This window comes from Perca flavescens, chromosome 22 (assembly GCF_004354835.1).
Source record: "Perca flavescens isolate YP-PL-M2 chromosome 22, PFLA_1.0, whole genome shotgun sequence".
Lineage (NCBI taxonomy): Eukaryota > Metazoa > Chordata > Actinopteri > Perciformes > Percidae > Perca > Perca flavescens.
Genome location: NC_041352.1, coordinates 18,095,740 through 18,209,006, shown reverse-complemented (window position 1 = coordinate 18,209,006; position 113,267 = coordinate 18,095,740). Strand labels below are relative to the sequence as shown.

At 39.5% G+C, this 113,267-nt stretch overlaps 4 protein-coding genes across 12 annotated transcripts; 2 read left to right on the top strand and 2 right to left on the bottom strand.

Annotated features, from left to right (window-relative positions):
• Positions 1-2,837: 2,837 nt before the first annotated feature.
• Positions 2,838-19,156, top strand: LOC114548996 (phosphatidate phosphatase LPIN2). Of its 5 annotated transcripts, none has more exons than XM_028569069.1 (21): positions 2,851-2,938; positions 7,657-7,714; positions 8,911-9,111; positions 10,617-10,712; positions 10,943-11,238; positions 11,324-11,440; positions 11,604-11,727; positions 11,904-12,372; positions 12,925-13,024; positions 13,289-13,461; positions 13,985-14,102; positions 14,222-14,291; positions 14,393-14,476; positions 14,710-14,789; positions 15,393-15,540; positions 15,768-15,916; positions 16,074-16,160; positions 16,256-16,408; positions 17,310-17,424; positions 17,564-17,667; positions 17,770-19,156. In XM_028569069.1, exons 2-21 carry the CDS (start codon positions 7,682-7,684, stop codon positions 17,912-17,914), a joined length of 2,862 nt encoding a protein of 953 aa, XP_028424870.1. In that variant the 5' UTR covers positions 2,851-2,938; positions 7,657-7,681; the 3' UTR covers positions 17,915-19,156. The 5 variants fall into 5 exon arrangements, with proteins under 5 accessions (XP_028424872.1, XP_028424870.1, XP_028424873.1 ...); XM_028569070.1 differs by having other exon boundaries at positions 2,852-2,938; positions 11,601-11,727; positions 14,009-14,102; XM_028569068.1 differs by having other exon boundaries at positions 2,852-2,938; positions 11,601-11,727.
• Positions 19,157-19,174: 18 nt separating this feature from the next.
• emilin2b (elastin microfibril interfacer 2b) lies at positions 19,175-30,344 on the bottom strand. Its single transcript, XM_028569073.1, has 10 exons — positions 30,282-30,344; positions 30,053-30,124; positions 29,735-29,860; positions 28,011-28,192; positions 26,230-27,876; positions 21,190-21,384; positions 20,886-20,939; positions 20,756-20,806; positions 20,562-20,678; positions 19,175-20,037 (listed from the first exon to the last, which is right to left on the bottom strand). The coding sequence occupies exons 2-10, from the start codon at positions 30,100-30,102 to the stop codon at positions 19,706-19,708; spliced, it is 2,754 nt and encodes a 917-aa protein (XP_028424874.1). The 5' UTR covers positions 30,103-30,124; positions 30,282-30,344; the 3' UTR covers positions 19,175-19,705.
• Positions 30,345-30,793: 449 nt separating this feature from the next.
• smchd1 (structural maintenance of chromosomes flexible hinge domain containing 1) lies at positions 30,794-61,516 on the bottom strand. Of its 4 annotated transcripts, none has more exons than XM_028568871.1 (48): positions 61,139-61,516; positions 58,961-59,036; positions 58,058-58,216; positions 57,876-57,958; positions 57,571-57,704; positions 57,367-57,481; positions 54,772-54,891; positions 54,482-54,648; positions 53,466-53,559; positions 53,138-53,354; positions 52,925-53,045; positions 52,333-52,513; positions 52,146-52,190; positions 51,539-51,736; positions 51,332-51,445; positions 50,743-50,849; positions 49,638-49,720; positions 49,420-49,533; positions 46,182-46,259; positions 45,950-46,069; positions 45,715-45,859; positions 45,346-45,448; positions 45,102-45,174; positions 44,629-44,768; positions 43,584-43,712; positions 43,209-43,433; positions 42,817-42,959; positions 42,154-42,239; positions 41,951-42,069; positions 41,106-41,267; positions 40,286-40,414; positions 40,072-40,151; positions 39,770-39,927; positions 39,553-39,668; positions 39,384-39,445; positions 39,069-39,156; positions 38,331-38,462; positions 38,036-38,191; positions 37,802-37,928; positions 37,346-37,465; positions 36,899-36,978; positions 36,567-36,689; positions 35,282-35,463; positions 32,240-32,349; positions 31,683-31,753; positions 31,434-31,599; positions 31,186-31,344; positions 30,794-31,075 (listed from the first exon to the last, which is right to left on the bottom strand). In XM_028568871.1, the coding sequence occupies exons 1-48, from the start codon at positions 61,268-61,270 to the stop codon at positions 30,981-30,983; spliced, it is 5,937 nt and encodes a 1,978-aa protein (XP_028424672.1). In that variant the 5' UTR covers positions 61,271-61,516; the 3' UTR covers positions 30,794-30,980. The 4 variants fall into 4 exon arrangements, with proteins under 4 accessions (XP_028424672.1, XP_028424673.1, XP_028424674.1 ...); XM_028568872.1 differs by having other exon boundaries at positions 52,146-52,181; XM_028568873.1 differs by lacking the exon at positions 52,146-52,190.
• Positions 61,493-71,457, top strand: mettl4 (methyltransferase 4, N6-adenosine). Of its 2 annotated transcripts, XM_028568875.1 has the most exons (8): positions 61,493-61,961; positions 62,945-63,010; positions 64,202-64,562; positions 64,800-64,869; positions 66,306-66,480; positions 66,578-66,684; positions 66,767-66,858; positions 71,117-71,457. In XM_028568875.1, exons 1-8 carry the CDS (start codon positions 61,734-61,736, stop codon positions 71,380-71,382), a joined length of 1,365 nt encoding a protein of 454 aa, XP_028424676.1. In that variant the 5' UTR covers positions 61,493-61,733; the 3' UTR covers positions 71,383-71,457. The 2 variants fall into 2 exon arrangements, with proteins under 2 accessions (XP_028424676.1, XP_028424677.1); XM_028568876.1 differs by lacking the exons at positions 61,493-61,961; positions 62,945-63,010 and having other exon boundaries at positions 64,196-64,562.
• The last annotated feature ends 41,810 nt before the right edge of the window (positions 71,458-113,267 follow it).

The window sequence follows — 113,267 nt, the reverse complement described above, 5'->3', positions numbered from 1 at the left end:
TGGCGACCCATAACGGGAGCAGCCAAAAGAAGAAGTATTTTATGGAACATAAGACTACTTTTTGTTTTATATGATGTACTTATAATCACACTTTACAGACCACAGTTTTATAGTTTGCCTGCATTTGATTTGGATATTTTGTCTATACTTGTGTTTATCTTTTTTGTCATATTTGATTGAATAAAGGCTGTTGACATATCTATTGGTTTAAGTGGTCACACTTGTTAGTATGTAGTGACAGAATACTGTACAGAGGGACACAGACATAGAGGCTTACAGAGGTGAGGCACTCACTAGTTGGAGGGAAGAACAAAGCAAACATGAGAAATGCTTGGGATGAAACAGGGCAGAACTAATTCAAATAAACATGTGTAACAGTTGTATAGGTCCAGGAGTACTGGCCACTTCTGCTTATTTTAATGTTCATTCAAATTATTGAAATTTATCTAAATACTTTGTTACACTGTTTTTGATGTATTACTAAGCTCAGATACAAGCAGATTACAGCATCAGTAAAGCTTGTAATGTACTGCTAACTGACACATTTCAGGGACATAGCAAACAAAAGCAACACAAAACCTAACTTTATAGGTGCTTCCACTAAATGCAAAAGCTGTGTTTTTATGCAAAACTAAGCTACAAGAGCCGCAATCTAGGAAATCCCTGCGTAAACATCATAGACTGTAATATTAACAGTCTATGGTAAACATCCAGCCAAAGTCTGACTCAGAAGGCGTTTTATGGGGAACTGAAACGTTCTAATTCCCCTGCAGAGCTAGTGGATGGTACACCTAATTTGCTCCTCCTTACTTTCAATTTGTAAAACAGCTTGAGACATTCAAAGCAAGCAAATTCCTAAATATCTCATACCACCTGCACGCTGCACTTCATTTCAGTGTAGAAACAATGGGTTAACTGTACAGCATCCACATTTGATCAAATCGTATCACTTAAAAACAGGTTAAAGATAGCCTATACGTTATTTATTCTCACATGCACAACAATTACAGATAAGCAGTGGTTGGCAGAAACCTTATCTCTCAACTTCCCTCCAACAATGCTCATTGTTAAATATGTACAAAAGAAAATCACACAAGTACAAAAATAGAATCTATGACATAAAATAGTATAGAAGTTAAAACATAGGGATATAATCTGTAAATATAAAACAAGTAATATTTGTGGTAGATAGTAAGCTACACTATAAATAACACGATAAACTAATGTAAAAATGTATATGAATAATGAGAAGTAACAAATATATTCTTGGGGAATCACGTATAATAAAATGAAATGTTTTACATTGAGGATGTGCTTTATGGGGACTACTTTGTCTGCAGGAATCTGGCTTTATGTTTGTTCTGGTGAACCGAGTCATTCCATTGATGTATCATTTGCATGCAGTGCCTGACGAAATATATGAAACGTCACATACCACAATATCACCCAGTACAGATGATCTGACTAGATTAAGGAGCTTCTTGATACATAAACAGTCTTATTGATAATACTTTTTTTCTTAAAAGTTATTTAATTACCTATATCTCTGACCAAACGTCGATCATATTTTTACCACCCTATGCTTTGTGGAGTCAAATATGCCAAAGAGACTTTTTCTTATTAAAATATCCATTAGTAGATTTGTCAGTGTCTTATTTTAGAGAGTGGATTTTGCAGCTAGTGTTGAAGTTAAAAAGTTAAAACCCGGCTTATGTTTTGAAAACAATGTTTAATGGGGCCTGCAGCTAAATTTAATCAAGTAACTACACTAATCAGCATTTGACTACCTCACCCAAAACCTAGCTTCTAAAGAATTGATCAGGTCATGTCTGACATTTAGCACATGAAGAAGACTCAATGTCCCCACAGGAAAGGTAACTATTGTTTCTGGTTTTGGGGAGCCACTCCCTGCAGGGCCAGACGTGATTAGAAAAAAGGAAATGCAAACTCTGTAAACTTGAACAGAATCGGCACTACCATGTGAAACGACCTTTGTCTGTGACCTGGGGTAAACCTAAAATCAGAGGTGTGTCTTTAATCAGAGACCCACAATTCCACAGGAATATAATTCGGAAACTGAGGTGATTTCGGCACTTCAATCTGTGACCCCGACCTCTATGACCCCGACAGGGGAAGCACGTTGAAGTCCGCTGTTTACAGCGTATTGTTTGTCATGTCACATGACTGTTCTTCTGTAACTCCGCAAGGAGAAGCATGAGATCAGTCCGCTGTCAGCTGCAGTGTTTTATGTTTTATGTTTGATTGTGTTTTGTCTTGTCGTTTTTATGCAGTTTCATTAAACCTTTTGCTTAACTTTCAATTCGACCCCAGCCTCTCCTTCCTCCTCCAGAAATCAGAACGAACACGTCTTTTAGTTCATTCTTAACACTAGCCTACAGAGTGCAGCGTGCTATAAACACACTTTCAATATAGGTTGAAGACAGCGGTTGGCCATTGAGGTTTTTACTGGAAGTAACAGTGGCACTTTGAAAAAACAAAAGTTAGATCAAAGGTAGCCTAATGTAAGAATGGAACAGAAACAAGAAAACAAGAGAAGTATCCTACACGGTTTTACATATATGCAGCGAGCAGCAACTACAGTTGCCTACTGTTGATATGATACCTAATGCAGTTTTTAGAGATACTTTTTAGATAGTCTATATTTTTCATCTATTTTTTTCAGGGGGTGGACTTCCACATGTTAGAGGTTTAACAGTGCGTGAAAACATCCTCAACATTCCTCACAGATCTAATAATTAACGTAATAAAGTACCTCAGCACGTCCTCTTGCGTTGTAATCACGTGCAGCCTGAGCGCTGCAGGGTCACGTGCAGTGTCGGCTTCATCACAGCAGCAGAGACTCAAAAAAAAAAAATAAAACCGGTGGAGGAACAGACTGAAGGTGTGACTGCCTGCGGGTGAGCCTCTACTCCGGCAGGTAGGATGATTTAATGAGTTATAGTCCTCTGTTTATATGCTCATTTAACAGTTCTAGAAAATAAAACAACACAGCAAGTGTATTAATGCTTGTTAACGTCGCAGCGCAGTCACTGAAACCGTCTTTAGGAGGCATTTTGCGGCTTGTGTGCAACTCGTGAGAATTGTTTGATACTAAACCTCGCGTGTGAGGTGTTGTGATAGCGGATATTATCGATAAACCCGGACAAGCAGACCCTTTGTATCCCCTAATGTAGATAAACCGAACATTTACTGTACGATACGTTGTTGCTGTTTATAAAATGTTAGTCTTTCTCATAAATGTCTGTTCTGTCAAATTAAACCCTGCAGCTGTGTCTCTAAACGCATTGTAGCTTTAAAATAATTTCCAAATCTGAAGACTTATTGTCTACAGGCACCTATGTAGAGATTGGACTACATTTTGGCAATATCATTAAGATTATGGGCTAGATATATGTTTTTATGATGTTCTCAACTCAGTGACTGATGGTGGGCTATGCAGGATTTATCATTTGATTATGTTAAACAGCATGATCTCTAATAGAGATAAGGATCCTGATTTGTGAGATATATATCGGTGTTGTGTATCATATTGCAATTGTGACACCAAAGTCAGTCTGAACTGAGATTTAGGCTACATTACTGCTGTCTTTTGCGTCTTAAAGTCTGCAAATACAACTGTGTGAGCAGTGAATTATATAATAGGCTATATAATGGTTCTGGTTCCAGCGCTTCAAATGTGAGGATTTGCTGCCTTTCTCTGTTGTATATTCAATGATGTGAGGGTTTTAGACATTTTATATACAAAATGGTTAATTGATAAATCTAAAATAATAAAATATGGATTAATCAAATACAAATAATTGTAAGATGCAGCCCTAGTTTCATTATCAACATTGTGGTATTTGATTTGTCAGGAAGTGGTGCTTGAAATAAAAACCTGCAGTTACACAATGCTTGGTCAAAAATAGCACTGGTAGACGCAGGATCACATTGGACACTTGGACGTAGTGAGAAGGAAAAACGTGCCGAGACAGGAGAAAGCTACATATGTCCTAATCTTGTAAACAGGATTAACATCTCTTAAGTTTCCCTCAGGGTGTCGTGGATGAGATCTGGTTGTGCTGGATGCGTTTCAAAGTAGGCCTACTGGGCATTTAGTAATGCAGCACAAAACAAAGCTTTAGGGCTTTGGTCAGCGGCACTCTTATAATTGTACTGTATCCATGGAGACAGCTAGATCATTGTCTTAATATGAAACTGTGGAACTTTAAAAGTATTGAGTCATTGTAATTTGTTTACTGTTAATGACGAAGAAGCACAGCCACAAAATGCAAGAACAACACCTTTAGCTTCCAAAGGTCTTTCTCTTTCTGTCTTGACCTTGAAACACAAGTTGACAAAACAATCTCAACTCAACCACTTCCTCACTGTTTCTGGAGCATGCGAGCAGTCTTCATCAGCAGAAAGACTTTGTTTTTTTGTCTTTGGAATTAGAGCAGAAACATTAGTCAGTTGACATGCATTTTTGAATAAGAAGTATTTAAATGATTACCATACATAATCAATTACCAATTTAGTAGTAGTTTTCTTCTGTGATAGTAAACTGAATAACGTTGTGTTTTGGACTTTTTGTTGAACAAACAAGCAAATTGTGATGGGCTTTGTTTTGTTATTTTGATTTATTAATAAGAAAATAATTGAGATCAACCGATCATATACATAATTGTTAGTTGCAGCCTAACTGGGAACTGTAGAAGTTAAACTTTCCATTATTCTCTTCTCTTTATTTGGGACTTCTCATCCATGTTGGTTAAAAGTAGGGCTAGGCAATATATCAATATTATATCAACATCAATTATGAGGCTGGATATTGTCTTACATTTTGGATATCGTATTATCGTGATATGACACAAGTGTTGTCTTTTCCTGGTTTTAAAGGCTGCCTTACAGTAAAGTGATGTCATTTTCTGAACTTACCAGACTTACTAGCTGTTTTATTGTTTGCCTTTACCCACTTAAGTCATTGTATCCACATTATTGGTGATTATGTATCAAAACTCTCATTGTGTTAATATTTTGTGAAAACACCAATAGTCAACCCTACAATATCGACATCGATATAAATAAAGTGATATTTGATTTTCTCCATATCGCCCAGCTCTAGTTAAAAGTTGAACTTGACAGTTAATCTGATGATGAATAGCGTGTAATATGGTCAAAAGCTCCAGAATAATAAGTTGCCTTTCAGTTGAGATTGTTTTGTCCAAACAGCGAGTTTGTATTGGTCCCTAATGTGAACACTAGTATTGATCAGATAACAAACTCTAATTTAATTTAAATCTGATTTCGGTACATTTGAAGCCCACACACACACAGAATGCCTGATTTTGCAGAACATCATCATAGACTACGAACGATTTTTATTCAGCCTGCAGCAGAGGGGTCTATATTAAGTGCTGTGGGAGTTGAGGCTTTTACTAAATGTGTGGTGTAGATCATGCAGACAGTGTGTAGTCAGCTCACTAGAGAGATCTGGTTGTGCAGCGTTGCTATCACGGCTGATGACTCTCATCTAGACTCTTCTGCTTTGTCCATTAAATGAGCTCTTTCACTCTGTGCTGCAGTTTGCTGAGGGGAAAGCCACAGACAAACACAGTGTGACACTATTATCAACTGGTAGCGTAATACACTGGATGCTTGCAGTAACCTTTTGTTAGTTACATTAGTTATCATTCAGTTACCGCTGTGACTTAATTAATACATTTTTGCCATTTTAAGATGCCAATTATGGTCAGTCGGCCTACTTATTGGGTCAAGACTGAAATATCTCAACAACTGTTGGATGAATTCCTGTTTTATTCAGACATTAAAGGTACACTGTGTAGCAATTTCTCCCATCTAGCTGTGAAATTGTATTTTGCATTCAAACGAATAGTGCTCTCTAGCGCCTCGCCTTTTCAAATGCGTGTTGCAACGGCGGTAGCGGTTGTGTACCAAGAAGCTTTTCATCGAGTTTTCTTTCGGATGATGAGGTTCGTTATTTCAAACAAATTGCAAACTGCATTGAATCATTAGTGTGAGCATGTATAAGTAATTACCCTTGTAATTTAGACCGTAACATTGACTTACCTGTCGAGAAGAAAACCGGCAACTTCAGTGTCCCTTTGAAAGTCTCTCCCCTTCATTAGCTTTTTCCACCTGGGAAAGGCTACCCTGATGTTTACCCTTGTGTTATAATTGGCCGGTCACGTTGCCTTTTTAATTACCTTTTTTGGCGTTGAGGAATCCTTCTCCTGTGGCTCGGCGTAAGTATGATCCTCCATTATGAACTAAAGTGCAGTGCAGGCTTTGAAATTTGCCAGGTCAGCGACAAACTCCTGTTTTTAGCTGGCTCTGAACGAAAATGCGTTGCTAGTGCTTTATGTCCCTCTCAGCGATTATAGTTTTTCAAAATGGCCGAACAACATGGAAGCCTCCTTGGACTTGCCCGTCCAATGTAAATACAGATAAGAAATTCTTCACTTATGAGGATAAGTCGGATAATTGGCAGAGGTAATTTTACACCAATGAGGACATATTTATGAATGAAGACATTGATTTTAGTTAATAAAAATACTTAAAACACTACACAGTGTACCTTTTTAAAAGATCCCCAGGCCAGAAGCTGAAGCCTACTGACTTTGGTGACTTTTCATGTTGATCCACCAACTGTTAAAATGTAGTTTTAGTTCATGATCCCTAACACAGCTGATCAAATTACTGTCCGCTTCAGCTGCACCTCAGGTGAGATTAATGCTAACATACAATAGCGTGCTTAAATGTGCTGTATATGGTTGGTCCAACACTAACATGCGAAACAATGGGCTTTTGTCATTGTTTCTCACATTATAGAGTAAATGATTCCCCTATTAGACAAACAAATCTATTAAAATGTTCCCTCAAGCTATTGTGAAGTCTCTGTAGAGACTTTTCGAGCACACGATGGCGGTCACAGTTGGCCGTTGCAAAGAGACTTATGTAAGCGTTTTAGGACTCTGGCTGGGAGAAATTTTCCCTCTGAGTTTGTGCTCAGTCAGAGGGGTTAGAAAGGTCGTAGGAGCTGTGGTGCGTGACACAGAGGAGCGGGTTGGGTGACGACAACGGGGGAGGGGAGCAGGCCTTAGCTCAGCTCCTGTTGGCGTGACATGGAGCTCTCAGGGAGGTCACCTGTAGAGCTGCAATTCTGGTAGCATGTTCATTTGGACAACAACTACTAGCTGTCAAAAGTCTGCTGTGAACCTTCTACTCTGGTAAACCTAACTCTGACTTCATCCTAACCCCAGCTCCAACTGTAATCTTGACCTAATTTTTAATCCTGAGTCTATTTCTAACCCATACTAAACACCTGTAGACTACCGTTTTATTTGGGATGACAATAATGGATAAAATATATTGAATTATCACATGGATAAATCAAATTATACATAATATTACATGACCTTAATCTGCTCTGTCGCGGTCGCTCATCCACTGCCAATTATGTTTTACATGAGCACAGCGCACTAGCTCGGCTAATAGCAAATTGGACGAGCTAAAACAAAACCTGTCTGTATGAAGTCTAACTGTTTCTTAGTTTGCTACGTATCCTAAAATTTGGCAAATTCCTGTAAACTCAGTTGCTGGCTGAGATGAACCAGCACGTCTTCCCTCTTTCAGCGGTAAATCCACATGGCTTATTGTTATGCACGTCAATGACAGCGGAAGGAGGACAGAGGTAAGGATGAATGACTGATACTGCCTGATGTCTGTGACAAATGCATCTTTTGAATATTCAGTCTTTCTAAACTTCACTCAGTATGAGTTTATGAAGTGACTTTGCTGTTGTAAACATTACTGTTGCTGCTCTAATAGTCTCACTTTGCCAAACCTTCCTCCACAACAACTGGCTAGTCCACACAGCATTCCGGGATGGAAGAGAAACGTGCTCTGGTCTATTATTTCTTTAAACTAGTGCTGTCAGTTAAACGCGTTATTAACGGCGTTAACGCAAACCCATTTTAACGTACATTCAAAAGTGCACATTCAAAAGATTGGACAGATAGTCTAGCTAGCTGTCTCGATTCACCCTGCAGAGATCTGAGGAGCAGTTAACCATAATCTATTGTAAACGATATATAGAAGACATAATAATTATGACAGAAATGATCTTATTCTGATAAATGATCAAATATGCATCCCTGCGTGCCAACTCCTTTTTATTTTCCTGCCCCTCTACCTGCTGTTCTCGAGGAGTTTCAATTCCCCCGATTTTTACATGATGAAATATTAAAACTGAGTGTCACTACACAGACACACACATTACACAACAACAACATCCACCTGTGTATTGAGGAAGTGAATCCACGATAGCGGATGTAAAAGCTGGTGTTGCGCCAATACTGCTTGGTCAATGACCAATAGGAAAACACCAACATTGACGTCATCACACTCACATTATGGTGGAACTTTATCACTCAGTGACAGAGCGACAAAGGGACAGAGTTTCGAGGTTGTAGGGCTGACCCAGGCCCTGCCGGACCATGGTCCAGCCAAAAAGAGCTAGAGTGGCTAGATATATTGACCCAAATTGATATTTTTTGTAATTTTAGTGTGTGTTCCTTGTGCAGACAGAAACCCACACTGTCCGCTCTGCAGCAGCCTTGTTGCTGCAATCAAGAGCCTGATTAAGTCTCCATCAGCTCAGAACTCTTTTGAGGAAAATGGGGCAGAGCCGCTGTGTTTAGGGACCTGCTTGCATTTCCTTTGCAGACTATTCTGACGGGACACTGACCTAGTAAGACACAAAAAAAAGTTGAGAGCGGTTTCATTCTGCTGGTATTTTAGGTGTGTTAAACCTGTTTAAGTAGTTAATAAATGCAGAATACGGTCTTTACATATATGCTAATAAATGATGATTTTTTTTGCTGACAGGTGGACACCATGAACTACGTGGGGCAGCTGGCAGGCCAGGTGCTGGTGACAGTAAAGGAGCTGTATAAGGGGATCAATCAGGCAACTCTGTCGGGCTGCATTGACGTGATCGTGGTCCAACAGCCTGACGGGACATTCCAGTGCTCCCCTTTCCATGTCCGCTTTGGAAAACTGGGGGTGCTGCGCTCTAGGGAGAAAGTAGTGAGTGCCCATATATTGATATCACAGAATTTTTGAGTCTTGTAGAAACAAATTAACTAACTAACTTTGCATTTGTTCTGAGGAAAACATTTACATACAAATGCGGCATTCTGTTGATAAAGGAAGATCAACTGCTATAAAAAAATAGTACATGATTAATTGTGCAACTAAATGGATTTCTATCTGAAAAACAACTCCCTCACTTTACAGTAGCAATGTTATATTTTACTCATGGAATCAAAACGCTGGTCAACACTTAAAGTGCTCGTATTATGCTCATTTTCGGGTTCATAATTGTATTTAGAGGTTATATCAGAATAGGTTTACATGGTTACATTTTCAAAAAAAAACTTTTTGTTGTACTGCACATTGCTGCAGCTCCTCTTTTCACCCTGTGTGTTGAACTCTCCGTTTTATCTACCGAGTGAGGCATCGCACTTCTGTACCATCTTTGTTGGGAGTCGCACATGCGCAGTAGCTAGGTAAGGACTACAAGCTAGTCCGAAGCAGAGTATGAGGGCGTTATTAGCATTATAACGTGTGTTACAAAGTGACGCACGTTCATCACAGAAGTAAAGGCTGGACTAACATAGAGCTGTTTGGAGCAGTTTGTGAACGTTGTTTTCTGTTGGAGATGGTAAGTCCCATATATAGCACAATAAAGGAAAGGGAAAAAGCCAAAAAGAATATGAGCACTTTAAAAACATGCATTAAAATGAGGGATAGCAGCAAAATACGTTTTATATCTCTCTTGTAGTCCTCTGCTGCTCTCCTTCCCTTCTGAAGCTCTCTGCTTCTCACAAGAGCCAATTGCCCTTTCTCTCTATTTATAGACTGTGTGTAGTTGTCAGCTGAGGACTAAGGTAGAATAGACAGATTAAAGCTCAATTTGGCCTCTTATTCCCAACTTTACCTCCCATTCAAGAAGTGTCTTACAGAAGAGACTTTTCTTTCATAAGCTCACAGGAGAGTCAGGTAGTGCATGAAGTCTGAGGTTTGTCATTGTTAAGCAGCCAAGCAGAAAAAAAGGAACAAAACCTAATCTTGACCTCGTATCAAATGTCAGCATCTTGTCACAAATGTCACACTGTGTATTTTGGTCAATTTCTCAAAATGTTAAGACCGACGAAAGCCTCACTGTGCACACAACTTGCACAACAATACTATATGCTTACTTATGTTAACCTTTTTTAACAACCTAATACCACACAGGCAGCAGGTATGAGTAAACCCCGGTCTGTTTAATACATGGATAGAAACTTGTGGCATTTGCTGAAAATAGCAAGCCTTCGTACAAGCTGTTCCCTGTTTTCTTTCTCTGGCTTAACTCTAATTCATCAGGTAAATCTGTGGCACAGTTTCTGTTTTGTCCATAAGCTGTGTTGTGCATGCCTATGGTGCTTTTCTGCTGTTAACAAACCTAATTAATGTCTGCTTGAGGCCAAACTGAGGCTAAAGCTTTGTACAGAGTATTTCTAACGGAGGTGTGCTGTATGACTCTGCAGATTGATATAGAAATCAATGGGGAACCTGTAGAGCTGCACATGAAGCTGGGAGACAACGGTGAGGCCTTTTTTGTCCAAGAGACAGAGCAGCACAATGTGAGTTTTGATGAAAATGAAAAATATTACTTGTAGAAATAAATTAATGTGATAACAACATACAACACTTCTTGCTTCGTGCCAACACGCTAAACTAAGATGATGAACGTAGTAAACATTTTAACTGCATAACATCAACATGCTAGCATTTAGCTCAAAGCATCGCTGTGGCTAAGAACAGCCTCGCAGCAGCATGTAGTTTATTTTTTTTTTTTTTTACCTCGACACAGGAGATTGTCCCTGCCCACCTGGTGACCTCGCCCATCCCCACAGAAGAGGCTCTGTTCAGGAGCAGAGAGCCCAGATGTGGTGGATCAGCGGCGGAGAACGGTCAGCCTCTGAATCCAGAAGACTCTGCCTCTGGAAACCCCCAACCCTGCTCCAACACCGCCGGCAAAAAGAAGAGGAGACGCAGGAGGAAGCACAAGGCCGAGCCACGCAGGGAGGAGCAAACCACACCTGTAGGCGGGGAGCTGGAGCTGTTTGACCTCAGTTCAGATGAGGAGCACAATGCGCAAAATGGACGGTAAGTAGACACCTTTTTAAAAGCTGGATTTTTGTGTGTTATTCGTCATAAACCATATGTTAATTTAATTGCTTCCTGTCTTCAGGGCATCATCGATCTCCATGTTGAAGGAAAATATGGACTACAAGCAACATTCCCCTCTCACTGCCCTCGAATGGGACAGCTACCCGTTCTCTGATGGAGAGTGGCCCCCTTGCACTACGTACGCCCCCCGACTCTGTCCTGTCAATTTCTTACATTGTTCATACAAGCATAGAGAATCAGTGAGACTATCCACTTGATCAAAACAGGCAAGGCTGAGTAAAACAAATCACTCCCACAGGCTTGTTATAACTCAGTGGAAATGTGCCGTTTGCTTACAGCAGGGAGATGTTGGAGACCATGTCACCCAAGAGTGACTCTGAGCTGATGGTAAAGCCAGCAGAAAGCATGCTCAGGGCTGAGTCCCACATGCAGTGGACCTGGGGAGAGTTTCCAGAATCCACCAGGGTAAGCCACAGATCTAGACTGGTGGAATCTGGTCTAAACTTTTTGAAACAAGGGACATTTGTGGGGTTGAATTGCAAGTTTAGCTTATATCCTCATTCATACATATTTAGAGGCTTAGTTAGGACTTGTGTATGTATATTATAGATTTATCTTGTGCTGTTCTTTCTTGCATCCAGGTCAACAAAAAGGACAAATCAGAGCCAAAGACGTTGACCATCACTCCCTCTGAGAACACACATTTCAGGGTTATCTTGAGCACAGAAGCCATGGAGGAAAGGGAAGGAGAGAGAACCACGGATCCCATTTGCAGTATTGTAAAGCCAGAGCCTCGGACCATCAGAATTGATCAGTGCAGCTTCAAACCACAGCCCCTCGAAGCTTCGCCACGCAATACAAACGTTACCAAGCACAAACCAGACCTTTCAGATTTAATGTCCAACAGTTTTACCTCTGAGCCGTGTCCCACTAATTCTAACCTCATCCCAAAAACCACATGCAAGCCCAAATGGAAGTCTACCCCACCCAGCTGCAGGGACAGCAGCACCGCTGCCAGTGTAGCCGGTAATATAGCTGGAGACTCGGCAGCTGTTTGTCCTGATGCAAGAGCCTCATCCAAACCCACCGACTCCCCCGCCAAGAGGAGAGGTAACACAAACTCCTTTTATAACTAGGTTTCTTTACATTGTCTTCCTAATTGAAGGGAATTAATTCCGTAGTGTTGATATAAAAATGCAAAAAAAATAATGCGTTTCAGCTTAGTAAGTATTCTAAGAATGATTTCAGCTATTTCTTATGTAGGTACAGTAGTATTTGTTGGTTTGGTTTCTCTGCAAAAAAAAAAAAAAGAAATTATCGGGGGGGGGCTAAGACCTTTAATTCTATCTGCTACTGCTTATTGAATGTTTTAAAAGATTGTGTAGAAAATTATTTTGATTGTCATTTAATTATTCAATCATTCTTCAACGTGGGAAAGTCTTGAGTCAAACTCCAGATTGTGTGAAGGTACTATACTTGAAATGTAAGTGAATGTTTACAGGAAGGATGTGGTTTCTATTTGGGGAGAGGCTGAGTGTATGTTCTGTGTCTGCTCTGCATTCACATGCAGACGTTTTGAACAAAAAAGAAGAAGTAAAAAGTAACACAAAATTGAAGTCAGCGATTTCTGAGTAGGCGTCTCTTGTCTTGCTTTTGTAAAAGGTGTGAGGAAGAGGAGCCAACATCAGGGACCTGAAGATATTTACCTGGATGACCTGAATGCACTTGAACCTGATGTTGTTGCCCGGTACTTCCCTAAAAGGTACAAACCTGGGAATCCTTTCAGTCATGTTACCTCATTTAGGATTATTGTCAGTGTATGTACCATAGGTGAGAAAGCATTCATTGCCAACTTTAGGAAATAACAGTTTTCAGTACTTCAGCCGTCTAGCCAAATATTGAGGTTTGACACCCAGCCCTACCTGTAAACGAAGCAGTGAAAATAACTGCCATCACTAATGCATAAAATTGGCTGCAGCTATTTATACAACTCTGTGATGAAATTGGACTGTGTGTGTGTTTTCAGTGAGTCTGAGCAGGTTGAGGTGGAGAGGCGTTCTGGATCCCAGTCTCCCCAGTCTGTTGGCAGCGCAGCAGCAGACAGCGGCACTGAGTGTCTGTCTGATTCTGCTGGCGACCTCCCTGATGTCACCCTGTCGCTGTGTGGAGGCGTTGGTGAGAACTCAGAGATCCCTAAAGGTACCCACTAATATTAACAGTGATTTATTTATTGCAGCAACACTGATAAAACCTGTTTCCTCCTACATCTGTCTTAAAATTCCAGTAGTTGTATATTCTAAAAAGAAATACAGGACGGACGGTAGATTTTGAAAGCAGCAGCTGATTGAACTTTATTGCTCATACAGGATGTTAAGTCATTTTCCATGCATTTGCACTATGCCCATTAAACCTTTGCACTGCCCTGCACATTGCATGCTTGCTACATATTTACATAACTTGTTAACTATATTTATACATTTCTATCTTGAATTTGTGTCCTATAGTTTCTCTAATCCTTATTTTTCATATTAGTTTTTTTAGCACATTAGGAGTGCACCACATTTCACTAATCGTATTACTTGTGTATGTGGAAAATAAAGCTTTGAATACTTGTTGACAAGTAAATAAGCAGGATACATTACCTGTTGTGCCGTTTCTCAGCTCCTGCATGCTGATGGATTTGTTATTAATATTATGGGCAAATACCATCATTTAAAATCAGGCTTTTATGTTTCATTTATTCCAGAAAAATTCATGGAGCACATCATCACCTATAATGAATTTGCAGAGAATCCAGCAATAATTGACAATCCTAATTTGGTAGTTAGAATTGCAAACAGGTGAGTTTTCCATCTCCCAATTCAGTTCCTAAAACACTCACCAAAGTTGAATTAATATGATTCATTAATATGTAATTACATGATGTGCACATTAGAGCTAAAACTTTTTTTTTCTCCAGGTATTACAACTGGACACTGGCAGCCCCGTTGATACTTAGTATGCAGGCTTTTCAGAAGAACTTGCCAAAGGTATACTCTTTGTCAAATGTGTTTTATAGAGTACTTTTTGATCTTGTACTGTATCTGCAAAGTATATCTATTTATACATGAATCACATATCTGAATGGCAGGCTACAGAGGAGGCCTGGGTGAAGGAGAAAATGCCAAAAAAGTCTGGACGCTGGTGGTTCTGGAGAAAGAGCAGCGTAAAGCAGGTACTGAATGCGTGACTCAGCCAAAAGTCTCTTAGGTAAAGTCACAGCTCCATCTGTGTTTACAGTATAGCAGAGGTCAGTGGGAAACACACACGGTTTGAGTGACTTTGCATTGTAAATTATTCTAGGCAAATAAAGAACAGGTTGCCCAAATGCATCAGTAACCATAGCATCCTGGTTTTGCATTATGTAAAAAAAAAAAAGAAGCTGATAATGTCTTCTCTTTTCTTTAGTTATCATCAGAGACCAAGTTAGAGAGACAGGAGTCTCTGACCACAGAGAGCCCTTCCCTTCACCAGGCCCCAGACCCACAGTGAGTCAGCTTCTTCACAACATTACAGTCAGACACGAACACAGGCAGTGTTGGGTAAACATGTCCCACACAGGTTGGATTAGCATTTTAGTAATTTTATGACTCATAAACTCATCGTTGAGAATTCAGGAGGAAGACAATTTGGACCAGGCAGCTGGGAGATTCTGGTTTTAACTTTGTTTCAAGGATTATTAAGGATGCATGCAGGTTTTGTGTAAAATAAGAAGTGGATTTTTTTTTGTAGGGCAAGTGGAAGAGAAATTTACTTGCCCCACTGGACAAGTTAAAACTCTAACAGTGGTGGAGAGTGATGTTTCTTCAGGCTCCGCTGGCCGGCCAAAGGACAAGTGCCTCAAAGAGTTAATGTTGAGCCCTGTTTAGTGTTAAACAAAGCAGAATTACAGGCAGGGAGGTCTACTGCCCTCTGGTGGCTGTAAATGATTCTACTGGGTTTGCTGGTTGACCCTGACTCACACACAAGTATAAATATGGCTTTATGTCAGTGTATTGCCTTGTCATTGTGCTTATTCTGGCATACATTTGTCTAAAACTCAGTCACCATCATATTTGCTGGTCTCACTTCAGACTTCTTCTCTCCTGCAGGCAGAAAGCAGCAGAGTGGTCCAGCGACGATGAGACTAAAGAGCTAAACGCTGCTGGGCCATCTACTGAGCACGTGCAGACACAGGGCCCGGCACTGGCGCCTTGTCACTCTTACAAGAAGTCCCTCCGCCTGTCATCTGACCAGATAGTAAGACAAGTGATCCCTGATACTGGTAGTGTGGCTAAAATTAGGCAAACACAGAAGCTGTCTCATCAGTCTGCTGTTTTTCTGATGATGTATGAGGAATATCTCTGATCCTGCTGCATCAAATTTGATAAATTTTTTTTTTTAAACTCTCCATCATGAGTCTGACATTTTTATAGGAAAGCAATGCTAAATTAATAGGCCACTGATTTATTTTCTGTCTGTTACAGGCCAGCCTGAAGCTAAGAGAGGGCCCTAATGATGTCACCTTCAGCATAACCACTCAGTACCAGGGGACATGTCGCTGCGAGGGAACCATCTACCTGTGGAACTGGGACGACAAGGTCATAATCTCGGACATCGATGGCACCATCACCAAGTACGAGAAATATCCACCTCTTCATAATTCTACGGTGTTCTTTCTCAGGCAGCAATAAATAACACTGTCCTGTTCTCAGGCTACTCAGAATTAAAACTAATCCAATCCCATTCACAATATTTGAAAGAGTTTTTTACGACCCTAAATCATTTTCTAGGTCCGATGTCTTTGGTCAAATTCTGCCTCAGCTCGGAAAAGACTGGACTCATCAAGGCATCGCTAAGCTCTACCACTCAGTGCACGAGTAAGATACCAATTTATTTCTATTCTGTCAGCATAAGAGACGTCAATCAGCGATGGGGCTGAAGTTAAGTATCAATAAATATCTTACTGCTACAGGAATGGTTACAAGTTCCTGTACTGTTCGGCCCGAGCAATCGGCATGGCTGACATGACCCGAGGATATCTGCACTGGGTGAACGATAGAGGGACTCTCCTGCCTCAAGGGCCGCTCATGCTCTCCCCCAGCAGCCTCTTCTCTGCCTTCCACAGGTAAGAAATCCTTTACCTAAGCAAGTATTCTAAGCTTCAGTCAACGGCATCATTTGGATTTAAGTTATAGATGTTTATCAACCGAGGATTTGAAGCAGCATTGGCAGATGTCTGGTATTAATCATACCTGCAAACTCAGAAGGGCTGACACCCCAAAAAAAAGGAGCACAAAACGACAGTCGGCGTGTTTATTGCTAGGGCCACAGTGTCAAAATTAAATGATTTATTAAAAATGTAATAACAATAACTTATTTCACCAGTAAATTCCTGTTAAACAACCACTGGATGGGAAAAGGGTATTTTACAATAACTTTGAACGCACCACGAGGCTGGCGAGGCGGTGTTTTTCAGACGACGACGGCAGCAGCAGACTAGTGTTGGAATCCTACACAGTGAAATACAGACAAACTTTTACACCGTTTAGCTGTCAGCATTTTAACCGTGTTTACTCCAGCTGCTAGCTAACGGTAGGCTAACGTTACCTGCTGCTAAGCGTAGTGTTAACTAGCGTCCTGTGCGGCGATGTTTCAGTTGTTCAGGAGCATCAGAGAATAGCGCAGGCATTTAAGTAGCACCTAAATAAGGCACCAAAATCCATGTTGCTATTCGGTCCGGTAGCTAACGGTCGTTAAGGCACCGGTGCAGTATTAGCACTGGGTCCCCCCCAAATAAAAACTCTTCGGATCTACACGATTCACGTGGATGACATTTTCCCTTTCAAAATGGTAACTTAATTGAAAACTTAAAAACTTAATTGGTAACCTTAATGACAAGTTTTTATGGTCATTTTGGATACTCATTGACTCTATAAATGGTTATAAATAATACAGTAGGCAACTCCAGCAGCAGTGAAAGGTCAGAGGTTAAGTCTGTAATCCTTTCTTTGTAATTCTCTTGTTAGAGAGATCATAGAAAAAAAGCCTGAGAAGTTCAAGATCGAATGCCTCACAGACATCAAGAACCTGTTTTTCCCAAACACACATCCCTTCTATGCAGCCTTTGGAAACCGAGCAAGCGTAAGTGTTTTAAGTTTGGGGGTTTATCTTCAATAAATCCTAGATTATATTTTTATATGAAAAAGTGGTACAATGTTATGGCCAGTTAGACACCATTACTCTGAAAAGGATCTTTGTTGTCTTTTCCTCTGTGTTTTAGGACGTGTTTGCCTACAAGCAAGTGGGCGTGCCCGTGTGTCGGATATTCACAGTGAATCCCAAAGGGGAGTTAATCCTCGAGCAAGCCAAAGGCAATAAAACATCGTAAGTCTCTTACTAAGCATTACTGGAGTCGTCGTTTGTGTCTGTCAGCTGTTTCTCTCAGACAAATGTTTATTGTTCTCATTGCTGCTTTTTATTTTACAGATACAGCCGGCTGAGTGAGCTGGTGGAGCATGTTTTTCCTTTACGAAGTTCCCAACACAGCGCCACCTTCAGCTGTCCAGAGTTCAGCTCCTTCTGTTACTGGAGACAGCCGATCACCGAGGTGTGTTTTGAGGAGCTGCTCTAACTCAAAACGATATTAACATTTTCAGCTAACGTTATCGACGTAACTCGGAGCAGTAATGCCTGTATGCACTGGTTTATAATATTGCAAAGTTTTTGTAATTGTCAATTTTGTAGGCTACTGGAATAGTTTATTATCTTAGACACATTCCACTGAAGTGAAGAAGTTTGGGATATGAATGTATTCCATATTTTTTAATGCACAACATCTCATTTTATTTATTCCCTTTGCCTGCTTGTATTCTTTGTGCATGAGCTACACAGTTAAGAGGTGTATTTGAAGGCGCTGTAAGCTTTTGCCACATACAAAAGCCAAAAGTATGACATACTGTATTAGTTATTATTCTTACCATTTAAATAGTTTCTTTTACAGCGCTGATGAAAAGATATTCCCTAAGCACGTATTTAGGAGTGGAGGTGTTTAAACTGGCTCAGTATGAAACAAAAATACTTGCTGTATTGCGCTCTCTCCCTGACTTGAGTGCTATCCTAAAAATACAAGGTAATATTCATAGCAGCTATGTTTTTATCCCTTTAAGGCCTTATCCACTCTTTAGCGGTCGCAATGGTTACATCTTTGCTCCAAAGCTTAATGATTTTGCACTATGAGAAAAAATGTGAAATGAATAGTTAATTGCATTACTGCAATTTGAAAAAAAGCACTTTCTGTACTGTAGATACTGCTGCTATTTGGTATAAGGTACTTTGTTCTTCTCCAAAATCAAGATTTAGTTAGATTGACAGTAGAAAAGTATTTTTGATTAATCTTTGCTGAAGTTTTTGCCAGACTTGTTCGATTTTGTCATTGTGAAAAATACAGTGTACCAATGCTAGGCCTCTTTGTTTATATCCTTTTCATGCTCAGTTGTGCAGCTGTAAGTCAAGTTGAACACATTCTTTCTATGAAAGTGATGAACTTTGTGTGAACAGAACACAGTATTTTCTCGGTTTAGTGGTCTTATTTCACTTTTCAGTGAAGAACTTTTGCTGCTGCTTAAAGTGTTTTCTGTAGATTATTGTAAATTACCTCATAGCAATCCAATTTACATTGTGATGTAACAATGTAAGCCCAAGTATGTTTTGGATGACTGTTTTGATAAATACATTTAATCTGCTTTATATTTGCTAGATTGTCTGAGAGTTGAGCTCAGAAAACATGAATTATTTAAGTATAAGTTAATAGGTATAGTATGAACTCTGTATACATATTATAAACTGTGTTGTAATAATAAACTGTTAAATCAAATGATGAATTATGCATTAATAAAACCACAAACTGTATTTGAAACAATCAAAGCTTATTTTGCATGTTGAAAATTTTAGCACCAATACGAAATATATGCAATAATGAAAACTGGTATGAACTGTAGAATGCTTCTGAGAAAATAAACACTAACTGATTTCCTAAGTAAGCAATGAACAAATTGGATCAACTGGAATTAAAATATTAGCACAACTCAATAACATCAGCAATTACTAGGTTGTGCACTTACAATACACAGTTTTTAAATACTAAGGAAAAACTGATTACTGCAGTGGACCACAAATAAATGTGTATGTGTAAGATCTAGGTCACAGACAAAACTTCACAATGAAAATATAAAACAATGCAATGTATACACACTATATATAAGTACTTATGACCGAAATAATCTCATTTAACATTGTTTTGTATAAAGACATTTCTTTCCCTCCTCTGATAATGTGATATCACCATTAGCCTTAATGTGTCCCCAGTAATGTACACCATACTCCACTGGCTTATACGTATAAGGTGTCTTTAAAAAGGGCGGGGCTACCGTTTTGATGGGCTGGGGTAGAGAAGCACAGCGCTGAAAGACGACAGGATCTCAGAGGAGGCTGAGCTGGCGAGTTTTCCAGCAGTCATGACCAGTCCTGCTCGATCTCCTCTCCTCAGCGACAGAACCAGACTCAGTGAGGCTGAACCGCTGCAGTTACACCGATCATGTGAGGGCAGTGCCGCCGCTTCTGACTTGAAGCCCGCCGAGTCCAACCTCTGAATGCTGTGATTGGACACAGACAGGACCGCCTGGACCCTCTCACCACGCTGGGCTGTGAGCACAGCGGTCACCAGGTAGCGGCCGTCGGTGGGAGCTGTGAAGATACCTGAGAACAACACCATATGCTTTTAATACACACACTTGGGCACACAGATTAAACTATTTTAGGATTCCCATGGAATTTCCTTCAGACATTCATGTTCTCCAGAGAATTAATCCTACCAATAATAGTGATACTCTGACAACGAAATGCAGTTTACCATTTAACAAGATATGCAAAAAAACAGTTAAGTCATTTATAGAATTTAGAGAAAAAAATATAAAATTAATAGAAAGTGTAATAAACACTAAGGAGTATGAATTTCATTATAAATAAATTGAGTACTGTTGTTTAGGCCTGTTAGTCAAACAAAAGCATCGTCACTTTGGATTTCTTGTTAATTGTGATGGGCATTAAACATTTTTTCATACCGTTTATAGCCTAAAAATTTAATTTAATTACAAAATAATCGCCAGCGTTCAAATTAAATTCACAACAAACAGTTCAAACTGAAACTTACAATCAACTGTGGAGTAAAATGTAGGTTTATGCTTAATAGTTTGGGCCAGTGCGACTGTAGTAACAGTTACCTGTATGAGCGTCATAGTGTCCTCCATCATTGACCAGCACGTTGTTGAATCGAATGATTCCGATCTCTCCCTGGAACGGAGGAAGAGTCAGACCAGCTGAGAAGGACACCTTCTCACCTGAACACAGGAAAGGAAACATTAACTAACAAACACATTAACAGAGGTAGAAACCTGTAGACTGAATACATTCTAACCTGAAGCAGAGGCAGGTTGCTGTGGTGATAGTCTGTGGGCCATGTTCACATCTGTTGATCAAAACAAAAACATTGGCATTCACTCTTGAAAGGCTAATGTGATGCAGCACAAAGAAAAAGGAGTGTTTACCTGAGATGAGTGGCATGCTGGGCTTTAGCGAGTCAGTAGATTTGACTGCGGAGGCTGATGAAATAAAACTATAAAATGAGACGCATGAAATGATCCTGGGAAACATGCAGCGTTTGGCGTTTTCAGCCCCCAACGTCATCTTCCAGGCAGCGCTGCCCGGAAGGCACTAAGATTAGGCAATGGTTAGGGTTAGGAGCCTTGAAGTCGACGCCGCAGCGCTGCCTCGAAGTCGATGTTGGGGGCTTAAAACACCATCGAGCGAAACATGCAGAGCTGAGTGCATGTGCATGTGGACGTGACTCACCTGGAGCTCCAGCAAAGCCTTGAACAGGTATCATGCTGCCATCGGTCCCCTTGGGCAACTTGGACGAAGACATCTTGCCGGGGGGTCCCGCCTCTCCGGTCTCTATCACAGGTGGCTGTGGGAGGGAGGCGGGCGGAGGACCAAGCGGCCCTGCAGGGCTCTTACCTAAACCGTCCTCCACAGCAACCTGAACACCTAAAAAAAAAAAAAAAAAAAAAAGATATGAGTGAGCGATGGAGAGGTTGCAGGTAAGAGAGAGATAGATGCATGGACGCAGATGTTTGGAGACCATTTCCAGTCAAAAACATTTCAATTATGAGCAGAAGAGGAAAATAGGCATTGATTTATGTCATGGTATAGGTCATTTTACAGAATATTTTCTAGGAATTTAATTGAGAAAGTTGTAATGGGTAAAATGGAAATTCTGGGAATATATGATTGCCATAAAGCAGTGCTACACACGTTTTTATCTAGTGTAATGGGTTCTCAAACTGGCGGCAGGGCCACTGCAGGAGGTCACACATGACTAAGTAAAAATGCATGGCATACAATGTTTGAGATCAAATACCCCAATGCAAACAGAGATACTGTATTTAATGTTAAAGCAAAGTCTCTTGACAGCGGACACATTATGTCATTTAACATTGTCACATACCTCCAATACATACTAACATTCATAATACACTTGAAATCAAATGAATACCTGATGATGATGATATTCTATGTTGTATTTCTACTTTTTCACTCGCATTTGAACTTTTCAAGAAACATACGTTTATGTGTATGGCAGAGCTACTGTTGACTCATTAACAGCCAAACAGTGAGTGACTATCCAAGCCTGTTCCAATGGCCATAAACAGAGAAAATGACCAATTCCCCATCTCCCATCATATGGGGGGGGGGGGGAATCAGCTCTGAATGTACCGCTGCATTCCTGAGAACCAGCGCTGGGACAAACACTGGAGTTTATCAACAAATCAACCCTCCTGGCCGGGGGGGACAAACTCTGCTCTACAACAAGACAACAGCCCCCAACTCTTCTGTTCTACCAGGGAAATCAGCACATAAAAGGCATACCAGCAGCATACCAAGGCACAGCCACATGTTCAACCACCAGGCAGCTTGTCCCCTCACCCCGGGGAAAAGGGTCATTTAGTATAGAAGCCAGAAAAGTCTGGCCGTTAAACACAACATGTGGCGAGGGACCGGCGTGTAACCATAAAACAGCTAAGGGGGTAAGTCTGCACATACGCACATGTGCATGTGTTTCACTGGTCTGCGTTTGTTAGTCGTGTCGCTGCTCATATAAAGCGAGGTATGTGAGTAGCCTTTGATGGGAGGGATTCAAAACTGATTTCAGGCCTAGTGCTACAAGGATAAAAGAGGCAAACACAGGATGGATGGACGTACTCGAGAGTGTATGTCATGATGAAAGAGGTGAGCTGTAAACAAATGCAGCTGGGTCTGCTGTTGGCTACAAATTTGCAATCTATCCAGCAAAGCAGCATGGGAAACCCTGGCTCTGTTGTTAAGTCACTTAACCCCCCACATTTCCAAAATACAACAGCCCCTAGTGTCACAAGAATGCCCACTTTCCGCATTACATACCACATAATAATGACCGCACAGCAATTTGGTTAAGTGCTGACTTTATGAGTCACTGTTAGCCAAAAAACACACTGCGCTCATAAGACTTCATTTAGGAATCAATAAATCTAGCCTCAGAACTCAGGAGATAAAAGGGAGTTTGCTAAATGCCTCGATGCCACACCCTCCCTGTCGAAATAAGAGGGTATAAAATGAGCAGCCACCAAATGCTGCAGGCAATATTGTTCTTGAGGACTTTCTGTTAGGTCCCATCTTGTTTTTGGTTCATAGGGTTATCATGTTTGACCACTGACCAGAGAGCGTCCCCCCCTACCAATGACCTCATCTCTCGTAGGTCACTGACCCACCAGCTTAAACACTGAGCGTTGTCAGAAGCAGGAAAGCGTGCTTCACTATCTCCCGTCCCCATAATAGAGCTCTATGGTGCTTTAAGTGAGTGGAGGCCGCCTTGTCAAACACAATGAGAGAGATGTGCTTTAACACAAGTAAAAGGATTAACTGAGGAAAAGGCACTTTGTAGTGTATGGCTCCCAAGTATGCAAAAAACATTGTTTGTGATCAATTGTTTATACAAAATATAATAATAACAACAACATATAAGGGGACATAAGGGGTGTTTGCACCGCTACCATGGATTATAACATGTGCGATGTGGTTGAAGGCTCAGCGAAAAAGCCATTTAGTGGACCTTGTGTTAAGATTTGTTGGTACAACTTTCTTATAAGTCATACTTTATAAAAGGGTTTATATGTTAAACCTAATGGCATAGTTGATAAATAATTTACTAACATTGCTTTATACATTAGTTATAAGCCATTAATGAGAATGATTTTAGGTTGCCAGATTGGAGAAAATCCCTTTATCCCTTTGGTGTTTATCCTCCTCCAGCTGCAGGACACTTGATTTATGTGTTAGATAGCTATTCCTTCCATCAGGTAGTTACTCTCATGGACCTCTTACCTTTTAGGAAAACCTGCCCGAGTATCAGGACAAAAATCTAATTATTAACAATGTATTAACAGTTATAACTCTAGACTTGATTGGCTTAATAGAAAGTGTGAATTCCAAAAGCCTTTTTTTTAATAGATCACCTACATTCATAACTGCAGTCTTACCAAACAAAAAAGAAACACTAGCAACCCAAACGTCGCTCTTATTAATGGATTATAACTGATCTGTTAAGGGTTATTAAACGGTTGATTCATCATTAATAAACTATTAGCAACAACTTTTAAACCTTTTAGAAATGGTGCCTTGTTTTAAAAGTGCGCCAATTTCTGTTTCAAACTATGTCAAGGTCAAAAATCAAGTGAAATGCTCATTTCAGTTCAGGTATTAATTAATAATTCAGTTTTTTTAAACTTTGAGCAACTGTACATGCAGTTGTAACGCATATTCACTGGAGGCCCACTGTTGACTGACAAAAATTGGAGTTTTCAAGCAAAACCTCAGTGGCTTATGTATTTCTGCCCTGTGTCAACAAGCCAAAATAAAATAAAGCCATGACGTCATGATTAGCACTGAAAGCAACAAAATCATTTCATGAATGACACATTGCATCTGTGTTTGTCCCTTTCCTGACCCTGTCATTTAAGGTTAACAACCGGTCTGACATCATGGTAAACACATTGACAAATGACCCTTGGGACCTGGTGCAGCTTTAAGTGTTCACACTGTTTATTTCAACAGAAAAGGAACTCAGCCATGCAAGTTAAAAAAAAAAACCGGCACGGGACTTGAAGAGTAAAATAAAGCACTGTAGAGTGATATAAATGTTGATTCCAGTAGTACCTAATCTAAACAAACTGAAGCTCTTGGCTCTGACATAAAGACGGCCATTAGTGCTCGCTGTGATAAGCTGTGTGGAGATCTCTCTGTAATGGACTTCTCCAAGGAAGGTTTTTCCACTCTCTTCAGATAAGCCGGGATTGGGAGACAATAGGATGAGACAGCTGGCAGGGCAAAGACAACAAGGAGCCACTGGTCAAAATGGCCAACGTAACATTGCTGGGCATGAGTGGGAAATCATGACTAATCGTGCTCCCACTTGTAAAACTTCCCAATGACAGAATGATGAAATTACATTATGACCACAGCCATTGGGTGGAGTGGCAACATGTCCCAGTCATTACAGATTGGCAAAAATGAGAAAACTGAAGAATCAGCCAGAAAACACATGATGCAAAGCCTCTGGTCCGACTTGAACTAGAACCAGAACCGGAACCAGGACTATTTCATTCCAGCTCACCTCCCATAAGATTCTGGACTGGATCACATCTGGCATCACCTGCACCATTAAACCAACGACTGAAAACTAGCCGGTCCCAGAGGAAGAGACTTGGCTCGTAAACATTATGGGCGTGCTTCTGGTTCCCATTTACAACTGCGAGAGTCAGAAAAGTCCAGCTCGGTCTCATAGGCACCATTATAAGCAGGCTCATATGAGAAATATGCAACATATGCACTGATATGAAAATCTGTACTCTGAAATATGCTTACCGCAACTAGTCTTGCAATAATATCCAGCATTACGGATAAACAAATAGATCCATATGATATTAAACAAGGTGACGTTGTTCTCACATTTTACTCCCAAGAAAACTATTCATACATGTAGAGTTTATAGGCACACGTGAACACACACTTGGATGCAAAAAAAAAAAAAAAAAAAAAACTAACGGATTGTTTTTCTATGATTATTTGTAAGATAGAGAATATATTTGTTTCATGTTATAACTGGAAATGTACAAATAAAGTGTTTAAAAAAAATTAAAAATAGCCAAGGAAGCAACATTTCTTCATGCCAAGGCATTGCTCAACACAAGTTGGGTATATTACATCAAGCATGTGTCTTTAATAAACCCTGCCTCCTTTAACTGAGAACATGGTTAAATAAAAATTCAACTTCCTCTCACACACTCTAACACACTCCAATGTTGCAGCATCTCCCGTTACTGGACTCAACAAACGGACTATAGTCCAAGCAATGATCTAAAATGTTGGGAAATATTACACATATTTCATTGATCTTAAGCTTCTACTTAAACTTCTGTGGATGAGAAATCATATTTAGCCTGTGTTTAAAGAAAGACGATGTAACTTTGGCTGAAAAGCGCCCACTGTGGCCACAAGTGAAGTTTACAGATAATAGTAAAATACAGTAGAACAAGCAGATAATAGTCCGTTAACTCAGTCAGTATAAAGTCTGTTAGACTGTAATAACATTAGCTAACATTAGCTATCATAAGTCAGTGGTGGTCATACCAGACCAGGTACCAGACTTGAGCAAGAGTGCGTTTTGTTTCAGGTATTCAACTTTTCATTTGTGAGAAGAAGAATATATTCAAGAATTGCTTTAAATCGTTACTTCACGGGTAATCATTCACACCAAGGAAATAAAATGGGTGAGTTTATGTGTGCATAGCAACTTACCCGTCTTCCCGGCTTTGCTGTTCGTTAGCACCTGGAGGTCTCTGCCTGCATTAGAGATGTGGCTCTGGAGTTTCTCACAAGTTCCCCTCAGTCCTCCGATATCTTGCGCGTGAGCTCTAACTGTACTATTCAGCTGGTTGACACAAGTCCACAACCCAGTAATGTGTTTATTCAGACCCTCTTTGATTCTCTGGAGGCTACCGGAGATGGGATCCAGCTTGCCGCATAAACTCTCCACACTAACAATGCGGCTGTCCATGTGTGCGATCGCCTTCCCGACATCTTCTGTTTGGTTCTTGCAGTGGTCGGCCTTGGCTTTCACCTCCCTGCCCAGTTCATCCAGACGCTTTCTCAGCTCTTGATGCTGGGTCCTGTGAAGCTCCAGAAGCTCCTTGGCCTCCTGCTCAGCCCCCGTTTTAACTTGACCCCAGGTGGAGTTGAGGATCAGAGACACCTGAGACTGCCGGTGGACTACATCTGATAGCGAGTCCTCCAACCTGCCCACACGGCCTTTCAGATGGCTCAACCCGCTGTGTACGTTCTCAATGCTGGCGCTGTAGTTGAGGAGTTGCCCCTCCATTGCTCCAAGGCCATTTATCTGGCCTTTAAGACTACTCTCCATAGCATCTACAGCAGTTCTGCAGCTCTGAGAGTCTTGTTGAAGGTTTTTTACAACAGTCAAAAGACCACCAGATGGGGAGTCGGTGCTGGTATCTACCAACAGGGTGGTGAGTCTGTCCTCCATGGAGGCCAGCTTTTTCTCCAGAGTCTCCTTCAGGTCTTTGATAACCTCGGCCCGTTCTTTTTTCAGCTTCTCCTCCACAGAGAGGCACTGGGCCGCTACGGTCTTCTCAGATGAGTTCAGACAGATCTCAAGGTTCTCCACAGGACGGGTGTCTTCCTTTCTTGGACCAACCAGCTTGGTCTTAAGGTCCTGGATCTCGTTGCGCAGGTCAGTTTCCTTGGAGTCCATGAGCTCGGCCAGGCTGAGGTAGATGGATTCTTGTCCCTCACACTGCTCCTGAACGGACCTGATTTTATAATCGCACGAGTTCTTCATGTCTGCCATTTTGATGTCCATGCCCTCCATTAACTCCTCTCTCAGAGCGCGGATCTTCTCGTCCAGGTAGGCACGCAAGTCTGTCGGACTGGCTGGGGGAGGGGGTGTGGACAGCTGGTTGTGCCCCGCCTCCATCAACAGATGAATTTGTTCATCATGACGGTTGACACGGCCAAACAGGTCATCCAGGGTATTGCTCTTGGACTCTAGATCGTCTGTGACCTGGCTGATTTTGTTCATGACGTCGTCCATCTGCGTTGTCTCGTGTCCAAAAGAGAAGTCCTGAACCTGAACGGTGTGGGTCTCTGCGCCTCTGGCACTGGCAGGCTGCCTGTAGTTATTCAGCAGCGTAACCAACATTTTACTGGCGTCCTCTTGGAGATCCAGTCTCAGATTGGAGGACATGTCTGTAATTCTTGCTTGCATGTCAAGGACCATGGTGGATAGTCGCTGCACCTCCTCCTCCAGGTGTTGTGCACTTTGAGATCCTCCATGACCCTCCAGTGGCCTGTGACCTGGCTGACCTGCAAACTGCTCCGCTACTCCCCATGGATGGTTCCTCTGGTTCTCCGTTCGCTTTTCTGGAGCTATAAAGAGAAACACAGAGAGCGATGGGAAACAGGAATAGGACTGCTTTTATTCTGGCATTTTTCCAGCAGTTACTTGTTTTGTTTCACATATTTTCATGCTAGATTCCCTTAGTTATAATGATGTCTTTCACCTTGTGGGACTGGAATATGTCCCGAGGCAGACGGAGCATGGGGCAAACGCTCCACTTGGAGCAGCTTTATGTCTTTCACCTCCCGGCAGTCGTGGCCCTGGTACCCCGGGCAGCACCTCCACTCCAGCTCTGTTACGGTCTTGTATGCAATCTTATACATGGGCCTAAAGTGTGTCTGATATCTGGAGGCATTCAACACATGAAGATATGATTACATTCTAAAAATTCAGATGCTTATACAATGGTATGTGTTACGGTATAATAGAGATACTAATTCTTCTCATTAGATTCTCAATGTAAGACTTGCAACTCTCCCTCTCAGGAATACCATGTAAACTCAGAGTCACAGCACAATAAAGTCTGTTTGTTGACAACTATGACTTAATAAACAATAGTCACATTTGCATTGAATTAATCACGCAGTTGGCAGGAAACAGCTAAGACTTTCCACCACTTCCACGTTATGAGGACACTGTTGGCCCACAGACCCCTGCCACTGGATGATTAATTACATCTCATAAGTGTGTTTGTTGCTTAATGAACACTGAAACATAACAAAGTCAGAGTTATGTCTGACCATATTGCCCTTCATGAAGATTCAACACAGATGCTTGAATAATGTTTTTAAGATTCTTCTAAGAATGAATGTCCTTTAATTGTCTCTATTGCGAGCCATTTTTTTTCTTAAGTACACTTTTGAAGTATTCATACTTTAAGTATTTCCATTTTATGCTACATTAAACATTTACTCCACTACATTTTGGAGGCAATTATTGTCCTTTTTACTCCACTATATTTATTTATACATTTACAAAATGTTTATACAAAATGTAGATCAACTAATATAGTATTTATATAGATATATATATATATATATATATATATATATATATATATATATATATATATATATATATATATATATATGTGTGTGCAATAAGCTGCACAGAAGTATATGAATATATATTTCTGAAATTAGCCATTTACATTGTAAGTCCTTACAAGTATATTTTGATGCCAATACTTTTGTACTTAACTGCAGGACTTTTGAAACTGAGTATATATATAGGAAATTCTTTATTGGGAATAACCCCTTGATATGTAGCATCTCATTTTCAAGGGGGTCCTTAAAGGCAAACATACATTCACAATTAGACAAAACAGTTAACAAAACAACTTGAGGAGACCTCAAGAAAAACATACATCATCAGACATACATACATACATACATACATACATACATACATACATACTAACAAACAAAAGCAAAGCTCTCCTTCACACCAAAACCATCCATATCCTCCCCCTATTACACTTTGGTATTACTACTTTTACGTATGAGATCTGAATACTTCCTACACTACTGCTTATGAAATAATAAATCACTAATGCAGATACAGCAATGCCTTACATATTTTCATTTAACGCTTTGTTAGTTTTGGCCCTAAAGAAAAAAAAATGTATAATACAAATATAAGAATATAATGACAACACAGAAGAACATAGAACACTGGGGAATGTTAGAGGAGTAGCTTCATCCTACCGCCCTACCTACGCATCTGACCAAGCTCAAGATTTGCATTTTAACACCACAGTAAGTTTTTTTTAACAGTGCATAAATCCACGCTGTACAATGTAAGCAACCGTATTGCCTGACATTGTTAAAAATAAAAAGCAAAGAACATCTGGCCTCCATCCAGCGTCCTGGACTTCTGGGAACTTACATCACTTGTTGCGCACAATTTGGCAGCTCCGGTGGACACGGCAAAACCTCTGGCTGCAGGAAACTCTCCGTGCCTCCCACGACGGCACAGCTCACGTTCTTGTGCACAACGTAGGCGCACCAGTTTCTGCAGAAATATATCACCGTTAATCACTCTTGGCATAGAAAGCTGCGGTGGGTATTCGTTGCATGGGTTACTTTTCCTCAAGTGACAGAGTTAATTTACACACAGTAGAGGATACAGGAGGCGCTTTAATCAGTCGAAATGACTGGTTCATCAACATGCAAAGATGATATAAACAGTACATCCATTACTCACTTATTTCTCTGTCTTGTTTCGGTGCCAGAATATGCGTTACCTCGGAACATGCTATGTTGGAAAGGTGATCCGCTGATGAGAGAGAAAGTTATTAAAAAGTGAAAAAGTCCGCGCTTCATGGTTAAAATGTGAATGAAATGCTCCAGTATGCTTTCAGAATGTCATCAGTATGTAAGGTCTGTGATCAAGTGAAGCGGGTGTTCCCTCTCTGTGGTGCGCAGACACAAACCAGCTCCTTGCAGCGTCCTTGGATGTGACGTGTCTGGACCCCCTCCCATACTGACAGATGCCTTTTTACACACACACACACACACACACACACACACACACACACACACACACACACACACACACACACACACACACACACACACACACACACACACACACACACACACACACACACACACACACACACACACACACACACACACACACACACACACACACACACACACACACACACACACACACACACACACACACCTTTCGGCATCCAAAAACACAATGTCATAGGCCTACATAATTTCCGGAGGCTAACTTCGGATAATGATTGTCTTTGCTTCGAATAGGCACCGTAATTACCACGTGCGTAAAATGTGCGCACAAATCCTTAAAATAAGATTTTATTTGTAAGGTTTCTATTTCACTGAAGTTATTATTTTGTAGAAATAACGACACAGTCAAAGAGAGATTTTAGTACAAGTTTTTTTATAGAAAAAAAATGAAAACGTTCTTTGAGATATATTTTGCCATGCACACAACTTTTTCAGCAATTTTGAATAGAACAAAAGTGTTAAAACATACAAAAGTCAAATCTGTATAAACACAAATCAATTACAACAACTTAATAATTAGCTCAAACATAAAAAAGAGGTAAAAAAAGAGTTTTGTGCTCAACCTATCAGGTTGAACTAAAGACCACTTCTCATATGGATCTCTGCTTTGTTCTCTTTGCAATGAAGCTGGATGGCTCGCCACTATTCTCAAGACTCCGTTTCACTGGTCGTACTGGGGTTGACACTAGAAGTAGAACACAGACCAATTAGAAATCAATAATACTAAAATAATACAAGGCAAAAAGATTGTATACATGTTTTCCTCTGCCCTTACTGCCACGTCAACAAACGTACCAAGTTGTCTCTCAATCTCCTCCAGCTGTTTCTTTTTCAACTCCATTTCTTGATGCTTTTGTAGCATTTCAGGCGACTTCATGCTTTTTAAATGCTCGTCACGCGCCTTCGCTGTCTGATCCCTCTTCTCCAGAGTTAACCTGTGCTGGCTGATCAGGTCTGTCAAACAAAATAAGAGAAGTTAAAGCAAAATCTAAATGAACAGCACAAAAAAAAATACTTTAAAATAAGACTATGAGAGACGTTACCTATGTGTTCCTTAAGAGTGTAGTAATGTTGTGGGAGTGGGGCTCCAAACAATGGTGTGATATTCATTGGGGCTTTGTTCTGTGCGCCTCCAAACTTGCCCCTGGCACTGATCCTGTCCCCCTGCCTGGTCAGGATGGTGGGACACTGCATCCTATTCTGTACCACCTGTAGGCAACAGCACATTTAGAGGAAAAATAACCACTGGACAGTTAATGTATGGCATGGCTCCACCAGCAAGCACCACTCACCGCCTTCCTGTAGTTGGTTCCAGAGTTCAGGTCATCAATCAGAATAGTGTCTGCTAGGATGCTTTTAAAAGCTGCAAAGGAAACCGAAGCAGGAAACGGTCAGAGCTGGTAAGACAAATCTTAACATTCATAACTTTTTTACAACTGAAAAACTTTCACAATCATAAAGAAGAGGTTAAGGGAGAATGAAGACCTTATTTGAAATGGCTTATTTGAAATCGATACATTTATGTTTATCTACATCTATAATAGAAGGAAGGAAGAAAATCCCTATATCAAAAGTAATTTGAATGTGGCAAAAGAGGCCCAATTTCTGCTCCAGTGACAGGGCCCCCTCCACCACTGTGAGGATAGATCCCAGGTGGAACCATTTTACCCAAGACTCAAAAGGAGTAGAGGCGGCATGAAGGAAATACCCCAACAACAGCAAACACAAAGACCTGGGAAGCCTCTAGAAAAGCACAGAAACCCTGGTCTCGCAATATAAATCTGCTATGAAAAAATAACAACTATGCAATGTCACACTGAGCAGGGGAAATATTTTTGAGGTAGCTCACCAATGTTACAGCTCTCCTGGTCACGGGGGAAGATCAGGAGATCTCTGGCGAGGACTGGGTTCCCAGAGGGATTGAAGAGCATGCGGCCATTTCTTATGTGTGGCATCGGCCTGTAAGCAATTCAAATTTTAGCAAAGAATCTACAGAGGTGATCCAAACATTGTTTTTAAAAAGGACCATAATAGTGTTTTTTGAAAGACTTAGCTCCTGAGCAAAAAATTATATCATACAAAAAATGCTCATCTCAGTTTCCCAGAGCCCAATGTCCTCAAATGTCTTGTTTTGACCGTCAAAGAGTCTAAAACTCAATATTCAGTTTACTACGATATAAAACAAAGAGAAGCAGGAAACAAGCAAGAACAAGCACATTTTCATTTTAATTGTAAAATCACTGAAATGATTAATCCATTATTCGAATACTTGCCGATTCATTTCCTATTGATTAGGTAATAGGTTCATCTCGAAGTTAAATTATTGTTTTGAAGTTTAATTTGAGCTGAAACAGTTCATCTAAAATAATTGGCAACTATTTCCGACTGTTTAAATAATTTTTCAAGCAAAAATTATAAAACTTATCATAACCAAAATAAAAATCTATTGTAATCCATGCAGCATGGTTTGCTAAATGAATAACTATGATAAAAACATGCAACACCACTAGTATGGCCATTTAAATAACTGCCATCAACACACAAACATCAACCACCACAAAGAACAGCCAGAACGAAGTAGCTCTCCTTCTTACATGATAATAGTCACCAATATTTGTACACAAATAACATGTATGAAGTCTTAAATTATAAAAGCACAACTTACATTTAATGAGTTGTGGCCCTCATGGAGTAAGATTCACATGGTATTGCCCTATTGTTTTTAAAGCATGCATTCATTTGCACAATCATTTTAATTGTATGTAATCTGATGAATGAAAGCAGGACTGACTTAGCTTTTTTTTTTTTTTTTTTTTTTTTACAATCTATCTATAATTTGGTCAACCAGATTGTCTATACTGTAACTTTTACTTGTTGGTTTATTCTGTACACACAACCATTGTGTCTGTCCTGGGAAAGGGATACCTCCTCTGTTGCTCTTCCTAAAGTTTCTTCCATTTTTTTAGGGGAGTTTTTTCTTATCCGATTGTAAAGCCCCTTGAGGCAAATTTCAGATTGGTGATATTGGGCTTTATAAATAAAATTGACTTGACTTCACAAAATTTGCCCTTGCTGCATGGTTGTTTAACAGTCTGTGCAAGAAGAAGCTGCCATACGGTCTTTAAATTACTGTTGTTGGAAGGCTTTGGGTAGGAGTAGGCTTAAACATTAAAGACTATAATAAAAGACACAGGAGGCAACTCAGGCGCCAACAGCATGCAGAAATGAATGATGGTCCATGGAGGTACAGTATGAACCATGTGTTAGGCTTGATAAACACACTTAAATACAGCTTTAAAGTGCGGGAAGCCAATTGAACATTTTAGTGTCACAAAATACTTTAAAGTGCTCATATTATGCTCATTTTCAGGTTCATAATTGTATTTATAGGTTTATGTGGTTTAATTTTCAGAAACCCCCATATATTTGTTGTACTGCAGATCCTCTTTTCACCCTGTATGTTGAGCTAGGGCTGGGCGATATGGTTGAAAACTGTATCACGATATAAGTTTTTCATATCGGTCGATATCGATAATTATTGATATTTTTTATGACCTATTTAAAATAAGGACCAGGAGAAAAATATTACATTTAAACATTTTTATTTTAAACTTAACCCTGCTCTGATTATAATCCCCTCAGTTATAAAAGCAGAAATGTCAACACAACCATGGAAAACACTCAAATAATTAAAATGTAAACAGGTCTAAAATCACAATGAACACTTAACAATTATCTCTTAACATTAAGGTGCAAAATTAAAGAATAAGTAAGAAATGCTTAATAAAAAGGGTCATAAAATAGTGCAAAGTGTTAGCTAAATATAAGAAACCTGAGAAGAAACTATTTTCTGCAGGTTTAGTGCTAGGTTGGTAACCTGGCTTCTGGACAGTGCTCAGCATGTCTGCCTCCGTTATTTCTTTGTAGCGTTTAGTAAGGCGCTGATGCAGAGTACCTCTCCATGGTGGTCTGCTGCTTGTGCCGTGTTGCAGCTGCAGATGTTGTTGGACGTTGATGGCGAATACGGCTGTGCTCCAAAGTGTGAGCGCGGCTAAGGTGGTAAAACAAGTTTATGGTATTACCAGTGTTGGTGGGGACGACAGTCTGACGACATTGGCCTGACTACGGTCAGACTTATAAAATCCCCAAAACTGCCATACTGACTTTTCCTGTTTTATCAACAATTTCCTCGCTCGCTGCGGCACTCACTTTCCACTCCACGCCGGTTCTGTTATAGAAGAACACGAGACAGCAATGTGGCGCAACCAAACATGATACTGTTACATGATTGGCTGTTAGAGTGTCACTCCCTACATTGCTAGGTTGCCAGAGAGTGAGGGCCTTTGTTCATGCAACCAAACTTGCTTCACAACCTCTGGTTTCTTCTGATGAAGAAAAACAAGTTATCAAACGTTGTATCGACCGCATTTTCTATTGATATTGATTATGTGTCTATCGCGATACATATCGTTATCGTTTTATCGCCCAGCCCTATGTTGAGCTCTCTGTTTTAGCTACAGAGTGAGGCATCTCACTTCTGTAACATCTTTGTTGGGAGTCGCACATGCACAGTAAGTACTGCTAGCTTGTCAGTTGTATGAGGGAGTACCACGCTAGCAACTAGGCGAGCATTATAACGTGTGTTACAAAGTGACGCACGTTGAAGTGACGCAAGTGACTACAATAGAGCTGTTTGGAGCAGTTGGTGAACAGTGTTTTCAGTTGGAGATGGTAAGTCCCTTTGGGTGGTCTTTGGGCTTTTTCACTTTGTAAACCTATAACATGCACAAAAAAGATATAGAACACAATAAAGGAAAGAGAAAAAAGCCAAAAGGCATAATATGAGCACTTTAAGCATTATTTAAAAGAATCAGTGACGCAGATGGTGTACCTGTTGCCTGGTGTTACATAAACACTGTCAAGGGCCATGACCTGCTGGCTGCCGTGTGTGTCGTCAAAGATCTTCATTGCTGCCGCGGTCGTGTTGGTGATGACACAATCCATGTCACCCCTGATATGCCATGAGATAACCCTCGCAGCATCATCGTCCTGCACAAATGCCAGGTGGCCAACCTGCATTCAAAAAGGTAAAAGGTGAAACACACACAGCTCCTGGAAAATAATTTGTTGGACAAGTACAAAATCTGAGAATACTTTCTTCAGTCTGGCAACGCTGCTTTCACACCCACATATTAGGACAAACACTGATTGGACACATCTGCATTGAGGTCACCGTTTCCTGAAACTACACACTGAGTTTTAAGTAGGGATGCACAGAATCCAGGATTCGGGTTTGGATTCGGCCGAATATTGGGCTTTTTGAGGACCTTAGAATTGTTTTCCACCGAACCAAACCCTACGCTTGCGCTACGCTGGTCGACGTAATGACGCCGCCGTTGATTATGGGAAGGTGTTTATGTAGGTTCAATGCAGTAGGCTGTGAGAAAGTGAAAATGGAAAAAGTGTTGTTTGGCAGTACTTTGAGTCAAAAGAAGGCGATTCAAGTCCAGCTACATGTTCAATTTGCAATGCCGATTTGTCTCGTGGTGGCAAGGACTCTAAACAATACACAACATCGCCGCTGTTAAAACATTTGCGTATGAAACAGCCGAAAGAATACGAGTTGTGCATGAAGGAATCTGCAGACAGCAGCCAAAATGCAGCAACTTCAGGTACGGCAAAGGAAGGACAGTCACAGCTAAAAAAAATAGTGTTAACCAGACAGTGTCTCTCCCGGGCTGTCAGCTGTTCTCTCGTTAAATAGTCTCCCTACAGCGGGAGCGGCCGGCTGCTGCTCGTTAGCTAACGTTAGCTTTCTAATTTCACCCACCCAACATGCCTTCCATCCTACACTGGTTAGCGAAAATTTGCCAAACAAAATTGTCACTCATCTGGCGATAGCGATGTGCTTTCCTACGAAGTGAAAAGAGCAAGTGAATTCAACATTAAGTTGCAGTTACATATATACTATATTAGAGGCTGTGGACGTTGTTTACTTCATTAATGTGTTTACTGTGTTAATGGACTGAGGATGGGAGTAGGATTCGGTATTCGGTTTCAGGTATGGCGGAATCGTAACCAGTGGATTCGGTATTCAGCCGAACCCCAAAAATCTGGATTCGGTGCATCCCTAGTTTTAAGGCGCAAAGCCAAGTTTTTCGTTCCCATGATATTACCATTCCCAAAACATCCTGCTGCCCGCCGAAGTTATCACGGAGGGAACAAACTCTTCTGGGTGCACGTAGCACATGGCTGGCTTCCATCTTCTTCTGGTTTAGGATTCTGTCAACATCTGGGATCTACCAAGAAAAAGAAATGTGCAAATGTCATCATATATATATATATTTGTAGACATTATCTCATATATATATATATATATATATATATATATATATATATATATATATATATATATATATATATATATATATATATATATATATATATGAGATAATGTCTACAAACCATATACTTAAGTAAAGTTTGGATACAAATATTTTTCACATACACTTTGTGCTATTTCCACGTTCCTCCTGTTCAGCTCATTTCTAAGGTCAGCCTCTTTGTTACTTGCAACCAGGTGATGAGCTATGATGGAAGAAGTGCTTGCAGTTAGAGACCATTTCAAACATATTGGCAGAAACAAAAATAAAGCACAGACACAAGTGGGGGCTGGCTTTATACTAGTACAATACTTTCTTGGTACCGGGCAAAATGCGTCAAACATGAAAAGCTGGTATTAAATATCTAGTCTTGTTAACTTATTCTTCGATCTGATACTTCCTCTTTTCTCTGATGTAAGGTGTATCAAAATATATTGTGTTGGTATCAGTTTTGGAATTCACTTATTGATTGACCCTAATGTGAAAATATTTCAAAAAGGACAAACTTTTGTCTGGTAGCCCACTGCATATTGGCTTATTTGGACAAACAAGAAGAAGAAATCAAATCTTACAGGTTAGCAAACTAAGAAGTTCACTATATGTAGAAAAAATGTCTGAATATTTGGCAAGAGCAGTAGTGAGCTCATCTTTCTTCCTGGACAGCTCAGACATTTTCCGTTGGTTCTCTGAATCTAAAAACAGAAAAAAGATAAATAGACAAACTTTAAGTTTAAGTTTAGTTAAAGCAAATTAGAAATATAACATTTCCACATAGTTTTGGCTTTATTTATTTGTTTATTTTTAGATATCTGTCTCGGAAGAGGAACAGATTTTTTTGTATTGTCTTGGAGTAGTGACATTTAATAGACATATATCTCAAAGCAAAAACTCTGTGTGGTTGAATACCACTAAATGTGAGTGAGAAAATATCCTTTTTGTAATTAAAAATGAAAAAAACTTCTTTCTTCTAAACGTCTCATGTTCATGCACCATAATCTGCCCAAGTTTTTTTATTTTTTATATCATACCATTGAAAAAACGGAAGGGGAGCTCAAAGGGAGCCAGAGACGTGGGAACCATTGACACTTGAGGGATGAAGAGGAGGACGTATGTAGTGCCATTCTCACCGGGGCTGTTCTCCATGATAGCAAGCCTCTGTACAGAATAAATTATACAGTTATCATACAGTATGTGTTATGTGCATCACGCCGCCATTCCAAAATACAGGTTTTGGTGTGTTCAATGAGAAATACGTTACTCACAGCCATGTGGGCCTTTCCTTCTACCAAGTTTATTTTCAAGCTGTTGGCTTTGCCTTCAAACAGAGGGAGGCTTTTGTTGCCTTCTCCACTAGAGTTCTTTATAGAAATGACAACCTCCCCGTCCAGGTCCTGTCCTGCTGGATTTCCGTATGAATCCTGAAATTAGTCAAAGCAACTAAGTCAAGCTGTATATCAGCTGATAAACACCCAAACTACAGCTTTAAAATGCAGATATTTAACTGGAAAACGTAGGCGGTTTCTGCTCATTTGTAATGAGTAAACAGTAAAGCCTCACCGTTATCCTCAGGGTCATATTCTTCACCAAGGTTCGGTTGGCAATGACATCACTGTAGGAAACAACTGGGGTTGGTGGCTGAGAGACGGGTGCCAGTTTGACAGGTTGATTGGCCACCACATGTATAGCAATCTAGGAGACAGGAAACAGTGCTGAGGTTAGTCATTCCTCGCAGTGAGTCAGTATAATGACCAACACCCCTGCAACAACTCAATGAACAACCACTTTCCTCTTAAACAGATATGAGAGACAACACTGTGGAGGCCATCTCCAAATGCCTAGTATGTTTTAAGGCAACTGGGTGTAAGTCGGTAAGTACAGTTTATTTATATAGTAGGCCATGATCTGAGGACCTCAAACATCTGCTGACAACATACACTAAGGGTGCAGCAGATTACTGGTAAGCTGGTGCCTGACCACAGATGGCTCCGTATGTAATTACAAGAATCTTGAACTGGATCCAGAATCTAACAGGTAGCCAGTGCAGGATGGAGGTTATATGACATGACCAGAATTACAATAATCCAAAAGCGAATAAACAAAAGGCATGTATTATCATTTCTAACTCAGCATAGGATACAACACGCCTGAGTTTTGCGATGTTTCTGAGCTGGACAAAACAAGTGCATGTTAAGGACTTGACATGCTTGTCAAAGTTTATAGCCTTATCTGGAAATGGGTGTGTGGAAATAACTCATTAAGTTGCTGTAATGTTTCCAGATGTTAGGTTCAACCAACCTGATTACTGTACAGGACGTTTGTTTTGTTTATTCGTAGAAAAAACTGGATGGTGTACTTTCCAACTTGTTCTGGGATCTCTTTATCTCTGCAGTGAAAGAAAACAAAACCAATATTTACATTTCTTAAAGGAATACTAAATAAGCTGGACAGAGCCAGGCAAGCCGTTTTTTTGTTTCCAGTATTCATGCCAACTTCATATTTACCGTACAAATAGAAGAGTGGTATCAAGTTTATCATCCAACTCTCTATTCATTCAAACATCCTGCAACAACCCAGACAGAACAGAACAGACAGGATGTAAAAGCATTTTACCTGAAGTGGAAACGGTCATTCTTTTCATTCTGCATTGGTTTACTACACTTCAGCTCAATGGCCTAGACAAGGGAAGAGAAAAATATAACTCAAAATATATGATAATAGTTTCAATGAAAAGCAATAACAAATGAGTGACAATCCCTCTGTCTGTAAGTGAGTCACTCACCGTTTGTGGAGGGGTTTTTCCTGATGGCCCTCCCTTCCACAGAAACATGGACACAGCAGCGGGCTTAAAAGTCGTAATCGGGCCTCCTTCATCAGACACCACGGTCACCGAGAAGACTGAACAGACACAGCTGCCCTTAGTTTGCTACGAGACACTAAACTAGTTGCATATAGTGAAACAAGAGCTCAGAAGAAAAATAGAGAATAGAGATGCAAACCTGGGAGGATGCCTCCGGCAGGAAGCTTGTCATTGGTTTCATACTCCACTGATAGGCTGACAGGTTTGGTGGGATCAGGGATGACAGTGAGATTCACTGATGGACCAGGGATGGGTTTTTGGTTGAGGGAACCTTTAAACACCAGCTGATAGTACCCCCTAGAGGAACAAGAGGGTAACAACACACCCAATAGTAAATGGTGGGACATATCTCATGTATACAGTATTGGAAATGTGGACAACTGTTGATACAATCACACTGCTATAATTATATATTATATTGGATTATGAATAGAAACTCACTTTGGTCCGCTCAAACAGTTAACAGTGAAAGAGGCTTTCCCTTCTGCGTTCACGGGTTGTGATGTAACAGCTGTTGTCACCTAAAACAAGAAAGTCTCATTACATTTTTCCACATGGATCATTTCGTACAACTGAGAAGTTCCTTGCCATTACAGACTTTTAAAAAACACACAAATGGAACAGGGTAAATGTTTATATTGCTTATCAAGCTAACCTTTAATGTCGGGGGTGAAGATTTCAATTCTACCACCACCCTCTGGTCTGTAGTGGGATTTTCCCACTCATCACACAGTTGGACGAGGAACGGTGTGGCAATGCCTTGGTCATTCAACACCTGCAAAGGCTTTGGATACAAAAGAATATATAGATCACAATTGTGAACTTAAAGTGCTCATATTATGCTTTTTGGCTTTTTCCCTTGCCTTGATTTGTGCATGTAATAGGTTTACAAAGTGAAAAAGCCCAAAGTCCACCCCAAAGGGACTTACCATCTCCAACAGAAAACACTGTTCACAAACAGCTCTATTGTAGTCCTTTACTTCCGTGATGAATGTGCATCACTTTGTAACACACGTTATAAAAGCTTGCCTATCTGCTAGCGTGGCACGCCCTCATACTCTGCTTTTGACTGGCTTGTAGTACTGACCTAGCTACTGCGCATGTGCGACTCCCAACAAAGATGGAATAAAAGTGAGATGCCTCACTCGGTAGCTAAAACGGAGAGCTCAACACACAGGGTGATTAGAAGAGCTGCAGCAATGTGTAGTACAACAAAAATAGTGTTTTTTTGAAAATTAAACCATGTAAACCTATTCTGATATAACCTCGAAATACAATTATAAACCTGAAAATTAGCATAATACGAGCACTTTAAAAGGATCAAAAACCTAATTAGTATTATCATTTATGCTTTTATTTTGAGAATGTACAGCAGAGAGGAGACAGGAAATGAAGATTAAGGGAGAGAGAGAGAGGGGATGACATGAAACATTCTCCAGCCGGACTCAAAACGAATACTAAAAATCCTTTCATACCTTCTCTGGCCCACTGACTAGTTTAAGCTGCGCAGGGACCCCAGCGACAACTTTAACTATGATGCGCTCCACATAACTCTTGTAGGTGAAGCACATCTCTCTGTGGCCAGGAGTCCCGGACTGGAACCGCACCCCCGTAACCAGAACAGAACTGCTGCTCCCCTGGTTTCAACACACAAAGTGAGGATCAATTTATCAGTAAATCTACACAGTTATGGAAGAAGTATTCAGATCCTTTAAGTAAAAGGATTGATAACACAATCTAAAAAATACTTTGTTACAAGTAACAGTCCTGCGTTTAATTTATTGTTACTTAAGTAAAAGTACAGAAGTATGAGCAGCAAGATGCACTTAAAGTAAAAGTACTCATTGTCTCTATAATATATATATATATATATATATATATATATATATATATATATATATATATATATATATATATATATATATATATATATATAGAAAACAAATTGTTAAAATCCAAATGATGCCCAACCCTAGTCAGGAATGCTTCCGATACTGCCTTCCTTAACTCTCTCATGCATATATCAAGTGTTTGGCTTTTTAATGGTATGGAGGTTGGAGAGGGAGAAATTTAGGGTAACCTCCTTGCCCAAGGTGCCACAGTATGCAGCAGTAAAGGGGGAACTAAGCCTCATGCCACAGATTGTTAAACCCACCACTTGCTACAAAAAAACATTTGGAATTCTCTTCATGAGCTATTTAGTAAAAACTTAAAAACTAAATAAATATGTCCTCTTAGATAGAGCTCGGCAGAACAATTCCTTTAATATCTGAATTCTAAGTCCAAGTTTTACTTTAAGTTTGTGTGTCTATTTTCCCACCTGCCATCTAAAGACGACAGCCGATTTGTCCAGACCCTCAGCTTCCACAGCCATATGGTTCTTACAGGTGGAGGTAAGCGTCTTGGTTGCATTATCATACTGGTCCACAAGCTCCAAGTCTGTATAAGGAAAAAGAGGTGTGTCATCTCATATGCAATTATATCCTCAAAAAAAGATTGTTGGGTGATTAGGTTTATACTCACTGATGTGTCCAGGTAGGATTTCACCCAGCTTCAGTGTGCTTTGGAGTACAGTTGCTTTCAGTCGTTTTGGTTCATCTGGACGAGGCCTACAAACAAAACAAGCAGGGATGAAGACCAGTCTGGATGTGGATATTTAAAGAAATGTTTGATTTGACATTTTGGGTAATTCACTTATTTGCTGAAAGTAAGATGAGAACATCAATGCCACTCTTATTTTGTTTGTTTAGCCTAATATAGGCTGGAAAAAGGGGAAACTTCTAGCTAGTCATTTTTATACTTTCGTTTTTGTACATATTCAAGAAATACTTCACCCACAAAATTACCATTTGTATATCAATTATTCACCTAGTGTTGCCTTAACTTTGTGGAGATTTTTTTTAAGCCGCGGTGGAATAAAAAAATCCCAAAACGGAAAAAAAGTGTGCTTTAGAGGTGCTGATAGGCAGTTTTCTTTTACCTTGTGACAGAACCCGGCTAGCCGTTTCCCTCCATTTCCAGCCTTTATGCTAAGCTTATAGATTACTTGCATATTTATCATACAGAAATGGGTATCCCTTCTTCTCATCTTGGCAAGAAAGTGAATATGCATATATTTAAAAATTGAACCATTTCTTTAAGTTTACCAACACCGAATCACAGCTTTGAGTTGGGTATGCGTCTTACACTATGTTGAAGGAGACAGACACACTCTGGTCTTGGTAGGACACCTGGTAGAAGCGCGCTTCCTGCACCTGCGTGGGCACCTGTAAGTCAGGCAGCTTGCCCTTGAGCAAATCCTCCAGATTTACATCTCCTGTCCAGTTAACCTTAAACACAGTCAGCGGGAACAATGAAAAGTCAGAGCAATGAGCTGGGAATGAATACAATGACTCCTAAATAGCTGATTTAGTGCAGAACTGGTTTGTTTTATTTATTATCACACAGGCAGACTACAGGATTTTTTGTAAAATATTGCTCTGAAAAATATGCTAACTAAAAACCAACATCTGTATAATAGGATAGTACAGTAAACATGACAGGAAAACAATGCATTATACAGTATATGCCAGACACACCTTGATCTTGGAGGCTATTGTAGCAGTGGGAGGTACCTCTCTGCCAGCCTCATCATACAACTTATAGAACAGGTTCTCCAGCAAGCCTCCAGCCAGCCACTCTATCTTTTCGTTGTTCCTTAGCATCAAATTCTCATCATCCTCACTGCAGAGCTCCATGCGGGAGACTCTTGTGCTGGGCACCACCTTCAGCTCCCTGACAACCTTAGCCATCTTCTTCTGACTCTTGAGGGAAAAAAAAGAAGGGATGGAGACATCATGTCCAATGTTTTTTGTTAAAAGGGAATGTACTATGAAAAAAGAAGCTTTTTTTTTTTTTTTTTTTTTTTTTTAACTTACAGGCAGCTTTGTTTTTGTTAAGTTTGTCTTACTTACAGGCATCTCAAAATGAACTTTGAGGTTTTGGGGTTCTCCCTTGATCATTTTCAGGTTTATGGGCTTTGTCACAAGCTGTCCAGCTCCAGTGGTGCTGCAGTCAGTTGCCACCAGTGGTAACCCCTGGACCTTATTTACAAATATAAGGATGAGGATAAGTTAATTATATATTCATTCAGTTTATGTTATCAAATAAAAACAAGAGTGAGAGTTATTTAATAATGACCATTCAGTTTATGTTATTACATTAAAAGAAAGAGGGGGGGGGAGTTGTAGGAGTAGGCCCAGAAGGATGAGAACACTACCTTAAATATTTTATTACATAGAGGGGAAAAAGTGGAAAAAAGGGAACGCCATCATACAGTGACTTATTAATCAAACGCAGAGGAGTCCCCAGCATTGATCATTATAAGTTTATAAAATTAAACTAGTAATTGTAACGGTAAAATAAATTTAGTTGAGTAAAAAGTACAATATTGCCCTCTGAAATGCTCTGGAGTAATAAAGCAGCATGAAATCGAAATACTTTACAATAAATTTCCTCAAAATGTAATTGTATAATATTAAAATATGTGTGAAAATCAGCTTAAGTTCACCACACGAAAAGTTGCATCTCAGTTACAGACGCTAAACAAAAAATACAATAAAATGAGCATGAGCATAATCATCATATTTGCTGCTGTATATCCTACAGGGGAAAACACTGCCTTCTAACGACTGCTGGCTTCTTGCACCTCCTGTAATAATTTGCGCCACAAAGACACTTCACTTTAGTCAGGAATTCTTCTGATACTGCCTTCCTTAACTCTCTCATGCATAGTTCACGTGTTTGGCTTTTTAAATGGTGTGGAGGTTGGAGAGGGAGAGATTTAGGATGACCTCCTCGCCCAAGGTGTCACAGTATGCAGGAGTAAGGGGGGAACTAAGCCTCATGCCACACATTGTTAGAAAAAAGGTAAATGCATCATACAGTGACTTATTAATCAAACGCAGAACAGAGTCCCCAGCATTTCCATCATCCATCACCACATCTGCACACCCATACCTGACAGCGAACAATCTGTTTGGAGTGAGCGGTGATGTTTCCGGCCTCATCGTGAATTTCAACTTTAAATGTGACAGGGTTTCCATTCTGGACTGTGATTGGGTTGTCAGCTGGTGTCACATGGAGAGCATGTGGATTACCTGAAAAACATTGAGTTTTTTTCTCAACGGTCAGGATGATGAAGTCAAACGGATTGTTCCGATTGGCCGACCAGTCCGTTAAATATTAAATCAACAGTTATATAAAACAGGGAAAGACAGTAAATCCTTACATTTAAGAAGCTAAAAAATGTTTGGCAATTAACTTAAAGTTTCTTTTACCCTTAAATGATTTGATCATTTAAGTTATTGTGTAAGTTCTAAAAAACAAAGATGTGCCTGTTGTCTATGAACTATCACTGTCAAGAATTCAACCAATCAATGTCCCTTATTGTTCAAAATGAATAAATAAATGCAGTCTAAGTGAGGTCTTACCAGGAAGAAGACTGATCGTGATAGTCTGTGTGTCTTTCTTCAGGCCAGGCATGGTCACTCTCAACTCATATGTCTGCAAAATACAAGTTTGAAATAAACTGTTGACTCTTGGCTATCAAGCAGTGGTTTGTTTTTTGTCAAATGTTGTACTCTTGTCTACATGGCTGCCATTTCTTTTTCACTTTTTGCATCAACTTTTCCAGTAAATATGCAAAATAATGTCTTCTGAGATTGTTTTTCTAACCTTTGATTGTTGGTAATTGAGGACTTTTCCTCTTGCTTTGACATCGAAGATGGTGAACGTGATCCCACTGCTGTCCACTCTGTCGTAACTCAGGTCCAGGCCCCTAAATAATAACAATGATAAAGTAAACAATAATGGGACCAGAACTCCCAAATAAAAACATGATGAGATTTATGATAAATTGAAGATACATGTATACCTAAGCTTACAAATCATTTACAGTTAGTTGCGGTTACATGAAAAAACAGCCTTGCAAGCAATAAGAAAAGAAAGTCCACTAATAACATAGGAAACAACAAAACTAAGGTTAAAAGTTTTTTGTTTTTTTAACGACGATAGATGTTTTACAGATAAAGTGGAGTGACCCACCTGCATTTGAGTACAGGTTTAACATCAGGAGGAGACGTCACTGAGTGGTCATAACCATCTTTCAGCAGCAGAGGAATGTTGAATGGCACTCCCACATAAAGAGAGGGGCTCACTGCACCGATAACGAAAGTCTCAGCTCTACCCTCTGAGAAGAACAAAAACAGTGGATGTGTGTGATTTGGGCATGCAGAAAGGATAATAAATATAACAGCCAATATTTTGCGGGTTTTCTTACCGATGATGGTGAATTTGAGTTTGTAGCTTGGAAGCTTTTTCCCTCCAAAGACGGTAGCATTATTTTCAAATAACATAGTGTTCAGGTACAGAGTATACTTCCCTAGGTCAGTCAGTTTCTCTGCCAAAGATGAGATGTTGATACATGATTTTTCAGCAGAAAAAAAAAATAAAATCAGGGCATCCAAAAAGTTACCAATAATGACAAAGTTGACAAATAAAAAGAAATGTACCAATTTTTTTGAACCAGAAACCCCACGTCGTTGAATGCTGGGCAACAAAAGAGACAACCTCTTGATCGGCTTTAGGACCTACATATGAACATTCAGAGAGAAAGAAAAACACAGTTAGAAACCGTATACCTACGGAGCCCCTAAGGCACATGTGTCAAACTCAAGGCCCGCGGGCCGAATCCGGCCCATTGCAGATTCAGATCTGCCCCGTATATCAATTTGGGTTCACAATAAATTTTGGCCCTCCTAGTTGTTTGCCAAAACAAAAACACAGAAAAGTGTTTTTTAAACTGCAATTACCTGACATTCAAAGCTGAATATGGCAGATTTGCCAACTCTGAGACTCAGAAATTCCCCCAGAAGCAGCAGAGCGTTTTCATATTCAGGCTGAGAACAAATTGTTGTTAAAAAAGAATTTCTTTGTTTTTGCTTGATTTGCTAAATTCTACGATGGCTAAGGAACTCTTTTGATGACTTTTGTAGGGCTTCATGTCAACAAAAATGTGACAAAAAGGTGACAAATGTCTGAGAAAGCCACAAAAAGTCGGAACAACAAATCAACAAAAATGAAGGAAAAAGCTACCAAAATGTTTAAAAAAAAAAGTGACATGCAGTAACAAAAGCACGTTAATAAACTCTACATGTCTGGCCTCTGGTGGGATTCTCTTTTTCCAGTATGGCCCTCTGGGACACCCCTGCCCTAAGGGGACATGAGCAAAAAAAAAAAAAAAAAGTTTATTTCCATGTGCTCACGTGAAACTTTCATGTGCTCACGCAAAACTTTCACGTGCGCACGCAAAACCTTTTCATGTGCGCACTTGAAAGTTTCGCGTGAGCACATGAAACTAAACCTTAGGTTTGTTTTCATGTGCGCCGCTTTGAAACCCATTTTGCGCGGTTATGAACAGTGCCGTGCCACAGTCAGCAGCACTGCAGCAAAGAACTACAGTTAGAAAGGATGCATGCGGCTAAAGATGAGTTTATATAGATGCCAAAAAGGTTTCAATTTGTCAAAAGAGTCTAAGTGCCAAAGATAATTAGGCCTTAAAGTAGTTTCGGCGACGGAGCCATCTCCTCATTCTGAGTTCAACAGGGACAAAGACGATAAAAGTTTAACTTGGTTTAATTCTACCTAAACAACGATCAATGATTACCAAATTTCTCTCTCATATTGCTCCTATCGTAACCACTGAAAACTGTAAAAATAATCTAACCAGAAATTTGGTGATCACTGATTGTTGTTTATACCGGTACATTCAACCACATTAAGCTTTTTCCTATAGCCTCAATGCTCAATGTTAGATAACGTCCATAATAATTGGACTTTGGGTTAGATTTTTGAACAGCTTGAAGTGGTTTTGAGGAGCAATAGGAGATTGATCATTGATCGTTGTTTAGGTACATTAAACCATGTTAAGCTTTTTCACGTTATAGGACTTATACAGCCCATGAGAACCGTTGGGAGTCAACCCACAGCCGCTCCAGGGCTCCTGCTGAAAATGTGAAGCAGAAATGCTTAACGTCAGATAACGTCCACATCAATAGGACTTTGGGTTAGATTTTTTGACAGTTTTCGGTGGTTATGAGGAGCAATATAAGAGAGGGGGTCGTTGATCGTTGTTTAGGTACATTAAACCACGTTAAGCTTTTTCCTACTATATAGCCTCAATGAAGCAGAAACGCTTAATGTCAGATAACGTCCACAATAATATGACTTTGGGTCAGCTTTAAGTGGTTATGAGGAGCAATAGGAGAAAGAAATTTGGCGATTATTGATCGTTGTTTAGGTACATTAAACCATGTTAAGCTTGTTCACGTTATAGGACTTATACAGCCCATGAGAACCGTTGGGAGTCAACACACAGCCGCTCTGTAATCCGCTCCATAATAATAGGACTTTGGGTTAGATTTTTTGACAGTTTTCAGTGGTTATGAGGAACAATATAAGAGAGAAATTTGGGGATCATTGATTGTTGTTTAGGTACATTAAACCTTTTTCACGTTAAGCATTTTAGAATTATCCCGTTCAGTTCTCGTGTTAATCGAACATTCTCTTTCCTTTGTTTAATCCATTCTCCTTGCATTTTGTGTAGGAGTTGGCCAGATGTTAACTGTTCATAAATGAAAGTAACTGCCTGATCCAAATCGCTGTCCCTTTTGCGTCGGAACAGATTAAATACATTTTCAATGTTGTATCAAAACAATATAGCCTTATGGTGACGACTTGCAAGCAAAGCAACAATGTCCTTATAATGAAGATCTAGATTAAAATATAGCCTAGTGCAACTATTGAACTTTACTGTGGTCATTCACTATCGTCTCAGGCTTTACGGCTTTCATGGGCCCACACTAGTTTTGCGTGCTCACACGAAACTTTCATGTGCTCACGTGAAACTTTCATGTGCGCACATGAAAAAGTTTTGCGTTCGCACATGAAAGTTTCGTGTGAGCACACGAAAGTTTCACGTGAGCACATGAAACTAAACTTTAGGTTTCGCGTGCGCACATGAAAGTTTCACGTGTGAACATGAAAGTTTCGTGTGAGCACATGAAACTAAACTTTTTTTTTTCTTCATGTCCCCTTAGGGGCTCCGTATATACCAACTAAATGCAATTAGAATTAGAATGAAGGGGTGGAACAAAGTAGAGCTGAAAAAACTAGTTAGTCGAAAGACAATTAAGTGCCAACAATAATTTAAAAGAAGGAAACTCCTCTAGTTCTAACTTTTCAAATGTAAGGATTCGCCACTTTTTTTGTCATCTATAACAGTTAACTGAGTATTTTTAGGTTCCAGACTGTTGGTCAAAAAAAAAATATTAATCATTTAATCAATATATTAATATTTTTTTTGGTGCAGCTCTTACCTGTTCTCTCTCAAGTAGGAGGTAAACATTTTACAAATGTAATAGCACCACTTTCAATGGCAGTACAATGAAATAGTTGTTATCTTAAAATAACCAATTCATTGTGTTTAACATTTTACTTGCTATCACATACTAATTTGAACAGTTTTTGTAGCTTTTATGCATCACCATTCTAATAATCTTTATATAGAAAATATTTGTTTACTGCTATATTAATGTGCTAAATATAGAGTAAAGCCTCTTTAATTAGTTGGCTTACTGTATTACTACGTTTATCTCTAAAAAGTAAAACACAGCATAGCAGCTATAAACATCATACTATCAGATTTCATTATTCAGATGTTTAAAAAGGAGTGGGCTTCTTTTTTCTTACCGTGCTGAACGACTTTGAGTTCTATAATCAGTTTTTTCACTGCTCCATGGCTCACTTGTGGCATCGTGGATATAGACTCTCCCTTCTTGTTTAGTATTTTGATTTGGAGTGGCCCTGAAATGATGTGAAAACACAAAACAAACAGTGACGCGTTTGCGCTCCATGAGAAAGTGCACTTTTCAACATGATTACGTTTCACAGATGACCGATTTGTTTACCGAACGGAGACCCAGCCATACGTGCAGCATTCTGTGGCCAGGGGTCACCTTCCGGCCAGTCCACTTTCAGAATCTCTGGAAGCCTGTAACAAAAAAATATAGTTTACTTGATCTAATAAAGTTTCATCAAGCTTAAACTACTAGGTCTAGTCAGAACAAGGAGATAAAGTGGAGGAAATGAAAACATAACGCAAAATACTCCAAATGATAACACATTTATTACCAATGAATCACATCTAAACTAGAATTACCGCCTTGTGGTTGTATGCCTCCGCCAACCAGTCAAGTTGCGGTTGAGATGCATGTCTGTTCAGACTTACGATATATGTACTTAGACTTTGAGGCAATTTAAGTTGTTTTTTTTATGCTTTACACACATCTTCAACCCAAAAGCACAGAAGATCTATACAATCACCGTCGTTTCAAGGTGGGCCCCCAAAATTAGTGTCACTTATTCAGTATCCAACCAATTAACTTTTATTTTCTTCATTTCATTTGTGAGCGTGAAGTGATGCAATTTCATACTGCTGTGCACTTGCCCTATGAAATAGAACATCTATGACAATGTTGAATCGGTTACATTCCATTCTGTAAAAACTCTGAACAAAGCCTCTCTCATCTGTTTTAATGGGGATCATAAATTCGTATCATAAATTGTTACCCTGTTTTTTTCTTACTGAAGATTCATCTGTGTGAAACTATCTTGAACCAATCCTCCTTTTCTCTGGTGCAGTTTCTTATCCATCTACTCTCACGTCATTGAAGTGAATGGAGCGATTTTTCAAAAATGTATATATTCTTATGTGTCTCATTAAACCTTCAGAACATTGTGAACTAAACCCTGCTTCATGTCACTTTGTTGTCCGAGATCTTGTAACTGCTTTTAGAGTCAACTCATAGAGGTCAAGCCAGTTGATGATAGGATACAAACGACAAAACAATCACGATTGGATCGTTTCACAACAGACAAAGTAAATCTTGAATCTCTAAATGTGAAATATTTGTGCTGTGTAGAGGTATATATGGTGGTCTTGCTTTGTGTTATAAATGCATTGTAAAGCCTATATTGGATGCTAGCAGCATTGGATGCTAAATGCTTACTCACTTGGCGGAGTCTTTGTCGATGTTTTTCTGGATGGCTTCATCAGTGGCGCTCTTGTCAATCTTGGAAATGGCTATGGTCTTGATTTTGTCGTAACATGCTTTGGGTTCCTGGGAAACATATTTGTTTATCAATATCATGCTAAATAGTAGTATGTAAAATCAAAAAAGTTATTTGCCATTTTCACTAAAATCAAATGTTTTACTCAGTACACCACATGTATTCCTACATATAAATGTGGAAGAGAAGTGATTCCAGAGAAAGTTTCTGGTCACTTTAAAACATGAGGAGCCACCTCAACCCTGTTCAGGTCGGAGTTGGCAGTTTCCTGATGCCATGTTTGAGTACAAGATTTCTGTGTAATACGTTATTTAAGCTTTCAAATAGTCAAACATTTACTTTCAGTTTTTAGTAGTTAGTTAGTTTAGTTTTTAGTTGTTTTTTTAGTAATAAAATCTGGCAGTTTTTCCTTTATTGAACATACAATGGCTTTAATTACAAAGACAGCAAGCTAAAGAGACAAAAAGGATTGACATGCAAAAAAAAACTCTTACTTCTATCACTTTATCAAACTACATAATTCCTTCCTTACCAGAGCCACTTCGACCAGTCCCCCTGTGGCAAAGACATTTCCGTCATGTTTTCCATACAGCAAAAAACGAACCACTCTACCATACAGAATGGGCTGTGTTTTTTGAGACTTCACCTGTATGAAGAAGTATGTCGGCATCAATATAGAATACAGAACGATCAGAATATACACTCAGGAAAAAAAAAAAAAAAGCAAACGGATGCTCACAAGTTGGCCCGTTTTGTAAATGTTGCCGTCCCATTCGATGGAGGAGAATGTCGCCCAGGGATACTGATCTCTCTTTACAGGCACATCTGTTCTTGTTATGGTTTCCATATGGCCCATGAACTTTACTTGCTTGTCCAACTTCTCGTGACAGTTTTTTAGCCACTGCGTAAACTCCTTCTGAATGTTACTTCTTTGTGCCTGTGGACATGGAAATAAAACAGTTCCAACAAAATACCTGATGGTTCTTCTAGTTCTTAAATTAAAACAAATGGACTAATGCGGCATTAAAATTAAGATATTTGTCCACAAGGAACTCAAAAATAGGTGTTCTACGAGTTGTGTATGGAGAGGCTGCTGAAAGGTGTGACACTCAACCACACATCAATGTGCAGACTGAAGAGCCAAAATAATGAGCTAAAAAAGCAGCAGCCCTGTTTTTTCTGACTGATCTTTTCTCTCTGTCACACTCTCACTCACTAGGGGAATACGACATACAAAGAACGTCACTGATGGGCTTACTCTCAGACTCTATAACGTACCACAAACAACTGATTGATACATTTATGGATTCATTTCCTGACTTTAGGTTTTTGCAATAGTTAGGCACCTTGATCAGGGAGGGAGGTGCAGATCTTTTCTTTTCCTGTGGACACTTCAAATAATAAATTTCATCAACATCAACAGCGATAAAAGAATCCACATGTAACTTTGTATGCACAGGTGCTACAGGAAAAACTCTTGAATATGGGGCAGCAATTTTTTTCTAATTATCAAAGAAATGTGTATATGACCACCTGTCCATTAACAATTCGTGTGAAGATTGTGTCCTTGTTCTTCAGTATCAGCTCCAGCTCTATGAAGGTGAGTTTGTTCGTGCTGACCGTAAATCTGTCATCAGTGAAAAGCACCCCTGACACCCGATTGTAACACTCTGCAAGCTCCTTTGCTCCTTTACTCTGACTACACCAGTCAAACCTGTAATAAATGGACAGCATCCATGTAAGAAGACCAACATACTGTACAAACACTGTAATAAATAAAGTTAAAGTTGGGTCTTGCCTAGAGTTAGATATATAGCTGGAGCCAGGGGTTGATTAGCCTAGCTTAGCATGAAGACTGAAAGCAGGGGAAACAGTTAACCATGCCCTGTTTGAAGTTTCAACAAAACTAGGGCGACATTAGTCTACAGCAACGCTAGCAACTGCTAAGCTAAGCTAACCACCTGCTGGCTCTGGCGTCATATTAACAGATACAAACATCGGAGTAGTAACAATTTTCTCATCTTACTCTGGAAAAAGCAAATAAGCATGTTTTTCACTATGTTTTAACTCTTACATAACAGGTAGCTGTAAAAAAGGATGTAACAAAATAGTTTAAAGTATTTACTCAGACACTGTGGTGTAAGGTATGAGCCGTCCATTCCAGAAACAGTTAAATATCGGCCTTTTCCCTCTTGCCTGATGCAGGACTCTAGACTCATTATCGTCGTTGTCATCATCAAGAGAGACTGATAAACAAAAAAACAAAATAAACTCCACAATTTGAATCCAAATGTGCCATTTGTGATTACATATATTCAATACAATAGAGTTTGAATACCTTGGTCAGCATCAGGGTCTTCAGGGTAAGTCTCCTTGTCATAAAGGAAGGGATGATACCGAATAATTCCCTCCACCGTGCCAGTGTTTTGTTCAGAGTAGGCCTTAAACTCAAATGTGTCAGCAGCAGTATTTATGTACAGAGTCTGCATGTCGTTCTCAACTTCCCTAAGATTCATCACACGGGGACATCTGGGAGGCTTCTCCCGCAGAGTGATCTGATAAAAATGTCACGTGATAATATTAACTGCATTAAGGCATAAGAAGGATGCTAAGAAGTAGAAGTCACTCTTGTCAACAATGAAACCCTTAAAGAACAGCCGCCTCACCTGAATGTCAATGTTAGGGAGATGATCTGAATTTGTAGAGCTGCTACTCATGTTCTTTCCATTGACTCCATGAATGTAATAGTGAAATGTGTGACTGAAATATGGACAAAACACATCCTTTTTACATTAAATCAATGAAACCAGTCAACTTGGGACCCGTTTTTTTTCAACCTTATCCCTATTTTCCTATGTTTTTGTGTCTAAGTGACTTTGGTCCAGTATTAAGCAAGATCGCTGCATTTGGCAGCAGCTACAATGTAAGTTATGGAGCAATTGTCCAGCTTGTATTTACCATCACGAAACAACATTATGGAAAGGATTTCTAAGGAGGTCGACCTTTCTGTTAAAGAGTAAGATCTTTTTTTTTTTTAAACAAAAACATCTGCGAAATCGCATTCGCTACACCAACCAGACTCCATGTAATTAAAAAGTCATTTTAGCATCGTAAAATACACTTCATTCAAAGTCAACAAAAACAAAATATAAACTATGAAAAGCCGTTTTGAGTCGTCTTTCCACTTTTCCAACCATCACAACTCTAGTTTTGGTTGAAATAAACAGTTTACTGATTTACAAGTGAAAATATGTTGGCTCTATACACGCTAAAATTATTGCTTTTTTTAAATGGATTCTGGTGGGTTTCGAGCTAGCGACTTCAGAGCTGTTTCTGGTTAAACAAAAAAAAGTCTCAAAGAGGTTTTAAAGGTCAATCTCTGATGAGATCCTTTCCATAATGTTGTCAGACACTTAGAATATTAATCTGAGCCTGTCAGTGGCAAAACAAGCACTTTTGTGAAGGTAAATACAAGCTGGACAATTGCCCTATTAACTTACATTGCAGCGTGTTTTCACTGATGCCGAATGCAGCGATCTTGCTTAATACTGGACCAATGTCAAAGATTGTTGTTCCCATCACTCACTTAAACACAAAAACATAGGGTCCAGATTGAAAAAAACAGTAGTTACCCTTTTAGACTTTTGATTATATATCAGATGGTGTGGGTGAATGAACTCACGCTAGCTGTCTGGTCCACACTGCAAAATTGTCTTTCAGAAATCTTATATGGTCGGGCAAGACTCCCATAATGATCACGGCTGTGAAGCTTTCCTTTGCAGATTCCTCAGCGATAAGGGAACGGAGGAAGCGCTCATCATCTTTAGTCACATGTGAAGAGTCACCAACCTGCAGGATGAGGATGAAGCAGTAAAAAGAGAGAGCGTCAATAGCTTCAATTCCATATCATAATTAAGTTATAAGCGTGCATGTACTTAATCTGAACGAAGGCTTTTAAAACCGAGCCCTTACCTTTCTGTTTTTAATGGTCCCACTGTAAACATCTTCTTTGTTCTTTTCTTTTCTCTCAAAGTCCTCTTTGGATATAACTAGCTCATGAACATCTGGGGAGCCAACTGTTTTAGTGATCATCTAATAAACAAAGGAAACCAATTTATGATTATCTTTTGCTTATTCATTTGAACGAAGTCAGTCTGGCGACGCAGTAGGGGTGCTGAGGGAAAGGGCTCTGGCACACAAAAAAAACACAGTGACCACTGGCAAAAAAAGGTTAGCCTCAACGTTTGCTGCAATTTGTAGCATAAAAAAAAAAAAAACATTAATATTAATTAATAATCAATTAAGATTCAAAATGTATGACAATAACCAATAAGTCAAAATGATCAGTCAGTACTAATACAGTACTTCTGTCTAAAAGCCGGTACACACCAACCAGACGGCCGACCCTCGGCAGAAAAGCCAGTCGAAATGATCAGTCGGGTCCTCGAGGTCCAAAAAACTGCCTCGGAACACACTGAGGCGACCCCGACTTGAGAAACGTAATACGTCTCCATAGCAGCAGGCGACGCTACTCTGTATTGTTTCCCAAGAAATGAAAACTGGCAGCTGATTGGACGAACGCGTCACATGGGTTTGTTTTCTCCGGAAATTCAAAGCCAGACTGTCATGGCGGCCGTTCAGAATACGATCTCATATTGTACAAAAATAGTTCACTGAAACGTGTTTCTGAAAACATTTTAAGCGAGAAATTTGTCTTCATTTCAGCTCAACAAAGGTCAGTTTAAAAGATTTTCTTCGGATTTTGAGTGTGTTTGGCTTTATGGAAAAACCAGCTTTTGCATGGCTTGACGAACCAAGAGTTTCTATGCTCCCTTAATCACGTTCAACCACTCCTATGAGGTTTGTAAGTAGTTGAATATTTGGTATTTCCTTCGTTACCGCTACAAACGCAAGGTCAGGCTGGACCCAAATGTTCAACTATTCGGCTATTAAGTTTGTTGGGTAGGTATTCCATTTTGGGATTTGAATACTCATTTTATTCTTCAAAACTGTAATATAACAAAATCCTCAAAAATCAATGCCCTCACGCATTGAAGGAGATCACGTGACCGACGACTCGCATGTCGCATGCCGCTGCTCAGGGCTGAGGCTCTTCGCCCCATCTCTGCATTATCATTAAAAACCAGGTCTATTCTTTTTTTATTTGACGTCAATCCTTTCAATTGTTACCACGGTAACTTTGTGGAATGCCTGCAGGAGCGAAAAAGCAGACTCCACTGCAGTTTAACCGAGCGAAGAATTCTGCTAACTCGGCTAGCAAAAACAGTTGCCAAAATGGATACCATCCCTACAGAACAGGGCTACCATCGAAATTGACAGGGCACAGAGAATCTACGGCAAGGGTGCAGGAACACACACGCTGATTCTGAGGTGTCTGAGATACCAGGACCGTGAGGCAATTATTCAGGGGGCGAGACAGGCACAGCAGGAAGGCCCGATTCGAGATTCCAACGCAACGCTGCGCTGCGCTTTAAGCCTGACTACATCGCTTTCACTACCCAGCAGCGCCAGGGATTTATAGGAGTGCAGCGGAAGCTGCATGCTAAAGGCATCCCAAACTTTCTTATTTATCCGTCAACTCAGAGTAAATCAAGGAGGGAGAACGTTCACATTCACTGCACCCAAGGAAGTAGACAAGTTCTGTCGGGATTTGGATATGAAGGAAAGGCACGTGACGCCTGCACTGAATGCTTTGCAGCCGGACCGGGAGCTGTCATTGGGCCCCGAGGGCGGCGTGGGGACCTCCGGTGCGGGAAGCGAGCGGGCAGGCGCGACGACTGTGGATTAGTGTATTTGGAACACTGCAAGTTCAACTGAGGACACTGCATGCAAGTTTGACAACCTGACGTTTAAAGGAATGTTTGATGAGGATGAAAACATGACGGACATGGACTGCTCAATTTACACAGCCTAAGAACATGATAAACACTTATAATCTATATTTACTACTCTTACATGGTTTGTTACCCACATAGGCTATTTCAGAGCGTAATAGCTGGTCGAATTATAATGTATGAGCTTTGGAGCCGAGTTACAAGGAGCATTTGATTTGACGGCATTTTATAATCTATGTCTATTACTCCTACACGGCTGATTTGTTTTTCATACAGTTCATTTCAGAACTTAATAGATGGTTGGTACTTAGTTTTAAGGGTTTTTTGTAACGTTGTTCATGTTTAACATAGGAAAGCATTAGACTGGTTTCAGTTAACCTGTGACTTTAAACAAGAGGGGCAGTTTTGAGCTGAGTTTTTGTGCGAGCACACAAGCATGCACGCATGCACGCACGTTGGCCAATCAAATACATGCAAGTGCACATGCCTGGGAGTTTGCTTTGTAATGTGAATGTCATATTCCTGCTGCTTACCTCCTGATTGTCACAATGAAAGATAAAATGAATGTCACTGTGATAACTTTCCAGAGTTTTAAAAGTTTTATGAACCAAAAAGTACAGAAAAAAAAAATGGTCCTGGCCTACATTAGTATTCCTCTTTTTGGAAGGTTACCGCATCTGGTAACGCTGCACTATTTTCACAGAAGACATACCCTGGCTGAGTCTCCGATGTAGAAAGCAGCCTGTTTTCCTCCAGCTCCAAAGTAGGATATATCACTGTTGAGACTACGAGGGACAGGATCAGGCCGGACATACCCCTCTTGCTTACTGTAGTGGAGTAGTAAAATGATACAGCATTGGAAGCATACCGTGGACAACCATGGCTAACCTGAGGCTAGAAAGTAAAGCGCACCAACCTTCCAAATGTGCCGTTGTCCCTGAAAAATTTAGAGAGTTTGTACACTGCCCAGTTATTGAGCTGTTTAGAGGTCATCCCGCACCCATTATCTAAGACAATCACTGCAGGTTTCCCAAGACTTTCATCAAACATCTGATAACACACAAACACAGAGAGAGAGAGAGAGAGAGAGAGAGAGAGAGAGAGAGAGAGAGAGAGAGAGATCAAACTTTTAACTCTCTGGACAACATGACATTAATATGAAACCAATATGCAAAAGGTGAAATATTTGGTTATAAAATGATATGCAACTGCAGAACCAACCAGCCTTATTTCTATCATCCTCACTCCTGTGTTTTTAGCTGTGGCTGAAATAGAGTTGTCGATCAGCTCAGCAAGTGTGTATGCTGGAAGAAAATAACAAAAGGTAGCAAGTTATGAGTGCTATGCAGCTTAATGTTTCTGTCTCAGGTATACTACTTTAATTATACTATATAAGCACTTACGCAATGGTTTCTGGCCTGCACTAGCATAGTACTCATACATGCCACTCCGGATCAACGTATTATAATGAGGCTTAAACGTGATGGACTCCTCTGTTGCCAATGCCAGAGCTTGGTCCTCCCGTTGCAACAAGTGGAGGGTGCTGTCATCCTGAAGCTTCTCTACAATGAAAGAAATTAACCATTGTAAACGGATATAAATACTGACTTATAACTAGGGCTGCTGGGTACCAAATTCAATACTTTTTAGGCACTGACCGAATTGCCTTTAAAATATTGAGAATCGAAAAATGCCTTGTCATTCAATACCAAATTTCAATCCCTAAGGAGTAAATCTCATCATTGTCAGTGTGCCAATAAGGCTTATTATTAGACAGAACATTATCAGATGTTGGTAGAAGCATGCAGCATGCTTAGTGAATAAGCACGCAGCATGCTTCTACCAAGATCTAATAATGTTTGTGACTGGCTGGCTAACGTTACACGTTGTAGAGGTAGACAGGAAAAACTCTACGTTACACACAGAGACAGGGCTCACGTAGTAGGAGGTAAGAAATAACGATATAAGTGCCGTGATGTGTAATGTTGTGGTTTCTTTTTGTTTTATAAAATTGGTATCGGAAAAAGTATCATTTAGGAACTGGTATAAAAGTCACGGTATTGGTATCAAAATTGTTGGATGATAACCAGCCCTACTTATAAAATGAACTGAGAGTCAAGTATCAACATTGAAAACAAACAGAAAAACACAGCACATTAAGAACAAAGTAATAAAAATGTACAGGGTGATGACATTTGCAGTACAAATTAACCACAGTTTAAAACATGTTTGTTTTATTTTTTTTAATCTTTAATTAAAGGCAGCATATTGTTTACTTTTGCAACTACAAGGACGGATTTACTCACCAAAGTTGTCAAAATCCAGGACTGTTCGGTCCGTTGTGACCAACACAAATGTTTCATGTGAACGGATTGCAAATTTCTGTAACAAAATGTCAAAACTGAGTGTTAATTCTTACTTTTGTTTCAGTTCTTAATTGTAGCTGGAACAATCATTGATTAGTACAGTGGTTTATTTTCACTATAATTCCATCCATAAGTAACACAATGACAGAATGTTAACTATTTGGGTCGTGGGATTCCTACACGTTCTGTAATAAAACTTCTAAAAAGCAAAAATCAGATGGGGGACCCTGGGACAAAATCTTATCAAATGGGGGTCCATGGTCTAAATTGTGTCAATTTGGCGGTCCTTGCCGTGAAAAGGTTTGGGAACCATAGGATTAGTTGATCAACAGAAAATGGAGTGGCAACTATTTTAGTTATTGATTCATCGTTTCAATAATTTGTCAAGGAAAACTGCCAACCGTTCTCCAATGTAAGGATGTGTTGCTCTTTATCACTGCAAACTGAATTTCTTTGGGGTTCGGGACGGGTTGTTGGTCAGACAAAACAAGACATTTGGTAATGTCAAGGAAGCTGTGATCAACATTCTTCACTATTTTCTGACATTTAATAGACAAAACGACTAATCGAATAACTGGAAAAGTTATAATCAGATTAATTTAGAATGAAAATAATTAGCAAGTGTTTTTGGTCAAATCTTAACACGGTCAGAAAAATAGACATGTAGGCTGTACTGTCATACGCTTGGGAAATTAAATTTCATAGACAACCAGGGCTTTCAGCAAACTCTATCTTCATTTGGAATAGCTTACACCTCTCCATGTATTATCTAAGATGGGTGGCTTTTTTCTTGTTGGTAATCATGATATTGATAACACCCCTGTAAACATGTCTGCTTTCCATTACCATGCTTTCTTGTCATGGTAGAAACAGTCAGGGAGAGAAACTGGTCTGTGCCCGATCTGTGTATGCAACTGTTTCTTACACTCAAGTGTGTATGTTATAGATCTGAATAAAGATGCATCTAATCTGAAGACATCTGAATTGGTCATCTGTGAAGTCTCCTCAATCCATTTCCAGATATCACTGGGGATTATGCAATAGTATTTGGTGCAATACCGTCTGCTGTCTGTATGTTGTTTAAATCTCAGCCAAGGTTTAATGTCCAACAACTGCCCTTGTTATCGCCAACATATGCACCGTTATTCTGGAAATAACAACCATAAGAGCTCTGTTCCAAAGAGATATTACCACATTTCCATGTGATTTCATATTACAATCAATTTGTGAATGGTATGGCATGAAAGAAGGCCTGGCTTAAAAAGAAAAAGAGAGACAAACAGGGCTGCAAAAAAAGTTCAACAGGAAAATATTACGGGAAATTTCACAGTTAAATGCGTTTTCACTGTTGATTTGTTTAACTGTTTTTTTAAGTTCAATAAATGCAAAAACTTTTCAAAAGTCATTGAGTAATCTTGTTAAATCATCGTGATTTCAATATTGACCAAAATAATTGATTATGATTAGCTAGCTATAGCTCTGTTTGCCATTCATTCCAATGGGGAAACATCGCTGCTAGAATTTCGACATGCATTCCGGTGGCGTATTCCTTTAATTAAGTGGCTGCAGGATGACTCAATCACCATGAACAGTTTTTAATGTTCTATCAGACTAGAACTACTCGAGTAAAAAAAAAAAAAAACTCGAAAGTCTGCTTTTGAGACTTTGCTCTAATTTTCGGGACAATTAGGGCAGGATTCGGGATTCAGGACTGCTTGGATTTCGGGACGTCTGGTCACCCTACCTCCAGATAGGTGATCTTATGAAAAACCGTTGATGTTGTGCTAAAATAAATACAATCTGCACATAAGTAGTATCTTGTATGGCTGAAAGAATACAGAGGTGTATTCATACAAGTGGAATTGTATTGCAATGGAGCATAGTTTCATTGTCAGTTTCGTTTCCTTGAACCTGGATGCAGGTAGCTATAAGTAGTTATATAGGCCTACTCAGCTTTGCATGGTTTAGGTAAATTACTGACATTTTTCATACGTAGGCTTACAATATTGGCTTCCAAAATGTAATGGAGTTACGTTAAGTGTACCGTACAATAGAAAATACTTAAGTAGCAGTAGACAGTCTGTCACCTCAAACCAAAGTAAAGTTAAATAACATTACCCGGTGCAGAATTTTAAGAAAGCCATTGAAGTCCAAACCGCTTGTTTCCAGCAATTTCCCCGTAACTTGCTGCTCGTTCTCAGAGCGGCGGTCGTAAACACGGATCCTTCTGTTGACTCTTCCTGCCTCCATTGAGGTTCAGAGAAACGCTGAATGCTACAATTTAACGTCTTCAACTTCAGTGTACTTTAGCCAACTAGCTACGTACATTATAGTTTGCCGTTTTCTTCGTCCGTGTGTAACGTTAACACGACTTTTCACATATCCCGACGTTGATTAAACTGTATTTTATGTTTTGCCTCCTCGCAGGCTTGCCTTTAAATCAAAGGTGGTAAACACCGCTATGGAAACTCGTTGGGGACACATCACCGCCCTCATCTAGCTACTTCCGCGAAATGAAAACAGCAGTACGCAGCTGAGCACGCGCTCTACTTTCGGTATCATTTTCAGGGAAATCGAGTTGTTTGGCCACTTTGTTGTTGAGCGGGACATGTCTACATACTGTTTATGCATGCCTGCTGTTGCAACGTAGAGCCACAGTCAGCTAAATGATCGTTTTAATAATGCCAGCTAGTTTTAACCAGTCGGTTTCTCGATGGCCGTGGTGGTTCTGAACACGCAGGGCTGGGTTTTAGATGCACGCTCACTCATTGATCAGGGGTATTCGCGTTGCATCCGATTTAGAAATAATAATCAAAAGTCACATATAAAGTGCCTTTTCAAAAGGCAGTGTTTTCAGAATGTAAACAGCCATTATAGTGCCAGTGATGCCGTGGATGGAGGGAACACGGATATGTTGCAGAAAACAGAAAAACCGTCAAAGGTAAATATAGGGCTCCAAAAATTACTTTACAGCGACGACTGCTGGCGCTATGCTGTATTATATATATATATATATATATATATATATATATATATATATATATATATATATATATATATATATATATATATTAGTGCTGTATTCACCTAGAATAACTGCTGTCTGTGACATGTGATAGCCTACACCTATTTAATGCAACGTCAATTATCTTTTGATTCTCGAAGCAAGTGTACACAAAGCTATAACTAGGCCCAAAGCAGTTCACTACAATTGCCCTGCAGTGATCCCTGAAGATTTTCATTTAATGGGATTTTTGTCCACCCCAGTTAGGCTATGTCAGTGAGGGTAGACTTGGAAACCCCTCTTGGCATAACACAATACAATTCAATAGCACCACAAAGTACAACCTCCAAAATGATCAGAACATTGAATAGGCTACCTCTTCTAAGACAAAAAGCGAACTTTATGAACTTCATAAGGGAAGGATTTATTGTAGTTTTAGACTGCATTATGAACCAGCAACTGAGCGAATAAGGTGTCTTTAGAAATCAGAGTTGTATTAACCACCTATAAAAATTATAACAATTTTGTACAAATGTATTTGTTAATGCTGTGATACAAATTAATTTCTCACCTTAAACTGTATAGTTTCCAGATTGCTGAAACTGGAAAAAGAGACAGATTGTTTATTATAGAAAAGGCTGTCTGAACATAGCAAAACAAAGAAGGGCTGCAACTATAAATATTATTTCTTGTTATTGATTAATTCGATTGTTATCCATAAAATGTCAGAAAATAGTGAAAATGACCGTTATCATTTGCCAGAGCCCAAAGTGGGGTCTTCAAATTCCTTGTTTTATTTGACAATTTGTCCAAATCTCAGTTATTTAGTTTACTATCATATATGACAAAGAAAAGCAGCAAAATCAGAAGTTGAGAAGCTGTGCTTACCATAAATTATTCATCATAAATTTTACTTTCAGAAAAGGAAACGAAAACACAGTGAACTCAACCACGGGGAAGTTGATTCACAGGCCTTCCATGAGAAGGTAGGTTAAATCTCATTCTTTAACTTTGACTCTTAGCTGCATGTATCATCCTTGGAAAGAGATTGTGTCGGCAGAGATTGTTTTTAAACGACTGAAATGAATGTGTCACAGAGAACAATTTTAACTACTTTATAGACTGCTGGTTAGTCCTGCAAAGTAAACGCAGCACAGTACAGGAGTTTACCCCTGAACAGAACGTAGGCACAATCTTATATAGGCCTATTTTTTTTTTCATTTTCTAACTGCTCTTTAATGTTTTATGTAAAGCACTTTGAATTGCCCTGTTGCTGAAATGTGCTATACAAATAACGCCTTGCCTTGCCTTGCCTATCGTTTACAAGGCACTGTCTTACAATGAATAGATTACTGTTTGCAATAATTAGGATGAATAGGACTTATCATAAAGGTTGGTCTGGTTATCTAAATTAATTTACCACTTAGTCACGCAAATCCTTTACAACCTAAGATAATAATGCTCCATAAGCAATTAAGTACACATTTCTTTGTGCCTCAGGCACTTAGTCAGGCAGATATGTCGCTGTGGAAGGTCAGATAGAGCTGATGCAGCAGCAAAAGCTTAACTAATTTAACCCTATTATAGAGCTGGGCAATATATCGATATTATATCGATATAGCAATATGAGACTAGATATCATCTTAGATTTTGGATATCATAATATCGTAATATGACATAAGTGTTTATCTTCAGTCTTTTCCTGGTTTTAAAAGCTGCATTACAGTAAAGTTATGTCATTTTCTGATCTTACCATACTGTTCTAGCTGTCCTATTATTTCCCTTTACCCACTTAGTCATTATATCCACATTACTGATGATAATTTATCAAAAATCTCATTGTGTAAATATTTTGTGAAAGCACCAATAGTCAATACTAAAATATCGTTGCGGTATCGATATCGAGGTATTTGGTCAAAAATATCGGGATATTTGATTTTCTCCATATTGGCCACCCCTACCCTATCATCAATGTATCCCCATGAATGAATACAGCATTCATTTGAGGTATACTTTGGTTACATATTCACTAAAGAGGTTCATCTAAAGTCCAGAAGGTTAAGGTGCTTACATTAGGTGGTTTCCTACTACATATTCTATGCATTTCCAAATACACTCTCTTCCAGCATCAATCTCCTAAATAATAATGTATAATATAATAATGTGTGCTGATGCAGATCAGGTCTGTGGTCCTGGAGGGAACCAAGTCCTTGGTGGACTCTGCCCGATCCCTCGGATATCTAAACGGTGCAACAGACACAGTGAAAGAGCCTCTTCCCTCTCAGGAGTGCAGCCTCGCAGCTCTTTGTGAAATGGCTAAAGAACTTCCTCTAGTGGACGATGAGGAGCACGAGGAGTGTGTTCAGATACTTGTTGCTGAAGATGGCCGTACGTCACATGTCGACTTGTTCTCTTGGGTAACAGAGAACAGGGCGGACTGGGCTGCAGTGGTCACACTGATGGGAGAGGAATATGTAATACCACCACACACAGCCTTCCTGCTTTCTGATTTCACAAGAATACAGCCCCTAGTCCACTGTGAGTACAATGTCGGGAACTAAAAAATGTGTAAACATCTGTCCATCTCAAGCAGATTTAATAAAATGTCTTAGAGTTGTAGTCACTGCACGAATGTGGTAACTTATTTTCATTGTGGCATAAATTAATGCATCATTGTAAATAATTTTAGCATGACTCATGTGTTTCTCAAGAGAGAGCATTATAGTTGTCTCCCAGCCTGACATTGTTTACTAAAGCTGCTCATTTCCCACACAGATGGAAGGAGCTTTGACTTAATAGTTATGGATCCACCGTGGGAAAACAAGTCTGTGAAAAGGAGTCGCAGGTATCTGGCATTCAAGCACTTTAGAAGGTGTAAAGCAGAAAAGATGATAAGATAATTTATTATAATTATGTATCTCCAGGGATTACATTTACATGTTACAACAGTACATGAAACAGGCTAAAAACAACTGTTATAAATAAATAATATAAGACATTAAATTCAGCAGCTACAGCATACAGTATATACATTACCTTTTAACAGTAGTGTAGGGGAAAAAGTGCAATCTTATTGTAAATACTTTGTTGAATATTGCCTTGCTAGGTTTAGTCTTGTGATGCCATAACCCTTACCCTAACCCAGACTTGGAGAGGAGGCTCTCTGTGTAACACAGGTTTGAGTCAGGTTATTTGGGTCCAAACAGTAGGTGAGCAAAACAGGAAATCTAGAATCACCAATGTGCATCCAGTCAGTGTTTCAGCACACAGTGGAGTGGTTTTCACTCTGAAGGCGCTGAGATAGGGATATTAATGAATGGTGTGCATAAAATTGTGAAAAACTCACTTGTGCCTGGCTCCGTTCCGAGGTAGCATGATCAATGACACAGGAATGATTAAGTTATTGCAACATGTATTGTGTCTGCATAGCAGAGCCGAGGGCACTAATTAGGCTGTGCTAAGAAAATTGGAAACTCTAGGGAGTGTCATGGCAGTTTAGGCCTGAACACTGAAGCCCAGGAGAGCGTTTTTTTATATGTAGTCGGAACTATGGCTTGTCTGAATACAACATCTGTTTGATTAGCATATACAATGTTGCCAAACAAGAAATTGGCTGGGTCACGAAGACCTCGACAAAATGAGGGAAGGGAAGCAGTTGAGAAGGGGAGTAAGGATTGGATTAAAATATTATTTTTTTCAAGGCCATCTTTAGATGTAAGAAACATGATGTACTGTAAACCAGGTGTCCAACTCACATCACCCTGAAGGCTGTAGAAAAAAAAGTCATGTGCAAATAACATTTGGTTGTCTATGCACAATTGTCTACTTCTGTGTTCAGTTCATGTGTCCGGGATAGCTCAGTTTGCTTGTGAACATGTATTTGTTGCAAATAAACCTGCATAAACTTCTGCAATCTCTGGTGTCTTCGTTGAGACATCATCTGGCTCATTACACATTTAAAATGAAGCAATGTCTACTGAAGACCCGTTTTTATAGGCCCTTTTTATTATGGCCCTTATGTGGACATTATCTTATTTGTGAGATTTAAAAAAAATAAGAATCTGAAAGTGTAACAGATTTATTTCTCCTTTTTTATTTGTTAAATCATTTTATTATTCCTCCGATTATCTTGGAAAACATTGGGGGGCCCTGACCCCAAGGTTGGAATGTACTGGTGTGCAATAAGAATAAGGCAGTATAGAGACATTTTAATAATCAGACTGAAGTAGAGACGGTTCCATTTACACATCATGACCTTTTAAATATATTTTCTCAACAAAGGTACAGTTCTTTGCCCTCATCCCAGCTCAAACGGCTCCCTATCCCCCTACTGGCCTCCATGAACTGTTTAGTGGTCACCTGGGTCACAAATCGGCCCAGCCACCTGCGTTTTGTCCGTGATGAGCTGTATCCACACTGGGGGGTAGAAGTTGTGGCCGAATGGTTCTGGGTCAAGGTACAGAAACTTTAAATAGATACAGCTCTCAATCATGAACATCTGACCTGTTAGTGTGATTCCAAATATTTTACCGGGTTTGCTCTTTTTCCTTCAGGTAACCACATCTGGCCAGTTTGTGTTTCCACTGGATTCACATCATAAGAAGCCTTATGAGGTGCTGGTGCTGGGCCGATATTGTTCCGCTGCAGATGACACCACAAGGTGTGAAATGTTTGGCTTATCTGTGTTTATTCTGTTTATGCTATAACAATTAAATATAATATATTTGTTCAACCACTTTCAGCTCCTCAGAGACGTCAGAGGTTCCTGTGGAGGATCAGCGTTTGATTGTCAGCGTCCCATCAGCTCTCCACTCCCAGAAGCCCTCCCTCTCAGGTAAATATTTAATTTTTTCTGAAAGCCAAACTTCTTGGTATATCTAAGAAGTACAGTACTGTTATGTTTTGCTATACCACCAGAGGGCAATGCTGCAACATTAGAGATGGTTATCTTGCTGTACAGCTTCGATGAAAAGATATAAATCCCATCGAAGTCTGTGGTAAAATACGCAAAATCAAAGGCCCTAAGTCTAAGACAGTTATTTAGGTTTGTATGGTTGAAATATAAAATTCTGATTTTATTCCATGTTAGAAGATGACAAAAGTTACTACATGGAAAATGATGATTACAATGTGTTGTTATATGAGGAACGAACACACTAAAGTAATAAATTATTGATTATTACATTATATAAATAGTAATATCACCCTATTTGAATGTATAACTTGCTTTTCCACCACAGAAAGTTGTCAGTTTTCTCTAGAGAGTCATGTTGGAGGAGAGAAAACTTGTCCAACACAACATGCAGGGTCTCTATTGTTTTCATAATAAGAGGAGGACTTGAATCCTTAACCTATAAAACACGTTTGATTTGTCAGCGTGGAGACTTGACTTCCAACGTGGACTCTGCTACTTAAAATCAATGTAAAACCTTGACAATGAATATGCAGGGCCTATGAATAAGAGAGGCTTGACGTCATGTCTATCCCTCTCAGGGGAACGTGATTTATTGTGCAGTATGGAGAGCAAAACACAGCCAGTGTTTGCCAGCACCCTTTCAGGAGCACAGAAAAGCCTCCACCTCAGGAAAGTGGCTAGATATTCGTAAAATATAATGATTTAAATGATAATGATGCCATTGTGGAGCTGTGATACCATGGATATTAAGTAGATTAGGACACAGATTGTGTTCAATCTCCTTGTGTGATTCTTTGTTAATGGCCAAGCCTCAGCAGGTTTCCAGTTGCTGTATTTGCTGTTGTGGAGGTTTATTTAATAGCTTGTAATGCAGACAACATCTTTATTTAGATGTACACGGCTGCACAAGATGTACATTGCAATAATAATTAAAGACAAACATATAGACAATGGCTTTGCATTTTAAAGAAATGTGTGACTACTAAATGGCCAGCATTTGTACTGTGGTGTACCTCAGTTGCATCTCTTTTAACTCCAGTTACTATGCCCATTTTGTTGTTCTGCAAGAGGTGTGAAAACTATGTTGGTGGTGGGTGTAGAGTGTTATAATTGTAAATTGCATCATGAAATATCAGAAGGGCTTGACCCAACTCTTGCAGAGCTGCCAATCAAAGCAGCAACACTTTATTTTATATGTATTTAACTATTTGACGAGATAATTTAACACCTCTGGCTTGAAGGAGTTTTGTTCACAATAGATTATGCAACTGCTAGAAATTTTCAAATATGTCCAAAGAACTTTGGCATTAATCAACCTGAGCTTTCTTGCTCTCATCTCAAACTCTCATCCCTGTCATTCTGGTGCACTTTGTCGAGCATGTCAGGTCTGCTAGGACTAGTGGGCAGCCTGCCTCAGTGGTGCGAAGCCACAATCATCAGGTCTGGAGTGTTGAGAAACCCTGACCCACTTCTCCTCCCCTCTCAGATGGGGCTCCTATCACTGACATTTTTGGTTGCTATGGAGAGATAAAGGACACCATTATGGATACAACACATCCTTGCCAGATGGTCAAGCTGCAGAAAAAAAAAAGTGTGGTTTTAATTAATTAGGGCCCCCTACACCATCAGAAATTGTGAAAAATTAAGTTCCTTCCCAACTCGGTATTATAATTAGTTGTTAAATGGCTCTTCTAATATTCATGTCAGGAAGAGGCTCACTTACTTACCCAGTTGTATGGGTTACATTACTGTTACAGTAATTGGGGAATGGATCTGTGACAGTCTGTTTCATTGGCAGCTACAATATTTGGCTTTCTTTGTCAACTATCCCACTTTTAAAAATAATACAATAAAATTTCAATCAAAGGGGTGAATTCAGTTTTGTTGAGACTGTGACACTGTAGTATTTCAGATCCCTTTGAGATAGTCTGGTGTAAGGAGCAGCATCGCCTCTAACAAATGCTTGTAGATCATTTGAATTCTCAATAGCGACTTACATTTTCTCTGGATCCTCTGAGAAAGATGTAATTGTTGCATTTAAATCTGATCTGTGAAATCTTTAAACAATTCTTAGTAAGATGAGTAAAGATGCTAAATTCATAGAAATAAGCTGAGATCCTGTTTTCTTGCAGTATTATTTTGGCCACTTGAGGCAGTGCAACAAGCTGTAAACAAAAAATTAGCATACTATCACCTTATACAGAAAACAGCAAACAGCTATTTAACATTGTGCAGTTACAGAGCAACATTTTCTTTTATTTAGAGACTTATTTTTATTACTTATTTTAGTTTAACATTCACTCCTGTTTTTGCTCTGGTTTGCTTTTTACGCTCCCTAGGGAAATATATTGCTTTTTAGCTGCTAAATGCTTTTTTCGTTTTAAATTAGCTTTAATTTTGTATATAAAAAGTCTTTCTGCTAGCTACATTTTGGTAGACATTGTGCTTATTTGTAAGCAGCGTGCGTGCGTGGCATTAGCACAACAGTAAGAATTTTTGTTATCTTGGGTAATAGTCTGTCCATTTAGAAGTATGTAAATGATAATTAAGATGGGGCCAAAAACAAGACCATGGGGGACTCCACATGTGTGCTTAGAATCAAAGTAATGTGTTACATTGATTGAAGGTATCATTGGAAGGATAGATCCAAACATAGTAATATGTATTACTATATATATAATATTATATGGGTAAATATTAATTTAAATTAGATGTGCAGTGTATCAAGGAAAAGTATAATAGAAACTGTGGAAATAGTTACTGTACTGTAATTGAACTATTGGAGCAGTCCTGTAGAACATAATTAGTTTGCTCTCACTTTGTTCATCCTGAATCAACCCCAGAGAGAATATGAGGTGCCTGTAGGCAGAATATAAATATAAAAGACTGAATATGTTACTTGTCCAGAGAGTAGTTTGCCTCAGGCCTCTCTTGGCAGAAGTTTTATGCGTTGTCCCATTTCAGAGTTAAGATGATAATTAGACCTTTTATTCTCTGCTAAACTTTGAGAGCTGAGTCACAGGTTGAGGTTGGATTAGTCTGAGAGCTGCATGTTTGGCCTTTCTACTCTGTGACTCTGTCTCCCTGATGTGCAAAGGAAGAGAAAACGGTAGGCAGGACACCACATTGTGCAGGTTGGATTGGTTTGGGGATCAGGCTTTTGAGCTCATTAAGTCCCTGAGTGTTGGCTGAGGCGAGTGTCAGGGTGGTTTGAGCATGCACAAGAGCAGACAGAGTAGCACCGGGGCAGAGGAAGTGAAACGTATCTGGCAGGAATGCTGCTCCTGGAACATCATCTCTTTATAGACTCAAGGTCACTGCCAGTTCCCACATAGAAAAATCTGTGCTGTGGCGTGAAGGAGCTGGGCAGTTGCCAGTGCTGTCCTCCTCTGCCTATTATCAAGTAGAGCTCCCCCATAAGAAACGGATGCAGTGCTGTAATTTACAACCCGATTTTTTTCACAGTGTTTACTCCTTGTCCCTTCATTTGGAGAAAATAAATGAATTGCTAATGTGTTTTCGGGCCGGGGCATTATTCAAACCTTATCCTCCACCTGTGGATACACTTCTTAATCCTCCAAGTACACACAAAGAACAAGAAGACGAAAAAAGACGAAAAATAGGGCCCCAAGACACAATCTAGTTATAATAACAGCATCAACTTGATCATTACATGGTGCATTTTCTTAATTACAATTGTGTTTTTCTATTATAACAGAAACTTCACATTAAATTTTGAAAAGAGGAAAAATACAGGTATTCTTTAAAAAGCAACTTAAATCTTGTTTTTGCTGACATTCACTAGTTTACATCTTTACCATGCTACTGGGATGTAGAAGTGTACTTCAGGGTGTGTCAGTGCATCGTGACATTACTGTTTCAGGTGTGGTTGCAGGTACAACAGACTTGAAACCAGAGAGGGCAGTAAAACACTGCTTTTCAGCCTTGAAACAGCAAACCTAAGACAGGCAGAAATGGTTGTTTATTGGGACTCTAGGTGAAATTTACGGTTGCTATGTGTAGTCTGCAGTTTGCACTTAATTTAAATTTTAAGGCGACAGAGCACAAACACAGTGCACAGAGAGTGAGAGGAACAGGGACTCAATAAGGGACTTGTTTTTTGCCCCAGAGTGGGTTAAACCAGCCACGATAATTCCTAATTTCTTTCTTTCTGTAGAGGTGTTGAAGCCCTACATCAGAGCTGAAGCAAAGTGCTTGGAGCTGTTTGCCCGAAGTCTTCAACCTGGTTGGACCAGCTGGGGCAACGAAGTGCTGAAATTTCAGCACACAAGCTATTTCACTTTGACGCCTACAGATGATGGAACGAACGTCCCAAAAGACGAGGCTGCAGATGACTGCGCAGACAAACCCACACTCACACCAGTGTTAAGCTCACCTGGAGAATCCTCTCGTCACGGTCACTGTCCCACCACTGTGGACTAATGACAGACCTTCAACATGTGTCTCATCAGTACTTCAGTATGTAATGAATAAAGAGTCAACACCAGAATACTTCTATACCAGTTTCTTTGATCTGTACTTATCATGCATGTGGGACCTTTGGTTTCTTTGGAGGGGGGTCTGGGTACATTTTTAAGGTAGTGAATCGCCGGGCTGATGATGCATTTGGAGAGATGAAAGTGCATTTTTGTGCAGCTGTTTTGAACTTCCCACTCTGGATTTAGATAAACAACACTCACAAGTTTATTTTTTTTGCCTTTTTGAGTAATCTTTGGCACAATATGTGTCTTAAGGATGATCAAAGTATTTCTATTTTTACAAATTTCAAGCTGTTTTGAACTGAATTTTAAAATGTTTCCCACTATATATCAGCAGTCTATACTGAATGCATTTGGTTAGTTGCAGTCCTTTTAAAGGTCCAGTGTGTAACGTGTTTAGTTGTTCATTATCAAAATCTTTTTTTTTTCCTTCCTTTTTCATGAATATTTACCACCACCATCAATTCCAAGTATTCCTTTTGGCTTGAAATTTTTACATTTGCATTCGCATGAACTGGGGTAGACGCTCCATATTCATGCGCCATCTTGAAATATGTTAGCCAGTAAGGGACATCCAGGACATACTGCTCTGCTTTTTCGCGTTTTCGCTGTCCCATGATATACTCACTAGTGCTGCTAATGCTGCTAATGGGTATCATAGCTTCCTGGCCCCAGCAAGTTTGAAGAAGGAAACATGGAGGACCACACGTATTCAAAATCCAAATTTGAGGAACAGGAGTCTTCTTCGCCCAGAAAAAGAAAAAGGATATTGAAAAGAGCAAAAGACACGGCTTCTTGAAGCGTGAAGGCTACCGTAGCTGTAATACGTACTTTGAACTGCGTGGTGCAAGAGAGTTGATTGCGATATATGATCTCAACGCTAGATGGGAGAAATTCCTACACACTGGACCTTTAACAGACCTTTAGTTCAAAGTTTTCACTTAAACAACACACTGCTGCATCTTGTCATGGACGCCCAGTTCTATGCTTACATAATGTATCGGTGAATTTTTCTTCTTTCCACTGAAAGACGTACTCTTCCTGTGTCACACTTCTAACCACTTCTAAAGCTTAATGACCTACCTTTTCCTATAAGGTTTGAGTGTATTTTTATTCTGTATCCATGAGGTTTAAAGAAAGAATGAAATGCATAAAAATCTGTATAAAACAATGAGTCATTACAGATAGATGGGGTCATCTTTGATTATTTTTAAATACAGCAACATGGTACAAAATCCTAATATAATTACTTACTTATTTTTCTTTTCAGCCATACATGTTGGCCTTTATTTTCAGATGGAGTTCATTCAGTTGTCATGGAGAAGGTGTTGTGTTTTCACAGAAGCCTGGAAAAAAAGCAATTCTTGGAATGCTACCTGGCTGCCATGGCACATAGGGGAAGGCTGGAATCATATGTGTGGGCTGATAGTGAAGTGGAGTTTTTCTTCAATATCACAGTCAAATATAAAGTTAGCAAAACTCAGTAAAACATGTGAAAAGTCCTGTTAAGGTCAAAACCAGCAATCTTTTGGCCATTTTTTGTAACGACTCACAAAGGAGATAACGCTCTGATGTTGCAAGCCAAAATCTCAGCTTTCCCTTTCTACATCCCATAAGGAGTTTTACACAATGCATTTTTAGTGACCTTAAACAGTTTGTTTAGTTAGTTTGTGTAGAAGAAAGTCTGAAATGCATAGAAAAATCTTTGTTTATAAAATACCTGTACTTCTGTGTTTCGATGACAGTTTTCTTTTTCACTTCAAGTTTTCTTTTCAATGCCAACATTTCAAGTCACTGTCCTGGCTCCATATATAATGTGGAATAAGATGCAGGTGCAAAGTCCTCCCAGATTGCTTTATACAAAATTGTATTATCTTAATATCGAAGCAATTTATCACTTTATACAGTTGCTGTTCTGTCATTTAATGCAGTGAAGGACACATGCCTCTTTCAGCCTTTCAAAGTTCCGACTGAATGACGTGCATATACATGTAGTCAAAGGTCGAAGGTTACTACTAACAATTGAGAAACAACTTAACTGAAAAGAGTCAAATGTCTTAATGAAATGTGGTTGTTTTTTTTTTGCTAGATGGAGATGGAGGGATACTGAACAGTGCCAGTCAAGTCTCCAAGGATTTTCCGTTGTCTGCGTTCCCACGGAAACGAAAGACAAATCAAAGAAACTCTCACCACTCATCCTTGAACATTTCTCAGAAACTGTCCGTTTATGAAACTGGCCACATATTACATATTAATTTACTTGTGCGTTTGGCAATAAAAAGTTGCCTGCATGATGCATTCACCCCCTTATTTAAACCTTATATATCATTAAGCTCATTGGTGAAGGCTCACGAACTTCTGCAACACTTCACCTGCTAAAATTGTAGACTTAATTCTGACAGTTACTATGTGAAGTCTGAAAGGTTGCTTTCCTCTTGCCTGTGACAATCATTGAGATACAAAAAGAGCGAATTAAATCATAACAGAGCCTACCTGAAATCTACCTTATCCTGGACACATTTTCCTCCCTGAATGCTATGTGGAGTAGCCAGACCCACAAATATCTGACCCTTTCCTTTCCTCATCACTGGCTTGTTTTTGCCCGATAGTCATGATCTCTGTCTTCGCAATCACTCTCTAAAAGCCTACAACGCGCTGCAGAGTGATGTCACTGTGGGCATCATCTCTCTTCCAGGCGCCAGCAGATGGAGAATGTCCTGTCAAAATCAAGATGGAGCACTTAAGTGAAGACCTGGTCATCCCTTCCTGCTCCAGCTCTCCCTCCTACTCTGCTAAATTAACTTGTACACCAGGAGCAGGAGATTCACCTCAAATTGTCAATTGTCAATCAGCTGATTGCTGTTGGCTTTGTGGGGAGGAGATGGACGACTAAGAGCATTTATACATCAGATTTCCTTCAAACCGACTACAGTTTTACCTAATGTGCTGTATGATTTCTCTTAACATCAAGGGGAACCACTAAGAACATAGTCAGGTCTAGCCCACAGATCACTGATCTTGGCCTGTAATTGACACAAGCAAAGAAATCAATTATTATAAAAAGTGAATCAGTCCGAGGGGTTTTGAGATGATTAATAGGGTAGGAAAGAAAAAGAAACAAAATTCTGCCGCAACAATTTGTATTCAGTTTTTGGACTTTTCTCTAATCTTTGCTTCTTTTTTTATATTGGATTATGTCACCTATTTGGTCCTCAAACTGTTATTTAAGTGAAGCCATTTGAGAAATTTTGAGGGGAATTGTCACTTTGCTGGAACTGCTATCGAACTTATATAGATACATAGTCTCGCTTTGCCAGACCTTCCTCCACAAGGCTGCGGAGGAGGGTCTGGCTAGTCCACACAGCATTCCTGGATGGGAGAAAAACGTGCTCTGGTTTATTGGCATTTCTTTAAACCAATCAAAATCGTCTTGGGTGGCGTAAAGCACCGTGCATAGCCACGGTGCCACTGCCAAATAGCCTCGGGAAGGAACTTGTATTGGTGGAACGTGTACATTCAAAAGTTGTTTTAGTCCTGCAACGGACAGATAGTCTAGCTAGCTGTCTTGATTTACGAGATCTGAAGAGCAGTTAACCATTAGACCTTATAAATCGACCAGAGTTTAAAATTTCAACACAAAGAAAGCAGAAGGTAACGGAGCAATTCTGGAAGACTTTTTCAACTTATACATCCAACCGCAGAGTAAGGTCAGACAATCTGCTTCCTGTTTACACCGGCACCCTCATGCCCAGTGTATACGAATGGCCATGTGATATGTGTTGTCAGACGTGTTAATATTAACAGAGATTAGTTCTGCTACTGGAGCTAAAACATTTGTATGGCCGGAGATCGTTTTTGTCTCAAAACACCTCTTAAAAATGAAATCATAGAGAAGGAATGTGTAGTGTCTTCTTGCTTTGATATGATCAGACACTCTGCTTGTTGTACTTAAGAGTGGTAATGAATGATTTTGTGCCGTCCCTGCGGTGTGTAAGCCATCACGAGAGACTATCCCCATATTGCAAATGAAACTGCCATATTTCCCATGTAATCCTGGGATTGTTGGAGTTGCAGAAAATGTTGCTGTAAATACTCAGAAGCTTTGTCAACAACTCAGCTCACAGAGGGAAAAACAAAGCCTTTGGTTTGGAGACAGCCGTGCAGAAAACTGGCAACCATCACAGCTAGATCTCCCACAGGAGGCTGCGGGTGGATGAGAGAGATAATTATTTCCAAAGAGGTGCTCCTTCTCCGCGTCTGTCTCGATCCCTCAGCCCTGTCCTCTGGGCTGCCTTGCTAGTTACACGTGCAGCTCTGCAACAACTACAATGAACCAACACTTAGTAGTTTCATCAGTTAGCATCATCAAAGAGAATGTGAAATCTGAAGTTGAGTGTGCAGACGTAGGAACGATTCCCAAGTTATACATTTCTTACCACCAACTGTGATGTTCGTGGTAGCAGCTCTAGTATGTTCTTACACTTCTAATGAAGAGCTTTGTGGTAAAACGAAACATCACCAGTGGATATTTCTGAGTGGTCTCTTATTTCTTTTTTTCTTCTACAAGACAAAAAAAATAAGCATGCACATTCTGATTTCTTCACACTTTCTTATTGTTACACACAATATCACACTTCTTGCTCTCTGACTCAGACTTCATTATTCATCAGCAGAAATATTATTTAATATTTAGTGATTTTTTTTTAACAGGTAGCAGAGTTAGCTTTGATTTCCTTTCTGATACACATTCAAATGATAATTTTATCTCCTCAAATGATTCATTTACCTCCAAATTTGAGATGAGAGGAATGAAAGAAAATGCTTTGCAGAATATCTTGAATGTATTCATGAGGATGTAGACTCTGGTAACATAATCTGATTTAACGTAGTGCCATGTTCTTTATGAAATGTTTCAAAGTCACCCAAGGGATAAGATATATCTGGCTGTCATTAAATATACATATGAAGAGAGGAGAGAGAGAGAGAGATGAGCATGTTTCAGAGCTAAATTGAGACACACTGTAGAGCTCATAATTTTACAAGAACACACTGTAACTCACAGATCTCCCACTTTTATCCTGAACAGGAATCATTGCTGAAAAGCCACATTAGCTGGACAATGGTAACATCAGCAGTGGTTCCAGTATAGTGAATAGATAGTAGTAAAATAACACTTAATAATAATAACTCAAAGTTTAATTATATTCAGTCGCTGTCGCTCACGATGACCGATGCTAGCAGGCCTGGCTAACATGGTGGCTATGTCAGACAGTTTAACACAACACAAACCCTCTTAGGTAGGAAAATATACACTAATTGTTGAAGTTAAAAAGTTAAAACCCGGCTTATGTTTTGAAAACAATGTTTAATGGGGCCTGCAGCTAAATTTAAATGGCGTAACAAGGTCTGCTTTTTCAAGAACTCAAATTCTAAATGTATAGCCTACAGGTTTCACTAGGTCGACTTTTTCACGAACTCATAAATTCAACATTTATAAAAGTAAAACCAGGTCAACTCATGCACTTTAAAATCTACACATGTACCCATCTATCAGAGTATAACTCTGACTTTTACAAAATTTAACAGGCGTAACAAGGACTGCTTTTTCAAGAACTCATAAATTAAATAATGTATACAGGTTTGCTAGGTCGACTTTTTCACGATCTCATTCATTTTAAAATTTACACATGCACCCTGGTCGTCTTTTTTCACGAACTTTCTAATATGCACGCGGCTCAAACTCTCACTTATTAGGCTACCATGGACCCTCTTTCAGGCTTTTTAGCTTAACACATACAAATCACACACAGTACAAATAACACCAAACAACATACATTTCTTTTGACTTATCGCTCTCAACGTGTTCTCAATTGGGCATTACTTTATCATTACTTGTACAGATTTTAATAGACTTACGAGTTTGACGCTGCTGATCTCTCCCACCTAAATCTTTCTAAATTAACTATTGCAGATTTTCGATAAAAACAGGTTCTGGCTCACCTTTCAATTTCGGGCCCTGTGTTAGAGATCAGCAGTCACACTCCAGTTTTTCAATTTCGCCTTTTTTTCTTTCATCCTCCAAAAATCCACGTCGCAGGGTCACCATCTGTTAGAAATACGTGTTTCAGAATCTCTGAAGAAGGAGAGGCTTGGTCCAAATGAAAGGTTAACACAAAGATTTATTAATAAAAATGATAAGTCAAAATACAGAGAATTACGCTGCAGCGGGCCTGTAAATAGTTGCTTAACCCTAAAGTTCCCGCATCTATTTCGCCCCGAATCACGGTTGCCCCCCTGCTTTATTCCTCCAATCCCAGGGGCGGTTACTTTTCTCCTTCGTGAGTAAGAGCCTTCCTCATAGGCTCTTTGTTGGCATGGTGACAGGTTGGACGCGTCTTTATTGGTTTTCTTCGCTGTCCAATTAGGAAGAACATGCTCTAAATTCTGCCCCCTAGGGGTCATTTGTACCCACAGATCAAGTCCTTACAAGTTTACAGGAATTAACATTCTATTGTCCTAACCCAGACTAAAGTACCAGGGGGTTGGAGACTGATAGAGGCAGAAGTTTATTTCCTGCTGTGTGGCAGAAGGTTTCTCTTTATATGATAATAGTTGGTTTCAACCCAATCAACCTAACCAAAGACAGGAAGAGAGGGGGAGAGAAAGGATCTGTCTTTACCTACTGTTTACAGAGACAAAAGGTGGTGATTGTGATAATCAGATCAGTCTGGACCTATTCTTTTTAGTCAAATAGATTCATTCCTATTTTCATAACCTGGTTACAGCATACAGTTTATTTCCTAAAACATAAAACATACATGGTTATTAATATCAGCACTGTTACAACTTTATTTTACTCAACACTAGCTACGTTAGCCTTTAGTAGCTGTGTGTTTTTGTTATATGAGCCCACGTTAGCTTAGCATTGTAACAGTCCCCCTCTGCACTGTTACATGTTCTCATGTGTTGCTGTTAACAACGTTGTTTTAGAGTTCCCGTTTCTAACCATGAACCTGATCATTCAATAATTTCAGATCAACACGTCTAAACGTTTTAAACACGTGATTAACTTTGTGAAACGGTCACAGTTTGGTTAGGTTTAGGCAACAAAACTTAAGTTACGTACATTAAAGAGTTGGTTTGGAGACCAAAACAGAGTTAAAAAAAAGAATATTTTGACTTACATTTGCCAGGCAGCTATGAAATGTGACTCTAAATGAATGATTATGTTGCTCCATGTTTGCTTGCTGTGTTAAAAGGCAACTGTTTGCTAATGCATTTGCATTATATAGTGATAATATGAACATTTATGTTTACAAGTTGTATGACTCCCTGAGTGGTAAAAAAAACCCAATTAATACTTCTTTAAGGTGATAGCTACTGCACCTGCATTTGTTCATGCACACGATTTTCACTTACAGAATGTTCAACATCACTACTAATGACAAATAGGAAGTCCTGCTGCAAGCTACTGACAGCCAAACGCTAACAAGCTAACAAATCAAGCTCATAAACAGAGAAACACATAAACAATTTGTCAGATAGAACTGTGGAAACACACACATCTTGTTCAGTAGTATGATTTTCTGTTATTTTATTCCACAGAATGACGGGTGCTGTATGGTATCTAATGTTTTATTTACATCGTATGTCTTCAGTTTTAATTTGATTTACATTAATTAGTCCTCCCTGTCACTGTGTGGGGTTTGGCTTCATGCTGCTCTCCTCCCGCCACACATCCAAAGACATGCATGTCAGGTGAAATGGAATGGAGAGTCCTAATTGCCCACTGTTCTAAATGTGAGCGTTAGTACATTTTTTCTTTAAACTGGCAACCTGCTGTCCAGGGTATTTTCCTGCCTTCTGCCCAAGGCATGCTGGGATAGGCTCCAGCTCAATAGATAATAAATATGCTTATTTCTTTATCCCTACATTGAACCTGTCTTCCTTCTCATTTCCACCAAAGCTCTTTCTCTTCAGCTGCTTCTTTGGACAGTCGCTTTCCGCATATTGACAGAAAGCTCAAAGCTAATATTTCAAATGTTGCACCTCCCATCTCGGCTTTACGAGGAGTACAAATGCGACTGAAACTACTCCTTGACTGCTTTTCCCCTGGGATCCCTGGTAAGTATTAGAGTCTCATTCACATCAAGCTTATTTTCATATTCTTTTCAGCCTCTTGCTGCTTCCTGTCAGCATTCAGTGTCAGCGAGGCCTAATTGCAGATGGACAGATGGACAGATGGACAGTGCCATCCATATTCATTCACAGGATACCTCATGTCTCCCATGTAGAGATCTGTCTGTCAGCAAGCAGCATGTGTCAGTCAGTCAATGAAAAGGTGTCAAATAGAAAGAAAAACGACAGTTTGAACATCCAAACATGAGCAACCAGTCCAAAATAGTCACTGAACGAGATAAATTGAGGGATGTAAGTAGCTTAGGTGTCAAAATAGATGACAGGTGGATGGCAGCAGGCAGGAAATCACTGCGCCAGATTTACAAATCTTCTGGCTTTGTTAAACAGAAAGATTCATGACAGCTCTCTTTTCCTGTCTGTCCTAACTCTGCTTGCTATTTTTTTTAATCTGTTTTATGCATTTATACCAACACGGTACAGGAGTAGATTGGCAGTAGCAACTATAGGAGTAGTAGAAAGGTGAATTTGTGAATGGGCAACTTTAAAAAGGAAAAGCTCTGCTATTCCTCAGTAAATACCTCTTTTTGCTCACTTTGCCTTGACGCCTCATTATTTTGCTATGGAAGCTTTTGTTAAATATTATTTCTATGTCAGCGATGGGTTATGTTGCATCACAGTGGATGCATTGCCGCAGGATACTCCACTGTGAGAGGAGTAAACAAAAGACGTGGAAGTTTTTAATTCTGTGGGAGGAAAATTAATCTATGCTAATGAATAAAATGCCAAATGCTGCTGTTTAATACAGATTGCAGCCAAGAATCCCTTTGTGAAATGGCATTTGAGTGATTACAACTACATGATAAAATTGTATTCATGTGTGATCGGCAAGCCTAAAAAAGCAGTAATAGAATGATGCTGTTAAACAGTGAAGAGGTAGGCCTACTTAAACAGGTGAGTGAATACTTTGGCGAGGAGGTGGGTTGATAAACAACATACAGTATATTTTTAGACTAATGTGGTTTACTCAACTAATTGACATTATCGGTATTCACATACAGAAAATTACCAAAAGGGGTTATTGTTCTGCTTTGAACTGGGCCCCCTTATTCCATCTTAAAGTTCTAACATACCATGCTATTTTAGTTAACAGTGTGTTTGGGGAATCATGGTTTTCCAAATTAAGTGTGGACGAACTAGGTGGTGGTCAAACTTGGATGGAGTTGAAGTCTTTGAGTAGGCCAATGGCAGGAACACACTGCACAGTAAACCCATGACAATGTACACTGACAAAAACCAATGACCAAATGCTCTGCTCCAGGTCTAAAGGGTATGTGAGGGACAGAAAAGTCAGACGGAAAGGTATAATAAATCAGAATATTCAGTATACCATCAGCAAAGTTGCAACTATCACTGCCAACTGAAACTAAAAACAGCACTTTGTGTACTGCCATAAAAAAACATTCTATTGTTTTCCTCCTTTGGTTATTTTGAGTGATATATCTTCTTTGGGTAATATTTTGATTTTGTACCCACTATGATTGGTTTGAGCCCATAATATATATTTTTTGTTCTTTAATCTATGTTGATATTTGAATGATAAATTGGTTTATTTGAGAGACTATTGTTTTACTAATGTTTGATAATTATACACATTTTCCCTACTTGTACACTTAAATCTAGCCTGGCATCCCCTTTGGCCTCACCTTTTCTAAGTTTCTTAAATCGCCACTGCATCCAACGTTGTTGTGATAAACTGAAACACCGACTGCGAGTCAGGTCTGATTGTCCACCATCAGCTCCCAACCCCACTAATGCTCTTGTGGCTGAACGGGAGCCAATCCTTGCAGCCAGGTTCCTAAATCTTGTGAAGAGGAGTGAAGAGTTGCATCAGGATATTCATGGCCATGGCTTTGGAGTGAGATCTTCAACATATATTCGGGTATAATGTTCAGCTGTTTTTTGGTCTATTGTCCATTTTGGCTATATAGTAAAGGAGCAGCTTCTCATACTGAGAAAAAGCAATTTCTACATTGACTGTTTTGTAAAGACTAGATGAACTAAGGGACTGTGTGGAGGTATTTCTTGACAGCTATTATGACCCTGGTCTATCAAACATGTGCTGCTATACTTGAGAATATAAGATTTGTTCTTGTGTAAAACAAAAGGTTGTTGCAAAACTATTGCTTGTTATTCCCTGACAGCATGTGATTTTGTATTTGTCCCTGTCCCATAGTGACACTGAACTCACTTTATTAATGTCATGCTTTTCCAGGAAATATAGTGACACAGAATCGTCCTCCATTCCCTTAGTGAAATCCGTTTTGCTAAATTGGCTACAGACAATATAGCAGCTTCAGTTGTCTTGTACACAGTAACGGACCAGAATGTATGCAGAGTTCCAATGCTGCTTGGTTTGTGAATCATCACTTGTTTCTGGAACAAGAGAAGCAGGTTCAGCTGGAGAATACCAACCCCCCTGTCTCTACTGAGCAAAGGTCAGTAATGTTCCAAACAAAGCTCAGTATGCCACTGGTAATAATATGACAGTGGGTTCTCCTCTCACTTTCTCCTGGCACACACTTTAAAGAGCCTTGTACCTTTGTTGGTGTTTGTAGGATTTGTTTTTTAAATCAGCGGGCCAATGGATGATCCAGAACAGTTTGGAGAGGGATATAAAAAAATCAATGCACAACTTCAGTTGATAATTTGACCAAATTGAATTTGTAATGACTGTACAAACTCATGCTGTGCAGCTAAACAAAGTCCCCAACATTTTCTTTAAATACCAAAACAATGTCAGGCTGAATTTTGGATAAATGTGTTTAACATAATGCAGAAGACATCTAGAATATTTCCATGTTATGCTGTTGTGAGCCATAAAAACATGTAGTCTTGGGTTTGGATATTTCAAGGTAAGACAAGGCAATGGAATACTTATTTGTAGAGCATTTTCTATACACAAATACATTTCTATTTGCTTTACATAAGACATTTCAAGGAATAGAATAAAAATAATCATATTCAAATTTGTTTCTAATATTCTTCCCTGTTTGCAAAAGGGGATGGCAAAACATTTTCATCATGTGTTACGTCATCTCGTCTCATCTTCTCATCTTCTGAAATGGTTCAATGGCACCCGGCTGGAGAATTACTGTAATGCCACCAGCTGTTTATCTTGATAAACTATCTATAGTGTTTGCATAGCTAGTGGATGGAAACGCACATTAATTCTCATTTTCTTTGGTACATTTTCTGGACATTTGGTTCAAATTTGAATGGAAACCTGGCTAGTGACTCATGGACAGCTCTGACCACATGAGGGTGAGTGCTATCCGTTGGCAGCTGAGGAAACGGCAGATAAAGCCACACCTGGATTCTTTCTTGAGAGTTAAAAATAGAGGGGAAAATGAGTCAACTGTTTGATCCATGCAGTATTAACAGGATATCAGAGCAATGGCTGTCACTGCTGCATTGGGAGAATGTGAGAGCAAGTAATTCCGTGAGTGTAGGATGTGGGATTGTGTTGATGAGGCTGCAGCGCTCGCAGATTGCTGCTGGTAAGAGCCAGTTATTCAGAGGGGTTTCATCAATCACAGTCCCAGTGGTGTGTCTCCACCTGCCTAAACTCCCACCTCTACAGTACAGCAACAACAACCCCTAATTTTTTTTACCTTGACCTTTTAAAGGAGTACACAGACTTAGAGAAACAGAGGTGAGATAAATGGCATATAAGCTTCATTAGAGTGTAGTGTGTAATTTGTAGTTGAAATATGATAATGCAATTTTCACAAATGCTACAAATATAAAAAATATACAATCTTTAATAACTCCAAACACATGGGGAGATAGCACTGTCAGCCTTTGTATCAAAATCTGAGGGAATACATTTGAGAGTAATAACAATAGCTTCAATTCAATAAATCCCTGTGTAAACAAAGCCAGCAGTAGGGTGACTGTTTAAACAGGCTACTCATACACCAGTATGGATCGGTTCTTTATGGAAAGAATCCGATGGATAACCTTTGTTGGGTATTGACTCAGACTCTCTGGATTAGTGTTCTGATATTGAGCTGGCTGCAGGATAAGTGATGAAGTGGAAGTAATGTAGAGCTCTGTCGCTTTTATTTGCTCAAAGAGGCTTTTTTTCAAAGTAAATTGTACAATAATCTACTATATTAACAATAAACATTGAGGGCTTTTTGGGAAGTCCTTTTCTGGTAATCTGTGGCAAAGATCACTCAAAGTACTTTAGTTGCAGCCAATTGCTGCAGGGCTTCTTTACTTATGAAACTTTGAATGTCAGAGGACAGTGGTGCATCAACATTTTAATTTTTAGTTAGATTTTACAAAAATAAAATGTATCTGATTTGTGAAATATAACTGTATCACCAATAGAAATTTATCAACCATCGACCTGAGGACACACTGCTCACATCTTCAAAAACAAAAACAAAAGTAGAAAAGTATTGCCATTTTCTAATGCCAAGGGATGATGAATCATCCACACTGCATTTAGTGAGATCTACTAGTCTGTAATTTGAATAGCAATCAATAACTAACATTCACCACACTGTCAAGATGCTCTATTATACATATTGTGTCTGGTTCATGACTAAAAAACTAACAAAAAAAATCCTGCTGACTTCTAGAGTTAAAAAAATAAATAACTTTTCTTCAAAATTCTTCAGGTCTATCAAAAGCCTTTCCTGAAAACTAGACAATAAGAATGTGAATGGATTAAACAGTGTGTTTATCTGCTTTAATGTAAACTGTAATCATTAGCATGTCTGGCTAAGCTTAGCATTACTTCCTGGATGATGGCGGCTCTGTCCTGCTCTTTATCTCAGCAGTCTTTTATAACGACATCATGTATGAAGCCATCAAGTAGGTTTAGGACCCCTTTTATTAGGTTCTCGTTTCTAAACTAGTCAACAAAAATGATTTATAGTCAGCCGGAGACAGTGTTTTAAACCAAGTTGTAGAGCTTATGTGACCGTAGGTAGCTAGCTACAGCTGATAAAATCTGTTATTTCAGCCAAAACAAACGTCCATTGCCAGCTAGAAATGATTAGCCTGCTTTCATCTAACTCTGTGTGAAATCAAGGAGACACATTTTTAGCCAATACGAGTGGTAAATCTCCCACCGTTATGTAGACTACCATACGAGAATGGAAACTCAACCACTGTAATCTAGCTACAGTAAGGGCTTAGTGAACGGTCAGTGTTTCACGGATCTGATGAACTTGAAATCGGTTTTGCCACCACTGTTATATAAACCACAGCCCTTTTCCACTTTCAACATTGCTGGAACGTTTCTTTTCCTAACAGATCCAGGTCCTTCTTCAACAAGGTGGGAAGAGTCTCATTAAAGATCAATGACTTTCACCTTTAACGCTGAGTGGTTGTGATGGAAAATGACCTATCTATAATGAATTTTAGTTCAAATAAAGGTAGACTGATGGTTTCACACGTACATCTTTTCTAAAAGTTAATTCGTTACAGGGGTTTAATTGTTCATAACAAGTCAAGCTCTCATCTGTTTCTGCTGTTATCTTTGTAATTTGAACCCCACATGACTTTATGTTTTGGCTTTCATAGTGATAGCCGTCACTTAAAAGCCTCTCGTACACAGCAAACGTATGAGACCTCTCTACCTAAAAAAAAACTGAAGAAAAGTATGAATTCATTGTTTGAATGGCACTTACCCAAGCAGATAAAGGTCTTCAAGTTTAGCTATACCGGAAACTAATCATACAAAGGACTTAATTCCAATTTTCATTTTCCAACAAGCCCTGAGGCAGTCTCTATAAAATATTCTCCCTAGTGTTTTGAAAATTTCCATCATGATATGTCAGCAACAAAGAAATACAGCCACCCACACCCTCACTTGTGGCTTTTATTAACCCACAAATTACAGTTTCAAATATTTAGCTCAGTATTGGGGACAGGATGCCCCACAGCACCTGTCATGCCACATAAAGCCTTTCTCTTTGGTTTAAGTTACATTTCCAAGTCCACACTATATCACTTCCCTCCTTATTCCCCATGCTCCTGACAGCTCGCAAATCTGTATCACTAAGTATGTCTCCTCTAATGGCATAACATAGTGTTTCCGACAGTTTAGGGAAATCCATTTCTCGGACATCTGTAATTACTCTACCCTCTGGGCTCAGGGGAAGACTGTGGCTGTAAACCAAATTAACCAGCAGTCAAAATCACTCAGACCTGCCAGTGAGACTAACATGAACATACTTTCTTGAGTAGTCTTTTTGTTTCATGCTGAAGGTAGAGGTTTGTGTTGCAGGGATCCTGCAGAGCGACAAGGAGCGAGACAGGTATTTTCGAGGTGCTTCCTCTTGTGAAACTTTTCATCGGGTGAGGATTTTTCTGAGCTGGTGTTAATAATCTGAGGTGGTGAGACATTGTGCCGCCAACTGGCCCAGCAAGAGAGAGCGACAGGCCGGTGACAGGCTGGGGCACACGGGCCTCAGTGAGTCACTGATATGGGACAGCGATGACATGCCGTCACTTCAGCATCCGCTCTCCAGGGCTCTGGAGCTCTATTTTAGAGAGGAGAGACTTACATGGAAACTGACTGCAACAGCAAGCCTCACTGTGAGAGAGGGAGAGGGCAAAAGGATGTAGAAAAATACCAGCCCCCTTTTATCTCTCTTCAAAACAGTAACCATCAGAAATAAAGCTGAAAAAATGGAGGCCATTGAAATTGCGTCATCATGGTCAAACAGAAACACCAGAGGAGACTTCACCGGTCGTTTTAGCAAGAGTCCAAAAACGTCATGTGTTTACGGTAAAGTGCAAAGCCCTCTAGCGACCGTAGAAATCCTGACTGTTGTCCAAAAGGAGGAAGTAGTGTGACGTTGTTGTTGAGCCACAAAGTCTACAGAGGGAGGAGGTCTGGGTGGATGGACGAGTCAAAACATCAGACTTTAACACGGGGGACCACCATACATGTCCCGTTTATTGACATGTCCATGATCGTGCCCTAGCGTTAACCATGTAGTTATTATTGTTACCATAATGATGCAAGTCACCTATCGTTAGCAAATAAGTAATTTAAACCCAAATCATGATCTATCCCTAACCCTAAGAATATAATTTTGGGATTAAATCTAGACAAACCATAATCATATCGTCATATCACAAAACAGTCGAAAACTAAGGCACGTCCTGTTGATGGTGAAATGCTTATATGCTGTTATATAAGCTATATATGTTCTGGAGGTCAGTGATACATTGACATATTTTGTCCTTTAATTTAGGGGACTTTTTGCACCAAAGCATGTGTCAAGTTAAAATAAATTAACAATATGCACCACCAAATATGAACCCCATTCTCCGTCTGATGTAGTAATAGAGAAAATGAAAAATCTTATTAAAAATAAATGAATGATGTTACATATGATGTTACTGTATAGTCATCTGTACTACCTTTTGAAGAAATAAGTACTGGAAAGGTAATGACATAAACCCAGATGGTTACAGACTTGTGCCTTGAATAAACTTATTTACATAAAGCAAATCCTTCATTAGGAGTTCTCATTCACAGCCGGTGGCGATCACATTAATGAAGGACTTGGGTTTGTGCAAAATAGTTTACAGAAATAATCAGAGTGAGTCTGACAGGAGTTGGCTCGGAGCCAGGCTCGAGTGAAAAAACAGGAACTAAATTTGCTCAGTGGCAGAACTTCTCATCACACCAACATGTTAATGATATCATCTAATCAAGTTCATTTTTATTTTACTAAAGAGCAGGGTGATAACTCCTGGCAAAATATCAAGCAGTTAACAGTGTAACTCACATGCTGTGGCATATTGCTCGTTCTTTCGTCTGCCTGACTTTGGGTTGCCAGTCCTTGTTGTCTTGTTACCCAATAATAGTGTTTCCCTCTGTATTCCAGTTCCTTGCCCACTCAGCTGTGCCTTGTTTTATAATTACTCCTTGTGAATTTTTACCTGTGTTCTTTGAGTTCTTTTTCCCTGTGCTGCTCCTCGCACTAACCGTGACAAATAATGTTTTCCAGTGTACAGTGTGTCCAGTGCTAGTTGAAAATTTGCACACACACACACACACACACACACACACACACACACACACACACACACACACACACACACACACACACACACACACACCCTCTGATCCACTAAGGCCAGCTTGACCTTTGATATGCTGTAGGTCCTCAGGTAACATGTTCATTCTTTTGGCTTGAACTTGCCTGATATCAGACAGAAATGTCAACTCGTTACACTACATTGCCTCCACTCTAACCAATTTATGTGGGGGAGGGGGATAATATTTTCTTTAACCAATCACTAGCGACCAATGTACGTATGTACTGTCATTTTAAGACGACGCTGAAGCGTAGCAATAAGAGATACGAGAAACTTTATTGTCATCCATCTATATACAGTACGGTGCAGTAAAGTACATTAGACAGATTGAGTCGGTGGATGCTTTTAAGATGCAGCCTAAGAAGCACTTTTATTTTCTGGCTTTTAATTGTGCTTTTGTGCGATACGCCTTGATAACACTTGACCCCAGCGGCGTTCAATGGATCAATTCGTTTTTGAATGGCGAAACCAATTTTTTCATGTCAAATTCAAAGGTCTGGAGTCAGGCAAGGTTTGAACTGTTTTCATTTAGTATTCAGCTCCTATTTATTGATCTGACGTTCCACTGAGGATTCATTGCTTGCCTTCATTTTTGGAGAGCTTATTATATTTCCTTTGATGTGGTGATTGACATCAGAACCAGAACCTGTTGCATGAAATCACATCATATGGCCAAATGTGAGGATTGTAGCAGTTAATGTCTAAATCTAGAGCAAAAGAAATCTGACACCCTGGAAACACTGAGTAAAGAAATGTGTCAAATGTAGTCAATACATGCAAGTTTTCTTTTTTGAATGAACAAATATCCTTAAAAATGCAATAAAATATGGTGCTAAAAATGCAATGGCCATGCCATTTTCTTTTCTTCGACCATTTATTGAGTGAAAAAATTAAACGTAATTTAAATGTGCCCACTCGTAATTCATTGAGCTGAAGAGTCTGTAAAGGAGGGGTAAATTGAGTGACTCAACCTTCTCAAACTATGCCCATGCTAATTAGCTGCACACATCCACATCCCCGAAAGCTAGAGGGAGACAGACAAGGAGATATTTCTAACATCAGTCATTTAGCTAAGTAAAAAATGTGCTTCAGGTGGAGATAGGCACTTTAGGTCTGCTCTGCTGTAAGAAATATTGTCAGGTTCTACTCCCAAATGTGAGCCCTTTTTTGGCGTCATCGGTTCACTTTAATACGGGGAGGAAAGTGACAGGTAGCCTCAAACAAAAAAGCCTTTAATAGCATAGACACTTCGGACAGCTTGTTTTAAAGTTAGGACAGGGGGCAGCCAGTTTGGCCCAAAACTGCTGATATTCTGCTCGCATGCTGGAGCCTCAATACATGATTGATGCTCATGCGAACATAGCGGAGGATTTTCTCAAGGACTCATCCATAACATTTCGTTAATGATTACAGGCCTGCTCCCTCGCCAAGAAGGAGATGAAGTGAAAGGCGAAGATATAATGGTTTGACCACAAAGCTCACCTCACAGCCAGTGAACGACTTAATTAGGCACCTTTTGGGCCACTTTGGCATTTACTCTCGCCTTAAATAAAGTATTGTCCAGCAGAAACAACTGCCCTTCCACACACACACAGACAGACACACATCTCCAACACCTGTCTCTTTTTAATCCTCCAGACAATCAAGATCAAACTCACTTTCCCCCCAATTATGCAAGCTGATGGGATGGCGCTCTTCCTCTTCTCTCCTAAGAACAGTGAGGGATCTGCGTGTTGTGTCCTTGCATTAATGGTTAACTAATTCCTCCATCAGTCAGTGAATTTGTGCTTGTTTCCTGTGACCCTAAGCTAGTTATTATTACCACCATGGCTACGGTAGCGAGTTAACTAATGACCTTTAGAGTAGTTTGATATTTGTTCTGGTCTAAATTTCCACTGTACCTCCAGGATGATTGTATTTTTCTCAGCATGAATCTATTACTACTATACATTTCATGTATTTTGTGTCTGTTTGGCAGAGTTGGAAATTAGATAAATTTACTAACTTAAGCACTGACTAGTACTTAATTATAAGGGAATACTTCTTCCACCACTGGTAGCAAGATCAAAATGTAGTGAGATCTGTGGAGTAAATGCATTGAATTGTGTACTACAGTAGATATTGTTTCATAGGAAAATAATGCATTGTCTTCTCTGTTTCTGACTCCTGGTTAGCTCACTTCAATCAACTAAAATGCCTCATCTTAAGCTAAAGTAGTTGCTGAATATTTTTTGAATAATGCCATTATATAAAATGAACAGTGCTAATAAAAGCAGAGCAAACGTCACAGCCCTGCGTGGGATTTCATAATATGTTGAATTATCATGAATCTAAATATGTGGAAGTCAATAGGCAAATATGCCAGAGTTCATTTGGACAAGGAATTACAAGCAGTTCTGTTGAAAACCCATTTGCAGAGGCTGCAGACGAACCCAAGGTCCTCCTTGATCTTCTGTGTACAAAATGAGCCTCTACCTGGGGAAAAGTGCCTGTGACAACTTGACTTATCGGCCTTTAAAGAAAAGTCTTCATACAGATGTATCTGGTAATGTGAGCTAGCAGCGGGCCGAGACCTGCAGAGAGCTGCGTCTTGTGCCCTACTTAACCTGTCAAGGCCAGTCTCGGAACTACTCAATCAAGTCTCAATGGGGGGAAAAAGAAGACTGAGGCCGAGATATCCTGACTTTTATTCTGTAGTAAAATGAACTTCATGTCTGAAATATGTGGACTTGCCATTTAATTTAGTAGAAGAAGTAGTTAAAACTCCACTTTAACCAGCCACAACAGTAAAATGCTGCTTGCACATCTCATCACAATCTAATAATGTCAGTTACAGGGAACATGCAGAACTAGTACTCTTGATACTTTAAAGGAACACGCCGACTTATTGGGAATTTAGCTTATTCACCGTAACCCCCAGAGTTGATACATATTCTTCTCATCTCCATGCGTGCTGTAAGGCTGTCTGACGGCTCCAGCGGCATCAGGCCAGCTCAGAACATGCAGGTAATGGTTCCAATAATCCTACTGCTCCGAATAAGTGACAAAATAACGCCAACATGTTCCTATTTACATGTTGTGATTAATAGAGTATAATAATAATAACTTTATTTACAGACTCAAGGTCCAAATATAAAAGTACACACAACATACCACAGACAGAAGGGTACACCCAAACACAAAAAACATACAGACACACTGTCCATCACATAGTACACAGAGGGAACATACAAAACATACATACCTACATACATACATACACAGACACAAAGATAGTTATACACAATGCTTAGAACATATGCAAATGCATATGCCAGTGTTTCCAGAGTTTGGAAGTAAATCTGGTATCACTAAGTGCAGGGTTAGTTAAGGCAGTTAAAATTGTATTCTTTGACTCTGTTAATCGGCACCTAAATTTGTACATAAAATTCCTCAGCACAGCATGGAAGGTGGGAACATTACTCGTCACAAACAAATGACTAGCACTGGTCCATCTTGGATGCTTTCTAAATTCTAAATGCATCATTGTATGCTACCTTTATTTTATTTATCTTGCTTTACTATAGCTGCACCATAGGTGAGCTGTATAAAGTGGTGTACAGTATGCTCTAAAAAGAGACGTTTTAACTTCTTCAGTACACATATGAAATTTACGTGCCAACATATTTGCCTGTCCATATAATTTACAACACTGGCGCTGTATGTCATCATCATCATCACAAAAATCATCCCTAATAATGTGGCCCAAATATTTTGTTTTAGTAACTACATTTAGCTCTTGCCCTGTCAAATAAAAAGACGGAAAGCATAGCTTCCCGTCCTCCTTAGTTCTGACAATCATTACAACACTCTTTTTTGCATTGAATTTGATGTCATACTGTAGTCCATAGTTTGAACAGACACTAAGCAATTGTTGAGAGTCACAGCGTGTACAAAAAACAACGTAACATGAGACACAACCGTCTTCTAACTGTAAACAAACCGGGAACTATATTCTCAGGCGGAAGAATATAGTACTTGGGCGGAGTGATATGCTTGCAGCAAGACTGTCTGAGAATATAGTTCCCGGTTTGTTTACTGTTAGAAGATGGCTGTGTCTCATGTTACGTTGTTTTTTGTACACGCTGTGACTATACAAATCACAACATGTAAATAGGAACATGTTGGCGTTATTTTGTCACTTTTGTCACAATTCGGAGCAGTAGGCTAGTTGGAACCAGTTACCTGCAGGATCTGTGCTAGGCTAAGCTAATGCTGGAGCCGTCAGACAGCGTTACAGCACGCACGGAGATGAGAAGGGTATGTATCGACTTGTCTTACTCTGGGGGTTACGGTGAATAAGCTAAATTCCCAATAAGTCGGCGTGTTCCTTTAAGTACATTTTGCTATACTTAGTACATTTGTGAATGCAGGACCTTTAGTGAAGTAATTTCATATTGTTGTATTGGTACTTTTACTTAAAAAGGTCCATTGTGTGGGAATTTCTCCCATCTAGCATTGAGATCATATATCGCAATCAACTCGCTCGAACCACGCAGTTCAAAGTATGTATTACAGCTACGGTAGCCTTCACGCTTCTTACTGATGATGCCGGTTTCTTGCTCTTTTCAATATCCGGGCAAAACAGATTTTGACTAAAAACTAACTAAAAAAGTTGCACAATGGACCTTAAAGTAAAGGAACTGATTACTTCTTCCATCACTGAAATTGATGGTGTTCTCCTTTAATATCAAACAGTGTTTGTTTGGGACCGCTCTTCACATTAGTAGGCACTTAAATAGTCCAGAAACAGACAGGGACAGTGAACGCACACACACAGTTCTGTTTACACTACATTGGGGGTCTGCATAGATGGACCTGTTAATATTTTCTGGGCATCATAAATCTTGGGCTGCGGGTGGTCCTATATACTGTATGTGCTAAGTATAAAGGAGTTGTGTGCAGTCTCACCAAACATAATATACTGTATGTGCATGTGTGTGTTCTGGGGGAAAGGGTTTAGTGTTGTGTAACATCCACTTGAAAGCCAATGAAATCATGAGACATGATTAATTAGCTATCAGGATGATGATGCACAGTAATTGGTCACGACAAAGAAGGTTTCGGCAGTAGCATGTGTGCAGTTCACCCTCAATGCACATCATGAACACACAATCTTTACGGTGTGTAAACTTTCACGCTGAGTCTTTTGTTCCACTGCTGATAACATTACATCTCAAAACTGATGCTTCTTCAAAAAATAGACAAAAACACAAACAGTTTGAATCATGACAACCTGTTTAACCGTTGTATAACAATTCTTAAAATGGACATTGAGGGAGTAACCCATGGGCATCACAGTGGGCAGCGACACAAGAATGACACTTAAATCCTTCAATATCTGGTGGTGTAACCCGACACAGGGCTGGCATCACTCTGTGGGGGGCTCTTGGTGACATTTGAGTCCAGCTCCAGGAGGGCCAGATGTGCTGCTTTGATGGAAAAGCGACGTGTCAGCTCAGAATACCAGCCTGACAGAGACGGCACATACAAGGGAAGACCAGTCCCAGCGTTGGGATGTCACTGTCCTTTTCCGAAACCCAGAGGGGAGAGTACTTGCTGAAAACTCTTTATACAATTTCAGGAGGGCTTTAAGAGTGCGTCCTTCATTCACTGATCAATCTGCACTGGATAATCCTTGACTGTAAGAGACAAAATAAAAGGAGGGAATAAATAAAGTTAGCTTTATCGCTTGCGTGCCATCAATTAAAGTGAGGTCTTATCGAAGCTCTCCAGCTTTATTAAAATGCAGTGCACTGACAGGCGAATAACCTCTGACAAATTAATTGAATTTTGACAGACGGCTCATAGCAAGAAGAGAGCAGTGGAGATCATTAAACAGACATTGATAAGCTTGGCTGTTAGATGGCAATAAAGCACATTATATGACTTTATTATACAGCAAATATCTTTGCTCACATGTTGAGTTCATTCATCCAACAACAAACTTTTATATTTTTATATTTTAAGATTTTAAGAGCTGCTCCCCCCGCGACCCGACACCGGATAAGCGGACGAAGATGGATGGATGGATGGATGGATGGATATTTTAAGATTTTTCTTTAGGGAGAAGAAGACAAAACAAAGCAGATCATGTAGTTATTATTGACAGATTCTTTAAGAGGTGTTCAGTTCACTTAAGGCTAAACTTAAATGGACAGTTCACTCCAAAATCAAAAATACATATTTTTTCTCTTACTTATAGTGCTATTGGTGTGGGTTGCCTAGTGTTGAAGTTATCGGCTGTATAGATGACTTCCTTCTCTCACCTTTTTGTAGGAACGATTTTGTTAGCTAGCTCAGGTGAGCTAGCAGTATCAAACTATTAGTTAGAATTTTATTGTTAGCTAACGTTACAGCTCAGCTGAGGTGCTTTGAACCCCACAAGATGAGTGCTATCTAGTTCCATTATATTGGAGAGAAGGCAGAAATCTCTACGGCCGACATATCTCCAACACTAGGCAACTCGCACCAAAACAATCTAGATTGATAAATAGCCCTACAGGTAAGAGGAAAATACGTATTTTTGAATTTGGGGTGAACTGTCCCTGTGAGGAAGTGGTCTTTCACTTGTTGGCATGTAAAAGCATAACATAATCTCTAAATGCAAAACCTTTGCTGTGAGTGCAGGCAAAATGTATTTTTTGTATTAGTTTCATTTTCTCCAGTTGTTATAGCTCCTATAATAATAAGGCTTTTCCTTGGGGAGAGCCACAGTATCAATAGCTCTCGACCACGCTGGAATCTCATCTGTGCTGTCACCATACTGTCCTTTTTACAACCTCTTTCTCAGTCGAAATGCCTTCCCCTCCCCTTCCAGAGAGCTCAGGGATTTATCAATGATCCTTTCGTCATTAAAAACACCTTTTTTAATTTCTTCAGTACAAAATGTTGCATGTATACTGTTTAATAATGTTTCCTATTATATAGCTTTTTTTTCTTGATTTGAGCACCTCCCACCTTGCAGAAGCAGCAGTGTTGAGAAACATTGCCTTTCATATAAGGTTAACCTTGGGGCCAGTGTAGTATTAGTGCTTTGTCACTAAACTAAGATGTACAGGCATTGCAATCTCTGAAAAAACATTGAGAAAACATGGCTTGACATGAAGAATAGTCACCTGTCTCTGGAAATGGAGCTTTCATGGTTTTTAGCCATTCCAAAAATGGCTGTGTTTATTGCTTATTAGCTAATATTAGCATGCTAACCTGCTAAAGCATTGGAACATGGTAAACATCCGGCAGCAAGCAATTGCTCCTGCAGCCTCCATTATATTCAATGTAAACATGGTCATATTGCTAACCATTTCCTCTTTTTTAAACTACAACACACTTTATGTAGCTGCACCGTGAGATTGTAGTTAGGCAATCCTGCTGCCTTTGATTCAAAAGATTTCTTTCTGGGTGAATAAAAACTCCAGAGCTGAGTGCAATTTAAAACTTTTCTGGGAAAAGGGAAGAAAAAGACACTTTACTTCATTTTCTTAACAAAAGGACCTACTTAAAAACACGAGTAGCTCCTTGATCAGTGCACCAAATGTTTCAACTCTGATTAATGGAGTAGAATAGCAAATGCTTAACAGTGTATCAGAGAAAAACAAAAGCAGAGTGAGTTGATTATTAGTTCAGGAAAAAGTGGATACTCATTCATGGGTATGAATAAAGTACTGCATGTTGTTGTATTATGTTGATAAGCACCTGATTGCTGCAGTCACATAAGGGCCTAACAAGAGCTGAAGGGAGTCTGCCCTGTTTTCATTGCAACTCTGACCTTAATAATTGTCTAAAATGTGGTTGGAATTCATATTATTCTGAAATAGTGATTTATTCTCAATGCAAATGTTCAGTGCAGAAAAGGAGGAATATAGAGGTCAGGGAGGCCATTGGAACATTGGGCATGGCAGTTATCTTTCCTAAACTTAATTAACTAAAAATAATGGAAATTCAACTTTTGACGATCTGCCAGGTACATTACATTACATTTTTTTTTACGATTGCTTAAGCACTATTTTGAAAACAGGGACCGGTTTTTCAAAACACTACACACAATTAGCACAACCACACACCCAATTAGCAGAACACCTCAGACCCTTTGCAAAATGAAACACTCTTGCAAAAACTATACACTAATTTATAAAAAACATATTTTTTTACCATATGAAACACACGTTTCATATGACTTAGTTCTGTTTGAACCAGTTACACACTGCTGTTGCTAACCTAAAACACTTCTAGCAATTCTACTTCTCAGTGATTAGAGTACTGTAAATGAAGTACACAGAGAAAATGCAAATATACAATAAGTTCACCAAACACTATACAAGATCAATGATGCAGACTGAGGAACATATAATTTATTTCTCTTCAATACCCAAATCCGTCAACATGGAGAATCCCAAAAAAACATGTCCCAGTTTTCATGCTACTAGAGTATGGTGCATAACACTGTTAGCTCAGCAAACAACAGACAAAAGGTAAGCACCTTTTTTATGTCTTGCCTCTTTTTTTTCTTTATATTTTTTTCTGCACATTTTTTCTACAATTTTATTTTTCAGTTTGCTGTTTTTTGTGAGCATATTTTTGTTCAGTCCAATGTAAATATATCTGCTGTGCATATGTTGCACTGACTTGTTTGGTGAAGAAAAAAAAAGTTTCAACAGCATGTGTTTGTATCTGCAAATATTTCTGTGCATGAGAACAATCTGAAGAATTTTCTACAATTTGAACTATTTTAGTATTATGGCAAAGCATACCAATGTGTAAATGGCTAGACAAAGATCTGGTAATATGAATGAAGTGTGTGCCATTTAGTGCAAAAGTTTAATTTTGATAATGCTATATGTAGTTTTGGTTGCAGTGCTTAATTTTGCAGGATATATGAGGTATTTAGCAGTTTGGTTGTGTGGTTTTGTGAATTGTGTTAAGTATTTAGATAAAACCAGCCTAGTTTGCAAAATTGTGTTTTAGCAATTGGAAAATACTGTAAGCAATCTCCAACTGAGAGAGACGACGTAAATGTGACGTGAGCAACCTGTCTGAAAGTTGTAAGTGTTCTGGTAGCTGTGCCAAGAGAAATCTCAATCATTCCCAATCTTACAGAGACGGAGGGCGTAGGTATATGTAAGGAGATAACATAGGCACAGGCTAATTATTGCTAACTAAAATGCTAGTTAACATTAGTAATTAAACTTAAACAGCTCATGTGAGTCGAAACTGCCTGTGAGCTTCTCCTGTACTATATGGTAATTTCTCTACTGTGGGACAGTAAAGCGCGTGGTTATGACACAATCATTAGCCTATTTTTATAAAAACATCTGCTACGGAGCCATAACGTGAGGTACAAGGTAATGGAGCCTCTCATACATTGTTGTGTTTCTTTAGAAATAAACAATGGACAAGTAAAGTCTTTGAACGTTTCAGATGTAAAGTCATTCGCTTTCAAAGTGGCGTCAAAATGAATGGCAGTCAATGGAATGCTAACGGGAGGTGATGGCTTGTTAGCATCAAAATAGCGCCATAGGAGCTACACGTTCTGAGGAGAAGCTTACCCCATTGGTAATATGACCATTGACATATATACAATGGACCAATAGACCCCGTTGCTCTGGACGGAGACCAGTGAAGGCTATTAGAAGCACTTTTCCGGTGATCTCTTGCTTTACTGTGCAGCCTCCAACTGACAGAGACAACGTAAATGTGACGTGAGCAACGTGTCTGAAAGTTGTAAGTCTTCTGGTAGCTGTGACAAGAGAAATCTCAATCATTTCCAATCTTACAGAGACGGAGAGTGTAGGTATATGTAAGGAGATAACATAAGCACAGGCTAATTATTGCTAACTAACATGCTAGTTAACATTAGTAATTAAACCTAAACAGCTAATGTAAGTCAAAACTGCCTGCGAGCTTCTCCTGTACTATACGGTAATTCCTCTACTGTGCGACAGTAAGTCACTTGGTTATGACACAATAGTTAGCTTATTTTTACAAAAACGTCTGCTACGGAGCTATAACGTGAGGTACAAGGTAATGGAGCCTTTTATACATTGTCGTGTTTCTTTATAAATAAACAATGGACAAATGGAGTCTTTAAACGCTTCAGATGTAAAGTTATTCGCAGTCAAGTGACGTAAAAAAAAAATGGCGGTCAGTGTAATGCTAACAAGAGGTGATCGCTTTGTAGCAACAAAATGGCGCCATCGGAGGTTCGCGTTCTGAAGCGAAGCTTACCCCCTTGAATATGACAGTCAGTGCTTTGGAATTGCAAGGAAGTGACATCATGATATACTTTTGTGTCTAATGTATACAAGTGTGTGTATTGTTTTGCAAAAAGTCTGATATTGTGCTTATAGTGGTGCACATCTGGGCCAATGTTTTGTTCCTTTAGTGTAAGGTTTTGATAATTTTGTAATACTTTTGATTTCAGTGTGTAAGCAATCGGCAAAACCTGTTAAGGATTTAAAAAACATAACCGCAAGCATATTTTACCCCTAAATATAGTTTCCTTGTGCAAAATAGCGGTGTATAAATGTAATCCATTGTGGTTGGATATATGGATTGATGGAGTATGATAATTGTTTAATGATTAAATGCTAAACATTTTATAAAAAACAACAGCTCAAAAGTGAAAAGACAAAACTACTCAGTATTAAGAAGCAATCCACTGCAAAAAAAACAAAAAAAAACATGTATATTCAAAATACAGAACTGTCACAAATTGCAAAATCTCCAATATAAATAAGATAAACTTTCTTGATCTCATGCATGGAAATTGAAGCATCACAGAAGCACAACAGTAGTATAGATACTTAAAAAGAAAAAGTAGAATATTATCTACATCTACCATGTACGAAATAATGAAGCATGAAGAAACTAAAATAACAGGTAGTAAATACTATTGTATAAAGTTTACACTAAAGTAAAGTGTAAATAAGTTCCACTTGGAAGAGTGCCACAATGGTGTTTTTAAGGTGCAGACACTCCTTTCATTAGCTCCCTCCCAAACTTCCCCTTTTTCAACCGGAAATGTGCTGAACTGGAGATGCCATTAGAACAACTGTATCCACAGGCACTTCTGCACTTGCTTCAACACTCAGCTGTTGAGGCTGCTACTTGGCTTCAAGCCTGTAGCGTCTAGCTCCGTGTGAAGGCGTGGATTTAAAACATGCACAGAGAGGGGCGGGGGGCAGAGTGTAGCTGCAGCCATGTTTGTTTGGGACAATACAAATAATCGTGAGTTACCTGCCTTTTGAGCTGTGATGTTACCTGGATTGACCTTTTCCCCTGCAGGTGACAGGATGCAAATCGGCAGGAGAGCGCGGTGGTGGGTCCACGATTAGACCAGATCAGAACTGCAGGGTGTGGTGTTCTCTGTACCGCTGTCACACACATCAAACAGTCAGATGTCCCCATCAGGTACGAAGGAGCAGCGGGACGCAGAGAGACTGGAGGTGGAGAGTGACTCAAAGCTTCACTCCTCCAGTTCTCCACTGCCCCTCTGACCTCTGGGCTTTTTTACATCCTTTACTGTGTGTGTAGATGAGTAGGCGTGTAGGCAGATGCAGGTGTGTGTGACAACCAGGGTGAGGTGGTGGTGAAAAAAAAAAGAATAAGTGTAAATTAATTAACCCTGAGCAGCTCTCACACTACACAAACAAATTTACACCTCTTTCACACTGGTTGCATAATTCATGAATTTAACACGTAAAAAAAGCACAAGGATGGTGAACATGGAGAATTTTCAACAGCACCTAAATGCTGCAATTTACATTATTTCAGACACTTTCTGCAGAACATATTAATAACACAGACGAGATTCATAATTAAAACCTGAACAGGAGGCTTTTACGTGTCTTATTAAATTCTGTAAAGGATCAGCTTTTTTGTTACACAATGACGGGAATCTCATTTAAGAACAATTACTTACCACTTAACACCGAGCTTTCAGACAAATACAGTCATTAGAGCTAATTTAGTAGATATTTATAGTGAATTGTGGACGTACAATAGTACACACCATGCTAAAAACTGTATTCCAGTGAAGGTATTGAACATTTTGTCTACACTAATATAATTGCATCTGTGTCTGAAGAATATCTGCATGCCTAAAACAGACTAGTTCCTATGTAGCATTGTTGACTTGTGCGGGATAGACTCCACCCTGACCACATATACACACATATACAGTATAGACAGGATAAATTGCTTTGAAATAAATATATCAGTTGGGGTGATAGACAGTGTTGCATAATTATGTATTTACTGATGAGTGTCTGAATGTGAGCTACACTAATTCCAAAGTGCAATTAACACTCAAACACGGTTTTCTTAGTGAAATAATATCCTGCAAACAGTCTCCGTGCCAGGATGATCTGAGTCCATTCACTGTCTGAATCAATATTCTAATGATCGTCTGACCCGGTTTCCAAAAAGGACCATATCCACCCTCCACACACTTAAATTCCAGCCTGCCCTCAAAAAATGATCCAAGGTGTTTTTGCCTTTTTATTGTGTTTACGTGAGCGCAAGCAATCAACCAAACACTGCAAACATGAATGTGGAGCAGAACAGGATGAGATACTGAAAAATTAGACAAACATAATGTGTGATAACGGTGGCTCCTTTGTGTAACACTAATCTTGCAGAGGGTAAAAAGAATGTGAATACAAGATTATCAAGTATTCAGAAGTCGTACAAGGGGAACACACTGTCATTCACACTTGCAAATCTAAGCACATTGTGTTCTGCAGGCAGAGTGAGGGTAATTTCATTTTCAGATAGTGAAAGCCCATTGGGAGTTTGCCTCTGTTTGTGTGGGTGTGTCTCAGCCTCTTCTGGCCAGCAGAGCGAGTGATGTCGGAGCTCATCTGTTACACTGCAAACGTGAGACGGTCACTGAAACATCTGGTCACACTGTTAAGTTGTGAAATTTTAAGCCTCCAAAGTCTGGCCGGATCACTGTGCCAGACAATGAGTTGGTTTTCAACAAGCTGGAATAAATGACTTAATTCTCAGTCTAACTCTGAATAGTGAAAATAAACATTTGTCAGAGCTCCGCGGGTCGAGAGGTGCGGGGGGAAATGAAAGACGTCATCTGGGAGGGGCTAGACACAAATCACGGTGGCTTGTTAGTCACATCTCAGACAGTGTTTACAGAAAGGCTCGTCCAAGCTGCTGTCAGGGGAGAAACAATTGATTGATTCTCTATTAGAAAGAAAAATGATGACACTTAAAGAGAAGTGAGCTTGACATCTTACTCTGAGTCGCTGGCTCTAAAGAAGTGGATAAAAATAACAGAAAACTAAATTTAAAAGCTGCATCCTTTGCCAGATTCTCCTTTTAATTACAGATTTCAATGAAATATTTCAAGCTGTGCTTTGGCCTGCTTGCATTTGTACCACTGAATGTTTAACAGTGAAAGGAGGAAGCAATCCAAAATGCATACAGTACTGTAAGTGAGCTGCAGGATATAAGTACAAAGTTCCTCTTTTGTGTTATTTCTGACTCTCACACAAAAAAGTCGCTTTGTGATCACCCTTTATAAAGGCAAAAAGGTTGCAGCACAAGACTTGATGCTAAACCAAATTTATATACATACTGTAGGTAGAAAGTGAGAAATTACAGCCCTATCCTTTTTTTTTAATGGGTGGATTTACCCTTTAAGTGCTACTGTCTGTGATTGAAGAGCAAAAATCACTGAAGCAACAGTCAGTAGGACACATGTCAAACACCTTATCTGCATTTGAAGAATACCTCTTGATCGCTCTGATCACATGCGACCAGCTCCAGGCCCGAGTCTATATGACAGGGACGAGGGGACGAGACGTGGCGAGGCGGGAGCTCAGACAAGCATGCTGCCCGGTGAGGTGCGGTGCACCCTCTCCCTGTTCTCATTATCCTCTCTCTGGGTGTTAAGGGGGAGTGGAGATGTGAGGGGGGAGTGTGGTGGGGCTGGAGACTGGCTGGCTTACCCAACATCCCCCGTGGACAGGGAACAGATGGGACCTGACTCCCTCCACACAAATCACTGCCAAGGAAGCTTCGGCCTGCTCCCATGACCGTTTTCGAAAGGACAACTACTGTTTATCCAAACAAGAGGAGGGAATGAAGGGAATATTGAGAGATTACTTTCCAGTAGTGAAGAAATACTCATGCAGTTTTCAAGTCAGGTATTAATTTAAGGTGTTTAAAGTTGAACTTACTTTAATTTTTGGGACCTTTTTTTAATGATTTTCCATTTTTTAATGGAAGATAAAATCTGACACATTTGGCGAACTGTAGCTGGGTTTCCATCCACCTGTTTTTATGTACATTTTTATTTTTTGTATAAAAATCCTCAGTGGTAATGCTGAAAATTCGAGAGAGGAAAAAAAAAATGCAAAATATCGCTAAAAAGTTAAATTAGGCCTGGCTAAGTTGGAAAAGTTGGTATATATAGATAAAAGCAAAATGCGCTAAAGTTCAATGGAAACAAGCTTAGCAAATAAATCAGCACGCCATGATAGCCTATGAATGTTTTCCCCCCTTTTTCAAAAAGCCCACATAGTGCTGGTTATGTAATGTGAGATATTAAACATCTTTCTTCATCTTGCTGTTAAGTTTGTATTTCACATGGAAGATAGGCTAACTAGCTTGCTAATGTTAGCTCTGATTCTCACTTGACTTTACTCGGTGGTATGCTAACGACTGCAGCACGTCATTGCTTGTGTAGCCTATGAACGTTGATACAGTACAAGATGTTTTTTTTCCGCCCACATAGCATAAGATATCAATCCTAATTTAAACCATACGTCCCTTTACAAAATTAGACCATTGGGAGGATACGTACATTGTCCTGTTAGATTTAACATACAGGTAGTTCTGTAACCTCAGCACTCTCTACGTTACTCTGTGATTCAAATCACAACATGAAGTAATATGCAGAGTCACAAAGTAATGTAGTAGGTGCATAAATAACAGTTGGGACTAAGCTCACAGCTAACAATGTCAGCCCACAGCTGTCCGTTGGAACTGAAGTCATATTAGAACCCATGATTAGAAAGTTTTAGTGTTTTCTTAGTATCAACAGCATCAGTCTGAATCAAAAAGGCACGGCCCCTAATGTAGACGGTGTTATCACGGTTGACAAAAAATACAACTTTAGCCTTTTAGTACCAGTCTTGACAGGCATTGGGCCTTTCAGACCAACCCCATTATTTCCAATGGCTTTCGCTGCGCCACAGCGGCTTTTCACTACGTCGAGCAACGTCGCTGTAGATGTGCTATGTAGATGTGCTATTTACACAATGCAGTTTGAGCACAGCTCAAACCGAGTTGTGTCTGAAAGGGCCATAAAACAGAGTGATTTCAATTCTACTGTGCAGAGACAACAAAAGTGCACTACTTTAATGGAAACATAAGCGCACTCCCTTCCCTAATGGAATAACTGAGGAAATGATTCATTCAAATTGTCATTCATCCCAGTGATGGTCCATCTCCAATCCACCCACCCACCTGTCAGAGGCCTGGGATATCTGGGTAATGTAGTCATCCACAGGGGACATAATTAGAGAGCTGCCACCTGTACTTCCTCTCTTCTCTCCTCCTCCAGACCTCGACAGGCCTCATTAGAGAGACCAGAGCCTGTCTGCGTGTGTGAAAAAAAGAGTAAATTAATCTACAGTGGAAATCTGACACTAATTAGTACTTTTGGCCAAAACGCTTTAAAGGTCCACAGGGACAATGGCATTGAATAACTGAATACATTTTAATTGTACTCGTTAGATGCAGAAAACGAAAACACATCCAAATATGCAATTGGATTTTAATGAACATCTATTAACAGTACAAAACTGCCAGACCAGTGAAACACCCCGGGCTCTTGAGGATTTGGTGAAAAACGAAGGGGTGAGTGAAAAGTATATTTGCTTAGACTATAAATTATGCATCACCAACACGTGTGTTTTTCAGAGTGTTTTTGTTTGTGTGGAGGCTGGAGGGGGACAGATGTTTACTTGACCTGCTGACAAGAAAACTCTTTTTTTCCAAAACATGTTGACACCTATACTGTACCTGAACAAGGTAGTTGATATAATGACCCTGAGCCATAACATCAAATGAAGCAGAAACTTTAATACATTTGTAATAGGTTTATTATTTTTTGGAATTGAAATCTTCATGACTCTGCAGCAGATCTAATCAAGTGATTGTGATTGTCCATATTTCAATCAGGAGAGACGTCGTTGCAGATATGCAAACATTTATTTGTAAGATACAATTGCAAAGTAAGAACATACATAGATTTTGGAGACTAGACTCCATCGTAGAAGGGGTATATATTTTTTTTTGAGGTTTAGAGAAAACCAAACATATCCCCCATGGAGTCTAGACACTGGTGGTGGCGACTAAAACCCGTAGACCGGAAGAAAACCAAAAGGGAGCCGTCAGCCGGGATAAGATCATTGACATATATAAAATGGACCAACAGAGCCCGTTGCTCTGGACGGAGAACAGTGAAGGATATTAGAAGCACTTTTCCGGTGAGTGCTGAGCGTTACTGCGCAGCCTCCAACTGAGAGAGATGACGTAAATGTGACGTGAGCAACCTGTCTGAAAGTTGTAAGTCTTCTGGTAGCTGTGACAAGAGAAATCTCAATCATTCCCAATCTTGCAGAGACGGAGGGCGTAGGTATATGTAAGGAGATAACATGGGCACAGGCTAATTATTGCTAATTAAAATGCTAGTTAACATTAGTAATTCAACTTAAACAGCTAATGTGAGTCGAAACTGCCTGCAAGCTTCTCCTGTACTATACGGTAATTTCTCTACTGTGCGACAGTAAGTCGCGTGGTTATGACACAATCGTTAGCCTATTTTTACAAAAACGTCTGCTACTGAGCCATAACGTGAGGTACAAGGTAACGGAGCCTTTTATACATTGTCGTGTTTCTTTAGAAATAAACAATGGACAAATAGAATCTTTAAACGCTTCAGATGGAAAGTTATTCGCTGTCAAAGTGCCGTCAAAATTAATGGCAGTCAGTGGAATGCTAACGGGAGGTGATCTCTTTGTAGCATCAAAATGGCGCCATAGGAGCTACGCGTTCCAAGGAGAAGCTTACCCCCTTGGATAAGACCGAGAACACCTTGGTCGAAGAAGCCTGGAGGCAGAAGGGGAGGAGGCAGGTCGCACTCTCGTCTGAAAAGATAACTGACAGAAGCAGGAGAGAGAACAGCTTTAAAACATGGTAGTCATGCTGTGATTGGCTTGAACATACGTGCCCGATTCTGATTGGTTTACACGAACGTAACTCCCACCCACCAGCTGATCAGTTTAAGAGAAGCGAGTAAACGTAAATGAGGTCTCCCTGACAGAATTTACGCGGAGCTACATTTGTACTAACCTGTTAACTACTGATGCTTGAATTAGGTTCCTGACTGAAAGCTTGGCTCAATTCATGGACATTGCACAGATCACAGTGTACACATGCTTTTCCTATCAAGATATGGCACATGAATTTAAAAAATGTTGTTCTGTTTTTGTGTTTTTTAAAGATAATCCCTCACATGGAGATGGGGGATGAGGGACTTTGTGGACAGTAAAACAATCAATCTAATTAATAAAAAACATAAGAAGCAATGTGGGTGATATTATGACACCAGAATATCAGTGGCTCAATGATAGATCACTCATCAGTAAACACATTGGCTTCCTCTTTAGTCCTACACTTGTTGCCATCTTTTTCACAGCTAAAGCTGCTTTATCAGGCGTGTACAGAAGGTTTGTGTCACAGTAACAATCTGCTGCCACATTAACTTTAGGGTGAGGCTATTTGCACCCCTGGTACATTAGCAGTGTATGCTATTTGCACCCCTGGTACAATTAGCAGTGTATGCTATTTGTACCCTGGTGCAATTAGAAGTGCTATTCGTACCCTGGTGAAATTAGAAATGAATGCTATTAGTACCCTGCCGGTGCACACAGCAATGTGTTTTATTAATACCCTATCTGGTACAAATATCAATGTATGCTATTTGCACCCCTGTGCATTTACAGTACCTTGGCATATATTTACACACCTACTCATGTATTACACCTTTTTGGAATATTATCGCCCTGACATTCTTACCCTAACCATAACCAATCCCACTCTTCTTGCCTAAACCTAACCAACCCAACCAGAGCAGGCATATTCATGAATCTTCCCCTACCACCCTGCAAAAAAAACTCCCATACCAAAGTTAAGCGTTCTAACCACTCACCTAACAGTTCTTTCAGGAAGTTGAACAACTGTTTATTACTTGGTTTCTTCAAGCCTCGGTTGCTAGGTAACCATACTGTATACAAAAAAAATAGATACTAACTAACAAACTAACGGTTGTATGCTTTCACTGAAGACAGAAAGCGCAACTGTAGTATCCATTTTCCGCTAGAAATTCAATTGTTATAAACTTTAGAGACAAAACTTCCCTAATATGCCAGTTTCTGCGGTCATGGAAGATGAACGTCCGCCACGATTTCGGTGCACGCGAGCAACGTTTTTTTGTTGTTACGTCACAGGGTGTAAATAGCTCAACTGTGTGGCCGAGGCTATTCGTACCGGGGGTGCAAATAGACACTCCGTTAACTTTAACATGTAAAATATTTAATGTTGCGTATTCAATCATTATTTATTTATTTTTTTACAGAAGTTGTAAAACACTACAGGCCATGTTTTGAGAGTTGAGTTACAAGTGAGCATCATTTCTGTTTCTCTAAATTTAAAACTTTCATATCACTTTCTACTCTACTCTTTACTCTTTGAGTAAAGTAGATTCACAGAGAATGGGGTGAGGGGGTTGGATGAATGATTCTAATATTAATAATAATTTATATTTTTTATTGATCCCCAGTGGGGAAATTACAATTGTACACTCTGTTTGTTAAGGCCTCTTTACAGTCGCCGTTCCTGACCTGTCGCGCGCCAATGTGACATCAAAAGGACGTAGATCTCCAGAGGTCGTGCACCACTCTATTTTTTTCAGCGACACACGACAAAGCGGAAACAGGAAGCATGGACGAGTTCGAGGGCAACCGGATGCCAGGACTCTCAGAGTGACTGCAAGTCTCTCCTGTAATCTCACTGGGTTAAGATGAGTTCTCTTATGGTGAATGAAAGGCTTGATCTTCTTCTTCTGGTCTGTAGAAATAGCAAAGTCGGTAGCCTTTCCTCATTAGCGACACCTCTGTTCAGGAGAAGACTGCAACTAGTGTCACGACCACCACGCAACCATGCGACCACCACAACCTGTCACACTGTCATGCGACAGGTCAGGAACGGCGAGTCTACCGAACGCTTTAGAACACACTACACACAGGCCTGAAATACACACACACATGCTCAGGTCCTATACATGCACAAATGGAGAGATGTCAGAGTGATAGGGCTGCGACTGCTGGACAGGCACCCTGAGCGTTGGGGGCGGGGGGGTTTGCTCAAGTGCACTTTGGCAGTGCCCAACAAGCATATTGGGTTTGCCAGATTTGTCATCGATATTATACAGCCAAGACAAATCTAGTGACTGTGTGTTTATTTATCAACCAATAAACCAGCAGAGATTGAACAGATGCTACAAACATGCACACAGAGATGGAGGCAGACATTGTTCTATCTGCTTTCTTTCTTTATTTGTGCATATAAAATAAAATAAAAAAGCAGAAATATACAATAACATAATAAAATGCACAGGTGGGATAAAAAATAACAACCTGAGGGCTTGTTACACACATATATTGAAATTAAAGACAGCTATTTTGCAAATAAACATAAATATTGTTTTAAGATATTTAAAGGAAAGAAAATAAATATTTAAAGGCAAAAAAGGTTGCATGAAAAGCAGGTAAAGACGTAAAACGTCTACTCCAGCTTTACGAAATACACTATACTTGGAAAGAAATTCTAAATTGTAGACATTTTTCAAATTAATGGGAAGATCTATGGCAGGTCAAATGTTATATATTGTACCCAATCCATCAAACAAGTGAATTAACTCACAATTTTATTCTAGCACCAAGAATATCTAATTTGAACCTTGGCTACTTCTGGGCAATGCAACACACTGTGAACACAACATATTAGTATTACCTTATTACCTAATATGGCTAATAATAATGCAAACAGTGACCTGTTTACACATTTAGCAAAACTAATTCAGAGTTGCATTTCTGGCCATCTGATCAATGTCCAGTATATACTCTCTCTCTCTTTCTCTCTCTCTCTCTCTTTCTCTCTCTCTCTCTCTCTCTCTCTTTCTTTTTTACCTTAGGTCTCCACCAACTCCTGAGGGAAATATCTTTCTCTTTGGCTGCTAAATGCACCACTGTGTTCACCCGCTAGTCACTAACTGTGTCTGTCTGTTGTTTGATACTGAGCAGGTAGAGCTTGGTTACTGAAAACAGCTGCCTGTTGCAGCTGAAAACAAAGCTGATGAGAGTGGTGAGAGTAAAAGTTGCGTAAAACCAAAACAATGAGCTGAAAGATGCTGAAAAACTTGCAGAGCTGAGAGGAACTGCAGAGCTGGATGATAATTATGTGTGTTAGTTACTATAAGCAATACCATCCATATTACACATTTGAAATACAAAATAAAGCAGCTTTAAATAAAAATACACATTGCCGGTAAGATACTTTATAGTGCACTCTTGAATGTAAACTCTTACACATTACTTTAGAACAGGGGTCTTCAACGTTTTTTAGGCCAAGGACCCCTTAGCTGAAAAAGAGATGGAGCAGGGACCCCTTACCATATATATTTTATACAATTGAGTTGCATATTAAACTGGGCCTTCAATAATGTGTAGGGCGGCCTAAATCCTTTATATAAACCTTTTTATAGTGCATAAAATACCAAGCTTTAAAAATAAAAATATTCATATATTTATACATCATGTTTTTAATGTTAAAATGTGGCACATTAAATCTTTAAAGCTATTGTGCGTAGTTTCTGCCGCCCCCATGAGGAATTCTAAGTAATGACAACAAAACTGTCAGCGCATCCACATGATACAAGCCTTACGTGACCGCGCACAGACGCTTCTACCCAAGGAGGACACGGAAGAGTAAAAAACATGATGGACTCTTCCAAAGAGGTAATTATCGTCACTCGAGTTTGTGTGGAGCTGATAGTCTTAATTAGCTTTGTAGCAACTCATTTGGCAATGGCTTGAATGTAACAGACGTTCATAGTGTCAGTGTCAGTGTTGTGTACATAAAAAAAATTATCTTTACTAATTTTGGATTCATGTTAATGTATATTTTCAGACATATTTTCATTTTTTCATTATTTCAAACCATCTAACAATAATTTGGTGGGCCCCTGCAGCAACTCAGAGGACCCCCTAGGGGTCCCGGATCCCCTGTTGAAGATCTCTGCTTTAAAAGACTTCCAAAAACCTAAATCTAACAACACATGTCAAAACAAAAAGGCACCCCATATCATAGACCTAGGCCAGTATTTTTTATTTTTAAGTTAACCTATTACCTATGAAAACAAGTGCAAAAATATCAGACATAGGTTCTGATATTTTAGCTGAATATTTGGTCTTCAAGTTAATTTACTTGGTCCAGGCTTTGATGGGATATAGGACATTGACAGGATGGTTAGCCACCAGATGGCTAGGACAAACTGTTGCCAAGCAACAATTAATCATTACACCCCCATGCTATGGTAAAAAAAACAAAAAAAACCAGAACAAAACAAAAACATTTAATGGAGAGTTTGTTATCTTCAGTTCTTCAATTAAAAAGTTAGACATTGTGAAGGAGTCTTAAATTCAGTCAGGAGTATACTGTTGCTTTTATTGTCCAACAACATAATAAATAGATTTCAAACTTGATGAATCTGTATTACATTACAGAAATTTAGACATTTAAATGCATGATCGCCAGCAGAGTACGAGGGAGGTGTCTGCGCTGGGTGACACAAACAAATCAAACTGCAACAACAACCAGAGCATGACTGAGAGCTCGGTTAATTAACACACTAAATTTAGCTTCAGCTCACACAATGCAGTTGTCAGCAACATTATAAATGCTCAAATCAATCAATCAGTCAATTCATCAGTTTTATTTGTCACATTCAATCGTACGAGGAACAATTCCAGTGAAATGTAATGATGTGAATGAACCATAAACTCATTGAAGAAGTGAACAAGAAAGTGTGCACCGAAAACGATGTCACTAAAACAGTGGAGTTTTGACAAAGTGTCAACTCAAGGCACATTCAGCATTTTGTTTTATCATTTGTTCAATCAGCTGTCTCTGCCTTGTTGTGGCATCTGGAGGTTTAGGAGGGGACACAGAGCAAGCACTCATGCCAAGAGAGAGGACAGAGACGGCAGGGTGACTGAGCCACTACAAAGACAGCTAAAGATGTGGGAGGAAAGAAGGAGGTTTGAGAAGAGGTGGAGTACATGTGTGAAGTAATATGAGATACTTCAAGATGTCCACATTTGCCCTGACAGCCTGTTCAAAGAGAGGCTCGTGCTCAGTCGGCCGAGAAAGAGAGTGACACGCTAAGACAGCTAAATCTGAAAATGACGTCCATCCATAAGTTTTCAGGTCATTTTGATAAAGAATATTTTATTTTATTTTCTTTGTTTTAAAGATTAGTTATTGGGCTTTTATGGTCTTTAATTAGTCTTGCATTGCCAGACCTTCCTATACAGCGCTGCGGAGGAGGGTCTGGCTAGTCCACACAACATTCCGGGATGGGAGAAAAACGTGCTCTGGTTTATTGGCATTAAAGACAGGAAAGGGGAGAGAAAGGGGGACGACACGCAGCAAAGGGCCCGGGCAGCAGCCAAGGACTTAGCCTACATGGAGCGCACACACTACTGGGTGAGCTGAGGTTGCCTCTGATAAAAGAAAATTTTAAAATGACCCCTTTCTAAATATGTCGGAATGACAGCTATGTCATGGTTCCTTTGTGGTCTAGGGATTACTGGGTTGAGTCTGGAGAATGTTATTCTTGCTAGGCAACCACCCAATCACCCGTCTTCAGCCAACCTTTGTTTTGCTGCTCAGTTAATGACGTTGGGCACTTTTTCCGCTGTTTTTTTTCAACTCAAGGCATTTAGGGTGCTGCTGCAAGAACGTGAGGCACATACAGCAGCAACACTTCCCTCTCATCGAAAACCATTACAATCTGACCAGGGCCTTAAGGATATGCTTCAACCAAAATGCTTGTCAGATAGTCAAATAGCATCCGAAACCCCCCTCCCCTTTTATCTTTCCAATGTCAGATTTGCAGGGGCTACGCCCGAATGTTTCTGGAACAATTTCAAAACCGACAATCAGATATTCACACACGCTTCATGCAGCGATTGGTGTGCAGAGGTGAGAGAAAGTACGCTTGGCTTTAACTTCTCTCAATGGCTTTTATCTTTTTCTTACACAGCTACTTTCGTCTATTTCTTGTACAATTGAGCATGTACAAATGAATGCAACACAATAAATGCATTTGAGGAAATACTGTCTGAATTTGAACGGATTGTGTCAGATGACGTGTTGTACAAACTAGTTAGTTTCGAGCATAATGACACCTTCAACACATTCTCACTCCCCAAAACTGAGAGAAAAAAGATGCATTTTTAGATTTTGCCAATTTAGTAGACTAATTTTGTAGTCTAAAAGAAAATGAACAAGTATGAATCCAAAAAAAAGTAGAGGAAAGAAAATGAATACAAAGTCTGGGTAATGTTTCCTTATTTTCTGCTCTTGCAGCCTGCTTTCACCCACGAGTTGAGATGCATCCTTTCTCATTTCACATGTTGTGAATCTCCAGCTTCAGGTTAACACTGGGCTCAGAGCCTTATTACTGTAATCCCATCTCCTCTCTGCTCCCCCAGGTGCATCAATGCCTCTGTGTGTGTTAACAGCCCAAGACCAGAAAACCAGGAGAGAAACTGTCAGGTGAAAGTTGCTTAAGGTGTGTGGAGCAGCACAGAACTGCGTTGTTCTGTTTTTTAATTTTCAATCACACTATGATACAAAGAGCACCGTGTCAACAGTGTATGGTCAAAATTGGGATGAATGGTGAGTATTCTTCAATTAATTCATTGTAAAAATGAAGTCAAGTCAATTTATTCATAGAGCACATTTAAAACCAACCTAGGCTGAACAAAGTGCTGTACAAAGTCATATTATGTTATAAAAACAAAGGAAGACAATAAAAATATAGACACAATGAACATCATACAAACCACACACTTCTATACAAATGTCCCTAAACTAAATCATACGCCAAAGAATAAAAATGTGTTTTAAGACGAGACTTAAAGATCTCGGCAGTAGAGGAGGACCTAATATGAATGGGAAGTTTGTTCCAGAGTCTCAGGGCCACAACGGAGAAGGCACAATCACCCTTTGTTTTCAGCCGAGACTGTGGAATAGCTAAAAGGAACTGATTAGACGATCTTATAGACGATTTGATGATCTTAAGTTCCTGGAGGAGTGATGTAGGGTAAGTAGATCAGCAATAAGGGGCCAATCCATGTAATGCCTTAAAAACAAGTAACATTACCGATTATCGATTCTATATTTGACCGGTAACCAGTGAAGAGTGTTAAGAGTAGTTGTTTGAATGTGATTGGAAGGCAAATTGAGTGAAGATTATGTAATTCAACCTTTACGAGTGGTAATATACAGGAGTTTCTTGAAAGCAAATATAAATGTAAAAATCTTTCCAAGTGCGATTAACACCCAAAGATTTTCATTTTAAATTCTAGTTCACATCCTGAGATTTTCAAAGATACCAATCATATCACCTACAATTCATAAAAATGTCTACAAAATGATTTCCAAGACATAGACACATTGTTATTTGATGCTTCGGCCATAAAAGTGGCATCTTTGGGTTTGAATATCTGTGTGATATGACTTTGTCTAAGTATTAGGCAGATAATCCTGTCATCAAGCTCTTTTCTAACACAGAGTTGTTACTCTATTATTATGAGTTTTTTTTAAATGTCACCTTTCCTGACTGAAGACATTTTTGAAATGTCTTGGAATACAGAATAAAAGTAATAGTTCCGTACATGGTTTACAGTCTCACTGGACACAATCAACACTTGCTCAGGTTTCTCTGCATGACCTCTTCTCCTTGTTCATGGCAGACAGCAACACAACAAAAATAACAGACAAGTTGCTATCCACCTCTAATTCTGGATGGTCTCTGTATCGGTAAAACATTGATTGTAAAGTGGTGCATAAAGAAATTAACAGCTTCATTTTATCTTCAATTTTGGTTGACTTTTTTGTAGCTAGATTTTATTTTACAAAACATGTAACATATATGCTAAAGCTAACTGACAAATCTAAATTCTAAATAGTAATAATTAGATTAAATCCAAATGTTAAAAACCAGTATTTGCATTTTCTTATCTGTTGCACAGCAACAGCATTGTTAGTTTCTTCCAAAATCCGTTATAATTGACAGTAGTCGTATGTCCGTTTTCTGATCTGATACCACTGTTGTTAAGGTATATTTAACTATAAGGACTTGGT

Excerpts from the sequence above, each read along its gene's own strand:
- LOC114548996 (XM_028569068.1), top strand. The coding sequence starts at position 7,682 with ATGCACGTCAATGACAGCGGAAGGAGGACAGAG. Across the intron at positions 13,025-13,288 it reads GCCCGGTACTTCCCTAAAAG|TGAGTCTGAGCAGGTTGAGG; the intron begins GTACAAACCTGG and ends GTGTGTTTTCAG. Across the intron at positions 14,477-14,709 it reads GAAAGAGCAGCGTAAAGCAG|TTATCATCAGAGACCAAGTT; the intron begins GTACTGAATGCG and ends TCTTTTCTTTAG.
- emilin2b (XM_028569073.1), bottom strand. The coding sequence starts at position 30,102 with ATGTTCCGAGGTAACGCATATTCTGGCACCGAAACAAGACAGAGAAAT. Across the intron at positions 21,385-26,229 it reads CAGCAAAGCCGGGAAGACGG|GTGTTCAGGTTGCTGTGGAG; the intron begins GTAAGTTGCTAT and ends TTTTTTTTTTAG. Across the intron at positions 20,940-21,189 it reads AGGCTTTGCTGGAGCTCCAG|CCTCCGCAGTCAAATCTACT; the intron begins GTGAGTCACGTC and ends TTATTTCATCAG.
- smchd1 (XM_028568871.1), bottom strand. The coding sequence starts at position 61,270 with ATGGAGGCAGGAAGAGTCAACAGAAGGATCCGTGTTTACGACCGCCGC. Across the intron at positions 49,721-50,742 it reads ATCGACAAAGACTCCGCCAA|GCTTCCAGAGATTCTGAAAG; the intron begins GTGAGTAAGCAT and ends TTTTTGTTACAG. Across the intron at positions 39,446-39,552 it reads GAAAAACCCCTCCACAAACG|GCCATTGAGCTGAAGTGTAG; the intron begins GTGAGTGACTCA and ends TCCCTTGTCTAG.
- mettl4 (XM_028568875.1), top strand. The coding sequence starts at position 61,734 with ATGGCCGTGGTGGTTCTGAACACGCAGGGCTGGGTTTTAGATGCACGC. Across the intron at positions 63,011-64,201 it reads CACAGGCCTTCCATGAGAAG|ATCAGGTCTGTGGTCCTGGA; the intron begins GTAGGTTAAATC and ends GTGCTGATGCAG. Across the intron at positions 64,563-64,799 it reads AATACAGCCCCTAGTCCACT|ATGGAAGGAGCTTTGACTTA; the intron begins GTGAGTACAATG and ends TTTCCCACACAG.